We start from the raw sequence: 144,179 nt of genomic DNA, 5'->3' as shown, positions 1-144,179 counted from the left end.
GTGAAATGAAGCTTGGGAAGAACAGAAAAAACAGAAAAACACAGAGAGTGTAGTATTTCAACCACTGAGAGAAGGTAAGCCCATGAGTGAAGCCACATCATTCCCCTTGCCCTCCACAGGGACTCACTTTCCAGAGTACAACATCAGGAGAGGGTAGCCAAACAGGGCACAGTGGTCTTGCTGAGCTGGGGAGACAGATCACCGCTACTGAGCTGGCTAGAATTTGCTTGGCAAGGTAGCAAAGAGAAGGGAGCTGTGCATAAATGCTCCAAAATTTCACATAAAGGTCCCCTTGAGTACATTGCTGAATAGTAGACTGTATATGTACAGGGAGAAACTTCACAGGTTTAGGCAAAGAACAACTACTAGGGAAAAATGTATCAACCCCCTCCCAAAAAAAAAACCCACAAAAAACAACACTCTATGGAACTGTAAGCTGAACAAGCACCTGAGCTCACATAAAGCTTGGATATATTTAATACTGAACTACCAGAGTGGAGAGACCTCACCAAAAACTCAGATCACTAAGTAGTGATCTCAGACAGTCCATGCCTAAGAGTAGGGCTAATCTCTTTTCAAGTAAAAGATATTAAGACCCACAATACTCAAACTTAAAAACAAACATCAAAGGGTTCAAGCTGATTCACAAGTAAAGTAACTGTTTTCCAGAAAAAAACTCAGCATTCTATGAAGGAAGATAATAAAATCCAAATACGTAATGATGTAGCATACATAGCTATAACCAACCATATATAATCAAAGTAGTAGTAGTAAAGAAGTAGTAAAATGTGACATATAACCAAGAGGAAAATCTCAATTAATGATAATAGAACTAAAAATAACAGATATGATGGACTACCTAATGGAAAAATAGTTTCATAGATATAAATAAATGTTTATGGGTAAATATATAAGCTATTATAAATATACTCAAGAACTTGAAGCAAAGCAAGAACATAACAAGCAAACAAATAGGGAAATAACAGAAGAGTAATGGAAACTGTATATTTACAAAAATTAAAATTCCAGAACTAAAATATATCACATCTGAATGAAGCATTCACTGAATGAGCTGAACAACAGATTAGACACTTCAATAGAAGCGATCAGTGATCTTGAAGAAAACAAATAGGAATCATATAAACTAAAGTATAAAGGAAAAACACCTGAAGAAAAAAAAAAAAAGGAAGAGATTGGTAGGAAAACACTAAGAGAATGAGTACATGTATAATTGAAATGCCAGAGATTGGGAAAGAAAACAATTTCAGAGGACTATCAATTGAATGCTTTCTAAATATGATAAAAATATATAACCCAAAGACTAAAGAAGATTAGCAAATTAAAGGAAAAATAAACAAAAATAAAACCACAGCAATGCATATTATAATGAAATTGAGAAAGCCAAAATCCAAAGAGAAAGTAAAAATCTTAAAGCAGCTGGAGAAAAAAAAAAAAAGATGTATTATATCAAAAATAAGCATCCTCTGATTTCTCCAGAGAAATAATACAAGCCAGAAGAAAATGCAATCACATCATTAAAGCATTGGGAAGAAATAATATATATCTTTCAACTTATAAGATAAATAAAGACATTTTTAGACAAATATATTGTCCAAAGACCTACACTATAAGAAATGATAAAGTTTTTGAGAGGAAAGGAGAATGATATCGGATACAAAACTCAGATCTACACAAGCAAATGAAGAGTATCAGAGTAGTAAACTTATGAATAAGTGTAAATACTTTATCTTTTCTCATATCTTAATTTTAAAAATTCTTGTTTTCTTATTTCTTAAATCTTTCAAATGAATTTTTTAAGAAATTGATAATAATGTACTTTAGAGTTATATGTATAATTAAAACCTGTGACATGAAGGACAAGAATGAGAGAAATGTAAACAAACTAAATAGTTAAAGATCATCCAGAGTACAGTCCAAGTTCCAAAATCAGAAAAAGTCATTACAAGAAACCTATGAAAAACACTATAGTCCCTACTAAGACACAAAAATTCCTAAAATATTACAAAACCAATTCCAGCAATTAAAAAAAGGGGGCGGGGGAGGATGTGACATTACCAAATAGGGTTTATCTCAAGAATGAAAGTTTGGTTTAACATTCAAAACTTAATAAATGCAATTCAATACCTTAAAACAATAAAAGATAAATTATATGGTCATCTTAATAATTACAGGTAAGGTGTTTAAAAAATTCACACCCACTCATGTTAAAAACTCCCCAAGCTGGGAATAGAAGGAAACTTCCTCAACACGATAAAGAACAGCTAAAGCAAATCTACAGATAACATCATATTTGAAAGTGAAAGACTAAAAAAATTCCCCAAAAGGTTGAAACAGAAAAATACCGTATTTTTGTTTAGCAATTTACTGGAGGTTTCAGCTAGTGCAAAAATTCAAGAAATATAACAGTACAAAATCCTAAGGAATCTGTCAAAAAACTACAACTAATAATTAAATTTAGAATGTTTACAAGACACAAGGTTAATATACAATATTTTATTTTTATATCCTAACAATGAACAACTGAAAAATGAATTAAAATATATATTATTTTTGATAGCAAGACTTCCATCCCCCCACCCTGGTCCGTAGAAAACTTGTCCTCCACGAAACTGTTCCCTGGTGCCAAAAAGTTTGGGGACTGCTGACTTGAACACAAGCACTGTGATACCTACCTATACTGTCAGTCTGATAAATGAGAAGGCTACTAAGTGACTAACGGGTGGGATAAGCTGGACAAAGGGATGATTCATTTCCCAGGCAGGACAGAGCTAGACAGCATGGGATTTCATCACGTCCCTTAGAATCCTGCACAATTTAAAACTTATGAATTGTTTATTTCTGGAATTTTCCATTTAGTATTTTCAAACCACAGTTGACCATGGGTACCTGAAACTACAAAAAGTGAAACCGTTGATAAGGGGGAGATGGCTGTACTTTCTTACTGCTGTGGTAACAAACTACTACAAACTTAGTGGCTTAAAAAATCTATCATGGACAGTCCAATATATTTCTTCAGCAAAAACAGACTGTTAATTAGTATGGTCATTGGCAGACTATCAAAGAGGTCCACACAGAGTTTTGGTTAAAAGCATCCAGATACAATTCATAATTCTGAAGTCTGTGCTTTATATGAAACAATTTTGGTAAAATATATGTTATTTTTAGTGTATTCTCTCCCTCCGAAATGTTTTTCTGTGATGTTAGCCCCAGTGATGAATTTTACCAGGCCTTTTAATACATCACCTATACTTTATTTTTCTTAAGAAATGAGCTTCATAACCTCCTAATAATAGTTTAAATGGCAAAATGTGATTTTGTATATTTTAAACTTAAAGTTAAAAAGCCAAAATATTTATAATAGTGATAGTCCATCTTTATGGGAACAGAATTGAGAGAATTACATTTTAGAGGAACTAAATAGAAAGCAATCGGCACATGATTCTTTGTATTATTGATATCTTCTTCATAAAAATCTATTAATTTGTTTTTGAATACAGTAAAACTTGAAAAGGAATCACAGCATAGTTATGGATATATTATCTACTTTTTAATTAAAGTTAGTAAGACTTGAAAAGATATTAAGAGTATTTATGGCATGTTATTACTATTAGTGATCAAATTTTTTAAAAGACATTGGACATGGTACAATATATACTAAAAGCATGATAAACTAAACATTTAATGTTTTCAAAAACTTTATGTATTCAGATCATAGAATTTTCAACCTAATGAAAACAAGATTAAACAAGAAGATAATACTTTTGTATCTTGTTTGATTAGGAAAAAATAAGTTGATTTGAATGGTAAATTACCGGATTTCCATTTTTCACCTTTACTTTCACTATGGTAGTAACTTTGTCTATGACATTTGAAAGGAAGACTTTTGAGGTGGGTTATTAATTTAAACACTGAATTCTCTTTTGTCTCTTTCCTCTCCTCCTTTTTCTCCACTTCCCCCCTTTTTCTCCTTCTTTCTTTTCTTCCCCATTTCTTTCCTTCCTTTCTTTCACTAATCTTTTATATATTTCTGTGTCATGTGCTTACTATGAGTAAATCACTATGTTCTGACTTCAGTGTGCTCTATCTGAGAGAAATTACGTGTAAACATAATAATCTATATCTATAACATAATTATCTGCTATAATCTGAGTGTGAACAAAGTATACTTGTGGCCATTCTAGGAAAGAGGTTGAGGGTGGTGATAGAGACTTCACAGAGAAGGAAATCCTGCTTCATATGGTTTAAAAGAAGAAATAACAATTCAACAAGCAAAGAACAAGAGGTAGATACCAGTAAATTTCTAGTAAATACCAATAAATACCACATGTGAGAAGTGCTTAGTTGCATAGGTAAGAATGAACTTTGCTAAGACAACATTTTGTAAGAGGGATTTTCACTTCCTTGTTCGTGACTCAGAGTACTAGAAAAATGCATGGAAAAATATCTGGAGTAGACTTAAAGTGAATTCTTTAGCTAAGAATTTTTAAAGACTAACAATAAAGAAAAACTAATGGAAAAACAATATCCCTAGTCTCAAGAATAAAAAATACAATTATAAGACAGTTTACTAACATAGTATACTATGTTAGTAATATATACATTCAACAACTTATAGTTGTTGTATAGTATAGAATGATCTTCAGATTTTTTCTCTAATAAGGAATAATGAAAATGGATTGCCAAGTCCAACTATAGGAATTTCCCTTTTCTCATCTTCTCGTTTCTCATTCTGCATCATTTCCATATTGCCATCCTATTTCCCTGATATCCACTCCTCTCTCAGTCCATTCTGTTCTCTCTGGAATAGTCAATCTGTCTTATCAGAACCGTTACCGTTATTCCTAATTTTAGAAAACTCTTGTTCTTTTTGTGGAACATTATTAAATATTTGGATTTTAGATACAGAAACATTACCTAATGAATTTAAAATATGCTGTTTTCTTCAAATACATTCCATTAAATGCCCTCAGTCGTTATTCGTTTCCTGGAAATTGTTTCTGTCTTTTTACATGGACCTGTAGCTTTAAGTTTCCTTTGAACAGTGTCTGTTAACTGATTCCCTTTTTTGTGTGCTTTATGCTTTGCTAAAGTTGGGGGAGGGCTGTTATTACTGGCTCTTTGAGATAAAACAGTAATTTCTAGATACTGAGCTGAAAACAGATCTCTGTAAAGAAATATGGATGCCACTGTGTTGCCTATTAATAGTCTCTCTTTCTTGCAGAAGCTTGAAATTTTGTTGTTCAACCTTCTGCATCCACTGAGTGGGCTAACTTCACCACAGATTTGAAAACATAAAACAGCATGATCCATTCAGGAAATAGAGGGGACATTTTTACGGCTAGACCATCTGAGTGGCGAAACAGTAGGAGACAAAGCTAGAAAGGAAAATACAGGCTTTGTGATGGTCTGCTCTGACATATCTGCTAAACATTTCTGCTTTGTCCACAGTAGACAGTGCAGACCTACTGAAAGATTTTCAACAGAAGAGCAGTGTTTTCAGTTTTTACTTTTAGCTGTATTACTCTGGTAGGGGAGTAATTAGTTTAAAAAAGGTGAAATTTGCAGAAATAGAGGTAAGTTAGAAACTACTCTGAGTACCTGCTTGAGAATATATATGTGAGATATTGGTGAGGACTTCTTGACACAGTATATTTAATGCTGGGGCTTTTGGATTCAGCCGATGATTGATTGAATAATGGATTGATTGATCTTTCTAGATATATATAGATATACACGGCTAGATAGATAGAAAGTCTTAACTTACACTCCTTATTTCTTGTTCTATCTCATTGTTCAGGAATGGTTTTTATGACCATATCTGACAACCCTCAAACTCACCGCCTTCATTTAATATCTATGATTCTATATTAAAATATAAGAAAACAAAACCTGTTTTTTACAACCAGATAACTTGCATGTTTTAGGTCTTAATTAAAATAATTATGAGCAACTGAAACACATTTAAGCGCATTTGGCTCAAACAAATGATTGAGATCCTAAGATCACAGCCAAAGCCCTTTATTTCCATCTTATATTTAGGAGATTATGAAAGAACAATTATTTACATTGACAAAAAAATAAATAAACCATGATTTAGTTATTCATTGATAAAAATCAAATTCTGAATTCTGACTATTGGGATACTTGAAAATTTAATGATTGGGCTCTATGAGTTTATTCTGGAAGATAAGGGAAATGTGAGCCTATAAACAAATGGAACAGCCACCTCAGAAGTTTTCAAATATGTGAGAAAAAAATCTTGGTTTAAAAGAGAATGATGGATTTTCACAGATATGGTTAGTGCTGATTTAGTTTTATACAATTTGCTTTTGCTTTAATGAGTGATTAGAGAAAGGCACCAAGGAAGGGGAGAAGGGAGTAGGGAAAGCTTAAGCTTGTAGAAGAGGTAGGGTCAGGGAGATCTTTTGTACAGCCTATTTGGTGATTTTAAAACAACAACAAACCAATACCCTCATATTTTAATATCACTATGTTGACTGCAGCAAATTAGTAGAAAAAATTGTGTTGCTTCAGATGGAGATTTAGAATCAAGGTAGTGAAAGTAAGGATAGAGAGGAACTCAAAGATAGGGAGGCATTGTTCAGCTGAGAAAATAAAAGGTGATATATTTGATATGGAAAGTGAGGAAGGAGAAGTCGAGAAGTCCAAATAACTCTTAAGTTTCTGATTTTGGAATTAAAAGGATTGGTGTCTTTTATTTTACTGAGCATCTACTGTGTGCCAAGACTGTTCCAGATGTTGGTGATAGTGCAGTAGACAAGCCAAGTCTCTATCTTCTTAGAAATTTTATTCTAGTGATGGAGACCAATTATAATCAAATAAGCAAAACACTGGTTTTATAAACAAAGATAAAGTTTGATGAGACAGATGTGAAAGAAAGGGATATAAGAAAGAGTTATTTTCAGAAGAGAAGGAAGATAGCTCACTGAAAACATGACATCTGAGCCAAGATTTGAGAGAAGTGAGGATATGAATGAATCGTATTTCTATTACTTTTGGCCTAATTGTATTCATATCCTGGACTTTGGGACTGATTCCAATTTGCATGACAGTCTTAATGTTCCTTTTTTTTCTTTTTTTTTACAATGCAACTGGGGAGCTACTTTTCATCACTCGTTAAGCCAAGTTTTGAAACCTGTGCAGCTGGCAGGCTGTTTTATGCTTTCTGTTACAGTATTACTGGTAACTTCCTTTTCCAAACTTTGCATGCTGTTCTAGACACATTTTACCTAAATCATGATCTCCAGAGATGGGTAATCATTTTTTGTATTCCAAGAATGTTGAATCTCTAAAATAAGGAATCAGGGTATTAGTCATTTCTCATCTCTCCCAATCACCACCATACAGGTATGAGCTTAACTTAGTCTTACATTAAGACCACAGGCACACTGCTAGTTTCTTCCTCTAGAGGTTTGTTCAGATTTTCAAAAATATCTTGTCCAAGCTCTGAAATTTTCAAATGGATTTGGCTATGAATGAAAAAAAAAAACCTTTGTTGTAATATTTTTGTCCCTGCTATACATTTGGTGATTTAAGGAGAATAAAGAACAATTACAGCTAAATTTAAGTTTGTGTTCATGTTGTTATTGATGGGGTTAGTAAACATGTATAGTAAACATACGTGTGTGTATATAAACATGCATATGTATATATGCTATATTATCTATATATTTATATATATATTTATAGATGGAATCAGATGGATAGATGAATTCAAATTTTTCATATTCACCAAGTAAATTTCATGAAAATTCCTTTATTTCCTGTTTGTTGAAGTTTATCAGTGAGTTACTTAAAGTGTTAGAAGTTATGCTTATTTGGATCTGAATTCCTACTAAAACTAAAGACATAAAATTATCTAATATGACTGGCCTCTGATGGTGACAAAGCAAAATTAAAAATCATATTGATAGTACATGCATAATATTACTTTTCCTCCATTATTCTGTTATTTCTTCTGTTGTTTTCTCTTTTCTATGATCTGGCACTCATCAGGTCTGAGGTTAATATCAATAATACTCTCAAGACAAGTATTTAGCATATACTAGAAAAGAAATATTTGCATTCCAGGGATGAAAGCCAGTTTACAAATAATTTAATTAATATGATGCACTGCTGTGCGAGGAACAAGTCTATTGCTGGGCTCTGTATAGCTCGTTTATCTGTGTTTTATGAATTTTAAATAATAAATGTTTATTTTGCTAAACAACTTTATTTCAGTTAGTGTGCAAAACAGAAGAAAAAATTTACCAAGGAAAGCTTTTAACCATTTTTTTATATTATTACACACCATGAACACCATATCTTCTACAAAGCCTAAAGTTTATAGTATCTGGCCATTTACAGAAAAAGGTTTGCTGACTCCTATCTTAAAATGATGATCATTTATAATTTCTCATGGTTTCTGTTAGTAAGGATTCAAAGCAGCCAATTCAGTGGTTCAGCCTTAGGGTTTCTCATGAGGCTTATAGTCAGATGTTGCGTGAGGATGCAGTTATCGAAAGGTTTGACTGGAGCTAGACTACATCCCCAGACAACCTCTGACCATGAAGCTGACTACCACGGTCCACCCTCTTTCCTTCAAACATTCATGTGCCTTTCTAGAAAAAGATAGACCCACCCCCATCCAAAGGCCTTGAAGTCTCCACCCTACAAATCATCAACTCAGATTCAAGGATCTTATCTTCTAAAAGAGTGACAGATGTCCCCTTGGTCCTTGGATCCATTTCCTCCTGATCTGAAGGCCTGTGAACAAAAATGGCCTAGTTATCTGGTCCCCATATACTCAACATAGAATGGTGGGACTGGCATAGCAAAATAATACAAGACAGTCCTGATCAAAAAGAAGGAGGGAGGCATATCAGGAGTCAGTTGGTCAGTAGCACTTCTGAAATCCAGCTGGCACAGTTGCTACAACCACGCAGGTCTCATTATATAGCCAACTAGGACCTGGGCTGCCAGTTTTTATAGTAAGGGAGGGGGGATACCTGTAGTCTCCAAGAGCATAGAGTGTGCAAGCTAGTTTGAGAAATTCCAGGAAACTGAACTTCTTCAGGAGCCTGGAGGGATTTGAGGAGTCTGAGATTTTGCAAATTTGGCCAATGGAGGCTTAGAGATATTTTGTCTTCTTAGGGATAGTATGCCTTGTTGTGCTACTCAATTTGAAATACAAATTCAGATGTTGCAAAAATCAGACTTTCCACTGAATAGACTGTTGCATTTTTTATCTTACGGAGGAAAAGAGTAGTAGTAAATAATTGTTTTAGGGCTTCCCTGGTGGCACAGTGGTTGAGAGTCTGCCTGCCGATGCTGGGGACACGGGTTCGTGCCCCGGTCTGGGAAGATCCCACATACCGCGGAGCGGCTGAGCCTGCGCGTCCGGAGCCTGTGCTCCGCAATACCCAAAAAAAAAAAAAAAAAAAAAAAAAAAAAATTGTTTTAACACCCCTCATGTGTAGCCTAAACATTTCCAAGAGCTCTCTGACCTTCACAGTCCTCTAGATTTCTCCAATATCTTTAGATTTTCTAGACTTAGGAATGATAAATTAATGGTGAACTTACTGAATAAAGTTGAGAAAGGTTAAATTGAACAAAGGTAAGAAGACATCTAGGTCATTACTCACATTTAAAAAAAAAACTATTTCAGAACCATAAGAGAGAAATGAGATACCATACTTTCATAAACCACCTAGTAAACAGACCCACAAATAACCCAAAGATCTGATATTTTTTCAAATTGGACATAGCTTTTTACCTTCAAGTAATGTATTTTTAAATCAAAACATAAATACATAAAATGTTATTTTAAACCATTTGAAATAGTTATTTTAAAAAATAAACAATATAAAGGTATATAATATAAAAAGTGAAGCTCTTCCCTCATGCTTCCTAATGCAGAAGTAGCCACTTCTCACTCCCTTGTGTGGTTTAGTGTGACTGGATTTTGTGCCACATAAGACCTCATCCTTAAATAGATGGTATTCCTAAATATATATTGTTCTGCAACTTGCATTTCTCATTTTGAAAGCATCGAGATCCTATAGGTTACCTGCATGCATATACTTTAGCCCATATTCCTTAATGACTCAAATCTTTTAAAAGTTCAGTCTGCTTTATCCACACCACATCCACCACACCAAATGATGTGAAGGGACTTTAACATTTCTCTGATATCCTATACATTATGGTCTAGATAATAATTATTTTAGAATTATTTTCATATTTATCCCCCTTGTAACTTTCTTTATGACTTCTCATAATTTGTTGGACATATGGAAAGTACTCCATAAATATTTATTGTTCTATGCTGCATGTCGTTTAAGCTGAGTTAGAGCCAATTCACTGTAAAATTTAGAGTACTGGCTTTGGTCAGAATCATCTAATTTCAGACCCTGGTTCCGCCGTTTTCTAGCTATATGATCTTGGGCAAGTTACTTAACTTTTTATGGATGCCACTGTGTCCTCATCCTCATAAAATGGTACCTATTCTGATTAGAACAGTTTTCCCCATCTCTATTTTGATTTGTCCCTTACTGTTTGAGAATCATCTCATCTCTTAACACTGCTGGCTGTCTGTTCTTCCCCTGGGTAACCACAGGAACTACAGAACAGCCTCCCTTATTCGAGTTGTATTTGAATAGCTTACCCAACACTAAGAGTTATCCATGACAGAACAGTGGAAAAGGTTCCAGCTTCTCCCACCACTTTCAGACTCAGATTAAGAGCTTCAATATAAGCCTCATATTGAAGAGCTGGGGCTTAATACCCTATGGAGAGAAATTTGACCAGTGACAGATAAGACGCAGGAGGAGTCCACAGATCAATTTGTTTCCATTATTCAGAGTTAATGTGAGAACCTAGTACCTAAAAAAATGTCTGTACTTAAAAAAATTATTGCCTTATAAAAGAAGGCAAATTGTATTTTTAATATAAATAAGTGGTAAACATATGGTATGGGATAGTAAATATACTTTATTTAGGTATAAGATTTCATTGGAAATCCATATATAATAATTTACAAATTATTCTTAGTCTATTCATAAAGAGAATATATTCATATTCAGTGTATTTATTTTTAGATCCAGTAATTCAACATCTTTTAGTTGCTGTCATAATTGAATTCTTCCTATTTTAATGAATCTTTACTTTTATCTCTAAGTATTTTTTAATTTCCCCCCAAATTTCTATTATAATATATCAAGATGTAGACATAATATGAAAAGACCAGGATTTTACATTCCCCAATACTTACTGTTATAACCCTCCAGGGAAACGTCATTGTCTAGTTGAAAAAAATAACTAAACTAGAAGCCAAAATTCTGAACTCAACTCACCATCCCAGCACTCATTACCTGTTAGATGTGTGCTGCGGCCAGGAACGTTGCTCTTTGAGTCTCAGAACCATGACATGAACTCTACGAGATGGCTTCAAAAAGGCCTTCCAGCCCTAATACATTATGAGGGTTTTTTTTTTTTAAATGATTGTATTCATACCTCCACCCACACACACATTCCAACACATAGCCCAATATATTTATCTTGACCTCCACTTTAGCTCATTCAACTTGATGTTTATCCTATCACAGATTTTTTTTTTCTTTCACTAGGAAATTCATTTACTATTCATCAAATAAATATCAAGTAACTACAATTGCACCCTTCATTAAAAGTTGTTGGGAATACAATGGCAAGTAAAACATGGTCCCTGCCTTCCCAGCTAGGCCTCCTTACATTGTTCCTTGGGCCAGTAATCTTCAGTTTGCTTATGGCTTCTAGCTGGTAATACTCAGGTGTGTCCCTCACAGCAAATCTCTGGGACTGCTAACCTGTGAGCAACCCCTCTTCTTAGACTGGGATGCATCTAGTGTCTCCTCGTTACAGGTGCTAAAATAGAGACCTGATGTCCTTGGCTGGGATCCAAACAGTTGAGGCAGCTCAGAGAAATGTGGTTTGTAACCACTGTTGTTGTTCCTTGCTGTCCAGAGTGTCCAACTCATCACCTCCAGGTAGCGCTTATTTTCCAAGTCTTGGTGGCTTGTTACAATATGACTGAGGTGATTTTTTAAACATAACTTTCATTAAGCTTTATCATACAGCAGAAACTTTCCTTTATCCCCAAAATTATAGTTTCAGTAATCTACCTTTCAATATTCACAAAACCATTTTTCCCAAGGTGTGTCAGGGACAGACAGGTGGCTGGATCAGGAGAATTGTCTCTAATTAGCACTTGCTGACTCCTGACACAGTTTGTTCTTCTGACAAGTAGAGTGTGATAATTTCTATAATCAGAGATGCCCAGAGAATTGGTATCTAAATCAGACAGAAGGGCAAGAAAAAGCTTAGCACTTTAAGAAACCTGAAAATAATTCAATAGAGCTGAACATCTGGAATCAACTTGAACTGAACTTTACTATTCTAGACTTCAAGCAAATGGCATGTAGGGCATTGTTCAGAAAATTCCTAAATGTAACTAAAATATTACTTTTTCTCATGGGAGTCATTTGTTTAAGTTTCCAATTTCAGTTATTTTACAACACAGAAGCAGTGATATTCTAAGATGATAGTAGTACTAATATATTATTTCACAAGTGTCAGCATATATTTATGTGTATATAGGTATACAAAAGCACATTGTAGTATTTAGTGCTCTGTTGTAAACCTCTATTTCAGTGCTTATCAACATACTTTGAAATTGTTGTTTACTTTTCTGTTTCCTCCGTGGATTCTAGACAAGAATATACAGGGACTGTACTTGTTCAAAATTTTGTTTGGTAAAATTGTTTGACAGAAGCTACTAAAGCTAAATATACATATGCTCTGACTCAGACATTTTATTCCCAGATATATACCCAGCAGAATTACATACATATATGCATCAGTAGATTTGCACATGAATGTTCCAAACTAGAGAATGTTTAATAAATACTTTTTGTGTGACCTAATGAACTGATGTGTTTTATGTTTGACAATGTACTAACAAAAATGTTGAAGTATAGAATTTGAATTCTGTTTCAAAATCTTATATCTCACCAAAATATTCTTGTCTGTTTCTAAAGATCATCATAGCTAAGTTTCTTTTTTCAGTTCATTTAATATAAAAACATAGATGAATTAGAAAGGCTTTTATTTAAAATGCTTAATCTGACAATTTTGCATTTTTTTTTTTTTTTTGCGATACGCGGGGCTCTCATTGCCGTGGTCCCTCCCGCCGTGGAGCACAGGCTCCGGACGCCAGTGGCCATGGCTCACGGGCCCAGCCGCTCCTGCGGCATGTGGGATCTTCCCGCACCGGGACACGAACCCGGGTCCCCTGCATCGGCAGGCGGACTCTCAACCACTGCGCCACCAGGGAAGCCCATGACAATTTTGCATTTTAAAATGCTTAACTGACAAATTGTCAGTTTTAATCTGACAATTACGTATGATTGATTATTTCAGAGAAGATATCCAGTCTGAATTCACTTTTCAAAACAAAAATATGGAAATTATTTGTCATTTATCCTTTACTTACTGAAAACGTGTTTGTTAGATTTTTAAAAGAAGACTAGAAAAGCACTGAATGCTTATGAAAGCACTCTTTGTGTCTTGGTTATCAATATGATATAAAACTTCTGACAACATTCAAAGAATATAAAATGAGACCAAAAAAACCGCCAAACAAAAAACTCTTACCTTCAGTAAGAGCCAACTAATTTCTTTTTTTAATTAATTTTTATTAGAGTATAGTTGATTTACAATGTTATGTTAGTTTCTGCTGTACAGCAAAGTGAGTCAGTTATACATATACATATATCCACTCTTTTTTAGAGTCTTTTCCCATGTAGGTCATTCTGGAGTACTGAGTAGAGTTCCCTGTGCTATACAGTAGGTCACCATTAGTTACCTGTTTTATATGTAGTAGTGTGTATGTGCCAATCCCAATCTCCCAATTTATCCCTCACCCCGCCTCTCCCCCCTGGTAACCATAAGTTTGTTTTCTACATCTGTGACTCTATTTCTGTTTTGTAAGTAAGTTCATTTGTATCATTTTTTAGATTCCACATATAAGCAATATCATATGATATTTGTCTTTCTCTGTGGACTTACTTCACTTGGTATGACAATATCTAGGCCCATCCATGTCACTGCAAATGGCGTTATGTCATTCTTTTTATGGCTGAGTAATATTCCATTGTGTATGTGTACCACATCTTTATCCATTCATCTGTCGATGGACATTTAGGTTGCTTCCATGTCCTGGCTATTGTAAATAGTGCTGCAGTGAAGGTTGGAGTTCATGTGTCTTTTCAAATTATGGTTTTCTCCAGATATATGCCCAGGAGTGGGATTGCTGGATCATATGGTAGCTCTATTTTTAGTTTTTTAAGGAACCTCCATACTGTTCTCCATAGTGGCTGTATCAATTTACATTCCCACCAACAGTGCAAGAGGGTTCCCTTTTCTCCACACTCTCTCAAGCATTTATTGTTTGTAGATTTTTTTGACGATGGATATTCTGACTAGTGTGAGGTGATACCTCATTGTGGTTTTGATTTACATTTCTCTAATAATTAGTGATGTTGAGAAGCTTTTCATGTGCTTTCTGGCTATCTATATGTCTTCTTTGGAGAAATGTCTATTTAGATCTTCAGCACAATTTTTGATTGGGTTGTTTGGGGGTTTTTTTGATATTGAGCTGCATGAGCTTTCTGTATAATTTGGAGATTAATCCTTTGTCAGTTGCTTCATTTACAAATATTTTCTCCCATTCTGTGGGTTGTCTTTTCATTTTGTTTATGGTTTCCTTTGCTGTGCAAAAGCTTTTAAGTTTAATTAGGTCCCATTTGTTTATTTTTGGCTTTGTTTTCATTAGGAGGTGGATCAAAAAGATTTTGCTGTGATTTATGTCAGAGAGTGTTGTGCCTATGTTTTCCTCTAAGAATTTTATAGTATCCAGTCTTACATTTAGGTCTTTAATCCATTTTGAGTTTATTTTTGTGTATGATGTTAGAGAATGTTCTAACTTCATTCTTTTACGTGGAGCTGCCCAGTTTTGCCAGCACCACTTATTGAAGAGACTGTCTTTTCTCCGTTGTATAGTCTTGCCTCCTTTGTCATAGATTAGGTGTCCCTGGGTGTGTGGCTTTATCTCTGGACTGTCTATCCTGTTCCATTATTCTGTGTGTCCATTCTTGTGCCAGTACCATACTGTTTTGATGACTGTAGCTTTGTAGTATAGCTGAAGTCAGGGAGCCCTCCAGCTCCACTTTTCTTTCTCAATATTGCTTTGGTCTTTTAGGGGCTTTTGTGTTTCCATACAAATTGTAAATTTTTTTTGTTCTACTTCTGAAAAATGCTATTGGTAATTTGATAGGGATTTCATTGAATCTGTAGATTACTTTTAGTAGTATAGTCATTTTAACAGTATTGCTTCTTCCCATCCTAGATCATAGTATATCTCTCCATCTGTTTGTGTCATCTTTGATTTCTAAGAGCCAACTAATTTCTTAAAAACAAATTTCTTGATATTTCTAGTTAATTTTCCTAACTTTATTTGTATTCCTACCTGCACACCATAATAGAGTTAACCATTGAGTTTCTTGATCACATTGCATAGTGGGTTTCAAATCAATATTTTCAATGCAAGACAACTTGTGACAGCAAATACTAAGTAAAGCATTTCACTGAGTTATGAACACCAGATCTAAACACTTTCTGTGTATAAGGATATTGTTGACTACCATTTCTTACCCTTCCTATTTTTTCTTAGCTTTCATTTAGTATAGAATCTGGCACATAAGAAACATTTAGAAAAGTTGCTAGTTGCTATTATCATTGCTCTTGTTATTGTTGAATAAGATATTTTGTATTTATTATTTTAAACTAAACTTTTCATTGAATATAGTACACACATAAAAGTTAGCAGATCATAAGTGAAAAGTGATAAACTTTCAAAAGCAAAATAAATTAAAACCCTTGTAACTTTCACCCAAATAGAGAAATAGAACATAACAGTAGCCCAAGAATCTTAGTCATACTCCTATTTAGTAAACAACCCCACAGTTAATGATTATCCTGATTTTTAATCACTATAGACTATATTTCTTGTTTTGAACTTGAGATCAGTGGACTTATGCAGTATACTCTCCTTTGTGTCTGGTTTATAGTGTTCAACATTCTGAGATTCATTCATGTTGCCTTGTGTATCAGTGATTCATGTGTTTTAATTTCTTTATAACATTCAGACACTTCATCAAAGGAGATATATGAATGGCAAATAAGCACATTAAAAGATGTGAAAATCCTTAGTCATTAGGCAAATGGAAGTTAAAAGCATAATAAGATACAACTACACATCTATTAGAAAGTTAAAATTTTAAAGACTTACCATACCAAGTGTTGGCATAGATGTGAAACAATTAGAATTCTCATATATTGCTAGAATTTAAAGTAGTACAAATACCTTGGAAAACATTTTGACATTTTCTTAAAAAATTAAACATTGACTTACCATATGATTCAACCATTCAAATCTTAGAAATTTACCCAAGAACAGTGAAAGCACATACCCTTAAAAAGGCATATCACAAGAGTAGTGATAGATGTATTCTTGAGAGTCCCAAACTGGAAACAACTCAAATGTCCATCAACAAGTGAACAGATTTAAAAATTGTGGTATGCCCCTACTAAGGAATTTTATATTCCATTCAGAATTCAAAAGGAATAAGCTCTTGTTATGTAAACTAACAAAAAGTATTTCAACATAATTCTACTGAATGAAAGAAGTCAGATCAAAGAAGAGTACATACTGTTTTATTTCATTTTTGTTATATTCTGAAAAATGCAAACTAATATATGGTGAGAGAAAATAAAGCAGTGGTTGCCTGGGAAACTGGCAGCAAGTAGTTAAAGGAGGGAGAGATTACATAAAGGCTTGAGGAAACTTGAGGGTGATAGATTTATTCAATATCTTGATGTAGTGATAGTTCTACAAATGCATAATATGTCAAAGCTTATCAAATGAATAGTTTGTGTGCATTTTGTTGTATAGCAATTATACTTCAACAATGTTGTTAAAATATTTTCCTCAATAGTTTAAAAAATAATTTGATGCTTATTAGTAATTATGATCATTGAAAGAATAAATGAACTGAAATATTCGTGTCTAGTGTTCTAAAATTTTGGTTAGCTTCCAATATACTTGGAAATAAGTAACATTTTATAAGCTGAGTGAGGAATCGATATGGGTCTGAGAAGTCCGAATGATGATAAGTAAACATAGGTTTATCCATTTGTTCCACAGATACTTCTTTTTTATTTAATATCTGCTATGAGTTAGGAGTTCCACATGCACAAATGAACAAGTAACTCCTCTCCTCAAGTTGAATTCTACTGAGGAACAGCTAAGCCTGAATTTCTGCTCTGGTTTGTGTAAAGTTATGGTGTAAATACTGTGTTACAAGTGTGCTTTTTGAGGGAGAGGTCCTGCCCAGAGGTGAGCAAACATTCAATTTCTTTAGGTAATTGAGAAGGAGAGAAATTCTTCTGGACCAAGAGAAAGTAGTGGGAGAAGTGGATTTAAGGAAGAACCCCAGTTAAAAATTATTATAGTGCTTGAAGAAGATACAGAGAGACCTTGGAGCTTATGAGATCTCCAGTTTATGCTGGAAGTTGGGATCAGGAACTTTAGAACCTGTAGGTAGTAGAGAGAACCAAGTGTGTGGACAACGTGGTCTAGGAAAAGTGTGTAGAGGAAAAAAGCAAGGTAAGAAAGGTTAAGGCCAGCTCTTCATTATAGGCACAAGAAAGAGAGCAAGCAAAGGGTCTAAGGAAGATCAGTCAAAGAAATGAGTAATCAATAGGCAGAAAGAAAATGGAGCGGAGAAATACACATCACAATAAGAACATAGTGAAATTCACTAAATCCCCACTATTTGAAGTTTGGCTATGCAAAGCATATTCTAATGGTTCTACTAAAGGGAAAATGGCATGCAAAGACCTCTTTTGTGATCGAAACTTGAGCCAATCTATATATTCCAATTTTTAAAAAAAAGTTTTTTCCATGGAGCCCAAAAATTAGCACTTAAAGCTAAATTGAATAGTAATGCAATATAAAAACTTGATTTTTCTATGCATTCATCAGATTTTCTTTCTCATCATCTGACTCAAATATTAGCAACTCTTTGTTTATGAGCAAATATCTAAAACCTGTAGCATTAGAAACATTTTCCTACTAATTTTATTTTTGTGCCTAAACATTTCCAAGTGCTAATGAGTGACTGAGATAAATGTGACTAAAATAGTTTCCAGGATTTTACTAGTTCCTTATCAAGTGGAAAAGCCAGCTGACACTTATAAAAGAATTAGAGGGAGGGGCTTCCCTGGTGGCGCAGTGGTTGAGAGTCCTCCTGCCGATGCAGAGGACACGGGTTCGTGCCCTGGCCCGGGAAGATCCCACATGCCGCGGAGCGGCTGGGCCCGTGAGCCGTGGCCGCAGAGCCTGCATGTCCGGAGCCTGTGCTCTGCAACGGGAGAGGCCACAACAGTGAGAGGCCCGCGTACCGCAAAAAAAAAAAAAAAAAAAGAATTAGAGGGAAATGGAAAAGTCAAATGCCAAAACAGTTTGAGTGAATCTAAAAAGCATTTTCTAAGAAAGTTGCAGAAAGGAAAGTGACAATATTAAAACAAGAGCTAATTGTTTTAGTAGTTTCAAAATCTTGAGCTTAGAAAAGGATAGAGAACTTAGACTTTAAATCAAAATAAATAAAGTTGAGGTAATTTGTATCTTTATTATTGAAGTACAGAATATTTATTATCCCCTTCCCCCAAAAAATAACAAAGGAAACTTTGAAGTTTCAGATTCATTTATATCTGCTGAATGGGATTTCTGAACTTCTTCAAAATACTCAATATATTTTTATTTTATAAATATAGGGAAAAAATGGGAGAAAATTACAAAATTTGTTTTTCACAGCAGAGAAAGAAGTAACTTTGGTATGTTTGCTATTGCTGAATAATATATATATATTTTTCTACATTAATAGTTACTAGGTGATATTTATATGTTCTTGTTTACATATGCCATGACTTTCACAAGATATGTTGAATAGAATGTCTAGGATAAGCATTTTAACTATATGTTTCAGAAATATTTGCTTGGTTTCAGAAAACCAAATGTCAGGAGTTCTTGCAAAAATTTGTTTAAAGAAATCATTTTGCCATTCACAAAAACAAATCAGTATTATGAAAATGAAATGTTTGACATTTTAGACATAAAAATTTTGCTATAAAGTGATATTTGGATTAGACTGGAATAAACAATTCTGTATGGCATGGATAAAACTCTCTTTGCCACAAATATGGCTTTAAAATCAAGGTTCAGTTATTCAAAAAAAATAAGAGAATTTCAGGTTCTGCCAAGCAGATTTGCTGCTTAGCTTTTCCATATCTTAGAGCCTTATAAATACCTGTCTGTGTCTCCAACTGGAAACAAGCCAGGCAAGAGGTGAAATACTGTTGATGACTGTAGTCCCAATTGTTTCAGGAAGCACAAAACACTGGTCTCCTGATGAGGGAGTTTCACATTACTTGCAATAATTTGAAAGCATTTGTATATGAAAATAACCATTCAAACTATTGTCCTTATGAAATCCATCTCTCTCTCTCTCTCATGCCTTCTGAGACTACAAAAGATGCTATCTTTTCCATTTACCTCAGACATTTCAGTATTATGTTTGATGTTCAATGTGTCTGAGTCTTTGGGACTATAAATTCTATCCATACATTCAACATCAGGGGCAGCCTCAAGTTTAAACCTGTTTTCACCTGACTTTTAATATTGCACTTTTTAATGTGAAGCCAACAAAATGAAAAGCAGCCAAAGCAGATCTATGTCTACTTCCAAGGAACAATAACACATATGTAAATATTTCAGAATGAACATTGGGAAGGCTTACTTAATTCACTGTGATACTCACAATGTGGATTTATAGGCCTTTGGAAATGCTGCCTATTGTAATCTTTCAGCACCCTTTGAAATAAGTTCTTTCATGGCAGTTCCAATGCAGCACGAAGAGGGATGAGACATTGTTTTACAATACAATCCTGGCATCACACTTTTCAGTTTTCTTCCATGGGAAATATGGAGGGTGGTGCAAGGCAGAGAGTGAGGCATGGGGAAAGGGACAGGAGCAAGAGCTTCTCTAAAGGGAGTCATCTGTTTTCCTAGATAGTTTGAAACGTCTCATTTTGTTGGTCTAAACAGTCAGTTATGTTTTCAGGGTATGTTGGATCAGTGTGTGTTTGTATTACATGGTTTATATGTGTGTGTGTGTGTGTGTGTGTGTGTGTGTGTGTATATATGCATATACATGACATAGATATATGCATATATGCTATATATACTTCATAGTATATATAATGTACAAAGGAAAAGCTCTATACTACTTCTCCCAGGGGGACACACAAATGTTGAGTTTACGTTTTCTCTATTTGGTCAAGTTTAAACTTATTTTTAGCCTGTTTTATATTGTTATTCACAGTGGTCCATGCAATTACCCTCATATCTTTGTTCCTATAATGTGTATCTGTCTTTTCCATGAAGCTTACTCTGTTTCTAGCATATACAGATATCTCTTTCACTGAACTCACTGAACTCTGATGTCCCATCATGGTTATTATTTTAGACAAAAAATACAAGCAAAGGAACACTTGCACTCTAAAGGCACAGAGTTAGCACAATCTCAACCTGAAATGTAAGAAACTAGAACTTTGATGTCAAAATATTAAGCATATGATGGAGCTTATATTGAGTAATAAGATTTTGGGCCTTTAAAATATACAGTATTTTATATTTTATCATGTGAGAAAAATAAGATTTATTGGCCTTAGTGGAAACTATAACTTACTAGAAATGGAGGTATTTGCTCCTTTTGTTCAATTATTAAATTCCAATAATGTGGTTATTCATTTCCACTCAGGATCCACTCCCTTTTCTTTCTTTTCTTTGCCCATATGTTGAACTGTTTTGTGCTTCATACCTCCCATATCATGAGCATGTTTGGGCAACAGCTGTCTCTTACTATGATCCACTTGTTCTTACTGTGTCCAGGTTCTCTATCTGAGTCTATGGAACATATCAGAAGTGATTTAGTCTATGAACTTAGTCATTTTAGGTTAATTGGAAAGGGCATATAATAAGTCACACTTTATCCTTCCATGTTACGTCATGATTATGTTAATTTGTTTTAGCTCTGTATCCAGTACTATTTGTGACATGGCCCGTTATTAGAAAAATGAGATATTATTAATATTATACCTCATCTAATTTCTCCCTCAGTAGAAACCATGGAGGAGAGAAAAGTTCAAAGTTAGGATTTCCAAAATTCCATTCACTTCATTTAATAATATATACAGAACTACTTTCATTTCCATGATTGTTTTGCACTCTTTTAGTATAGGTCTAGATTTTTGTTCAAATTGTGCTGTCTTCCTACAATTTACTTTTCACTGCAAATATGACAGAGAGTTCAGGTCCCAGCTTAGTCAGCATTTCTTTCAGGATAATGTTCCTGTCCTTTTCCTTCCTCGTTTATTATATTTTAGTTTATTTCCCTAGTATCATGAATTTCTGCTCTCATGGCCTTTTTTGTATTATATTTTAAATGATTGCCCATCTTTTCCACTGGTCTCAGAGTTTAAAGTCTGGTGGGAAAGAGAGACGATATTTTTCTCCTCCATTGTGCCCAGTTTTTGGCTCGATATAGAGGATCAATAACTATTTGTTGAATAGTGAATGTATGCAGTAATATATAAAAACTTACCAAAATGCATATTCTATACTTTGATTTCATAAATGAAGCACATATGTATAACTTAAACTATTGCTTTAATTCCAGACATTTACCAGCAGGGCTTCATTTCAATAGTTGGAATTTTATTTTGTAAAAAAACAGGAAAATATGTGTTCTTGTAAATTATCAGTATGATAACTGAATCATTTTAATGAATATTTTTGGTTTATAAAATGTAAAACTTCAATTTAATTATTTAACAAGGTATTTAAATTTAATACTTTCCATGTTCTAAAAAATAACTTTTAGAAAGGAAGAATTCATTTGGGTAAATTGTGAGAAAATATATCCCAAATAGATTTCAAAATTGTTTTTCCAAGTTTAAATTTTACATAATGCAGTAAACATTTTGTTTTCAATGACTCTTCATTTGGTATAATTCAGCTTTATTGTTACATGGTAATAAATCTTATTTTCAAAAGACGTGAGTATGCATTATTTATGTAGAAAACCTACTTTTGTGAATAATAAAATTTAGTTTTTATTAAAATATTTGGAAATAGATGTTGAAGGTCTAACACACATATTAGTCTACAAAATCCACAGAGAATTATGTTTATTTTTCCTCATCACCAAATGATTAAAAATATTTTTTAGAAAAGTGGCTTTTGAAATTTTTAATAATTTAATAAGGAATTTCTTGATTTTAGTCTTTAAGTAATGTCTAACATTTATTGCTGTATACTCCCACAAATTATTTAATCTCTATAAATTTCAGATTTTACATATTGAAAATAGAGATAATTTGTGATACCAGAATACCTCAGAGAGTTCTAAGTAACAAATAAATTATATAAATAAAGCCCTTAATGCAATGCCTGTATCATGATATGATCAAAATATTATTATTATAAAATTTTACTATAATTATTTTGATATTGAAAGTCAGTTTGCTGTCATTAAAAACAATTTAAATAGTTTTCAGAAAATATCATGGTTTAACAATTATACTAAACATTCATCCCATTATTTTTAAATTTTAGCTAGAAACATTAATGAAGAATCACATTCAATTCATATGAGACCTACAAAAATATATAATCAAATCAGGACATGTTAATAATGATAGACTTCAGGGAACAGCATTAAGCAGTAGGTTATATTAGGCTAGTTGGCATAGTGTATGGCTTGTTATCTAAACGATAAAAAAATTTTCAAATTTCTTATATTTTAGCCTAAAAGACATAATTCTAAAGCTAGCTACTTCAAATCATAAACTCCCAATTACTTATGAATATTTTCCATTTTTAACCAAAATGTAAAGGACAAAAAAGTGTGAATTGATTCATTGCCAAGTTATTTATGTTTTCAAGTTGCATAGCCTATTTATGGTGTGTTAATAAGATAACCTTCAATGTAATGTTACTATGTAACTGTTAATATTTAGGAGATATTTTTTATTCCATTAGGGAGATATATTATCGTTAGGTTAATACAAAGAAGATGAAAATCCTACAAATTTCTTTTTCTAAATGAGGTTTGATTAGATGTATTATTTCTGATGATTAAAATAATGTAAACCTTCATACAGTAGACACAAAATAAATTTTGCATTTCCCCTGTGTTTTCTTTGGGGAGTTTAATAGTTTCAGCTCTTATGTTTAAGTCTTTAATTCATTTTAAGTTGATTTTTGTATATAGTGTTAGGAGATAATTTCCAACAAAATACTGGAAGCATTGGTTACGTCTAGGGGTTAGTATTTTGGTCTTTTAAATTTTCTTCATAGTGTTCTGTATGCCTAAGATTTTCTGCATGTTTTCTGCATAAGATTTCCTACTATAATAAGAAAACTTAATAAAGATAAGTTTTTTGACTTGTAAAAGTCAAAAAAAGATATTCAGGGCTTCCCTGGTGGCGCAGTGGTTGAGAGTCCGCCTGCGATGCAGGGGACACGGGTTCGTGCCCCAGTCCGGGAAGATCCCACGTGCTGCAGAGCGGCTAGGCCCGTGAGTCATGGCCGTTGAGCCTGCGTGTCCGGAGCCTGTGCTCCGCAATGGGAGAGGCCACAACAGTGAGAGGCCCGCATACCGCAAAAAAAAAAAGAAAGATATTCTCCATAATTTATAGGACTGAAGACTTTCACATAGTGTGTGTGTGTGTGCGCACCTGCGTGCATTGTAAAATTTTAATGGAGGAAATCCTGTCAAACAGATAGCCTTATTTCTTTCAAATATGAAAGACAGGAAGGGAACAATCAAGAATATGATGAAGTTTCCTATTATGAAAGGACATGATCATTATTTGCCTGAATATACCCTCTCAAAGACAGTTATAAAAAGTTTCAACAGTGAAAACTATTTGATTGTTTCCTTAATTATAGGTATTTATCTCATAAATATTTTTTTGAATAAAAAATTTTACTTGTCTAATCTTAACTATGAAAATTCTACTTCCAATGACCAAAATATCCAAAAGAAAATCAAAGACCTTCAAAAAATTAAGGACAAAATAGTATTTTAAAAATTAGTTTGTCCAATATTTTAATCTGAATTAGTCATTCAAATAAGATACCATAGTGGATATATATATATTTTTTTTAATTAAGCCATTATAATCTCAGAAGTGTGAGTTTCTGGTAGAAAACTTTAACGCTATTTGTTATTATATTTCCTAGCAAACAAATTTAAGTTGCTGACATTTTACAGTAACTTTTATGTTTAGACAGTTCTCTAAACATAGGATGAAAAGAGAATGCAGCTTCCAAACCAACCTTCAGGCAGATTGATAAATCCATGCTTACCAACCTCAGCTGGGTCTTTAACATGCCCAGCGATCCTATCATGCTTATATAATTAGCTCTCTTGTTCCCATTCTCCTCAACTACTATTTAAGAATTTTTCCATTCTCCTCAAGTCTAACAACCTTCCAATAATTTCATCTTTCTTAGCTATTGATATCACCTCCTCCCTTAGAGAGAAATGAGTGTTCAGTGCACCACAAAATCTAACAATCTACTGGTATCACTAGTGTTACAGTGATAACAAGGTTATAACCTGTTATAACAAGGTTTCTCCTAACAAGGGTCCCTATCTTCCTTTCTTCTCAGAAACCTTTTTCTACAAAGATGATCTTTCTCTCGTAGTTCTTTACTTCTACCTGGTACTGTCTTATTAACAGTATTTAATTCTGTTTTTTTTTTTTCGTATTAAAATTTACTGACCTACTCCCCTCATCTCAGATCTTCTAGCCTACCATCCTGTAACTCCTCTCCACAGTAAGTCAGGCAAACTTCTTGACAGACAGCTCTATTCATTTTCTCCATGTCCTTACCTAATTTTCATTTTTCAACCTAAGACTAACTACCTCCATGTCCACCATTCCACTGAGAACTGTACTTGACAAAATAACCTGTGGCTTCCTTGTACTTAAGTGCCAAGGTCCCTTTCGGTATTTACATAACCTGGCCACTCAGCAGCTTGGGGACTGATTATCCCTGCATTTCTCTTGAATTGTTTTTACCCTTGCTTCTCTGCCACCACAGTTCTTTGCTTTTCTTCCCAATTAGTGGGATCCTCTTTCTTAATCTCCTCTGCACACTCTGTTTCCTTTATATGCTATATTTAATACTGAATTTCCTCGGTCTTCTATTTTAGGCCCTCTTCTTTCCTCACTTTAAATTTTCTCTCATACTTTAAAATGTCATTTATAGACCCAACTCTTTATATATTTCAAAATACCCTGGACAATTTCCTAAACAACCCCTTTGATCTCTAGACTAGGAATACAGATTATTTACAATATTCTTAGAAGGCAGCCTGTCTAGCACGGAACTCATCTTTCCAACCAAAAAAAATGTGCCTGCCAAATAAATAGAACCAACGTTTTAAGTATTTGTCCAGGTTGAATATCTTTGCATAAATCTTCTTTTCTTCATTTCCTTCACCACCAAACCAATTCAATAATTTGTGGGTTGTACAAAACAGTAACAACAATGAAAACAACAACAAAAGCCCTCCAAAAATCTCTCAGATTCAATCATCAATTTCTCTATATTAGTAATGCCTACCCTATTATTTCTTAGACTCTTTCATGAAGCTTCTTAGTAACCTCTTTGCTTCAGTCTTTTTCGTTGCTGTTGTTTGGTGTTTAAACCCCACTAGTCTTGTTTTCCTCCAGTCCATTTCCAAAAGCGCAAACAGGTTTAACTTTATGACATACAAATCTGAAGCGTATATGACCTCATGTAAAACTCTTCAAGGTTTCTCATTAGCCTAAGATGAAGAACAAAGTTCATACTAGGATTTATAAGTTAATAATTTCCTAAATCATACTGTAACTCTCTAAAGTTAGTTCTCAATTCTTCAGCCATGTTTTAATTTCTCAATTACACCAATCTCGTTTTAGTTCAGGTTATCACATGTTCCCATTAATTCCTTCTGCCTAGAATTATCTCAACCATCCCCAAGTTGCTCTTCATTTAATTAATTCTCACTTATTATTTAAGTTTTAGCTTCAAAATCATTTTCTCCAGGAAAACTACCCTAATTATCCATGCAAATTGCATTCATCAACTTGATGCTCATTTTTCATACTGCATTTGGACTTCAAAACAGTCCTCTGAACTCCATTGTCTTTATCTTCTACTTCCTGTTTGATATGTTCCCTTGGACAATGCATAGGCATCTAATAATTAACAACTCCAAACCTAAACTCTTCCCAGAACCTGCTTCTCACAGTTTCCCCCACAAAGTAATTGATAATTTTATGTGCTAAATATCTTAGGATCATTCTTGAATCCTCTTTCCCTTATACTGCGCATCAGTGGTAGTTGTGTCTTTATGTTTCCAGATCTCAGCAGTGTCTCACTGCTTCCACCACTGCTCTCCTAGTCCAAGCCATTGTTGTTCTTACATAGATGATGATAGCTGCTAGACCTGTTGCCCTGCTTCTGCCCTTGCTCCTTTCAGTCTTTTTCCAATACAAGGAGAGGACATGGATAAGGTTTGAGGTTTAGAGGCAGAAACTTGTAGAATTTTCTCTGTGAAGTAAGAGGAGAGGCCAAATGATGGGTCGGTGTAAGATTTAAGGAAAATGGGCAATAGTTGCAACAGTAATTGTGATCAATGTGTGATCAGTGTTAAATGGCCAAGTTGTGAATGATATTGGGAAAATAATAATGAAAATGCTAATACCAGGCCTCCAAGCAGGGTAAGAAGAATTATAAAAACAGGAGTAGTTATATTTGAAATAAGGAGTTTAAGCATTAATAGGTGTCCTGCTAAAGTCAGACAACATGCATTTAGTAATGACTGATAGAATAAGATGCGAAGTCTGAGAAGTGTATGAATTTGTCAGACGCGAAGTCTGAGAGGTGTGTGATTTCACATGTGGAACAATATCTGTTGATGCTGCCTGGCCATTAGGGAAGGCTGTGAAGGGAAAAGACTGATCTTTTTGGAGCCAAGCAGTATTTTAATAAATGGCCACTCAACAATATTTATTTAATCCCTACCATGCTAGGCACTGGGAAATCAATTTTTTAAAAAAAGATACGGTCTTCTCTATAAAATAATTTTGTATTTAATAAGTAATAGGGGTAAATACACATAATAAAAATAGAATAAAACACAACCTATAAAAGAAGTAAAGAAGACATTGCTCAGGATATAACCAGTTCCACAAAAGCTGGGAAAAGGATAGAGAGTCTCAGAAACTTCTGATATAGCAAGTCTTCTCAAAGCATATTAACCAACGGCAAAGAATTTTAATAGAATTAATAGGAAGTTAACTTAAAATTAAAAAAATAGAGAGTATTCAATACCTGATAAAGTTACTTAATTATAAACAATAAGAGATATCTTATTTCTTTACTATTCATAATGCAGCACATAAATTCTGTGAAATAGATAGGAAGACCATATAGGTATTAGTTAAAATCCTCCTCTGAAAGCATTACTCCAAGGTATCTGGATTTTCAACTTAACAAATAGATTTTTGCATGTATATCTGAATAACTAAAATTAGCTAAATTTAATTTAAATATGAATATATTTGAAAATTGAAATCTGTCAGCATTAAGATGTATGTTGCATGGCTGATAGTAATTTTTTTTAATTGATTTATTTTTTCCAGAAGTTTCAACAGCATGCCTAAAATTGTTTGGTAGTACTTCCTATAAGTATATGTGGTTAGATGGCAGACTGGGTCAAATGGAAGGACCATTTATTCAAATGAGGATATATAAATATTTATAGAAACTTTGCTTTTTTATTTCAAAAATATAGACATTCAAAATACTGTAATAAAGACAGTTGCTAACAAGACGGCTCTAGTAACAATTTTTTCAAGACAAAAAAGCTTACAATGGCAACTAGCAAAGTCTTTTTTTATTCTCTGCGATGTACTCTGCCAGCTTTCTTCTGTACCAGCTGCTGTACAACATTGTCAGCCACATGCTCTTAGAGTCTCAATATGACTTCAGGCCACAGAGTAGTAGAGCTGATACAATATCTGCAAAACTTTAAATTTAGTATATCTGATTTCTTGGCTTGACAGGAAAATAATAAACTTTAAACCCATCAGTGAAAACAAAATTACTGATCAAATTTTTTTATTATATAATGTCTTACTGTGGTAAGACATTAAAAGGGAGGCATGAGGTGAGTCTTCTTTCATTTTGTTTTGTCATGAGTTGTTACACACGTGAAGTAAATGTACAATCTCCTCTCATCCGTGGTGGTGAAAAGGACAATACAGATAGTGCTCAGGTAAGTCAATTGGTTCAACATCATATAAGCTTTAAAAAACAAAACAAACAAACAAACAAAAAAAAACCTGCTGTTCAGAAGCATCAAGACTAAAGGAATTAAGCTTCAGATATATGGAACATTGTCTTTTATGAATCTAGGCCTTTTAAAAAAATTCTTTTTCACACATTTTTTTTTTTTTTTTTTTTGCGGTACGCGGGCCTCTCACTGTTGTGGCTTCTCCCGTTGCGGAGCACACGCTCCGGATGCGCAGGCTCAGTGGCCATGGCTCACGGGCCCAGCCGCTCCGCGGCACGTGGGATCTTCCCGGACCGGGGCACGAACCCGCGTCCCCTGCATCGGCAGGCGGACTCTCAACCACTGCGCCACCAGGGAAGCCCTACCAGCATTTTTAATTCTCCATTCTGTGTTGGTCAAGCAACTATGAGAGTATTCTGTATGATGAGATAAACTTTAAAGAGATTTAGAAAGACAAAAATGTTGAATTATATTCAAGTTAAATCTTTAAAGAACTCAGTATCTAATGTTTATGTAGTTTGGTGTCAACTGAAATTTAAATGCAAAACCTAGCATGGATCTCAATGAGTTTTCTTTGACATTATAAACTAGGAAACTACTCTAATGGAGAGTCCAGGTCACATTTATGGTTATTATTTTCATGTAAATAATGATAATCTTGGGCTAACGTTTGACCCTGGAAAAAGGTCAAATACTTTTACAATGAAACCTGTCATGGAGGAGAAGGAAAGAAAGAGTAATGGCAGTGGGGCTGTTTTAAACGTCTATGCTTTTAATCTCTTTTTCCTATACAAGGGAAAGAAATATTTTGTTTATGTGCCATATCAACAAGGCTCAAACCAACTGAATGAGGCAACAAAGTAAACTCATTCAGATCTGATCCAGTAAAAATAAGACTGAGTAAAGTATTTCGTGTTAAGTTTGGAAAATATTACCACCAAACTGGATAGGTTCCTGAAACCCCGGGCCATTTTCTCATCTGGCACTATGCTCAGAAATCTGTTCCAAGTGTAGCACTCAATCCCACCAGCCCACCAACTTTTCAAAAACCACACTTTCTAAATGGTTCTCGTGAATGAGGGAAGAACTAGACATTATGTCAATACGTTTGCCATCAGGACAGCTTCATGTTCTTATTTGTATCTTCAACAACAATCTTCCGTGTTGTGTTAAACTTACTTCTGTCTGCCTGCATGTTCTCTCTTTTGCTTTTTCTCTGCAAAATTATTTAAATACTTCATACACAGGAAGCTCAGTTCTAATCTGAATACAAATTAACAATGCGTTTTTAAAAATGTGGCCAGACATTGCAATTTAGCTGACTTAGTGTATATACACTTCTTTTTAAGAATCTCTTGGCTATTGCATTGGCATTTATTTATAACTATTGTGTTGCTATATATACAACTCTCCCTTTTATTTATTCTTTCAATAAAAGAACACTTAGAATAGATTAATTGAATAAAATGTTAAAAAAAAATGTCAGCCACTAAATTTTCACTAGTAGTAGGAAGTCAGTTAGCTATGGAATGGACCTTTATAGTGAAGTGTATTAACTTTGATTTACACAGTGTTTGAAATCAGAAACTTGTGAGCTGGACTGCTGAACTCCATTTTCCTTTGTTCTAAACACTTCAACAGTCCAACATTTGGGGAAGAGATGAGGGCCAATGGTGAAAACATTTTAGAGCTGACAGTTGTGTGCCAATGCCAGGATTCTTTTACAAATGGAACAGTATTTAAATTCAAAATCGGTTTAAACACAATGTTGTTTTTTAAACATAGCCATTTAAATATTAACCTGTGAGTATTGCGGGGGGAAAGAAACTAACAGAATATGTTTGTCTTCTGCAGAATTCAACCAAAACTACTTTTTCTACCACATTTTCTTATTGGAATAAGAATGTCTTATTGGAATATTCTTAGCAATTAAAGACAAAATACCAAAAATCACTTAGACTCCTCCTATTATACCTTACCCCAGTATCCAATAGTTCTCCATTTTATTTCTATTTCATCTCCTGACATCTCACAATGCATCCTTAGTATCAGTTTAGGGCCTCAGTGTCTGTCCTCATAAATATTGCCTGCAGGATACAGCAGTGCCACTGAAGTCTAATGGTGCCCCTAGAGCTGTATAGTGCATGACCTAGGTGGGTATATGGGATGATCATAATTACAACAGTAATTACTGGCACCTCTACCCTATGCACCTGTCCTCTAATCCTCCATTAGAGTTTATTTTTTAAGTGAAAATTGGATTTATAGCCTCCCTAGTATCTGTCTCTTAGTGACTTCTTATACAGGATAATTCTTGTCACCACTTATGGATTAACCAGTTTCATCCATGAATGCATTTTTTGCTGTGGTGTTACCAAACTACTCTGAGTCTTCTTAACATGTTTCTTGCCTCTATTAGGCCATGTAGACATGTAACTTTGTCTGAAATGCCAATTGCACTCTTGTTCAGCCAAAAAATACAATTTATTCTTCAAAACTTTACTCAGTTTCCATCCTCATTAAGGCTTTGCTTTCCTGATTCCACAATAAATATAATCAATCACTTTTTCCTCTGTGCTTAATCTGCTGCTTGAGCATACTTTTACTAATAATTCCACTACACTGTATTGAAATCTCTTAAAACTTACCAGGGAGTGAGTTTCTTGAAGGCAAGGTAAATGCATTTCATCTTTGGATGAGTTCTTTGAAACTAAAATGACTTCACCTATAGAACATACTCACCAATTTTGATAGAAACAAATCATACATATAATAAAATCTTAATATAGAAAGTGGAAATATAGAATCGTCTTCCTTGTTATCTCCAAAGAAGTACAGTACTTTCATATAATTTGACAGCCGACTCAAATTCTTTTGAAAAAAGATGAAACATATACATTTCAATACATTCAAAACACATATCAAAAAAATAAATTCTTGGCCTTCCCTGGTGGCACAGTGGTTGAGGGTCCGCCTGCCGATGCAGGGAACATGGGTTCGTGCCCCGGTCCGGGAAGATCCCACATGCCGTGGAGCGGCTGGGCCTGTGCGTCCGGAGCCTGTGCTCCGCAATGGGAGAGGCCACAACAGTGAGAGACCCGTGTACCGCAAAAAAAAAATTAAAAAATAAAAATAAATTCTTGGCCCTCAAAGTACATCTCTTTTGTTCTGTATTTATTTTGGTATGCTACTTGATGAAAAGAGAGCTTGAGGATTAATGCGGAAAGCCATGTATGTTATCAGCATTCATTTAATCCACCCAGTTTATTAATAAGGATTAATCAAGCAGTCGTTACATGTATAACACTATGAGGCAACATGGGAAATAAGAGAAGTAGAGGACATGATTCCTGACTTGAAGATCTTAGTGTACACTTGGAGAGGCACAACTACTATGTTTAGAATATAAGTGAGGTAGACTCTAATCTACATTGGCAAAATGTGTTCAGTGCCACAATAGAACAATATTAGAATGTTACATTGAAGCTACACTCTTTTATCTTAAATTCTGCATTTTTTCTAAGTTTCGAAGTATAACATAAAAAGCCAAGCCGTACTAGAGACTGAGGAAAAGGGGAAAAATCTGTAATACCCTGTTTTTATTTAATTTTTTAGATTTTATTATGGAATTTTGGCATTGTTATTTTTTAAATATCACACTAGATATTATTTATCTTGATTACTGAAGGTTTTGGCATTCTCTTAAATTTTGCACCCAAGGTGAATACCTTACTACCTTCACCCTAGTCCCAGCCCTGCGTACTTATGTTAAATGCTCTTTTCCCTTGTATTCCTTGCATATCATCAAGGATTTCCTAATTAAAAAAAAAAAAATTACATACGTAAACATGGAGTTTGTATTTTTTAAAAATGTTCCTTGCCTTTTATGAACTGCTAAACTCCACCAACCCACAGAGCAAATTAGACTTTTACTGACAAAGTGGACAGTTTAGATTAATGCTAACATCTCAGCTTTCGCTTGATTTTTGTGTTTACTTATTCATGTGAAAGCCTTGAGCAAAGCAAGTAAGGCATTTTAATATCTTTGTCAGTTTTGATTGTGAAATGTTTATAAAATGTGTTTTGAAAGCATGACTGGGGTATCTTGGGGGAAAAAGGTGGCTTATGAGAAGAAAGTGCATTTGCTTATTGTTAAGTTTTTAGACTGTAAACCTACAACATACAGCCTTTCAATCAGGAAACTTTTTTATTTGATACATGTATGAGAATACATGCGGTAGAAAAATATTAACTTAGATTTCATATATTTCGGGTATGAGTCTGAATTGTTGACTTACCAGCATTCAGTAATATTCAGAGGAGAGTTTTTGCTTTGGCTGGAAGTCATCTCGGGGGGGAAAAAAGCTCAAGTGATCATACGCCCCTGTCTGAGAGGATATTCATCCTTACCAAATTGCTGTGTGCTGTTTTCTCTCCTTGACATTCCTGCCAAAGACTGCCCTGGCATTAAAAGCCAATTATTTCTCATTCTTAGAATCCTATAAGATTTCCAGAGCCACCTCACAAAGAGGCATACAAACCCCCTACCATCACTGTGCTATGGGATTATTTCACGGTATAGATTGGACTAATATTATAACCTGCAGGACTCCTAGCTTCTTGGCGTGAGGAGAGTTTCTAGTATTTTGCAGAGCAATTAGTGCAAGTAAAAAAAAAACTTTACTCTTTAAGATCCTTTAAAAAAAATCTCTGAAAATATTGTTGTCTTAAAATGTTTTTTAAAAATACTTGTTGCTGAATTTGTTTTTGTGGAGCTTTAAAGTGAAGTAACTGCATTGATAAAATATTTTACTGGCCATTGCATGGTACAGGCTACATTTTTGAATCATATAATCAGAACCTTATAAATGAATTTCTTAGAAGTCATCTAGCTAAATATCCTTATTTTTAGAAGAGGAAACTTAAGCATCAAAAAACTAAATGACTTATTCAGTGGCTCATATGTACTTAGTGACAGAACCTGTATTGGAACTGAGATCTTCTGTCTATAACTGCAAAGTGCAGTGATTGCATTTCCTGGAAAATTGAGTGGTAATTTCAATATAACTTCATCAATGATATAAATGCTTAAGAAAAAGATGTCCTAGGTAAAAAAGTTGCTTTTTTTTTTCCTGACTATCGTGGAGCCATTAAAAATGGTAGATGCTATGGACTGAATGTTTGTGTCATCCCAAATTTCATATGCTAAACCCCAATGTGTTGGTATTTGGAGGTAGGGCCTTTGAGAGATGATTAGGATTAGTTTAGGTCATGAGGGTAGAGCCCCCATGAAAGGATTAGTGTCCTTACAAGAAGATGAAGAGACCAGAACTTTTTCTCTCTGCCATTTAGGATACAGGGAGAAGGTAGTTGCCTGTGAATCAGAAGGTGGGCCCTCACCAAGAACATGACCATGCTGACACCCTGATATCAAACTTTCAGGCTTCAAAACTGTGAGAAATAAATGTTTCTTATCTAAACCACTCAGTCTATCTAAACCAAGAGGAAATATTTACTGGTAAAATCACAAGGATGTGGGACCTCTTAAGCAAAGAACTTTAGCTCTAGTCCACGTAGAATAAAGAGACATGAGGAGTTTCAGTCTAGAAGAGGGATATGGCTCTTTCGTTCAAGGTCATACCAGCTACATGGGGTGAAGATGTTTCTCCACCTCTTTTCTGCTGTCTTTACATCTCTGCTTCCTGTCTTCTCTAGGTAACTCTTAACTACAATACACACTCTCACAGGCACTTACATGTGCATTCACCCCAACCGCACATGCATACAAACACACATACACAGCCACCCACCCCTCACTTCTTCCATAAATAATACTCTTCAGATATAATACCATCAACATATATATTTAGAATAATATTTAGAATATTATTTATTTATTTCCATAAATAAAGGTTTATGGAAGATCCCATAAACCCAAAACAATAAATATTTCTTTCACTCTGCAAGGAAGCAGTTCTGCTAAACAAGCACCCCAGTGTTTGACTGTAACCACTATTTCAGTAAGTTTTAAGTCATAGTCACTACTTAAGTATGAGATCAATCAAAAATTCGTTTTTTTCCAAGAACAGTGGATGAGAAATTGATTTATATTTATAAATATAAGAATAATTCTAGGGATTTTTCCAAAACAAATTGATTTCTTCCAAAGTTTAATTGCTGTATCCAAAAAATTCTAGAAATTTTTAAATTACACTTTGAAGCTTCAAAAAAATTTATTTAGATTCCAAGTTACCTGGATATATAATATTCTTAAAGCAAGACTTGATGGTTAATTGGTGTAGTGTGGTAGGGGTTAAATGTTTTTGGCTTGGACAACTAAATGGAATGTGGTACCTATAAGACAACCCAGAACTTGTTTCCATGAAATCACTGGGTATATGTGACTTGGAACTTAGATGAAGGAAATGGGATAGAGAAAATACTAATGGATTCCTCAACATACAGATGGTAACTAAAGCCAAAGGAGTGGACAAGATAATGAGGGGAGAGTGGACAGAGTTAGAAGAGATGGGTGCAAAGGACTATGCCCTGAACATCATAAACCTTTAAGGCACAGACGTAAAAAGAGACAAAGGGGCCAATAACATAGGATAGAATGCAGGGAATTGTGATTTCACAAGAGTGAAAAGAAAGCCCTTCACAAAAGAAAATCAGGTCAATAGTATCAAATCTTACTAAGATATCAGATAAGATATCTAAAAATCTTCTACAGAATTGGGAGAAAGGCAATAATGTGACACTTTGTGGAGAGCAGTTTCATTGGAGTTATTAGAGGGTAACATAGATGGCACAGGGCTGTTGGTGAGTGAAATGTGTCCACCTTGGACAGTTAGTGTTTAGACTTTATTTATTTATTTTTTTGCGGTACACGGGCCTCTCACTGTTGTGGCCTCTCCCGTTGCGGAGCACAGGCTCCGGACGCACAGGCACAGCGGCCATGGCTCACGGGCCTAGCTGCTCCGCAGCATGTGGGATCCTCCCGGACCGGGGCACGAACCCGTGCCCCCTGCATCAGCAGGCAGACTCTCAACCACTGTGCCACCAGGGAAACCCTAGACTTTAAATGAAAGAATCCAACAGACCTGTAGCTGAAAGGGGAGGAGTTTCATGAGGGGGTGGTAGATCAAGATTAGGTATTTGGATTTGTTTTATGCTTCTCATCCTAACATGGAAAAAGTTTGTTTCAGTTGAAATACAAATGGGAGGTAGCCCAAGGAAAGGGAGAGATTGAAAATCCCAGAAAGAAAAGAAAATCTATGGAGTAAAGTCTCTGGGGAAATAGACCCCAGCACCTAGGCCTTAGATAAGGTGGGAAGGCTTCTCCAGACAAGGAGAAAAGGAGAGTTACACTTGCATATCAGTTTGTAAGATTGGTTCCAAGCTGTTAAGAAGCTTCCTTTTGTTGATTTTTTTAAGTCTGTAAATAAAGAGGTATGGTTATTTTCTAAGAATGAGGTGAGGGATTATTAAGATGAGAAGTTTGAGCTATATATATCTCCTCAGATGTCTTTCCATCATGTAAAATTAAGTTTTTCAGAATTATTCTTTGCTTCAAATAGTCTCTCTTTTTTTTCTTTACTCTTTCTGTAATGTTCAATTCTCCAGATTTTCTAGCTTTTTTAGACTCCTTTCTCTCACTTTGAGTCTACTCCCTGTGTACTTTCAACTCATCTAGGAAGTCAGCAGTCTCATTGTTTCTTTCTTCCCAATGTCTTGCATTGCATTTTTCATTTCTCTTTAACCATATTGGTATTACATCTATAATCAATAAATTCCTGTGTCATTGTTATAGCTTTCCTGGTCTTAGCAGCTCCCCTTCTTTCCACATCATCTCCCGCATTGTTGGCAGATTACATAACACTGCATCAACTTGTCATTCCCTTGCTAAAACTTTCACTCTTTCCCCTGTGCTGACAGGATAAAATCCATTCTCTTTTCATGAAATACAAAGCTCTTTATTATGGGCCTAAACTACCTGTAACAATTTATGTTCAAGTAATGCCAACCAGATTGGCAACTTCGACAACAAGAATATGTTCTTTTGATCCATATCTCATTTCAGAATTCATAACACTGCTTTTGTCATCCTTTTCCTCAGTTTGGAATGCAGTCTAAATATGACCAGTTCTATAAAAAGCTGACCTTTCAAGTACTTTGTATTCTGAGAAATCTACCTAGACTCTCTTCCACCAATCTCCTTCCTCTAACTTAAATAACATTATATATGAAGACGTACAGATGACCAAGAGGCACATAAAAAGATGCTCAACGTCGCTAATTATTAGAGAAATGTAAATCAAAACTACAATAAGATATCACCTAACACCAATCAGAATATCCATCATCAAAAAGTCTACAAACAGTAAATGCTGAAGAGGGTGTGGAGAAAAGGGAACCCTCCTACACTGTTGGTGGGAATGTGAATTGGTGCAGCCCACTCACAATGCCTCTTCCCTGTGGCACTGCACATACTTCTAGCAGCAAGCACACTCCACATCCTACTCCCACCCCATGTAACATCATGTTCACAGCAGGAAGAAATAAAAGTGACTTTGGGGAGTTTTCAGAGCATGGTCCAGACAGAGAACAGCTGAGATCACTTGACTGTGCCAATGAGTCTATGTGTCCATGCTTTCCTGAGTGTGTGCCTGGCCACATGTACAGCATACGGTTATATAGTTCAGGGTTCTCCCTCACTGAGTCAGTTGTGAGGACTAGTACTGTTCCTGCTTACTCTCAAGCTCTCACACAGGTAGAACATGTTTAGGCTGTGAACATGTCTGATAAAATGACATCCATGGAGTTATGAGGCCCTTATGCAGGGCACAACCCGGACAGACACAGGAAGAGCTTTTATATTATCCTTCCATTTCTCCCTATCCTACTTCAGGATAAAATCTAAACAATTTGTGGCATTTAAATTACTTGACGGTTTCGTCCCTGCATCCCCTGCTCCTATACACAAAGAAAATTTGAATCCTAAAGAACTGTTTTCAGATCACCAAGGAATGTTATAATATAGTATAGTGAGATGCTAGTATAATGATAAAATCCCCGTTTCATCACATATTTGTTGTGTGATCTTAAACATGTAACATGTTTCATCTTAGTTTAATTTCATAGAATTTCATTTTTATCTTATGTTTAAGTTTATAAGATTTCTTCTGGTTAAAATACACATTGCTTCCTTTTGCTTGTTGAAAATTCCTACATATAATTAAAGTAGGCATTTTGATTGAACATTGATAATACAATCTGAAAAATAATAAGGAGCCATAAAACAATTTTACTTAAAATAGGGTGGTAGGTCAAAGGCATGAGGGTAATCAGAGAGGGCTTCAAGAAGGAGGTGTCACATAGGATGGGCCTGAAAAGAAGATAAACACTAAAGAGAAAGATCACAAGAAAGGAGCATTCTATTTAGACAAAAATATGCTGAAATACAAAATATTGAGATTTGTAAAAGGAAAGAGATAACTGCTTTTCACAAAATCCTGAGATATGAGAAAAAGAGTAGAGGAAATAAAATAGAAAGATTGTTTAATCCAAAACTGTGGGTTCTAGTTTAATAAGGTTGACCTTTGTCCTATGGGTGATAAAGGGCCGTACATTTTTCTTGAGGAGAAGGTAGACATAACCAGAGTTGTACTTGAGGAAAATTTTTTTTTTTTTTTTACTTTCAACATATTGCTACTCCAAAATTTCCTTCATGGTATGCTGTTAATCAGTCAACACCACCACCTCCATCTTCTACTACATACATCCATAAACACAGACCAAATTTGTTACCAATTCTTGGCACTGCTTCTTACGAACAAACTGCCTTAGGTAGTACCTTGCTTATATTAAGTATGTTAGGGTTAACCACAACCACTGTGATCTGAGCCATAACCATCTTTCTCCAGGATTACTGTAACATGCTCCTAACTGGTTTCCCTGTTTCCATTACTGACCCTCCTGAGTCGGTCCCCATTAAGAGACCTTCTGCCCTGTGTCTTTCAAGCCAATAGAACAAAACCCAGTTCAGTTCAGAAGCAAAGGAAAGCTTTATTCTTTGATCAAAGAATGGAGAGTTGCGAACCCGTGCTCTAGAGTACATGCAGTCCAGAGAGGCTGGGGGCAGGGCTGCTTTAAAGGGATCTCATCAGCGGGGCGGGGCCGGAGTTCTCTCAAGGCTGGGGCGGGCACAGCTCTGCTATCTGTTCAGGCTCCAGATGGCAGTGCTGGGCACAGTGTCTCTGCACACAACCTGCTGTCACCATCTTGAATTGAGTGTCGTGCGCAGCACTTCTTCACCCGGCCTGAAGAGCTGAAGTGTCGTTGGCACAGACATTTCGTACCAGGAACTCTGGTCTGAAGTGCCAGGTTCAAGGTCTCTACATGGGGCACTCTGTGAGCAAGTGAAACTAGACTAAGCACAAAGGAAGAAAGCTTAGACTTTATTACCCAGATTCTATTTTTTTTTCACATCTTCATTGGAGTATAATTGCTTTACAATGGTGTGTTTCTGCTTTACAAAAAATGAATCAGTTATATATATACATATGTTCCCATATCTCTTCCCTCTTGTGTCTCCCTCCCTCCCACCCTCCCTATCCCACCTCTCCAGGAGATCACAAAGCACCGAGCTGATCTCCCTGTGCTATGCGGCTGCTTCCCACTAGCTATCTACCTTACATTTGGTATTGTATATATGTCCATGCCTCTCTCTTGCTTTGTCACAGCTTACCCTTGCCCCTCTCCATATCCTCAAGTCCATTCCCTAGTAGGTCTGTGTCTTTATTCCTGTCTTACCCCTAGGTTCTTCATGACATTTTTTTTTCCTTAAATTCCATATATATGTGTTAGCATACGGTATTTGTCTCTCTCTTTCTGACTTACTTCCCTCTGTATGACAGACTCTATGTCTATCCACCTCATTATAAATAGCTCAATTTCGTATCTTTTTATGGCTGAGTAATATTCCATTGTATATATGTGCCACATCTTCTTTATCCATTCATCCGATGATGGACACTTAGGTTGTTTCCATCTCCAGGCTATTGTAAATACAGCTGCAATGAACATTTTGGTACATGACTCTTTTTGAATTATGGTTTTCTCAGGGTTTATGCCTAGTAGTGGGATTGCTGCATCATCTGGTAGTTCTATTTGTAGTTTTTTAAGGAACCTCCATACTGTTCTCCACAGTGGCTGTATCAATTTACATTCCCACCAACAGTTTTACAAATAGATGGAGAGATATACCATGTTCTTGGATGGGAAGAATCAACATTGTGAAAATGACTCTACTACCCAAAGCAATCTACAGATTCAATGCAATCCCTATCAAACTACCACTGGCATTTTTCACAGAACTAGAACAAAAAATTTCGCAATTTGTATGGAAACACAAAAGACCCCGAATAGCCAAAGCAATCTTGAGAACGAAAAAGGAGCTGGAGGAATCAGGCTCCCTGACTTCAGACTATACTACAAAGCTACAGTAATCAAGACAGTATGGTACGGGCACAAAAAGAGAAAGATAGATCAATGGAACAGGATAGAAAGCCCAGAGATAAACCCACGCACATATGGTCACCAGATTCTATTTTTGTTTCCCAGGAATTGTTAATGGGCTTTGCCGGTGACAAATCCCTCCTGTACCTTTTGTCCTGCTTTTCATTCTTGAGGGGTGCAGAGGGACACAGTTTTGTCTTCTGTAACTACTTCTTGCCGAGTGTGGATGTCATCATAACCCCAGGTAGAGGAGCAGAATTTTTTCCAGCCGCCTTTAGATGTGTTTGATGGTTACCAGGCGTCAGCCCTACCTGTTTGTATCTCTGAGCGACCATCATTTGTCTAACCTTTTGGAGACAAAATGTCCAAGTATTAGCAAGAATATTAGAATAATGGTCACATGTCAAATTTTTTTGTGAAAATGAAGGTATCTAGGTTTTTTGCCTGTGCCCTGATGTTGAGGTCACTGCCATGGCCTGAATATCCCTGGTTACACTTTGGTTGTTTTTTGCACGAGAAGCTTCAAGTCAGAGAGAGGTTCACATGAGTAGTCAAGGGGGTTCATTGGCCCAAGTTGTCTCTCCGGAGGTTGGGGCCCAGGGCCCTCTTCATTCCAGTGTGAACTCCCCTACAACTTCAGAGGAGAATGGGTGGTTAGGATCACTAAGTAGGATCTGTTCCACTTAGGAGTGAGCTGACTTTGTGGGCTGCCTGTTTTCCAGGTTTTTAGGTGCACCCCATCTCCTGAAAGGGGTGGAGGGCCAGATTGACGGGCATGGGCAGCATCCGGTCACCATATTCTGTGGGAACTTTCATGGTCACTCCTACCTGAAGGGCACACTTGAATTGTTCCATTTCAAGGGGGTTAAGGTGTCCCTTCTCTCAGACTTGGGGAATGGTTCTATTGTAACAGGAGTTTAAATGCACTTAACTTTAACTTATCCTTTGGGACTAACTGCATGCGGAGCAGGGCAATCAGAAACAACTTAATCCAGTTTTCTTGAGTTTCCTAACATAGCTTGACTAATGCCCGTTTCAAGTCTGATTGGATTGCTCTACTTTCCCCAGTGATTGGCATCTCCAGCCTGAACGCAAGGTCCATTTTCTGCCCAGGGCACTCGTTATCCCCTTCTTCACTTGAGAAACAAATGCTGGACCATTATCACTTTGTAGAGATCCTGGGAGTCCAAACCTGGGGATTATTTCTTTTAGTATTGCCTTAGCCACTTCAGCTACAGTTTCAGTTCTAGCAGGGAATGCTTCTGTCCACCCAGAAAATGTGTCTACTAGCACCAAGAGATACCTGAAATTGCCCAGTACCCTTTTCATGACAGTGAAATCCATCTGCCAGTCTTCTCCAAAATATGTCCCTCTGGTCTGATAGATCTTATCTGGGGGTTCATGCTGGGGTTGTTCATTGTGCAGATGGGGCATGTGTCAACTATCTGATTGATTATACTTTTCATGACAGGAGTTATCATGACCTCAATTAACCAATTATATAGCGCTTCCCTCCTGCAGTGAGTTCCTTGATGAGCTCCCTGATGGCTTGTGCAGTTTGAGGAAAGAAATATTGCCCATGTTCATTAACTAGCCACCCATGGCCTCCTAGAACTCTATTGAAGCCCCATTTTGGGGCTTTATCTAATTCTCCCTTTGTGCAGATTGGAGAATAATTGGATGGATCTGCCCTTTGCGGTGTGAGGAGGGGTAGTTGCCAAGTTACTGGCTCTAGGGCCACCCTTTAGCAGTTGTGTCTGCCTTGTTGTTTCCCCTTGTCACCTCTGCATCTCCTTTTTGGTGAGCCCTACAATGAATCACTGCCACCTTTTTTGGAAGTGGTACTGCTTCTAAGAGCTTCAATGTGCTTTAAGCCATGTTTCACACGTTAATTTTCCACAGTAAGCATACCTCTTTCCTTCCAAATAAACCCATGTGCGTGTAGGATGTCATATGCATACCGGGAATCTGTGTAAGCATTTAAGATCTTCCCTGTCCCAAGCTCTAAGTCTCAGGTGATGGCTATCCACTCCACCTTTTGTGCAGAAGTCCCTGAGAATCGGGTTCTTGCTTCTATGACTTATGTCTTCTATGACTGTGTATCCCGCCAGGGTTTTTACTTCTCTCATAAAACTGCTCCCGTCTGTGAACCATTCCTCTTCAGCGTTTGGGAAAGGCTTACTTCCTAGGTCAGGTCAGGACATCTAGAATAGATCGTGTCTATGGTTTCTATACAATCATGCTTCAGGGCCCCTTTTTCTCTGGGTAGTAGGGTGGCAGGATTTAGTGTGTGACAGGTTTTTATGGTAGCCACTGGGGTGTCTAAAAGCATAGCCTGAACTTGAATAGGCCTTCTGGGGGATAGCCATTCATTTAGAACTTACTAAACCTGAACCTGTTGTGGAGTCCATATAGTGACTGGCTGACCAAACATTAACTTTTCATCTTCCTTTAGCGGGGTTGTTGTAGGTGCTACTGCCTATAGGCAAGGAGGCCATCTCTTAGCAGTTTGATCTAATTGTTTAGAGAAAGAAGGAACCACCGAGTAAGGGGTCCCTGTTTTTGAGCTAATAGTGCTGATTTCCTTTCTCTCATGAATGTAAAGGTCAAAGGGTTTAGCTAAATCTGGGAGGACCAGGGCAGGGACCTGAAGAAATTGCTTTTCTAGTGCTTGAAAGGCCCCTTTGCATTCTGAATTTCATTCAAAAGGGTCATCATCCTTTCCTTTCAACTTTTTTATAGAGGCCTAGCTATTAGATCATACTTAAGATATGCAGATGTGGCAAAAGCCAGCCATCCCCAGGAAACCCCTAAGCTGTCTTCTAGTTTTAGGAAGGCAAGGCTGCAAGTGGCTTCTTTCCTTTCCTGGGGTAGGCTTCTCTGACTTGTGTGAGTGTGAGAATGAAGCCTAGACCGGTCACCCTAGCCTTTTTCTTGGACACCTTATATCCTTTATCAGCTAGGTGGTTAAGGGTGGTTACAGTATTTTACAGAGGCCTCCTTAGTAGGGCTGGTTATCAGAATGTTGTCTACATACTGGAGGAGGGTTAGGTCTTTAGCTAAAGTTTCTCCAAATATGGGGGGGGAGTGGAATTTTTAAACCCTTGGGACAGGACTGTCCAGCAGTATTGTTTTTGTTGCATGTTTCGGTATTCCCCATTGGGTTTCTTTACAGGGAAAATGAGGTTATTATAGGCTGATTGACATGGTCTAATAAGGCCCTGGTCAGTTAGGCCTAATGGTTCTATGAATGCCTGTTCTTGGGCCTTCCCTGATACCCCCATAGTTTTACAACTCTTGTGAACAAATTTGCCTGATCTGATGTTCAGAACTGAGTAAGTGGCTTTGGTCTCTACCAGAGATTCAGCAGGCTTTCCCCCTATATCCAGTGTCATCCGGGACTTCTCAAGGGTCAATTGGAGTGCCAGCTGAGGGTCAAATGGAGCTGACTAGTCCCATTGGTTTTTTATCTGTTTGGACCATCTGCCTTTGAGCTTAGTGGCCAGGATCTACCATTTCCATCCCCCTTCGGGTGTGGCTAGGGCATTCTCTCTTCCAGTGTCCCTCTTGTTTACGTATGGTACACTGATTGGATCTAGTTTCCTTGGCTTGCTGTCCCTTGGTGGTGGCCGGGGGTCACTCACCACAGTCCAGAGCCTCTGTGGGTGGCCAGTCCAGATTCCCATGCTGACTGGTTGACATTGGAGGGCAATAGCCACATACCAACCTTGGGATGCTTTTGCACTCATGCATCCCCGGTGCCTTTCCCTGAACTTGGATCAAGTGCCCTCATTCCATTTTGTCAGGCAATCCTTATTACCTGGGCCTTTTCCCAGTCTCGCCACTTGTCTTACGTGGCTGGCCACTTTCCTTTACCAAACCAAAAGTGACTATGGAAAATGCTATGTTGACCTCTGGATGTTGTTGAGGAGGGCAAAAAGCCCTGATGCAGCCACTATTGCGTTGTACAGGGGTCAAGAGGACAGCACTACTGGTGAGACAGCGGGCAAGACTGCTGTGGCTCCCTCTTGTCCACAGATCCCCATGTCCCTGGGGCATCCAGTATCATGGGAAGGCCAGCCAGAGGCAGTGAGCAGACATGTGATGCCACAGGATGATCCCCTCAAGGGGGCTTAGTTCAGATTACTCTGGGGGCTACACTGTATGCATACCACACCTGGGTTCAAGTTGCTCTAGAGTTTACACTCTCCCTGAGAGGTTGTGAGTGGGGCTGCTTTATAGGGTTCTGGTCAGCAGGGAGGGGAACAGAGTTCTCACAGGTCGGTTGCAGCTGTGCTGCTCGTGGTGCTCCAGGTCACAGTACCAGGTGCAGCATTTCTGCACACGGTACACTGTCGCCACCTTGAATTGTGGTGGCATGTGCACCTCTGCGTGGTCCATCAAGCTGAAGTATCAGGTGCAGTTGTTTCTCAATAGGAACTCTGGTCTGCAGTGCCAGCCCGATGCAAGGCCTCTGCACTTGGGACCCTATGAGCAAGTGAAACTATGCTTAGCACAAAGGGAAAAAAAAGGTTGGACTTTATTACCCAGATTCTATTTTTATTTCCTGGGAATTGTTAGTGAGATTTGCCAATGACATTTCAACGTTGATCGCCACAGCATATTCTTAACACAACAGCCAGATCTTTTAAAATCATAAATAACATTGCTACTTTGCATAGTGCAAAGGCATCACATTTTACTCACAGTAAAACCTATAATTCTTACAATAGCCAACATCTTTTATTACCTAATCTCTCTCTCTCTCTCTCCCACCCACCCATACACACACCCCTCTTGCCTCCTACTCTTCACCTCACTGATACAGCTCTAGTCATACTAACCTTCTTGTTGTTCCTCCACAGGTCCAGGCCTTTTCCCTAGTTTAAGACCTTTATGATGGCGATTCTGTCTGCCTGGAATAACTCCCACATCTCTCTACATATCTTTCTCACCTTTATAAGGCCTGCTTTGAATATCCTCTTTAAAATTTCAACCTGCCCTGACCCTGTAACTATTTATCACAGTCAGCTGGTTCTACATATCACCTTTCTCTTTTCTTTTTTTTTTCTTTCTTGTTTTTCTTTCTCTGACATTTATAAATTTATTATTTTTAATTTATTTATCTCTTCCTTCTAAAATGTCAGGTCCATGAGAAGAAGAAAATTTTATTGCTGTTATCCTGTTCAATGATATATCCCAATCCCTAGAGCTTCCTAGGCATGTAATAGGTGTTAGATAAATATTTGTTGAATTAATAAATTAATTTAGTTTTACTCTGTCAAATAACTTTACAATAATATTGAGAAGATATTCATTAGAAGGCATTGGGTTCCCATAGTAGGAAATTCAACCTAAGCAGTTTGTTCAAATTAGATACTTACTTACTGGTGGTGCTAACACTGAAAAGATAAATGCACTCCAGGAAAATAAGTCTTTCCGTTTGTAAAATGCCCAATCCTCTCTGCCCAGTCAAGGAGAGTTGATGTTGTTAAGATGCCATAAGCATTAATGGAATTAAATAATTATTAAAATATTTCAGTAACTTATGTGACATTCGGTCTTCTGGAATTGCGCTACAGAAAGGGAACAAGACAAAAAGATCCCACTGACATAAAGGTTAAATCTAGGGAAAATACAGGCAAAAGACAATTAAGTGAGCATGAAAATTTTAGGGAGATGTGTTGCTATTAAAACGGTAAAACAGAGTAAGATGATAGAGAGCAAATCAATGTTAATGAAGCTAATTAGAGAATGTAGTCAGGAAATGAAATTTGAGCTAAATCCTGAATGGTGAGTAGATGTCACCAGTGCAGATACCTGAGGAAAGAAAGTCACAGGAGAAAGGGACAGAAGTGCCCAAAGGTCCTGAGAGTAGCTGGCTTATTTGAAGTGCAGAGAGAATGTCTGTGGTTGAGAGTGGAGCACAGTGTGGGGTCAAGGGGTGAGCACAGCCAGGGTTCTGGAGATCACTGTAGACATCTTATTACTTTTGGGTAATCTTTTTTTTGCATTTCTGATAAAGAAAGGCTTAAAGCACTTTATTTGGACTACTATATATGTTTAATAATACACTTGGAGTCATTATGAAACAGGCATAATTAATGTTTTCTTGTTAGACTTTTATTTTTGATATGTTTTTCTTCTGAAATTAAATAGACTCTCCACTTTATTTTTTCTTAAGCTAAATTTACTTTTCTGTGGCTAAAATGTTCCCTTTGTTTGATATTTTCTTCCCAAATGTAGTAAGAAAGCCAGTCCATTACTGTATATAACTATCTTTCTGAGGTTTCAAAAGAAGACATTATGCTCTAATACCATGAAGATTTATTTGTAAAACTTCTACAAGGAAAGAAGGGAAACCGCAGAAAATTTTGAAGCAGGAGATGAAAAGTAAACACAGTAGCTTGTTGAAATATGGTTAGCAAATGATGAGGTGAACTGTAGAATAAGAACTAAGAATTCTCTTCAGGCCTAGAAAGTTGTTAGAGTTAAGAACCCATGAACTGATAAGTCAGGGAGGGAATGTTTCAGTTAAAGTAAAATAAATAGATTCCAAGAGAAAAGGAAAATTGTGAATCTCTTCAGTCTTTGACTATCAAAAACATACAGTTCTTTTCACCTCTTATTCTTTTAAAACATTACTCAAAGTAAATGTTTTTAAACCTAACTTTAAAAATCAGCTTTAGTCCTCAATATTACTAAATTATAGAAGGTGGTTACAGTATTTAAATATATATATATATTTTGCCGATGGTCCTTGGTTTCCTAAAAACATTATCTTGGGTTATAAAACGTTGTTATTTTAAGAGGTAGGAGGAATGAGACTATTTTTTAAAAATAATATGTTAGTGTCTAACTATTTCAAACATGTAAATTAGTTATTTAAAAAATAAAGTTGACCCCAGTTAGTTTTTGTTAAGAAAAATCTATTTATGAAAGTTTTCTGATCTTATTTTCTCATTAATTCTTTTAGAACATACCTAGAAAAAATAGAATAGGCAAACTGCATATGTCCAGACAATATATCTAGAAAACGCACAGATTTTCTAAGATATATCTGTGTAAACTAGAATACAACTAGACAAAGTAGATATATCTACACAATATACCTGGATGTCTTATATATTGTTCTTTAATTGAGATAATTAAATGTGGAAAATGTGGAAAATTTATTTTCCGCATTGAAAGAAATTCTTAAGATCTCAGTATCTTTTTCTCATTTGTTCTTGAACTGCCCTGCCACTCTAAGAATATCTTTTCTTATGTTTGGCTCATATATAATGCAAATGATAAGAGTAGTTAACTTTAGTGCTGTGGAACTAAGGACAAGGGAAAGATGGAGGGTGGAAAGAATCTCATATTTTACCCTTTATACTTAAAGATTGGGGCTTTCCTTGGTGGCGCAGTGGTTGAGAGTCCGCCTGCCGATGCAGGGGACACGGGTTCATGCCCCGGTCCAGGAAGATCCCACATGCCGCGGAGCGGCTAGGCCCGTGAGCCATGGCCGCTGAGCCTGCGCATCCGGAGCCTGTGCTCCACAACGGGAGAGGCCGCCACAACAGTGAGAGGCAAAAAAAAAAAACAGCGTATGGCAAAAAAAAAAAAAAAAAGATTGATTGAATTTATTATTAACATTTATTAATTTGCTGTCTTCTTAAGGATGAGTACAAATATTTCTGTTAAAAAAAGAAAACAGAATCTGCACACAGATGTTTATAGCAACTTTATTAATTAATTGGCAAAACTTGGAAGTAACCTACATATCCTAAATTAGGTGAATGGATAAATAAACTGTGAATGGACTGTTATTCAGTGCTAAATAAAAATGAGCTATCAAACCATGGAAAGACATGGAGGAAATTTAAATGCATATTAATAGGTGAAAGAAGCCAATCTGGAAAGGCTACATGCTGTAGGATTCCAACTATATGACATTCTGGAAAAGGCAAAACTATGGAGACAGTAAAAAGATCAGTAGTTGCCAGGCGTGGGGGTTGATAGGGGAAAGGGATGAACAGGCAGAGCACAGAGGATTTTTAGGTCAGTGAAACTATTCTGTATGATACTATAATGGTGGATACATGTTACTATACATTTGTTCAAACTCATAGAATGTTCATCATCAAAAGTTAAGGTAAGCTACGGACTTTGAGTGATTATGATGTATTCATGGAGGTTCATCAGTTGTAATGTGTACCACTCTTGTGGGGCATATTGGTAATGGGGGACTTATGCATGCATGAAGGAAAGGAGTGTGTGGGAAATCACTATATTTTTTTCTTGATTTTACTGTGAATCTAAAACCACTCTTAAAAGATAAACAAAAGTAACTTTAAAAAGAGATTTATGAGATATAAAGAACATATTTAATCTTTGCCTGAGTATAAAATAACTTTTTTAAGATGTTAATTTAAAGACTGAGAAAAGCAATCTAACTTGGGAGGGGGGTAATCATAATTTAGAGTCTCATAGAATGACATGTACAAGGACATGCATTTTTCTCAACTACACAATGATTAAATCCCCAAAGAAAAGAAAGCTCTTTACTGGGGCTAATTCTTGTTGGAATGTGTGGAAGTACATTATGAGGACTTCATGGTGATTTTGTGACAATAATGATGGGAGAATCAAATGAAACTAAAGATTGTTCCAATAAAACAATAAGTCTGGCCTCTGCATGGAAAATAAGTGTCTCTAACATCTACAACTAGAAAGCTTTTTTTTTAAAACATAGAATTGGGCGCACAACCATAATTGATAAGATAAACCGTACACACAATGGTTTTGCAAATATGGAAAATAATTTTGTATCTCTGAAATCAATATCTTAATTGGAATGCCTCATATATGTTTACATGTTGAATTAAAGGAGGTTCTATATTTTTAAATATTCTGTGCTTATATTCTGCTATAATTCTAACCCTGAAAGACCTTATAAATGTCTTAGCAATTGAAAACTTTCTACTTTATATTATATTTTACTTTTCTCCAGTACAGAATGAAAGACTGAAAATTATTTAAATTGTAATTACTGTTACGTTCGCACATAATATTTTACATTCTTTAAGTAAATGTGGCTTAGTACTTATGTTCCAAGCCTTGCCCTGTTCCATACCTGCAATCATTAGCTTTACTATGTGCTGGTAACGTACTCTAATCCTATTTACTCATGCTTCACCATCCCATAAAACTCCAAAGACAAGAGTTGTCTGAGTATGAATATTGGCCATTCCTCAGAGACCCCCCAATGTGGGATTTTCAATCCTTTCTATTTCTGCTCAGTTTCTGCTCTTTTCATCACTCTCTCTTTAGCCAGTATTAGATCTCCTCAACCTTCTCTGAATCACTGGAGGTATCTTAAGGGACTTCACATTGATTAGAAAGCCTTAGGTCGATATGTATGCAAATGTTCAAACTCATGGTTTCTGTTTCCCTGAAAGCAGAGTAGGCCTAATGTTAAAAATTTCCCAGGATAAGGGACATATTTCTTCTAAATTTGTGTGTGCCTCTTTGTGTGTGTGTTTGTGTGTATGTGTACATGGGGGTGGGGGAGGGTGTGTTAAACATTGTTCTAATGAGAATAAAGGAAAAATAAAATAGTTGAATTATGTTGAAAAAGCATATTCTCTGTAAGTGCTACCTAGGACATGAACAACTAAAAATTTATAAATATTCTTAAAAGAGTAGTTTTCTTGGACCAAGTGGGGAGGGGGATAATTTACCAAGCTATTATGATGATATGAAGATATGAAAATATGGAAGCATGTAAGTGTGATAGGAATAATAAGAGCATGTGATCACTAGTTTTTAACCAGTTAAAGTTAACAGACAGATGTGGTTACTCACCTTGGACAGGGTCTATGTATTTTACATTTGTGAAGATTTAGTCATTCATTTAACAAAATTTGTCGAATATCCCTAGCACTGAGAATAAGTAAACAAGACAGTAGTGGTCTTTATGCATAAAGAGTTCAGAATTTAGGACTGCCATAAAGCTACTGTACAGCTAATTTAATAATATCATTTTGAGCAAGTAACTGCTTACATTTAGGTGTTTCATTTCCATGACCCTGTAGTAACCTCTGTTCATTAGTAAAGGAACATTTCTTAGGGGGAAAAAAAAATCTTATTTTTAAAATAGGAGAAGCTGTTGTAAAATCCTGAGTGGAAGTCTTCTATCACCTTCCCTTGGGTTCACTTCCATGGGGGTACTCTGATACTGTCAAAAGGGCAGGAAACCTGACTTACTGAGCACCTTTCATAAGACACTTTCTTCAGTTATAGATTGAAAGAGGTAGAAGGAATCTGAGACACTGGCAAGTCTCTCACTCTGTGATTCACTAATAATATGGTGGACTATTTTTATTTAAATTATATATTATCAGATAAGTTAGGGTAGAACTTTTTATATTCTTTAGTGTTCCAAATTATATTAAATTTCTATTCAGAAATTCACTCCTGAATCACTGTCTGGTGAGTCACAGTATTTGCTCCAAATTCTTGGCTTGGTGGAGGAGATTCAAGAAATGAGCAACTTGTTGCTGATTTCCTGGAAATGTCTTTGGTTCTATTATTTCATGATTTTCTTTTCAAATTGCTAGTGAACAGAAATTTGGGACCTGTGAATGGTCTCTTCATATAGACTTTCCATTAGTCTCTCTGATTTGCATGTTCTGCTTTCCACTCATAATCTTTTTCCTTGGACTGTATCTTTATAATATCAACTAAATAAGATTGGAAACAAGTAATCAAACTCAACAAGAACTCTAAAATAGACGGGAGTCAACTTTCTCTTACCAATGATGTTTGCCCAACTCAAAGTTGAAGCAGATAAGCAGGGTAAATGTCCAACAACTAACTTTTCAATAGTTATTTGTATTTCAGACCTTTAATCTGATCCTTTCATAAGCAGCTTTCATATTAGCATAGCTGACATTCTTATCTAAAATCCAGAAAGCCCCTGGGAGAGTGAAGGTTAAGGGAAGTAATTTTAAGGAAACCACATCTTTCTCTTGAAAGTAATCAAATCTCTAAAGGCTTTTATACAAGTAACTTAGTCAAAAGATCACTTATTTGAGGATTGTGTTTGTTTGTTTGTTTGTTTTAATCCCCAAACCCAAAGGTGAGATTAACTTAATTTGTTTACTTGTTTTTATTTACTAGTTTACCTTAGTATGCTAAGTGTCCCAAATACCTTCAGCTTTCAAGGCTTTCAGCTTTCTGGACATAATGGATGTTCAGAGACATAGAATATTAAATACATTTGCACCTAAAAGTAATTGGTTCTTGATTAGCACTTTGCAAATATGCAGCAGGCAGCCACCCCCTACCCCTGCCAAAAGGGAAAGATAAATGTAAACTGTGTCGTGCTCTGTATTTCAGTGTGTCTTCTAATTAGATGTAATTAGTCAAAAGGCAAAAAAAAAAAAAAAAAATTCAGACTTGTCTCTTAACTGAATGAATTTTTAGTACATTTATTAATGAATGTGTTGAAACAAAAGCAGATAGCTGGAACTTATTTTAAAGCTTCCAGTTAGTTCTTTTTTTTTTTTTTTGGCTGCGTTGGGTCTTCATTGCTGTGCGCAGGCTTTCTCTAGTTGCAGGGAGCAGGGGCTACTCTTCGTTGCGGTGTGCGGGCTTCTCATTGTGGTGGCTTCTCTTGTTGCAGAGCACAGGCTCCAGGCACGCAGGCTCAGCAGTTGTGGCACACAGGCCTAGTTGCTCCGTGGCATGTAGGATCTTCCCAGACCAGGGCTCAAACCCGTGTCCCCTGCATTGGCAGGCAGATTCTTAACCACTGCGCTACCAGAGAAGCCCTGTTTGAAGTTCTTTAAGCAGATCAACAGGGCTCATACTTTAGGAGGGTTATGTTTACACTTGTGGTCCTTTACCTTTCTTGAGATACAGAGCTTCCTGAGATTTACAAGGACTATTGTTCCCCCTACTTAAGAAAATAAGACATATGTATATACACATAAAATGCTGACAGACCTCATGAAACTCAGATTATCTGATTTTGAAAAAAAGATGAAATCAAAATCAGATGCACATAATGCTTTCTGATGCACATGCATAGTTTTTACATCTAAAGAGGATGTGAATTCCAGTGGCTCTCTAAGCCATGTTATTTTCTGAATGAGTTATTTACTGTTTTAGTATTGATAAAGAAACTTAACATTTAAAAATAACTTTAAAGGTTATAAACTGGACTATTTTGGAAAGCAATTTGGAAGTAAAGATCACTGACTTTTGAATGAGCAAATTTACTTCCAGAAATAATCTGAAATGCAGATTCGTGTACAAAAATTATAACAATATTACATTATAATACAAGCTAGCATGTATCTAATACTTTCTAAAAAAAAAAAAAAAAAAAAAGCTCAGGCTTTTCTATGGGTTTTAAGTCACTTAGTCCTAACAGCAATTGCCATTAGATACTATTTATTATCCGTCATTTTAAGAATGAAAAAGAAAAATACCTGAGGGTTCAAAGTATTAATAACTAACCCCACATTTCAAGTAGTAAATGGCATAGTTGAGACATGATCCAAGTCTGCCTGCACTTATGCTTTTACTAGTGCACTTTTCAGGTTATGCATTATATTAATGGAAAATCAGAGGCAGTCTAAATGTCCAATAATAAAGGAAAGTTTAAGCACCACATAACTATAAGATGGAATATAAGAAAGATAAAAATTGAATTTAATCAAATATGGAAATGCTTAGAAAAGGAGATTAAGTGTATGAAAGGGACATAAAAAATACTCATATTGGAAAAATATATGTGCAATAATTTTGTATGCCACTTAACAGAATTTGCCAAGTATTAACAAAAATTGCTTTTGGATTTTGTCTCTTTATCATCTCTACTACATTGTTGTCTATAAAAAGCATGTATTCCTCTTTTGGTAATACAAATGAAACTTTTAGCTATTTTTGTACTTGCTACTGATTTCAAAATTCATCACCTGTTACCAGGGCTGCTTAAACTTGAAAATGAGAGAATTTAGTACAATCTTTCTGATAAGAAAGCAAAACATGCCCCCTAATGGTCACCATGTTTCATAAATTCTTTGTTGTCTTTTTCCTGTGAGGGATTCTAGTTTAGTTTCACTTGCTATTTAATGGTGGTGGGAAAGAAGTGGGCATCAGAATACCAGGATGAATGTCAATGGTGAATTAGGATTTGAGTTGTTTGGAACACTTTACTTGTACCCCACTTTGGAGAAATTTTTAAATCAGATCAATCAATTTAAAAATGGATATTTAGCAATTTAAAAAACTTGTACTCGTTTCTGTCTTTGCTACCATTTTAAACATATCTTTATTTTTAGGATTTTCTAGAGTGAAACATAGCTTTATTTTTACACAGGCTAACTTCACTGCCATTTAAGTACTTTATTTCTGAAACCAATTTATTCAATGTTTAGGTATGTTTTTATATGTCAAAAAACAGACACACACACACACACACAAACACACACAATGGAATATTACTCAGCCATAAAAAGTAATGAAATCTTGTCATTTGCAACAACATGGATGGACCTAGAGTGTATTATGCTAAGTGAAATAAGCCAGACAGAGAAAGATAAACACTGTATGATTTCACTTAAAAGTGGAATTCAAAAAACAAAACAAATGAACAAATAAAACAGAAACAGAGTTATAGATACAAAGAGTAAACAGGTGGTTGCCAGAAAGAAGAGGGGATCAGGGGGAAGAAAGAAAGAGATGAGGAGATTAAGAGGTATAAACTTCCAGTTGAAATATAAATGAGTCTGGGATATGAAATGTACAGTGTGGGGAATATAGTCAATAACTATATAATATCTTAGTATCGTAACATAACTAGACTTAATTTTGAAATGTATAGAAATATTGAACTACTACTGTGTTATGTAACAGGAGCTAACATAATATTGTATGTAAATTATACCTCAAAATGGGAAGAAAAAAACAATTTACATCAAGAAAAGGATTAAACGATCCATAAAACAGTGTAATATATATTTATATATTTAAGGAGTTACTTATTTACAGAAGAGAATTTGGAAGAATATAAATCTAGTTGTTAATTGTTTTTTGTTTCTGTGGAATAAAATCAGGTAGGAGGAGGGATTTTCTTGACATATCTTTGGATGTTCAAGGAACATATGTTAATTTTGTAATTAACTAGCATATGCATGTGAAATAAATGGAATAAAGAGAGAAACTGACAATTTCAAAGAGAAAACTTTGCATTCTTTTTTAACATATGGCTTAAAACAAATTTGGGAGTAGGTCAAGACGGAACAAGAAGATAGAAAAAATTGCCATGGCTCAGGCAAACAACTGCATTCAAATATTGTATTATTGTATCTATAAATGTATATTTCTATGTGTGTATGTGTATCACAGTTATTAATTCCTATCCAGTGTGCTTCCCAGTTGTTCCTGGAATCCATCACTGTCTTTCCATCATTGCTACTATTGCCCTAGCTGAGTCAAGGAAAGACAAACTGTCTTTGGGACAGATCAAGTACACAGGCAAAATTTGTTCAAACCAGATATTATACTTAAAATTTGAAATAAGTTAACAAATCATAAAATTACGGGATTTATTTTTTTGCCTTCCCCTATAGGATTAAAAGATCTCAAATATTTAATCCACATTTCCACATAGCAATTCACTTCTGGAACTGAGTAGATGATATCTCCCTTAGATACAGTTTGTGCTTTCAGTTTTCCATAGTCATGACCAGCCCTGTTTCATTAATTTAAGTTACCTGCTTGACCTTTGATATTGACTGTCATAAACAGGTCTCTTCAAAGTATTACTGTAGCCTTAAAACAGGTCTGGAGTTGCTCCAAGCTGCCAATCCTATTCTGTTTACCAAAGATAATCATGTCACTCTTGGATTAAGATGAGGCACTTGCAAATCTGCCACCATTCCTTCTCCATCACTTATTTTCCTTGTACATCCCTTGCTTTGTCCAGAATTCCTGTTTTTCTCACTGTTTTCCTCTGTGCTCCAAATGCACATCTCGTATCATTCAGTGACGTAAATATTTGAGTACAAACCACATGCCAGGCTCTGTGCTAGATGTTGTTGATATAACAAGTTCATAGCCTAGCAGGGGGACATGAAGTATGTTATTAATTACAATTAAATTGCTGTAGTTGATGATAATAATAGAGCTTTTAGGAAAATGAGCTAATTTCGCATAAGTCAAAGAAGGCTTAATGAGGATGAGATGAAATTATTCAAGAATTAATTGTTGGAGATAGGTTGGAATATAAACTGAGAATATGATAGTCATAATATATGGATTGACTTTGTCTTGAGTGATACCTACAAGGTAACTATTAGGTTGTAGCTTAAAAAGGAACATTTAAAGGTAAAACAATCATTACCTGTATTTTCAATGCATATCATTTAAAAATATACAGCATAGGGCTTCCCTGGTGGCACAGTGGTTGGGAATCCGCCTGCCAATGCAGGGGACACGGGTTCGAGCCCTGGTCCGGGAAGATCCCACATGCTGTGGAGCAGCTAAGCCTGTGCGCCACAACTGCCGAGCCTGCGCTCTGGAGCCCACGAGCCACAACTACTGAAGCCCACACGCTTAGCGTCCATGCTCCGCAACAGGAGAAGCCACCGCAATGAGAGACCCGCACACCACAACGAAGAGTGGCCCCCGCTTGCTGCAACTAGAGAAAGCCCGCACGCAGCAACAAAGACCCAAACTCAGCCAAAAATAAATAAATAAATTTATAAAAAAAAATATATATATATATACAGCATAGTACATTAACATCATAAAAGCATAAATGTTGAAATATAATTACTAACGATCTCTATTACTATATCATTATTTTTAAAAATATTGGATAAATATAGCCTATCCATTAATTTTGGAAATTCCAGAATCCAGTAATGAATGCATAATATATTTATAAACATAGACGTCTCAGGGAATAAGAAAAATAAGTGTGTCTACAATCCTCAATTACTTTAGGTTCAGCAATAAAAATGATGAGAGAAGGAAGAGTAGTAAGTACTAGTACATTCTAGAGCTCCATCTGCTGCTTCATCTTATTACTGCACGTTGCTTTTTATAAATTCTATAAATTTAATAAGATTTCAGTCTTTGAAGGAAAATGTCAGAATGTTAGTAAATGCACCCTCATAAGTTTAATAGCATTGTAGTGTTGTGTAATTAAATGAATATTCTCAGTAACATATATAAGCTTAAATCTAGATATTTTTAGAAGATTTTTTTAATCCAAAAAATTAAAGGTAAATCAAGAAAGTTGGCACTCTGTTTATCAGAGAATCCTCAAATATAAAATATATTTTAAAAGATATATCAAGATTACATATTTATTATATAAGTTTTACAGATACATGCACACTTTTCTTTCCTAAGTCATTATATATTTTGCTTGTTTTTCATTACATTTTAAGTCATGCTTTCCAAATAAAAGAATAGCTCAAAGAAAGAATGCAGAGGGATTCTAGTATTAAATGCTCTAAACCTTTTTAGAGAACCAACAATAGCCTCAGAGGCAAAAATAGGAGAAAATATGCCATGAAAAAAAAAGAATTGCTTAAGCAAGATATGGACAGATGTTTATACATAATATGATTTCAGCGAGAAATTCAGAACAGCTGAAGCATGGTGTTGGTGTTAGAAAGTAGGGAGAAAAAAAGTAGAAAAGAAGTGACAATGTATATCTGAAGATTCCTATGTATCTAACCAAGGAGTTAGTTCACTTTTATATGAAAAAAAGTACCATCAAAATTTTCAAGGGGGAAAATTGATTATATGTATGTATAATATTCTTGGGAATAGTATTTTTGGAGGCAGAAGAATTAATAGACTTTCACTCTCAGTGTGGTTGTGGGGAAAAATGAAATAATGCATCTTATATACAGTTTATTACATACATGCGAAGCATTACGTCTTCCATGATGGCAGGTGACATGCTGTGGCTGAAGAAGCAAGTTCATTGGAGCTAAGCAGACCTGAATTTGAATCCTAGGTATAACTTGGGTATGTTCCCTGACTTTTCTGAGTCTTAGGTAACTGTTTCTCAGATTTCCTCACATACCTAAACTCCCCATTGATCTTGTCCACAGAAGATTTAACTCTCCACCATCTCCCTACACCTCCTCCTCTGGTTTAGGGCTTCTAGACCTCCCTGTTGTCACCAACCCCCGTGTCAGGATGGGCTCTGAATTTCCAGTTGAAGGCTAACTCATTCCTCAGAAATGCCCTGCTATACATTCTCTCCCTTCACCTGTGCCACTCATTCCTTCTCTCTTTTGTACTCTTCTTTCTTATACTATCTCTTACATGTTTTGTTTTTTACCTAAATATTTCCAAGCTTATGGCAAGGTCAGCACACCATGTTTCCAAAAATATGTATATCTGATTTTTATCATAGCTGACCCAATCATTATCTGATAAGAATTTCAACGGCCATATAAAAATTTGAACTATCAATATTTATTTTTCTCTTTTCCAGTGAGCCTGTTGACCTGAAAGCAGGACTCCCTGCAAACACTTTACTTTGAAAGTAAACTTTTCTTACTGTACAGTTTTGATCCAGAGCTTTCCTTTAAATTCTGCGTATTGATGAGTCTTTTCCAAAGTGGTGTACAGACATGTTTAAGTCCCTATCTTAGTTTTTAGAAATAAATAAATAATCCAAAATCAAACCTAGAATAACTCTTATATGAACCCATTCATGCCTCAAATGCCAGTCATATGTTTTTTTCTCCCATTTTGAACCCATCTCTTTAAAGCAGCTATCTGCTCTCAATTTTTTCACTTCTTTACTTTTTACATCCACTTCCACTTCTGCTTCTGTCATCAGACTCTACATGATCTTCTTTGGTATATCACCAACCATTTCCTTATCCTAATCCAGTACATGGTGTTTGGTCTTTACCACTCTGGATCTCTGTTCCTTTTGGAGTGGCTGATCCTTCACTCCTTCGAACTCTCAGATTTTTCGATTAGCCTTTCTCATTTCTGTTAATCATCTTACATTTCAAATCTAGATTTATATCTTGCTTCTTTACTCACTTTGCAGTTTTAGGCAAGTAATCTACTTGATCTTTCTAAAATTCAGAGTTTTTCCGTGTGAAAAATGAAGATAATGATACCTATTTCTCATAACTATTGAGAAAATTAAGTGGCAATGTACATGAAGTATCCAGTGGCATCTAAAAAAGACTCTTCTCATTATTTGTTTTTCTTCTGCTCACATCTGATTTAGAGAATAATTCAGTAAAGTATTCCAAACCAAATGTGAATTAGAAAAATGGACTAAGCTTAATTTGAATTTCTTACAAATTCCAACCTAGGATAAGAAATGCAACAGATTTTTTTATCTTAGAATATTTATTTGGTTATTATTATTGCCCGAATAGCTTTGAACTCTTTTGAGAACATCTTTATTTAATCAATTATGACATTTTAAGAATTTTGGAATTGGAATAATGTACAAAAGAAACTAAATATGACTAAGATCTCAAGCATTCGTTTTTTAAAAAATGATCTTACTACAAATGCTTTGTAAGAGAAATCTGCATGTTTCACTTCTATTGGAATCTTTCTGTTGGAGTCCTTTCTTTTGTCAAAATGAGGATGCCCAACTGTGTACACTAGTGAAGTTATAAAATGTAAGCCATTTTTCATTAGCTTCATAGCTTTGAACAAACTTTCTCACATGATCTTATCTTAAACAATCTTCTGCTCTAAAACAGAAAGAAGGCTGTTAATACTGATGATATGACTTTTTAACACAGCACAGCCACATCTGGCCATCATATGTTCTTTCCTCTTTCTACCCTTACCTGTCGAGACCACATGCCTGTCTTGTCTCTATCTTTGTATTTTTCTAGAAAAGACAATCTCTTTCTACGGCTGTAGCTGTCCTATTAAACACCTTCAATAAAACATTACATAAAGAAAAGGAAGAAAATTAAAATTTAAGTCTGATTAAAATGCTCTGGAATTTTCAAACTATCATTTTATTACATTCTAATAAAATTATGCAGTAGTTTAATGAGATTGAAGGACTGTTCAACTGAACATATTATTTTGTATTGAATTAATCTCAGAAAGGGGTGTTCAACTCTGCGTTTTTCTTGCTGTCCTCTCCTTTCTGATTCTCTTTCCTCTGAATTCTAGCCACGTTGACCTTCCCGAATTCTCAACTCTGTCTCATCCCTTTAACTCAGGCAGATCACCAGGCTTTGTTTGGGTTCCACCTCTTGGCACTGTGGACTGAAATTCCAGACAATGAACTGTGACAATCGATTGAAGAGCTGACCTTGTTTGTTTCCCTTCCCTCAGGCATCACTGTTCTGTGCTGCCTGTTGCCCAGACAACAATTGCATCATATATTTTGTCTCATTCTTTTAGTGTTTTTTTTTTAAGTCAGGTGGGTAAAACCAGGCCTGCCTACTACATCTTGAACAGAAGTGAGTTGAGAAATGACATATTTTAACTATAGTAATTAGCCTAACACAACTGAGGGTTCCAAAACAGAACAAACTGTAAATATTATAAGCCCTGATTATGTCGAAATGACATAAATAAGAAAAGAAGGAAGGGGAAATAGAAGTATTATAAGAAAGCTGTTTCCCTTATGTTTTATTGCCAGGAGTAAATGCCAATTATATAATATGTCAAATAATAGAGGTTATAAAGGTAACCACCAAACAATCAACACAATTAACTAAAACGGGAAGGTACAGATATGGGGAAAGAGAAGGGAAAGTAGAATGTTTTAATTTCATCATTGCTTATAGTGGGGAGTTAATCAATAATGTATAAATAAATAGAAATTTAAGTACATTATACCTTATAGCTGTAAATATAACTACTAAAATAAATATACAAACCAGTTGTCAAAATATACGCATAAGGATTATACGAAAAACGAGGGGGAGTAAAAGGAAAAAGCATTATGTAAAATATGACCAACGCTAAATATGTTTACCATATCAGTAAATGTTGATTGGCTAAAATCATAAATTGAAGAAAAAAATAGTCTCTCACTGAATTATAAAGTAAAAAGCTATGCAGTTGAAGGAAAGTTCAGAAAGGTCTTGGGGTAGCCATGAGCCAAGTTGCTGGTCCCTTTTCTATGAGGAGTGGGTCTGTCAGGATCCCTGCTGCCTTCAGTCCTTGGCTGGGAGCATTCCTTGGGAAGTGTGCCCTGGGCACACACATACTCATTGACAGATTCCAGAGTTACAGACACTTAGCCCTCGGTCAATTATGCTCCCACAGATGGAGGTCTGTGAGGCCCATTCTCGTGGGCACTATAAAGAAGCATTTTTTTAGAGATTGAAATACAAACAAAAGCAAAAACAAAATACCAAAATACTATTCAAGGTTATGCAACTGACTCAGATTAACTTCCTGAAACCATAGATCATTTCATGAGGATGTGATGGATCCTCCTCAGAAGCTCAGTAGTGATTTGTAGTTCCCTTTTGGCATGTTTCACACTTATTTTAATGCTTATAATATGTGTATAAATTAATAAACTTACTTGATATTTGTCATTGGTTTATTAAATTATCACAGATAAATAGGCAAAGTAGTCAGACGTACAAAATGGCAGGCTTTGATTTTATTCGGGGGGTGGGGGGGTCAAAATTAATTATTATTCCCGCTTTTTTTGTCATATTACTTGATCCTTCACCAACGTTACATGAAGAAAAATAGAAGTTAAATGAATTTAAAAAAAAGAAAAGTTAAAAAAATGGAAAAGTATTAGAAATTGAATACAACAAAAATAATGCTTGTAAAAAATTTTTAGAAAATTGTATGCATTATTGTCTTTCAAACCAGCAAAATATACTACCACATACAATGGAACACTGAACCATTTTTTTTCCTGTAAGGGAGACAAATGCAAATTACATTCCAAATATGTGTATAGATAAATGTTTCTGTAACAGCGTTTCTACTAAGGTATTATAGAATGGGCTAGCAATACACTACAGATTCTGGGAATGAAATGCACTATGATTTTTTTTTTATTTCTATAGCAGATACTTTAACCAAAATAAGTTTTTTAAAAAAACACAGAAATTCAAAACAAAGGATAAAGTCAAATGAGACTTTTCATATATCCCAGCAACATTAGAAATCAAATTTCAACACCATCCACCTGGCTTCTAAAACAGCTTAAGTTTAGCTCCCAAACTCTCGATTGCTTGACACAGTCTCCCATGAATGAATACTCAAGAGAGTTCTTCATGGGGCTGATAAATCATCACTGTCTTTGGGAGAAGTAAACCTCTTCTTACACATGCTCCCTGTATGTGTAATGGCACCTCTGTCCTCACATTCAGTCTTTCATAGTGTTTGCTACCTTATCCCCTGTGGTACTAACATTAGCAAGTTCCCTATACTTGAACTCTGTAGTCATCAAATGATGCTTCAGATGATGGCTACAGTATCTAGTCTAAGAAGATCACATCACTTTTGTCTCTGCTTTGAATTCAATGTAATTAACTATCCTTTTCATTTGTTTTTTTCATCTTACTATACTGACCAATATCATCCTTAAATAATGAACGTTCACAGGCAGGTATCTAAGTACTAAATAAATGGATATGGCTGTTCAGAACCTTCAAGTCTTTAGCACTACCAAACTTAGAGATCTGCTGCAGGATTGCTTGCCAAGTTATGCCTTTAGTGTACTTAATACATCACTGTTGCATTATAGCATCCTGGATTAGCAACCTCCTGATGAATTTCTGTTTTCTCATCTTAGGGCTTAGTAGTAGGAGTGGTTTATGGTGCCACATCTGCAACTTAGATAAACCCGGTCACACCCAGACTTTGATTTTTAATTAAGTTGCTTCTCACTGTTCAGAAAGCTCTTGGGTGGGTAGAAACAATGATTTATGTACTATTTTTTAGAGATGGTTAATGATTCTCCAGAGGCTTTGTGTAAATCAGCTAGGTATACATAAATCAATAGAAAATTGGTCTTGCATTTACATAGGTGACAGAGTAATTTGTAAATAAAATGATCTCATTTGTACCATTGTAATTATATACCACGTGCATGCATAATTTTTTCAAAATTAAATAATCCATTTCAAAATTTTATAAATGTTGAAACATACCTCAGAAGCATTTTTTTAAAAGAACTTTTATTTTATATGGTTTTATATTTATAAAAAAGTTATAAAGATAGATCAGGAATCCAGATACACTCTACTCAATTTTCCCTGTTTTTGACATCTTATATTGTATAGTGTATTTGTCACAACTAATAAACTGACACTGATATATTATTATCAGTGGGGAGGATTATCATATGGGGAGGATTAGCAATGGAATGACAATTCCTTTTAGTCCCATCTATTGCCTGCTGTAATTATTAACAATAACAGTAAAGAATAATAAAGTCCTTCTGGTGAGCCTTCTCAGAGTTTTTAATCAACCATATGTTGTTAAGGGGAGAAAAGAGTAGGGAGCTGTGGGCTACAGGGACAGGATAACACTAAAAGCCTAAGTCCCCAGAATTCTTAGGATGCTGAGCTTTGAGCCAGCAGTGGAAATGTGAACTTAGTATACAATCTGTGCAGCATAAAAAAATTAAATTCAGTACAAAAAATGACTTTGAGAAAACTGGTTTACAATATGATGAAAAATAAAATTGTTTCCTTACCTTGTACCTTAAAATTAATTCCTGGATTGTTTAAAATCTAAATAAATCAGCAAATGCTGGCAAGGATGTGGAGCACTGGGAACTCTCATGCATTGCTGGTGTGAATGCAAGACAGTTCGGCGAAGTTGTACAAAACTAAGCATGTGAATGTTAGCATGTCAATCAGCAATCATGCTCTTTGGTTTTCATCCAAAGAACTTGAAAACTTATATTCACACAAAAGCCTGCGCACAGATGTTTTCAGTACCTTCATTCATGATTGCAAAAACTTGGAAGCAACCAATATGTCATGATTTTTAATGAAGATAAACTTTGAAAAAATAATCTCGTGTTTACTGAAATCTTAGGACATTTATTTTTTAGCTATGATTTTTAAATATCCAAATCATAAAACAGGGTATTTTCTTCCATTTCTTATGTTCTACGTTTTCAAATTATATTAGCTTTAATATAATACTAATTCATATCATACAAATCAAGGTGTGTTTTTGTTGTTGTTTTGTTATTGTTGTTGTTGACTCTTTTGCACAAGCTCGTTTGAGTTTAGGGTAAAATTCTGTTCTGGTTTTCCCAAAATGCTTTGTTCTCTGACAATGTCATTTACATCTGATTATAGTTAGCAATCATTGTTTGAATATCTGCTACTTCCAAATCACTTCTTCTTATTGTAGTTCCATGTGATATATGCAGGGTAGGAAAAACAACAGAATTCCATTTCCAATTCCAATGTAAAGTGACTATCACAAAATAAGCATACCTATCTTTATCAAATAAAATGTAATTCCCCATTTCTTTAGTACCAGTCTTTAGAAATGTCTGTGGAGATCTTAAAATTTATTTAGAAATGACTTGCCCTCCAGTTTTATTTTGGAAATATAACGTTGTCTTCTACCTTTATTATTTCTCTGCAGAGGTGATTTTCTTGTTACAGAGCTAGTCATTTTCTTAGGTCACCTGGTCACAAGGCAAGAACTAGAATCATCATGTTCTCTGGTGTTAGGTCCTTGTTTCAGAGCACAGGACCAAGTTTACCAAGGCTTTTCTATTCTGTCACAAAATTTTCCTATGTCAAATGTGATGCATGAAGAGTGGGGATGATCAATGCTTTAATTCAAAAGTTGATATATGTTAGACAAGACAGCTGGACAGGTTGTAAAGAAAGGCATGGCAAGAAATTCCATGAAAATTAAACTTGAAAGCTTTTAAATTTTGTATTTTTTTTAAAAAAAGATCTATAAATAGTGTGGAAACTGAACTAGTCTAGATTTTTTTCTAATCTTACATTTTCACAATTTATTATTGTATCACCCTAAAAGCATATTCTTATTAGTGTGTCATAGGAGGAAAAGGCTTCTGGTTTGATAATCTTGTAGTTCAATTTCTTGGGTGAAAATTCAGGCTTAAATACATTACATATGATTTGATGACATGATAATCAACTTTCTTATAACGTTTTATCCATCAAACAATGCTTTGTAAGAGCTTTAGGGGAAAAATTCTGTTTTGTTTTTCTTACAGAGTGACATATATAAAGATTCACAAAGATAAACTGAGAAGTGTAGAACACTGAGAAATGGAGACTGTGTGATCAATAATTTATAAGTGAAACTTATTTTAGTGCCACTAGATGGCATATGTTAGCTGTGAATCTGACTTGAATTGATCAAAGATTAGGAGATTCTTGTTTCCCCAGGATGTCCAATACACTTTCCCAACTGTCTTCTCTTTCATCCTTACTAATTTTGTGACGTTGTTTTAAATTAACAAACTTTTACGTAATTTTTCAAAAATGCTAGAATCTGGTGCAATTATTTAATAATTAATATCACATGATTATTTCTATATCAAGTTAAAATAGAGGTTTTATATAGATTTTTTAATGTATGAATTATGTAGGGAAAAAAGCGTGTTTCCTCTTGATCCTTCCTTGGAAAAAATCCTCAAACATTTTCAATATGAAGCTTTAGACAAGTAGGCTAATTTGGATGAAGTCTTGAAAAATAAATCATAAATCTGAAACGAAGGGAAGGCTTTTCGTTTTTGAAATAATCATATTAAAAGATTGTCATTTGGGTAATAATTAGCAGGAAGTCTTTCTGATGATTTTTTACTTTGAATGAAGTCATTGTCTGTATTTAGGAAATAGGCCATAAAAACACAAAATCCTTAGAGGGGCTTTCCTTAATAATCAGTATTAACATAAGCAAGCATCAATTGAGATAATTCTCACCTATCGTGAGAGAAGAAAAAAGAAAACAAAAAGAAGGAAATATTACACCCAGAGCTTGGTACTATGTTGAAGGATAGATGGGCACCATTTGAGGCTTTCATTTGTCATCTTCAGCAACCAGAGGTCAGATAAAGTCAGGCTCACTCCCATGGTATATATATCAAGGTAGTGGAGCTCCAGTGAAATTTTAATTCTCAACCCATGCACGTCTGGTCCATCAAGGTCAGGACCTTGATTGGGAAAAAAAGTAAAACTTGGACTCAAGACATCTGGGATGATACACTTGATGAACTTGAAACAAGGTCTCCTTTGAACCTCTGGGCCTATAGAAGTGGCCCATTTCTCCCTGTCGAAGATGAGCATTCCCCATTGACTTGAAGACAAGACAACATCTTGCGGTTTAACTTGTGGGTCGTTTAGGATTAGTCTCCACCGCCTCACCTGGCTACCAGACCAATTATTAGGGTCAAGTCAAAATATACTCAACTGGGGAAATGCTGATTCTGTCAGGGAAGGAAAATGGTTATCTACTAGAGAAGCTGCAGAACTTAGTATCTTAGTGCATTCTGAATTCTATAACAAAATGCCATGTGAATTTTGAGGAGACACAAACATTCAGACTATAGCGCCTAGCTAGCATGTGCTAGCAGAAGCTGCAAGAGTGTATCTGACACTAAATCCTGAGAGTGCAGAGGCTGATGGATCTAGAGCTCTAGAACATAAAATTATTAAGGGATAATTTATTGATACGACAGTGGTGATTAATACCCTGGCAAGGACCACAGGAAACAGTGTTAACATGCTCCTGGAAGCTTAGAAAAATAAAGAGCCATACTAAATGAAGTAAAAATTACAGAATTTTCTTGCTTCAGGAAGGGACCAAGTGGCATTCTAGAGGAGATGTACTGTATAAGGGCAGAAAATCCACCTCCCAGCTATAATCCACAGGAGACCCCAGAGAGATCTGCATTTATTAAATCAATAAGGTGTCTGTTGGTGAGATGGCATCCCACTGAGAACCTCAATGGTGCCTGTTTTTTGTAGGCTGGGCTGATAGTAGGAGTTTTTGTTACAGAATTGAGCACTTCTATTGCAATGGGGGTAGGGTAATAGGATACCAACGTGAGAAAACCTGTGCACTTAAGAGTCAGAAATAAGAAACATTGTAATGAGCACCATGGTCACAGTAGCAGCTGGAAATACCTGGCCCACAGAGGGTTACAGAGATGGTTACTAGGACACGTTACTCCATGTGCAAGATAGATGGACAGCCAATTTGGGTATTTTGCAATTTGTACAACTGAAAGAATTCAAGGACCCATGATCTGGAGATTTAGGACAGCCATCTCAATAAAAAGTTATGAGTCCATGCCCAGTACTCAGAGCTGAGGTAGTTTGAAGATCCAGAACCCATTAACTGAAGAAGCGGCTGCATCCTCATGAGGAAGAAAAAAACCCATTAATACTACAGCATGTATATGTGGCAATAATCCCCCTAGTAGCTCTTTCTCCAAAGAAAACATAGGTCATTTCCTTCTCTACGTGATCAGTGTCAAAAGGGGAACCAGACATTTTGACAACTGCTGAATACAGAATTCAAGTTAAAATTAATTCTTAGGGTCTGAAACATCACCATGGCCCCAGATTTAGGGCTTACAGTTACCAGGTAAGATAAAGGAAGTCACCAGCCCAAGTTCCCCTCACTTTTGGTCTACTCAGCTCACTCCCACTTTGTGAGCATTTCCATGGTGCCCAGATCTACTTTCACAATGGATATACTCGGTGGCTGGAAAAACTATAACATTAGTTCCTTGGCCTGCAAAGGCCAAATGTTAGTCTCTGAAACTGCCCTTTCCCTGGCAAAGATAGTAATTAAAAGACAATAGCATGATCTAGGAGAGATAGGACATGACAGGGATTAGCGCTGCCCTTAAAATATATGAAGGTTGGTGATGGTCCCCATACAAGCCCCACTTAATTCGCAAGTCTTTCCTTTATAAAAATTACATGGCTTCTTGTGGATTAGAGGAAACTCTCTAACTCAGACAAGAAGTAGCCTCAGTTTTAGCTGCTGGGCTGGATCTGCTTTTCTGGCGCAGATCAATATAGTCTCAGTTAAATGATATAAGGACATTTATTTGGTGAATACATTATTTTTATCCATATGAGAAATGAGTTTGCATTCATGGAATAGACAATAATATATATTTATTGTCCTGTTCAGGTTTAGGTTATTCTCTCACTTTCTGTCATAATATCCTCCAAAGGGTCCAAGATTGTCTGGACATAAGATCACACCATTCTCTTATATCTATGCCATCATATTAATTATACAGATGAGCAAAAAGTGGGAAGAAAGTTGGAGGCCTTGGTAAGATACATGCACATCAGAAGATGGGAAATGAATCTTACAAAGGATCAGGGGCAGGCTACCGTAGTAATTTTTTTTAGACTTCTCATGGTTTGGGGTAGCTGAGACATTCCGCTAAAGTAAAGGGAAATTGTTTCAGTTTGTACTTCCACACCAGTGTATTTACTAGGTGACAGTAAGAGCTAACAAATATGAGTGGGGCTCAGAGCAAGAAAGGGCTGTGCAGCAGGTCTTGGCTGTAGGGTAAACAGTCCTGCCTCCTGGGTTATGTGACCTAGCAGGAATCTGTAATACCAAAGGAGTCTGTGGTGAGAAAAGCATCATGTAGAATTTGTGGAAAACCCCAATAAAAGAAGGACAATGTAAACCTATAGCATTTAATGGCAAGTCCATGCCATCTGTGGGAGAAAACCCCACACCATTCAGAAAAACTGCTCCTGGTGTGCTAGAAATAATCTCAGCTATCTGGTCATGGAATGCTAAGTGACCATGGGGCTACAGCTGCCCATCATGAGCTAAGTTCTATCAGACCAATCAAGTCAAAAGCTGAGTGGAACCAACAACAATTCAGGGTAAAACTTAAGAACATCTATGATCAGGCATGCACAGAGCCAGAGGGCACAAGTTAGCTGCGTGATCGATTTATTGAGTTAGCGGCCCAGACCTCCATGTCTCACTACAGTTGCACTGACACTGCTCTCTCAACTTACATCTAAAGCAGCATGGGTTGGAGGAGCAAAAAGACTTGAGTTTGCTTCACTGGTGAGCTAGCTCAGTATATGGATGTAAGCAGAAAAGGGACTTATGCTGCTGCAGTTAGTCTGAAAGCCGCAACTGTTATTTCGTAACTCCCTTCCTTACTACCTATTTTAGATTCCTTTCACTCTAGGCTGGAACCCCTGAGGAGTCCTCTGTTGAAGTGTATCACAGTTCTACTTCTTCTCTCACTGCCTTAGGTGTTGTTCCCCAAAGCACTCCTGCAGTAAACCTCCTGCAAACAAATTTCTACTTGAGAATTGTTTTTCAGGGAACCTGACCTAAGAACTCTCTGACTTAGGAAAAACCTAAGCAAGTGTAAACTGGTTCTTTTTTTTTTTTCTTTCAGTATTGCTACTCTCATAAAATAACCCTAGTTTTGTGGTAGAACTCTAAAGCTTTTGAAGTATGTTAGGATACTGGGACTAAGTAAGCACATGGGTTAGTCTCAAAACTTATCAGACAAGTTCATCATCAGAAATGTATGAAATCGCTTGCCACTTAGATATTTGATCTTGTCCTTTGAAAAAGAGAATCAAATCCACTTTGAGTAGTCTAATAAATAATTCAGTCTAATTTCATGATATATTCTTTAATTTATAAATTATTTCATATGAATGATTTCTATTTTTAAATGCCTTAATTTAATGTTCATTATTGAAATACAATCACAATCTGAACACAATTGGAATCCTCAGTTTATTTTCTATTGGTGATTAGTCTATTATTATAAAGTTTTTAGCTAAAATAATCACATATCTATAGCATATAAACTTTAGAAAAATTGCAGCAGTAAATATCAGATCTATGAAAATACGACAGTTATGTTGAAAAATAGGTAATGTTTTACTGTTAAAGCTGTATTTTCAGAAGACCTTTTCAGGTATAGCAGGTGACATGACGATATGGTGATCTTTATGCTGGTGAAAGTCAGATGTCTTCCACTGGAATCACTTTCTTTTTTAATTGTTCAACATCTTGACTTCACCTGTCTGTCTGTTGAATAGATATTGCATTCCTGCCACTGAAAAGAAGGAAAAAGTACTTTGTTAAAATATTTATAAAAAGTTGAGTGACTGCTAAAAATTGGAAATGTAAATTTGACCAGTAAAAGGTAATAGGTATATAGATATTTTATAAAGCTAATATTTTGAGGATATAACTTTTGTAATTAATCATTGTTCCAGCAGCTGTGTATACTTGACACCTGGTTCACCAATAATTAACAATATCACAAGCTCTTTATAACTTATGAATAAGGAGAAGAGGTAGGGATTTGGATTAATATATATAGTGAAAACTGCTTATCACTCCACTCGACTAATGAATTTCCCTGACTCTCTTCTAATAAACCTGGCAAAGTCACTCTATATTCTTGAATGCTTAGCTTATCTTTTTGAGGAATTCTTCTCTCAACTGCCAGTAACATCTTTTGACTCCATCTCCCAAGACTCTGAAGAAATTTCTCATCGAAAGAAGTGAAATCTTTAAGATGGTGCAAACACATAGTAGGTGTGCACACATGCACACCCAAACAATATTGTGAATCATCTAAAGTAATCTAACCCCCATTCACTCATTCATTGAATATCATCTTGGAGAGATTGGGATTGTAGGCTCTGGAACTGACCACTGGGATTTTAATCCTGTTTCCACCATTTACCATGCATATAACATTATACAAGTTACTTGACCTTATTCTGCCTCATTTCTTTATATGCAGAATGGGACTAGTAAATAAAGCACCTCCCTCCTAGGTTGGAAGTGAACATTAAATGAGTTTAGGAATATCCTGGTACATAAATCAGTAATCTAGAATTTTTTTCAATTGATGGTAGAAGGGAAATTTTCTACTCTTGTGTACGTATTGTCATATGTAGCTACTCACCTGCAAGACTTGAAAGGTCTAGCTCACATATACCCTTAATGAAGAAATGAATTAAGCAGCAGAATGGGCAGGGAGGGAAATAAAGAAATAATGAGACTAAGATTGAGAAAGCAGTGAATTTAACATTTAATATTGGAGATGCTGTCCAAGAATTGTGGCATTCATTGAATGAACATTTTATGGGGTTGGGGTGGCTCAGTTTCTTTGTAGAATGTACCCTGGCATTTAACATTGGGAATCACTCTTTTCCCTTCCTCTTGAAATGGTCATAAAATGATACATTTTAATAGCAAACGTGGTATACTTAACATACCCTTTCACGTTCATTAATCTTTTTCCTACATAAAAGTCACAACTGTTCACAAAGACATGGAACAATGAAAGAGAGGCCATGGTGAACAAATCCAAAGATGAATGAACTGTTGTCTGAGTAAAGAAAGCACTGTGTGGTGAATTGGGCCCCACTGGATGAGGCAATCACTCTACCATACTGGCTAGGAAAAAACTATGCAGAAACTGTACTAAAACATTCACAGTACTAAACCATACACACACACACACACACACACACACACACAAACATATGTGAAATAACCATTGGTCTTTATTAAGACAGCATTATTCCAGGTCTAATTACAGTGAAGGAAAGTATCATGATGGAAACAAGAATATTGTAACAATTGTTCCAGATTACACAGGGGGATATTTGGAGAGCTCTGAAAAGGAAATCTGGGAGGAAAAAAGTTGTGTTGGGGTTGGATTATATATAACAGGCACAGCTAGAAATAAAATTAATTTGAGCAATTAGTAAAGTATGTTATATTTTTGGTCAGTAAGAAAATAAAAGTCAAGTAGAATCCCTGGAACCCCCAAAAGCTATTTCGTTAAGTCATGTTTCAAATATGAAGCACGCTAAAGCACGCCTTAATTACAGAAATGGATAGAAAGTAGGAAAAAGAATGATTTGACTTTGATGATAACAATGGCCTCCTTCATGTAACACAAGGCCTGTAGAGCAATGGCCTCCAAGACTGGGGACACACATGACAGGGGGTGCACAAGACAATCCAATGACTGCAGAAAGTATATTGGGAGTTTCTTTTCTTATTTTAAAAATTATATTTTTCTATGCTTTTGCACATAATAGTACAGTACTTAACACACAGACATCCATGTATAACATATAAAAAACAAAAACATTTATTGAGGTTGTTGCTCAAGATTTATTTTCTTATAGGATTGCATAATGAAAACGGTTTGGAGAATAATAATGTAACAAATAAAATGACACCATTGTATATTATTTGGCTTTTCACTGAGGGTACTGATATAGTCACAATATAGCATGGCTTATAATTTATTAAGTTTTAGAATTGTTATTAGAATCAAATTATGGTTACCACTGGAGACTGATTGGTGGAGGGGGTGCCATGGGATTAGGTAGAAGACAGTTTCTTTTCATTATAAGTTCTTAGGTACTATATTAGTTTTATCATGGTCATATATTACTTAGGAACTTCGAAGAAAACCGTGTTGTTTACTTTCTTAAACTGAGTTTAAAGTTAGCTTTTGTGCTCTTATGGGGACATCATGTGTTACATTAGTTATTATGTAATTAATGTGGTACATTCATCAAGAAATTAGGCAATAATTCTGATTGGTATTTCCCAACTATTCCATTCATTACAATAATTCAAGATAATTGTTAGAAATATACACTTCTGGGCTTCCCTGGTGGCGCAGTGATTGAGAGTCTGCCTGCCGATGCAGGGGACACGGGTTCGTGCCCCGGTCCGGGAAGATCCCACATGCTGCGGAGTGGCTGGGCCTGTGAGCTATGGCCGCTGAGCCTGCGCTTCTGGAGCCTGTGCTCTGCAACGGGAGAGGCCACAACAGTGAGAGGCCTGTGTACCGCAAAAAAAAAAAAAAAAAAAAAAAAAGAAATATACACTTCCAAGTCTCCTCTCCTGAAGATGTTTATTTAGGGTGGGGCCCACAATTCTACTTTTTGATAAGTATTGTAGATAATTCTTACGATTAGGAAAACTTGGAAAAATTGCTCCTGAATACACTTAATGAATTTTTTTTTTTTTTTTTTTTCGGGACGCGGGCCTCTCACTGCTGTGGCCTCTCCCGTTGCGGAGCACAGGCTCTGGACGTGCAGGCTCAGTGGCCATGGCTCACGGGCCCAGCCGCTCCATGGCATGTGGGATCCTCCCGGATCGGGGCACGAACCTGTGTCCCCTGCATCAGCAGGCGGACTCTCAACCAGTGCACCACCAGGGAAGCCCCACTTAATGAATTTTTAATGTAGACATGAAATTGTTATTTTGACAAATTTTCTGTGGCATACATGATGCCTATCTAGATTTGTTTGATAGCATATAAAATTTTAAATTAACATAATAATTTTAATTACGCATGTCATATTCAAAGTATGCAATGACTAATATATAAGTAGTAGATATGCTTCATTTTTTGTTTTATTTATATTTTATTCCAAACTCAGCCAATGTAATACTTCTCTTCACCTACACATAAACTTTTTGATGTCTCTCTTCAAATAGTTAGCATTCAGGGAACAAACAACTTATTCTTACTACTGGTTCTCTAGCTGTCATCCTTAGTATTAGATTCTGCTCACTTCTTTTACTTTCTTTCATCTTTTAGAGTTCTGCTCACTTGTACCCTCTGATGGGGTCCACCTTCTCCAATCATAAGCCAATAATCAGCACTTGAGCAAGAAAGATATTAAGTGTCAACCCCTCTGCATAGAGCAGTGCTTCTTAATCCTGGCTGCACATTATATTCCCCTGAGGGGCATTTGGCTTTTAACACACTTCAGTCCTAGTCAAGGAGAACTTCTGTGAGTTGGACACGGACATCAGCATTTTTAAAATAAGAATATTCTTCTTATTTACAAGTGAGGAAGCTCAGGTTCAGATAGACCAAGTGGTTTCCCCAAGATTATATGGAAATTAAATGATGCTGTGACTCTAACTTACCTTTTATTCCCTAACCTATATCCTTCCTTCTGTGTCTTTAATACCTGAACCAAACATTATCTGTTGTTTACTTCATCTGTGATTCTAGGAAAATTTTCCCTTTAACTTATCATTATAAACACACACAACACACACATATGAGAGAGTTAAAGATATGCACAACTCTACCCTATTCTAGAGTAAAAATATTTTGTAACTATCGCTTGAAGTTATTTATGTTGCTCTACTCTTCCATATCTTTCTTTACTTCTGTTAGAAAATCTCTGGAAGGAACAGTTTACACCTGGTTACTCATTTCCATTAAGTCATTACATGATATTTACCTTCTGAAAGGTTACCAGCACTAAATCTCCTGTTTAGCAAACATGATTTGAGTGCCTAGTATTTGATTGGCACTGGAGATAAACACTGAATTAATATTTCCAGCTGTCCTCCAAGAAGTTTACAGTAAGGAAGACATAGAGAGAGATCAATTGTCTTATATATGGTGATAGGCGTTTTAGGAGTAAATGGAGGCATACCCATTCAAGGAAGGTTATCCAGGGAATGTCATGTCTGATTTATCTTGCTTTGCAACTAGGAGTTAGTTGTTGAAGAAGGGTGAAGGGGGTCAGAAAAGGCATAAAACAGAAAGGTAGTATAAACAGAACATAAGCAATCAAGTCCTATGCAAAAGAATAAGGGATGACAGACTTAGTGAGCTACAAGTGGTGTTATAGTCCCAGAATTAATGGTATATATCTGGGATTGTACATCTTTAGGGATAGTGAAGAACATGATTGTTTTCATTAGCTAAGAATTTGGAATTCTGGCAACGTGAAATTGGCCCCAAATCTCTGTTCCCTTATAGGTTAACCTTACAGGTTTCCTTATAGGATAATATTGCACACCTGGCCTGGCACTTAGTACATGCTCACACAGTGTTGTCCATAAATATTTTATGTCATTATATAGTAGCAATGGAGTCAGTATTTGAAGATGTGAAGGAAATGTAGGAGAGAAACAGTGAAGCCAGTTAGGAGACTACTGCCGTGGCAAGCAAAACATGATTAATTAAAGCTATTCAGGTAGTAATGAAGATTAATGGGGGATAACAGAAGGCATTTAAATCTACTTTGTATGGGGTTTGTGAATTTTTAGAATGCAAGTTTCAAGAAAAAGTATCTCAAGAATTCATGAATCATTGTAATTAAGAAAAATTAATGAACATTTGAATAGTAGAACAATTTATTACTATAATGTACTTGGACTTTTAAGCAAAAATAAGCATTTATAATTCCCTTAATTTAAGCATAGTTTGCATAATTAAAACTTGACAGTACGATAGTTAATCACTCCATAATCCTTCTCCTCAGTATTGTGAAATCTTTTCCATGCGTTAGAACACTTTTTAAACATAGGAACATTGATACTGTATTCTGCTTCCTACCAGGATCAATTGCACATCCATCATAAACTATTGATGGCTGGAAGAAAATAATTTACAATTATTATTCGGTGCTAAATTTGTATTCCTATATATAGATGTTGACATTACCAGTGACCTTATAATTCCTAATAAAATTACTACTTTGTAATTCACAAACCCACTATACTGGGGTCATTTATTCAACAAGAAATCTGATAACTGATTAAAATGATTGTCTTGTTTACTCTTGTTATTCATGTATTAAGTAAATACTTATGCTGAATACTTCCTCATAGTTGCATAGCAATTTGCTTGTTGATATTAAAGCTTTACTCAGGTGTATCCAAGACACTGGCCAGTATTACACTGTCTCCAGGGCAGCTAGAAAGAGCCTAGCCTGTCGCCTTCTATTGACTCCTTAACATTAGACTTAGAGATATCACAGGAGACATTGTAGGAGGTGTTTCAATTGAATGTTAGAGAACAACTCCCCTTTAGGGTGAGTTGTATTATTTTTAACATGAACATACTGCTGCTTACGTACAGTTACAGAGCAGATAAAAATTGGATTTAATCAGGGTTGAAGTTTTTTTCCCTAAGTGAGTTTGAAGGAGGCCAGCAAACATTAAGTGTTTACAAATAAAACAATAATACTGGACAATGGATCCAAGCCAGATAAGAAGCAAAGTAACACCTGAGAGTAGTAACAGATAAAGAGAAAGTAGTAGGGCCATCAGCATGAAGGATTTTGGATAAATAGAGAAATACCTAAATATTTTGGATTAAGTTGGGTAAGGATCAGAGTGGGATATTTGTCAGCTAGATTTTCTAAAGTGTTACAGTTATTGATGATGACAAAGTCCTAAAGGTAACCATGAGAGTGGGTATCTGGAATGGAAGGACAAAGAGTAGGGGCATAGAAGTTAAAAGAACTGAATCAGCCATGACACTGGTAGATCATTTTCGTGGAGGTTCAATATGCCATGAAATATGCCAGGAAAAGTGCTGGAAATAAACCCAATAAAGTCATTGATGAATTTGAGGATAACAGTAACAACAGTTAATGCCTGTTAAAATATGGTGATATACACCTCAAAGAGCAGAAATTTATGAAGGAGAAAAGAGACATATGCTGGAAAAAAAACAAATGAGGGGGCAAGTCACTTCATCTCTGGGTTCTGAAATATTAGGGTGTGTTTGCAAAAATAACATCCACAGCAGTGTTCTTCAAGGTAAAAAAAAAAATCAATTCGTTCAAGAAGGTGAAAGGAATACCATGGTGGAAGAGACTAGCACGCATATATTTTAATACAGTGTCATAAATGCTATGATGAAGTATAAGTAAGTTTCTACAGATGCGTCTTTTACTACATAGTGTGATGAAGAGGGTAGCAGTGAGGATATCTGACTCTAGTTCCAAAGTATCAGAAAGGCAAAGAAGGGAAAGCTGGTTCAGTTCGAAAGAAAGCTTGTGAAAAGACCTGGAGTTTGTAACACCATACTTAATGTCAAGACTGTGCAACCTCCTCCCCACTGTTCTCCATCTATGAAATGATACCGGTATTAACCCATGTGAATCCCAGGGTTAATTCTTCTACAAAGTTTCCTCTGACTGGTCTAGCTCACAAAGACCTCACTATTCTCTGAATACCTATGAAGCTTATTGTATGCACTGTGCATGTTGGCAGGAATTAATAAACTGCCATACATTATTCCCTACAATATTTTACTTATATTTTTTCCCAGATGGAATAGGTTCTTGGTGAGTGAAGACCATGTTTTATACTTCTTTAAATTCTTCCAAGTAATCTGCAGGTGAACTCCACACTTAAGCGTTGCATAAAGGCCTGTTGAATAAATCTCATTTATTAAATTAATTTAAGTGGAAATTGCTTTGGTATTAACTGGAAAATATCTTAATTATCCAAAGTCATTGAGCCAAATATAGTGTTACATAAAAATTAGTTCTGTAATTCGGGAAAACCTTTGTTCTTTACTTTCAGTGTTTTACCTCCAATTTGGAATAAAATATATGATAAATGAATATTGTAATGGAAGAACCACTATAAAGTAGTTTTTCCTATGGTATATATTTGTTCGAATATCTGAGTGTTATAAGGTATCATTTGCCATACCTCCCCTAGATTATCTGTGTAACCTAATTTAACCTTTTGGCGGGGAAAGACATCAAAAAAGAAACAAAAAAGGGCAATAGAAATTTGAATGCCACCTTACCAATACACACAATCAATTTATACTTCCACAGATATATCAACCTTAGAATATTATTTTCCTTATCACTGATATCAAGAATGTCAATTACTTTAAATTGAATGTTAGCTCTTTCCTCCTTCAATTTCCATTTCCATAAATTCTTTCATTTCTCTTTATGATTTACCATTCACTGTAATTTATTTGCAAGTACTTTTTGTTGTCTGGACGTTATGAAAAACTGAAAGGGTAACTATTGTAATACCTATGACATGGTGTTTCTCTTTGGCCTTACCTGATGATTTCCAGGCAGCAAGTTTGGCTTTGGGTCATTATTCTATAAGTTTCCATGCCTATAAAAAACGTTAAAGATATAATGGAAATATTTGTTTTTATCTTTAATACAGAAATACATATTTTAGCGCTTATATGTATAAGTATAAATGATCCATAGTTTACTTTTATAAATAAGTAGGTAATCAAACACTAAATAATGTTGTATTTAAATGACTTCAGTTGGCCCTTCATAGCCTCCCGTGTGTAATAAATCATAATCGTTTATGTTCTTAAGTGCAAATTAATAAAAGTTTTATTTTTTTTTTATTTTTTTTTATTTTTTTGTTTTTTGTTTTGTTTTGTTTTTTGTGGTATGCGGGCCTCTCGCTGTTGTGGCCTCTCCCAGTGCGGAGCACAGGCTCCGGATGCGCAGGCTCAGCGGCCATGGCTCACGGGCCCAGCCGCTCCGCGGCATGTGGGATCTTCCCGGACCGGGGCACGAACCTGCATCCCCTGCATCGGCAGGCGGACTCTCAGCCACTGCGCCACCAGGGAAGCCCAAAAGTTTTATTTTTAATAATAGTTTCAGGTAGCATCTCTTATTCTAGAGAGAGATAATGGATCTTGATGCTGTTCTAAGACAAAAATTTATATATTTCATCTTACATTCTTGAAAAAGGTGTATTTGTTCTTATTCCTGTGGCATTTATGCCTCCCCATCATTAAATAAACAAGTTCACTTGAAAATTGTTATAGTGTTATACAATTGGCAATAGAATACCGGTAGTAGATCTTAGCATTCATCTGTAAATCTGATTTTCCTTTCTGCTGTGTCCTCATGCCTGCAATAGTATTAGGTAGTCAACAAATACCATTGAATGAATGTACAGCTACTTTAAAAAAATACTTGATAAAGAATGTATAGGTGAAATGAAATCTTTTTAAATGCCAATCAACAATTTATGGCCTAAACTTGAAATTTAATGGAGCATAAAGGACACAAATCTTAAAGCCTAAAATTTCTTTCTTTAAAGCATCAAGTTGGCTTTTACCTTGGTACCTGCCTGGGCTCGTTGGTGTGAGCCTTGGTTGGACCTGCTGATGTTTGTGACAGTGAGGAAAGAATCTTGAGCAGGCAGAAATACTATAGATAAACGAACAAAAAACAAAGAGCGATATTTTGAAAAGAAACTGAGTGCCTATTTTTTTTTTTTTTTGCGGTATGCGGGCCTCTCACTGCCGTGGCCTCTCCCGTCGCGGAGCACAGGCTCCGGACACGCAGGCCCAGCAGCCACGGCTCACGGGCCCAGCCGCTCCGCGGCATGCGGGATCCTCCCGGACCGGGGCACGAACCCGTGTCCCCTGCATCGGCAGGCGGACTCTCAACCACTGCGCCACCAGGGAAGCCCAGAGTGCCTATTTTTTATTCAAAATTATCAGGTTACCAAAATCAGTTATCTGCTTTGATATTAATCAAACAGCATTGAGCTTCTCAGTTAACACTGCATGCATGCACACACACACGATGTAATCTAAACAAAATTACAGTAAGTATTTCTCTTGGATATGAAAGTGAAAATGATATCCTTAAACCATTTTAATAAACTTTCCATAAGAAAATATAAGCTCCTTAGATGCTAAAGCTATTTCAGATTGCTCTGCCATTTCTGCAGTGAGGAAAAAAAACTATGACTATAGTAGATGGCATTGGAATACTTGGGACGATGTTTCTATTTTAGAAAGATGCTATGTTGTAGCAATATAATTTGGTCATGCTCCTCTTGGTGGTAGCACATCTACACATCCCTTTATATGATACAGGAATTCAGATCAGAAATCTGTTATATAGAGGAAAATGGAAGCAGAACACTTTTAAACACACTTATTACCTTTCTTAGTTACGGTTTTTAGCTTGAATCATTTGATTGATGGCTTAAGAAAAAGAGCATTATTTTTGGAACCAGAAGATCTTGGTTAATATGTTGTATCCAAATCTAAAACAGTGATGCTATTATATATCTCTCAGCTTTGTTGTGATTATCAGCAAGGATAACATATGTAATGCATAAAAGTAATAGGTGCTCAATATATTTTTCCCAGTCTCTTCCCTCCATGACTTTCACCATGACCTCTTTAAGGCATTCTTGATAGACTTTATGAGCAATGAACAGATTCAAATAGAAGCAGTGATCCAAATCTTACTCTTTGAAGAGGCACCATGCAATAGTGTAGAGACACGTCACAAAGAGAACTACCGTTAGAGTTGACATTGCAGGTATCCAGTTATCAGGGCTCCAGTAATATGAAATATTTATTGACAGGAGTAGTAATCTGAGAAATATAATAAATATCAAGTATTACTAGCAGTGTAGTACACAAAAATGAAGAGCAATATACACTGAATAGAGCATTTTGCACATTTTACTGTTTTTGTATTATTAAAATATGCTGATACTTACTTGAAAAATGAAAAACACAAACACAGCAAATTGCAGGGTGTAATAAACTAACATCTATTTCTACCACCAAAAAACCAAATGTCTTTCTTTAAAACACGTCTTTGTTCATAATATTGCCACTGGCTAGAATCCTCTTTCCTGTCCTGGAGAACTCCTAGTGAATCCTCCATCATTGCTTTTACAAGCCTGACTTCTGGGTAGTGATTACTCCGCCTTGTTCATTTATCTACTGTAATATCTAGAATAATTTACTACATTTATTTCCTTTAATCATGACTCTTCTACTGGGAAATAAATTCCTGTTACACGAGGACCATTACTTGCTATATCTATATCAATATGGATTCTACAGAATTCCTGGCACAGAGACGATATTAATGAATTTTGGCTAAATGACAGATTGAGTGAATCAGCAAGTTATTTACAGGGTAAAGTATTATGTACCTAACAACCTTAAAAAGTAGGTTGTTGCCTTTTCTTGTTCCCTATCATAAAAGCACAAAAAATATTTTTTGTCAGATAGATTCCCATGAAATGTTTCCATTTAACAAGCTAGTAATATAAAGTTTGATATCAATTTAAATTTAATTTCCCTGACTAAGCTCATGATATTCCCAGCAGATGGCAGCATAGGATAGGATAAATTTTATGAACATAGGCATTAGGCGTGCCATTTTGTAAGGCAACACAAGTCAGGGGGCTGATTTCACAGAAATGAAAAAGGGAGAAAACGAGGATCCATCAACAGAGATGGTAACAGAGATAGCACTACTTATATATGTCAGGGAGAGGAATCCTGTTTACTTTGTTGAATGTTGGTAGTTGTTGAGATTAGGTATTATATGACTAAACATTCTATTTTATACTACAACAATCTGGGCATGTCTGGACAAAGAAGTATCAAGAAACTACTTGGTTTTAGTAGTCAGTTGAAATACTGTGGCCAGTTTTCCCAATAAATAATATACTGTATTTCCAAGTGATAAACAGACCAAAAAGATAAGTTGGCTATGTCTTAATTACCTACCTCTATTTTCAGCTCATTAAGATAATATATTCCTACCAAACACATTTGGGAAGAATACCACTAATATAAAAAAGAGATCCGAAGCGTAAACCTATTAAGTTAGCTAGCTTGCTTTCTTATTCTTTCTTTCTCCATCCTTCCTACCCTCCCTCTCTCTCTCTCTTTCCCTTTCTTTCTTTCTTGCTTGCTTGCTTTCTTTCTCTTTCTCTTTCTTTCTCCCTTTCTCCCTTCCTTCCTTCCTTCCCTCCCTCCTTCCTTCCTTCCATCCTTCCTTCTTTCTTTCCTTCCTTCCTTCCTTCCTTTCTCTCTCTCTCTCTCTCTCTCTCAAAAATATTTATTGAGCACTTACTGTAGCCCAATTAGTGTGCATCAGAATTGCCATACAAAGGAAATAGAAAACCTTAAACCTGAAAAGGGTAGGACTAGCATTTATTTAATAGCCACTCTATGCCATGATTGATGACCTTTTAGCTATATTATTTCAGTTTCCCCTAATGCCAATCCTGAAAGAAAGGTGTTTGCTGTTTCCAATTTACAAAGGAAAATTGAGGGCCTTGAAGGTTTTGTATGGTACCTAAAGTTCCACAGTAACTAAGTGGCAGAACTGGTATTCTTGTCTAGATCTGCATGTCTCTAAAGACCATGTTCTTTCTAGTAGACAGTGCTACCTCCCGAGAAAATGAGAACATTGTGAGAGTTTTGAGAAAAAATTCAATTCCTGTATCATATAAAAGTAATTACAGTTTTTTTCTCCCCCAGGAAAATTCAGCAGGATAGATCCAATTAAAGATATTTGAAAATTCTTAGAGGTTAGATGGAAGAATCATCTTTACTTCTTGTACTTAGTTTGCCTAACAAGGGTGGATTTCCCAATTTCTTTATTCTGTTTTTTTTTCCCCTCCCTCTCTCATGCATACACATCAAAGATGAAGCTTTTATAAAAAAATAAAGTGGCATTTAAAAAAATTTAAAGTATAAGATAAGCTGGGTTATTACTCCTTTTCAGGGATTATGTAAAAATGACAAAATCTTTTTATAGGGATTAAATATAATATTAATTGATTGTATTTATATAACATGTTTACTATAAGATCTTTCATGTCTCTTGTTTCTTTTGATCCTTGCCACATCCTTTGTACAATACATATAGCTATTCTAATCCCTTTAGTAATCCTTTTACACACAGTAAATATTTAAATATGTATTATGTGAAGACTTGGCTCTCTCAATTATATATTCTGTTAATTGCTGATTATATTATATATATTCTGTTATTGGTGATTCAAAACAAACAAACAAAAAAAAAGGAGTTTGGGGCTTAGCTAGGCTTCCATAGCTTACTACGTTATCACGTTCTGTTTTAATTTTTTTTTAACTTTTTGGAGTCTCCAGCACTAATAATCATGAGGACAAGGACATTCACTCCCGCTTTACTTTTTATGTTTTTTTGTTTTTTTTGTGGTACGTGGACCTCTCACTGCTGTGGCTTCTCCCATTGCGGAGCACAGGCTCTGGACGCGCAGACTCAGTGGCCATGGCTCACGGGCCCAGCCGCTCCGCGACACGTGGGGTCTTCCCTAACTGGGGCACGAACCCGTGTCCCCTGCATCGGCAGGCGGACTCTCAACCACTGCACCACCGGCGAAGCCCCAGCTTTACTTTTGCGATAGCAGCTTAACTGGTCTTGCTGTCCCTATCTCCTCCTCTTTCCCATTCTGTCCTTTACTCTACTGGTATAGTTTTAAACCTGAAACTATTCATTTGCACTTCTTAGAAATCTAAATTGGCTTTGTGTTGTCTATAAAACAAAGTCCAAAATCCATAGCATTGACTCTAGGCCTATATCAATCTACTTAACATCCACCTTTCTGAGCTTACTTCTGGCCAACCCTCCTCACATATTCTAGACATACTTGGTACTTCTCCTTTCAGGAGCAGGCTCTATACTCTCACAACCTGTATTCCTCAATTTCTACCAATTCTAAATATCTTTGCTTTTCGTTTTGCCCATAAAGGCCTATATAAATTTCAGATATTTCTCCTTGGAACTCTGCATATTCTCCAAGCCAGAATTTGTGGCATTGTCTGTACTACCATACACTTGTTTACTGTTCCTTTTAAGCACTTGTCATAATGACTTGTTATTTGATTAACTGGAAATAAATCTAAATGCTTACTGTGACTTATAAGTCTTTCCATGATATGACCTCTGCCAGTCTCTTCACTGCATTTCATGCTTTTCTCTAACTCATCACACTGGTCAGAAGATTGCTCAAATCTCAACCATTTCTCTGTTTTTCTGCCAGTCTTCCACTTACTAGGTCTTGGATTTTGGGGAAAGTTATTTAAACTCCAGAAATCTCAGTTTTCTCCTTTGTAATATGGACAGAAGTAGCTGAAACTTTGAATTTGATTAAATCATATAACGTTTTTTATTTAACCATGTGAAAATATTACATGTAGATAGACATACATTTCTATAAATTTATAAAAATAAATTTAATGACTAGGTAGGAAGTTTTCTTAATATATTAATGGTACTATTTTCTCATAAGCAAAATTATTAAAATTTGATTTAATTGTGGTATCCTAAAATTTCTGGAAATCATTTTAGATCATGTATAGAGTATTGTACAAAGTATTCTCTTTTTATATTTACATTTTAAATATAGGTTGAAACTTTTTTTATTGCTTATGGGCTTCCTTAAGCAGAAACTATGAAGATAGTCTTATAGTTGAACAGTTACTCCTCTCTGTCACAAACATGAGGAGTGAAGAAAAACATAATTAAGGATTGACAGGACACTGGACTATGTATGTCATCAGACATTTATCTCACCATTAGGTATATCACCAGTGAAAACAAAAGAATTTCCCATCTGTTATTTGGTCATATACTAAGCTTCTTACAGCTGTGTGCAGTTAATTTGGTTTGATTCATAACCTTAATAACTTAACTTGTTATATATTACAGAAAAGACAATAACAATATTCTTCCCTATCATGAAGTCTTTCATCAGTGGGTATTAGAGTCACAGCAGATGTGCAAGGCTGTAACCTAGTAAAGTACAATTTATATATTTCTGCTGACTTTAAAATTATTTCACTTAACTCTCATGGAAGAAGAGTTTTTAAAATTTTGCCATTAAGAAATTCTGATTCAAGTTTATACAATAGTCTCTTCTCATGCTGTGCCTCAATAAATACTTCAAGTCAAATATAGACCAGAATTCAAAAGAAAGTAAGTAATTTTTAGTGGTAAAACACTGATAATTTAAGGAGAAATGCTGTTTTTTCCCATTTACCAAAAAATTACAATAAAAATTAATAAATACTATCAAATATTTTTTTGAATTATTAGTATTATAAAGAAAAACATGAAAAATTTTCTTTTTCCTTAGTGAGAACTGCAAATGAGAAGTATAGAGGAGGAAAACTGATTTTCTCTCTACCCTTCTAGGTTCTTAGCTGAGACACCCCTGTAATAAAAGATAGGTTAACAGAAAAACAAACAGAAGTTTAATAACATGTATATCTCCTGTATACATGGGAGATACCCAGGAAAACTGAGTAACTCTCTGAAATGGCCCAAGCCACCACCTTAAATATTATCTTCAGCTAAAGACAAAAGAAGATGTTGGGGGTGGGAAAGCCAGTTATGGGAAGCTCTCCAGAAAGGCACAGTAAACAAGGGTAAGGTTGTTATGCAGAGTTAGGTCCTTGCCTTCTCCATTGACAAGTTTCTAGATATATGGTCATCCTCCTCTTCTCGGTACAGAGAGGGAGACAAGTGGAGATTTCTCTTATAGATGTGAAAGTCTCTTACAAAAGCATTCTGTTCTGTTTTCAGAGCTTTCCCTGTGTCTGCTATTTCTTAAAAATAATCAGGCTAAAATAATTCTTATGCTAAAGAGGCTTATTTTGGTGTGGCATATTCTAATCCCCTTCAAGAGATTTGATAACCATATCTCCCATCACTTAGGACTAATGTTTTCAAACATCTTTTAATGTATTTTCAGCCAATTAATAAATATTTATAAAATAACTAATACAATGCTACTACTTATTAATCAATCAGTGACAATTATCAACCACTACTACTGTGTCATTATTCCTTCATATTAGAAAAAGACAAAGAACAACAAGAGAAATTTAGTTCAGGGATGGGAGACATTGGGGGATTATAAAAATACCACAGTGAGCTCCACTTCCTAGACATATAAGGCAGAGTGGCTGTTAAAACACAGCTCACAGCAAGTACCATATTTCCCTAATTTCTGCTGTAATTTTGATGTATATGAAAGGTAAATACTAGACTAAGGTCAGCAGAAAGTACCAGTGGCTTCCATGGATACTCTGACCTATTAAAAAATATAGCTATAATGCTATATTATTCTTTAAAATGAGAGGTGAGAAAATACATGCTTTTTCATTTTTTGGTGGCTAAATTTTTGCTTATGATACATATGTATTTCCTAATCCTTCTAAAATCTTTTCCTACCCACTTTAAATTTCTTCTACCTTCCTAAATCTGCTAAGGAATAAGATGAACAGATCCAGTGTTATACTGGTAAACTAACTCTTATAAAGAAAATAGGAAAGAAGGAAGGGGAGGAAGGAAAGGAAGGAAGGGAGGGAGGGAGAGATAGAAAGAGAGGAAGGAAGGAAGGAAGGAAGGAAGATAGAAGGAAAGAAAGAAACAAAGAAAGAAAGAGAAAGAAAGAAGGAGGGAAAGAAAGAGAGAAAGAAAGATAGGAAGAGAGAAACAGAAAGAGAGAAAGGAAGAAAAGATAGATCCTGGAATATAACATTTACCACTTTTTCAATGTTAATATTCCCACTCTGACTGATTTCAAGCTGGCTTAAAACCAGAATACAGAATTTCTAAATATTTAACAGTAGGCTGTCATTAGCTTAAATGAGCCAGCTCCAGCACATCACTGTTTCAAATTATCTCTGAAAACAAAGTTTCAGACATATTTGCTAGTCAATTATCTTATGAGGTATATGCTAGTAAAGGATTGGTCTTTGATGAGTCAAAATCAGCCTTGGGAATGTAATATGCCTTTGCAGTGAGCACAACCATGTAGAAACATGTAAGGTTATAAACATGTAACCTCACCTCTAAGCATATGTCTCTAAGCAGCCATAATATCCTTAGGTTTAATGTTTAAAATTCAGATTAAGTGAAAGAAACTGAATAATTCTAACTTTCTCACTCCATGCATCTAATGCCTTTTTTCAATTCTTCTTTGGTGGGTTAAAAATCTTTTAATTATACTGATACACATCATGAAACATGGATGGGTTACCAGGATGAACTGATTGATGGAAAGACTGAAGAAGCAAGAAAAACTACAATCCTGCAGCCTGTGGAACGAAAAACAGATTCTCAGAAAGACAGACAAAATGAAAAGGCAGAGGACTATATACCAGATAAAGGAACAAGATAAAACCCCAGAAAAACAATGAAAAGAAGTGGAGATAGGCAATCCTCCAGAAAAAGAATTCAGAATGATAGTGAAGATGATCCAGGACCTCAGAAAAAGAATGGAGGCAAAGATCGAGAAGATGCAAGAAATGCTTAACAAAGACCTAGAAGAATTAAAGAACAAACACCTAGAAGAATTAAAGAACAAACAAACAAAGATGAATAATACAATAACTGAAATGAAAACTACTCTAGAAGGAACCAATAGCAGAATAACTAAGGCAGGAGAAAAGATAAGTGACCTGGAAGACAGAATGGTGGAATTCACTGCTGTGGAACAGAGTAAAGTAAAAAGAATGAAAAGAAATGAAGACAGCCTAAGGGACCCGTGAGACAACATTAAATGCACCAACATTCAGATTATAGGGGTCCCAGAAGGAGAAGAGAGACAGAAAGGACCCAAGAAAATATTTGAAAAGATTATAGTTGAAAACTTCCCTAACATGAGAAACGAAATAGCTGCTTAAGTCCAGGAAGAACAGAGAGTCCTAAGCAGGATAAACCCAAAGAGAAAAACACCGAGACACATAGTAATCAAACTGACAAAAATTAAAGACAAAGAAAAATTATTAAAACCAACAAGGGAAAAACAACACATAACATACAAGGAAACTCCCATAAGATTAACAGCTGATTTCTGAGCAGAAACTCTACAAGCCAGAAGGGAGTGGCATGATATATTTAAAGTGATGAAAGGGAAGAACGTACAACCAAGATTAGTCTACCTGGCAAGGATCTCATTAAGATTCGACAGAGAAATCAAAAGCTTTACAGGCAAGCAAAAGCTAAGAGAATTCAGCACCACCAAACCAGCTCTACAACAAATGCTAAAGAAACTTCTGTAAGTGGGAAACACAAGAGAAGAAAAAGACCTACAAAAACAAACCCAAAACAATTAAGAAAACGGTAATAGAGACATACATATCGATAATTACCTTAAATATGAATGGATTAAATGCACCAACCAAAGGGCACAGGCTCGCTGAATGGATACAAAATCAAGACCCATATATATACTGTCTACAAGAGACCCACTTCGACCTAAGGACACACACAGATGCAAGTGAAAAAGATATTCCATGCAAATGGAAATCAAAAGAAAGCTGGAGTAGCAATATTCATATCAGACAAAGTAGACTTTAAACTAAAGAATGTTACAAGAGACAAGGAACGACACTACGTAATGATCAAGGAATCAAGAAAAAGATATAACAATTATAAATGTATATGGACCCAATATAGGAGAACCTCAATACATAAGGAAAATGCTAACATCTATAAAGAGGAAAATGACAGTAACACAATAATAGTGGGGACTTTAACCCCTCACTTACACGAATGGACAGATAAACCAGAGAGAAAATTAATAAGGAAACACAGCTTTAAATGACACAATAGACCAGATAGATTTAATTGATATTTATAGGACATTCCATCTGAAAACAGCAGATTACACTTTCTTCTCAAGTGCACTCGGAACATTCTCCAGGATAGATCACATCTTGGGTCACAAAAAAGCCTCGGTAAATTTAAGAAAATTGTAATCATATCAAGCATCTCTTCTGATCACAACACTATGAGATTAGAAATCAAATACATGGAAAAAAACGTAAAAAACACAAACACATGGAAGCTAAACAATATGTTACTAAATAACCAAGAAATCACTGAAGAAATCAAAGAGGAAGTCAAAAAATACCTAGAGATAAATGACAATGAAAACATGACAATCCAAAACCTATGGGATGCAGCAAAAGCAGTTGTAAGAGGGAAGTTTATAGCTATACAAACCTAACTCAAGAAACAAGAAAAATCTCAAATAAACAATTTAATGTTACACCTAAAGGAACTAGAGAAAGAAGAACAAGCAAAACCCAAAGTTAGCAGAAGGAAAGAAATCATAAAGATCAGAGCAGAAATAAATGAAATAGAAACAAAGAAAACAATAGCAAAGATCAATAAAACTAAAAGCTGGTTCTTTGAGAAGATAAACAAAATTGATAAACCATTAGCCAGACTCATCAAGAAAAAAAGGGAGAGGACTCAAATCAATAAAATTAGAAATGAAAAAGCAGAAGTTACAACAGACACTGCAGAAATACAAAGCATCTTAAGAGACTACTACAAGCAACTCTATGCCAATAAAATGGACAACCTGGAAGAAATGGACAAATTCTTAGAAAGGTATAACCTTCCAAGACTGAACCAGGAAGAAATAGAAAATATGAACAGACCAATCACAAGGAATGAAATTGAAACTGTGCTTAAAAATCTTCCAACAAACAAACGCTTCCCTGGTGGTGCAGTGGTTGAGAGTCCGCCTGCCAATGCAGGGGACACGGGTTCGTGCCCCAGTCCAGGAAGATCCCATATGCCGCAGAGTAGCTGGGCCCGTGAGCCATGGCCACTGAACCTGCACGTCCAGAGCCTGTGCTCTGCAACAGGAGAGGCCACAACAGTGAGAGGCCCGCGTACCGCAAAAAACAAACAAACAAAAAAATCTTCCAACAAACAGAAGTCCAGGACCAGATGGCTTGACAGGTGAATTCTATCAAACATTTAGAGGAGAGCTAACACCCATCCTTCTCAGACTCTTCCAAAAAATTGCACAGGAAGGAAAACTCCCAAACTCGTTCTGTGAGGCCACCATCACCCGGATACCAAAACCGGACAAAGATACTACAAAAAAAGAAAATTACAGACCAATATGAATGAATATTGATGAATATACTGATGAATATAAATGCACAAGTCATCAAAAAAATACTAGCAAACAGAATCAACAGCATATTAAAAGGATCATACACCATGATCAAGTGGGATTTATCCCAGGGATGCAAGGATTCTTCAATATATGCAAATCAATCAATGTGATACACCATATTTACAAATTGAAAAATAAAAACCATATGATCATCTCAGTAGATGCAGACAAAGCTTTTGACAAAATTCAACACCTATTTATGATAAAAACTCTCCAAAAAGGGAATACAGAGGGAACCTGCCTAAACATAATAAAGACCATATATGGCAAACTCACAGCAAACATCATTCTCAATGGTGAAAAACTGAAATCATTTCCCCTAAGAGCAGGAAAAAGACAAGGATGTCCAGACTTGCCACTATTATTCAACATAATTTTGGAAGTCCTAGCCATGGCAAGCAGAGAGGAAAAAGAAATAAAAGGAATACAAATTGGAAAAGAAGTAGTAAAACTGTCACTGTTTGCAGATGACATGATACTATACATAGAGGATCCTAAAGATGCCACCAGAAAACTACTAGAGCTAATCAATGAATTTGGTAAACTTGCAGGTTACAAAATTAATGCACAGAAATCTCTTGCATTCCTATACACTAACAACAAAAGATCAGAAAGAGAAATTAAGGAAACAGTCCCATCCACCATTGCAACAAAAAGAATAAAATACTTAGGAATAAACCTACCTAAGGAGGTAAAAGACCTGTACTCAGAAAGTCTTCCAACAAACAGAAGTCCAGGACCAGATGGCTTGACAGGTGAATTCTATCAAACATTTAGAGGAGAGCTAACACCCATCCTTCTCAGACTCTTCCAAAAAATTGCACAGGAAGGAAAACTCCCAAACTCGTTCTGTGAGGCCACCATCACCCGGATACCAAAACCGGACAAAGATACTACAAAAAAAGAAAATTACAGACCAATATGAATGAATATTGATGAATATACTGATGAATATAAATGCACAAGTCATCAAAAAAATACTAGCAAACAGAATCAACAGCATATTAAAAGGATCATACACCATGATCAAGTGGGATTTATCCCAGGGATGCAAGGATTCTTCAATATATGCAAATCAATCAATGTGATACACCATATTTACAAATTGAAAAATAAAAACCATATGATCATCTCAGTAGATGCAGACAAAGCTTTTGACAAAATTCAACACCTATTTATGATAAAAACTCTCCAAAAAGGGAATACAGAGGGAACCTGCCTAAACATAATAAAGACCATATATGGCAAACTCACAGCAAACATCATTCTCAATGGTGAAAAACTGAAAGCATTTCCCCTAAGATCAGGAAAAAGACAAGGATGTCCAGACTTGCCACTATTATTCAACATAATTTTGGAAGTCCTAGCCATGGCAAGCAGAGAGGAAAAAGAAATAAAAGGAATACAAATTGGAAAAGAAGTAGTAAAACTGTCACTGTTTGCAGATGACATGATACTATACATAGAGGATCCTAAAGATGCCACCAGAAAACTACTAGAGCTAATCAATGAATTTGGTAAACTTGCAGGTTACAAAATTAATGCACAGAAATCTCTTGCATTCCTATACACTAACAACAAAAGATCAGAAAGAGAAATTAAGGAAACAGTCCCATTCACCATTGCAACAAAAAGAATAAAATACTTAGGAATAAACCTACCTAAGGAGGTAAAAGACCTGTACTCAGAAAGCTATAAGACACTGATGAAAGAATTCAAAGATGACACAAACAGATGGAGAGATATACCATGTTCTTGGATTGGAAAGAATCAATATTGTGAAAATGACTATACTACCCAAAGCAATCTACAGATTCAGTGCAATCCCTATCAAATTACCAATGGCATTTTTTGTAGAACTAGAACAAAAAAATCTTAAAATTTGTATGGAGACACAAAACACCCCAAATCACCAAAGCAATCTTGAGGGAAAAAACAAAAAACAAAAAACAGAGCTGGGGGAATCAGACTCCTGGATTTTAGAATATACTACAAAGCTACAGTAATCAAGACAATATGGTACTGGCACAAAAACAGAGATACAGATCAGTGGAACAGGATAGAAAGCCCAGAGATAAACCCACATAGCTATGGTCACCTTATCTTTGATAAAGGAGGCAGGAATATACAATGGAGAAAAGACAGCCTCTTCAGTAAGTGGTGCTGGGAAGCTGGACAGCTACATGTAAAAGAATGAAATTAGAACACTCCCTAACACCATACACAAAAATAAACTCAAAATGGATTAGAGACCTAAATGTAAGACGAGACACTATAAAACTCTTAGAGGAAAACATAAGCAGAACACTCTATGACATCAATCACAGCAAGATCCTTTTAGACCCACCTCCTAGAGAAATGGAAATAAAAACAAAAATAAAGAAATGGGACCTAATGAAACTTAAAAGCAAGACCAAAAGACAACCCTCAGAATGGGAGAAAATATTCACAAACGAATCAATGGACAAAGGATTAATCTCCAAAATATATAAGCAGCTCATGCAGCTCAATATTAAAAAAACAAGCAGCCCAATCCAAAAATGGGCAAAAGACCTAAATAGACATTTCTTCAAAGAAGACATACAGATGGCCAAGAGGTACATGAAAAGCTGCCCAACATCACTAATTATTGAAGAAATGCAAATCAAAACTACAATGAGGTATCATCTCACACCAGTTAGAATGGGGATCATCAGAAAATCTACAAACAACAAAGGCTGGAGAGGGTGTGCAGAAAAGGGAACCTTCTTGCATTGTTGGTGGGAATGTAAATTGGTACAGCCACTGTGGAGAACAGTATGGAGGTTCCTTAAAAAACTAAAAATAGAATTACCATATGACCCAGCAATCCTGCTGCTGGGCATATACCCAGAGACAACCATAATTCAAAAGGACACATGCACCCCAAAGTTCATTGCAGCACCATTTACAATAGTCAGGTCATGGAAGCAACCTAAATGCCCATTGACAGATGAATGAATAAGGAGGATGTGGTACATATATATAATGGAATATTATTCAGCCATAAAAAGGAACAAAATTGGGTCATTTGTGTAGATGTGGATGGACCTAGAGCCTGTCATACAGAGTCTGACATAGTAATGCCTGTATGTGGAATCTAGAAAAATGGTAGAGATGAACCAGTTTGCATGGCAGAAATAGAGATCCACATGTAGAGAATAAATGTATGGACACCAAAGGGGGACAGTGGGAGGGGGGGTGGTTTTGGTGGGTGTGAATTGGAAAATAAAAAACAAAAAAAATTTTTAAAAAGACTGGATAGTTACTTATCGAGACTTCCTCCTTTCTACTCTTTTACTGTGTTCTGTTTATGTTGAAATCAGAGTTAAAAAGCATAGTTATAAATTAGCATGATTTAAGGTTTTTACTATCTTCTGTATTTTAAAAATTGATATTAATTCTGTGCTTTTTATTATGGAGTCAGTTTGCTGCATGCAGATAGTTTCAGGAATTTTGATTCATAATTCTTTGGGGATTATATTTGCAGGAAATGGTGTCTAGCCAGTTACATCATTGTCTCTTTAGCCAATCTAGACTTAAATTGGACAAATTTAATTCATTTCATGAAGCATGACTTAGTTTCTTTCTTCTCCTCTACCTGCCCTAATAGGGACCTCTGAACAGGCAGGTATGGGTTCAAAGACAAAGATTAATCAGGGGACATTTTATAGCAGTTCTGTTTATTTTACTTCATTTAAGGTTAAGCTTTATTTATTATTAGCTTCTTTGACTTCTTTCTACATTTAAGATAAAAAGGTTTCTTCCTATTTTTCCTTCTAAGCTTCAAGATATTATTTTACTTATTTTAATGTCTAAAGGGGTATGCCAAGTATTAATATACTTAAAGAATTTCTTACGTAAAATTTTCTCTATAGTTATTTTAGTGACTTGTGTTTTCTTTATTTATAATAATGGAAATATATTTTGCTCATGAAACTTTTTTTTTTTTTTGTACAAATTGAGAAGCAGTAATAAGCCCTTGTTTTCAGTCAGAATTTCTTAACTGGGTTCCATGGACGAGTTTTACAAGCCTCTAAACTTGAATATAAAAGTATATGTATGTATAAATGTGTACATTGTTCTAGAGAGAGACACCATAACTTTCATCAGACTTGCAACAGGTCGTGAGTCACCTCTCCCCCAATTAAGAACTTTCACGTACTTTTTGTATAATGTGTGGCATTGGTTCTTTTACTTACCAAGTACCATACTTGGCATCATAAAAGATGCAAAGATCTTTATTGAATGCCTTCACTAGATTACAATGTGTGAGATGCCCTATATTTTTTTCAACAGCCTCGAAGAGTTGTTATTGTTGTTGTTAAAAAATAGTCTGCGTTTACAGTGAATTTCATGCTGAAGATATTTCCTGCAATATTTATTGTATGGTTGAATTCATTTTTAATTACTTTGAGCTTTTTATTTTTAGACCTTAATTTTGTTATAACTCAGGCGCACATTGTTAGCAGTTTGGCTTTAAGAATGTTCTATTTTTGTAATGAGATTTTGTTGTTTTATCTCAGAAGCAGATAAAATTCTGGCAGTATATTCTATTTAGAAATGTTTTTTAAGTTTTCATATCTCATTCAACATTCTAAATTGAAAGATCTGCCTTATGATTAAAAACAAACTACAATCTAATAATAGTGGCTAAATCCTAAGAGAAATTCTATTTCCCATGATATATTGTAACACAAAAATTTCAACTACAGTAATGGTGAATTCTATTGTTTGTGTATATTTCAGATGTAGCACTTTATCTTCACACATAGTACCACTGCCTTATTTTAGGGCTAAATTCTCTTATCTGGATGAAAGTAGGATCCTAATTGGCTTCATGGTCACTGCTTTCTCCATTCACCAATCTCACCTTTGTGTTTTCTCCACACATATTCTAAAATCACTCACACTTATCAGATATATCGGATCCTATCACCCTTCTCTTGTAATTCCTCTTTAGATCCTCCTTGATTGGAAGATGAAGTTCTTATTCCTTAGGATGGTACACATAGATCTTCATACTTTTTCCCTAATAGCCCACTGTTTTTCTGACCCTGAGTCTATATTATTTAAGCCATTTCAAGTTGGATATTCTATTATTTATAGCTAGAAAGTTTTTATCTGGCTTATTCAACTTTGTTTTCCAACAACTAGCACAAGGCTTGGCCATGAAGTTGATAAATAGATATCTGGAGACATAGGTGATCTTTTCTGGGTAATTTTTTAACACACTCAAATATAAGTAATAGCTAGTCAGTAATACATTAAATAAACTTTTAGGAATATTATAAGACCTATCTTAAAATATGCAGGTGTTTTTGTGTGTCTGTTTGCTCACTTTCAAGAAAATGGACGTTATAACCTGTGCAGGTATCATTCCTGCACAGTGAATAAATTGAACTATAGAATTTCTGAGGTTACTTCTGGTTTGGAAATACCTTTTTGCAAAGAGAGGAACGTATATCTCCCTGTAGAGATGTGTGTATTATGTAAATACACATATAAACATAAAAGCTGATATGGCTTATGGATAATAGCAAAGACTATTTGCCACAGTCTTTGGGAGTAGATTCATAAGTCACAAGCTGGTAATCATTTCCAGTCAGCATTAATTGGTTTGCCTCTTTTAGCAAGCCTAATATAGTTTACCAAGAGAATTATAAAGGTTACAATACTACTCAACTACAAATCTAAAAAGTCACATCTTGCTGGAGAATGTGTTTATTCTGTCTATTATATTTTATTATAAGCATTGTCCTTTGCTGGATTTTGCATTTTTTTTCTCTCAGTTTTATTGAGGTATAATTGATATACAGCACTGTATAAGGTGTACGACATAATGATTTGACTTACATACATCATGAAGTGATTATCATGGTAAGTTTAGTGAATATTTATCATCTCATGTAGATACAAAATTAAACAAATAGAAAAAATATTTTTCTTGTGACGAGAACTGAGAATTTTCTCTTAGCTTCCATATATAACATACAGCAGTGTTAACTGTATTTATCATGTTGTGCATTACATCCCTAGTACTTATTTTTCTTATAAATGGAAGTTTGTACCTTTTGACTACCTTCATTCAACTACCTCCCTCCCCCCACCTCTGTTAACCACAAATCTGATCTTTTTCTGAGTCTGTTTCTTTGTTTTTAAAGTATAATTGACCTATTATAACACTGTTTTAGTTCCTGGTACACAATGTAATGATTCAATATTTCCATACATTTCAAAATGATCACCATGTTAAGTCTAGTTATGATCTGTCACCATACAGAGATATTACATAAGTATTGACTATATTCCCCACACTGTACATTTCATACCTGTGACAATTTATTTTGCAACTGGAAGTTTGTACCCCTTAGTCTGCCTCATATATTTCTTTCCTTACCCTATCTCCCTCCCCTCTAGCTATGACTTGTTTGTTCTCCATATCTATAACTCTGTTTCTATTTTGTTTGTTCATTTGTTTTGTTTTGTAGGTTTCACATGCAAGTGAAATCATACAGTATTTGTCTTTCTCTGACATTTCACTTAGCATAATACCCTCTAGGCCCATGCATATTGCTGCAAATGGTAAGATGTCATTCTTTTTTTATGGCTGAGTAATATTCCATTGTATGTATATATCACATCATCTTTATCCATTCATCTATTGATGGGTCACTTAGATTGCTTTCATATCTTGGCCATTGCAAATAATGTTGCAGTGAACATAGGGTTGCATATATGTTTTCAAATTAGTGTTTTCATTTTCTTCGTATGAGTATATTTTCTTTATTAATCAAGAATTTGGATGGCAGAAATCCATGTGTTAATATGTTAGATTTTTTTTTTCACCATGGTACAAACTAAAATGATCTCTCTCAAAGGTGCAAGATTTAGCAGAGAAGACTGACTCAGAATAGGTAGGTGAGGTTCATGTTGAGCCAAAAATGAAGAACAATACATTTTAACACTTTAAAATGCTGATATAACACCTTAAAATTACTGATGTTACAGCTTAGTCTTATGCAATATTTTTCTGATTTATAAAAGTATTTGAACATATATTTGTGGAATGTGAAAGAAAGTTCTATGGTCACATATCCTGGGGTGGGGGGAGAGGCTAAGAACTAATTTACTGAGTGACCAGGAACATATTTGTGCTTAAAATAATAAACTATAGGGTTTGACTATAAAATACTTGATTAAAAGCTCCAAAGCAGACAGTTTTAATGAAGCTCCAATATAAGTGAGAATATTTTATTTGTGAGGGGTATTTGTGGAAAAATTTATAGTATTAAATACTAATCACTTGACAAAGTGACATAGGCTTCTCAGATTACTTCCCTTTAAATTTTACAACTACTTTTTGTGATACCTAACATATATACAAATGTATAAAATAATAGTCCCATAACCCCCAGATACCTGTAACACAATCTCAATAATTATCAACTAATGCCCACTTTTGTTTCAACTTACTTACACTTAATCTTCTCCATTAAATTATTCTGAAGCAAAAATCACATAGTCAAATATCCTATCTTTCACCCATAATATGAAGTTCTTAAGTTAATGTATCCGATTCTCCAAAATTTTTTCTCATGGCTATTTTTTGTCTTATTTGAGGAATATTGCCCTACCCCCAAGATTGTCTCATATTTTTTTTCTAAAATTTAGTTATTTTATTTATTTTGCCATTTAATTGGCATACCAGTTGCCCTATATAATTTATTGAAATATTATCCTTTTACCGTGCTCTGTATTGCTACTTTGACATAAGTAATAGATCCATATGTTGTGGATATTAACTGGACTCTTTATTTTATTCTCTTGTCTATTTGTTTTTCATGCCCCTATACTACACTGTTTTAATTATTGTATTTTATATTAAGTCTTTATTTGGGGAAAAGCAAGTCCTCACACCTTGATTTGCCTTCATCAAATCTATTGACAAGGTTGTTCCTAATACTCCCTTAGGATTCTTTATTTTTGAAGGGTTGCAGGACCTAGTGATGTTCCTTTTGCATTCGTGACATTGGTAAAATGTGCCTTAACTCTTTATCAGCTTACTCAGAGTAATATAGGTTTTATTATTATTTTCAAATAACCAACTTTGGGCCTTACTTTCATATGTTTTCTTTCCATTTCATTAATTTCATTTTTTATCTTATTTCATTTTTAAAAATGTCTTTGAGTTTGTTTTGCTGTTTGTTTTCTGTCTTCAGATGAAATGCAGTTTTAAATAACATGCAGGGAAAAGAAGTTTTGAGGAAATAGGTAATATTTTTAAATGAATGGTGACAAAAATACTACATATTAAATTTTGCGAGGTGCAATTAAAATAGTACTTAGGGGAGAATATATAGGCTTCAATTTCATTTTAACTGCATCTCACAGTTGCATTGTTTAAAACTATCCTCTATTCTCTTAACTTCTAAAGATATAGGGAATGCTCCAGATAACTGATTGTTTTGATCTCTAGCATAATTATTGATATTTAAGATCACCGATAATACTCAGCATGATTTCAACCCACTGAAATCTGTTGAGGCTTGTTTTATAGCTCCTAATATACGATCAGATTTTATGAATCTTCATGTGTGCTGGAAAAAAAGGTATATTCATTAATCACTGAGTGTAGTGTTTACGTATTTTGTACATCAATCTGGTCAAGTTTTAGTTTCAGTTATTTTATTTTTAATTTCTAGATATATTTCATATATTTGCAAATATTCTCTGTTAGTTTTATAGTATCCAGTACTCTAACCAAATTTCAAACTTGGTTTATATCTCCTGAACTTAATAGGCATGATTATTTTACAATTTATAATTCAACATTTCTGTAGTTACTTTGTTTTTGTTTCCGCTTTTTGTGGTTTTGCTACTTCTTGGTTGTGATATATTTTCTCATGTGCTTGGTTATATTTAATCACGGAGTGTTTACTGGATTGAAAAATTGCTAGAAATAATTGGAGGTCTAGGATACTATTACCTTCCCAGAGAGAGAATTTTAATTTCCTTCTACTAGGCACTTGGGAGCATTACCAGTACTACACCACTTTAATCCAATTTGGGTTATTTTTTTTGGATTAAGAATATTCAAATTGTCTTATGATGGTTTTATATAGGTAATGTAAAACTTCTTGACTGCGAAGTTAAGCAATGGGTGGAACTTTCTATAACTTTTTAACAAATGGCTATTTTAATTCAAATATCTTTCATTGTGTTAGCTCAGTTATACAAAGAGCTATCTATAAAGCATCACAATGTTACTGAGGGCGTGGATATCAATACCTACTTGGCTGTTTAAACTCCACTTGTTTGAAATCAAACAGCATAGTCCATACAAATCAATTCTATCACATCATTGATTTTCTCTTTCTTTTTATATTAGCAAAGTTTATGAGATATTGTAAGTCTGTCTTTCCTGCTTGGAAAATGTTATAACTTCTGTCTTCAGTAATCATACACATTTTTCATCTTCACATTCAAGATATGTTCTATGCTCAAATATGTTACATGTCTGCCATGAGCTTCATTTTTCCCGACACTAAATCTAGCCTTCAGCTTCACTGCCTTCTCAACATTCCCCAGAATATATTATATTCTTTCCAGGGTAATTTTATACCTTTTCCCTGAAAAGCTTTTCTTCTTCTGTGTACATTTTTTTTAAAATCTGTTCTTGGGCTTCCCTAGTGGCACAGTGGTTGAGAGTCCGCCTGCCGATGCAGGGGACACGGGTTCCTGCCCCGGTCTGGGAAGATCCCACATGCCACAGAGCAGCTGGGCCCGTGAGCCATGGCTGCTGAGCCTGTGCATCCCGAGCCTGTGCTCCGCAGCGGGAGAGGCCACAAAAGGGAGAGGCCCGCGTACTGCAAAAAAAAAAAAAAAAAATCTGTTCTTAAAGAACTACATTATTATTTTCCTCCTCTATTTATAGAGAATTTACTGCCTATCTCAGCCCAAATAAATTTACCTTATTTTCAACCTCAAAGTTAAATAACAATTACACTATTGTTTGACACTGTGTAGTATTTATTTAAATTGTTCTAAGTGTATATCTTCTCTTCCAGTGAGACTGTATACTTTTAAGGAAACAAGTTTGTCAGATATTTTTTAAAACCTTATATGGTGCTGTGTACATAAGAAAACCTTCATGAATATTCAGTTAAATAGAGAAAGGTATACTATGATGAGAATCAACAGAGTTACTAAGAATCCAAACTAAAAAATAGCAAAAAGGCCTTAAAAATTATTAACATTGATATATTTACCTTGCTTCAAAATTAATGACTAACAGCTATAATAATTTCTCCTTATTTTGATGATGGAAATTCCAGTGTATTAAATAACTGTTTTATTGATGCCTTTCATTGGCAAAATATAAGGATAACTCCTGTGAGAGTTCCCAAATACTTCTATGTTTATGACTAGTTCAGACTACCTTAGAATTATATTTCATCACTTAAGCACTTACTGTAGTTGTAGTTGTTTTTGTGGAAGAAGTTGGCTGCGTTGTGGTCCAAGGAAACACATGAATTATGACTGTTGTAGTGGCTGACAGCTGACTAGTTTTATTCCCACCTAATTCATCAGTAAGTTCAGTAAGTAGCTGGAAAGTTATAGGGTCCTGAATCCCTTGAAAAACATCACACTGGAAATTTTGAGTGATGGCCAGATAAGGAGGATCAACGCCTAGTCTCCAAAGTGTGAATTGATTATTTATGTTTCCTGAAAATGATGAGGTAATAAAACAGAAATAAGACTATATCACATGTTATTTCTATTGTCTTGTTGAAATTCTTATTTCAAAATACGTTCCATGATAATATATTTTCAACAGTTATAAAATATCTCATATAGGGTATCTTCTAAAATAGCATAAAAGTGAATTATTTGAAATTATGTCTTACCTCCTACAATTGAATAGCTCAGCTAGCTGTTCCTGTGAAGAATCTTTGTCTGAACAGTTGAGCAGAATAAAAGGAATCTTAATAGTAGAATAAATCTGAGTTTCCAAATGTGGTGGATTACATACAGGAGGCTCATTATGCATATTCTATTACACAAGAATATTATCTGTTTTAGATTATGTCTTAAAAATCTTGCCATATCTAATCAATTGATTGTTGAATTTTTATTATTCTTTATCTTCACAATATTGCTCAAGTATACTTTTACAATTTTTCTTAATTATTTTATATTTGAAGACAATATTTAAGTGTTTCATCACGGAAACTTTGTTGTTTGGAGTTACCTATCTATCTATCTATCTGTATATATATAGTCCATGTTCTCTTTTTAATTTATGAACAAGGAATCACTTTTTAATAAATGTCTATAACCTACACAGTATTGCTAGGACAAATACTCATGACAGTCATGAGATTATTGAGTTTTACAATCATATTGAAAACTAACCATTATCTACTCTAGTCCCTTCCCTTTAATCCAGAAGATATATGTCATCAAGTCTCCTATTGAGCAATACCTCAAAAGGGGTACTCACTATATAAAAGGAAGCATACTTCACCATTGAAAAGCTTTACTTGTTAGAAATATTCATTTTTATTGATCTCAGGGGTTTGTTTTTTTTGTCTGCAAATTCAACCTGTTATTTCTAGTTTTTGTTCTGAGGAAACTCAAAATCTAGTAGAGCATATGGCTTAAATCTCAAATATGTGGGAGATTCCAGCAATTAGACTGAAAGAGGAACTACATTATCTCTGGGAATGTTTGAATTCTAAGGTTCTTTGACTCAGTAATCTAAGATAGAAAGTATCTGATAAACTTCTTGCCATTATCACCCCCTCCTTCTTGCTGCTAACAGACATTGCCATTTTATCCAGTCTCCTAGAGAATATAAACATAGTCTCAAAAGATATTATCAAAGTATCCCTCAATGAAGACGCTACCGATTTATCAGAATAGAATGTGAAACGAAACGAATTTATGTCCTTGATTTAGGAAAATGAAGTGCCTAATTTCACTTAGGCTCTCCTTCCTTTCCTTAGTAATATTTCTTGAATATCCTTGGCTCCTTAACTTTGAACAGTCCCTTAGAAGCCACCTGAGAGTGCAGAGCAAATCCACTGTCTTTTTTTTTTTTCTTTTTTTCCTCTCCAGTGCAATGCAGTTTGGTTTGTTGGATTGCCCACTGGAGGCCATAAAGGGGTACTTGCTAATATTTAAGCCCTATTTCACTAATTAAATACTGATTTCTTTAAGATTAAAGCTGCTATAACCATATTTCCCTGAAAATGAATTATCCTTAGTCTCCCTCTCTCCCTCCAAATATAGTCCAAGAAAGGGAAAGATATTATCTGTTCTTTCACAATTTCTCTGTAGCTGCTTCTGTAATAATAATAACCACAACTAATATATATTGAATGCATAATACATGCTAGATTCTAATTTACCTACATTAGTATATATTCAACAACCCCATGAAAAATGCAGTAGTATTATTCTAAAACAGAAACTGAAAAGAGATAAAATACCTCAGACAGCTATAAAGTGTGTAGGTACCAGAATTCAAAAACAAGATTTTAACCTGTGTGCTATACTGTCTATTTAAGACTGCTTTCTACTTAATCATAATCAGTTTACTCTATTATGACACTAGCCTACTCTTTTATGTGTTCTTATAAAACATCTCTTCTACTATTTAAAAGATATTGGAATGATTTTAATGCATTTAAATGGGACATTTCTTTATCTTTTAAATGATGGGTCAGTTTATATGCACTCTTAAAGCATTTCTAGTTCTAAGAAACAGTGGATTGTGTGTTTTATAACTTCTTCATATATGAGCTGAAATTTTCATAAAATCCCAAATAGGTTTTCTTTGCTATTCAAATATTATTTTTAATTAGGCAAACATTTAAACTGAAACATTATTTATAAAACACATTTGAAATACAAATATGTGTCTACATATCTTTATGAAAAGAAAAATCATTGCCTAGTAGTCTACCTAACTTTTCATTTTTTTGTGTTAGTTTATTTTTTCCATTTTTGTGGAAAGGAAAAATAATACATATACAGATATATTTGGAAAAAAATGCCTGTAAAAGACCAGATATAGAAAAGATATTGAAGGCACAAACAGAAAACGCTGCAGAAATGGATAATCAATACATATAGTAAGATGTAGGTGGAAATTGTTACATCACAATAAAATTTTTCCTTATTATTTTCTGTTTCATTGTATGTTCTTATATTCTGATTTTTCCCTGGAGTATAATAAATGATTTCAGAAAAACTGCTTTCCTTTTGGTAATAGAGATATCATATTACTACTCAGGTACGCTGAACTCCACTCAGTAGTATATTAGACTGTCTGTGTGCCTGTTATTCCAATTTCATATTATCCTTAAAATCCATACTAGGAAGGTGATATTCCTTCCATGTAATTAGTGCTTACTAACCTAACTTCGGGTAAGTGAAGAGAGTCCTTCAGGAAACGATATTATCTGGACCAAGTGGTCTATGCAGCTCTTTTCCTTTTGAGAGTGAGACTGCTCAGTTATTCTATAGATACTTTGATGCAAATTACAGAGTTGCATACATATATATATACACACACACATATATAGCAATATATAGTGTATATATGTAGCAATATATAGCTAAACATACACACTCATCCATATCTATATTTAGTGGCTCAGATCCTATGACTGAAGAATAGCTAAGATGGTTTAACTGCTCAAAACGGGCCAAGTTCCTCACCTCTACAACTTTGTGCAATATGCTGTCTTCACAGATAATTCCTGTTAGTTTCCTATTAGACTCATTCATTCATTTACCTTTTTCTTCTGTTCTCACATTACTCATTTGTGTAAACTGTTTTATATTTGTGAAAACAGATATACTTGACTACGAATAATATTGACTTGAATATGCAGTAGCTCTTTCATAAATATTATATAGGAAAATGTATTACTTAACTTTAAAGTGTCTTGCTCTAAAGCATAACACCTAGAACCCCCAATGGCTTTATTCTGAATGTTCTAGCATAGTACCATCACTGCAGGGATAGTGTGAAATTATGTAGAGACAACCAGAACTTAAAAAGAAAAAGCAATCTATGGTTACGAGGACAAAATCAAATGAAAAGGGCACGAGTTAATTAAATGAGTTAAAATTATTCATTAATTTTACTGTAAAGTTTGTTACCCTTAAAAGTCAATCCATCTCATAACTTTAGTGAGAAATTAACAAACCTGAATAGAGTAAAAGCATTATTGAGAAGGATAGAGCATAAGGACCCACAAACAGTCCTCAGATAGAAGGTGTTTAAAAGCTTTCAGAAAAATCTGTCGTTTGTGGCTTTGATTTATTGGTGGCTTCCAGGTTCATCACTTGACCTTATTTTCTAGACCTGTAATTTTCAGCAGTCTTGTTGATATCTCCATTGACGAACATGTTGGAAAGAAGAATTCCTTTTTCTCCATCATTATTATGACAAGCCTTTAAGCTAGTTCTTAACATTGAGCACAGGAGATTCTGCCAAGCTTGAATCATCAGCTCCTATTTCTGGGGCGCTGTTTCTGTGGCCTGACGTTTAATCTATAATGCCAGTGTTACTTATCAGAATAATTCTGACCAAAGACCATTATTATCCTGACTAACTGAACCTCCAATTACTGGATAATGTAACACATTTACTGCTCTAAATGTTCTCAATTAAAATATTAGAAATATCACTATCACATTGTGGAAATTTACTCAATATGTAGTCTACAAGAGAGAGGGAAACTAAGTTTTAGCTGTTTGTACATTTCAAAAATTTAGAATTATTAAACTTCTGGAATGGTGATGGATGAACAAGAAATTCTTTTCACTAAGAAGAAAAAGGATAGGTAATGCTTTACCTTTCTTGTCACTTGCAATACAAAACTGTAAATAAAAAGGAAAGCTAACGTAATTCATAACACTATTACTCATACTATAGAATTTTATTATATAAATTTATTAACCAAATTTCAGTAACTAAAAACAAACATAGTTTATCTGGGAAGTTCCTTCAAACCTGTTCCCCGTTAAAGACAAATAAATTAAGATTATCTTTAAGTAATGAGTAAAAGTCATTTTCAATTTCTCTCTTGTTAATGAAGAAACCAAAGCTATCTATATTTCTTTATTTGTTAAGAAACTATTATTGTCAATATAGAAATTATAATTCTTGAAAATACTATTATTTTTATTTTACCTTCTAGAGATATAATATTTTTTTAAGTATAGAAAATGTATCAGTTGTTAAAATACAAATAAACTCATGGATCATTTGGACAGTTATGAACCCTTTTCTTTCTTTATTTATTTATTTTTTGGTACGCGGGCCTCTCACTGTTGTGGCCTCTCCCATTGCGGAGCACAGGCTCCAGATGCACAGGCTCAGCTGCCATGGTTCACAGGCCTAGCCGCTCCGCAGCATGTGGGATCTTCCCAGGCCGGTGCACGAACCCGTGCCCCCTGCATCGGCAGGCGGACTCTCAACCACTGCGCCACCAGAGAAGCCCATGAACCCTTTTCTTAATATAAATTAAAGTTAAATTTAAAAATGTCAAATGGAAACTTAAGCTAAGCAAATTTTCTAATAGTAACATGCTATGCTAATATGGGTACTATACACTGATTCTTATTATACAAAACAGGGTACTACATATAAAATAATAAAACTAGTAACTCTGCAAGAGGTAATTATAATCTCCAGTATCTTTAGACAGGGCAGTCTCTCACAGAAATGTTTAGAAAAGGTGTGAGGCTTTAATATCTAATTTAAAATTATAGGCAACTATTTGTATGAATGTTCATGGGATCCATGGAGACAAATGAGGTTATATATTATACAAAGTGTTTTTAAAATCTTGCTTCTCACAGATTGAGAAGATAAATAATGATAATATTCAACGACTAAGTCCTTTTGGTATTCCACAAATTATAATTCTACAAATATAACACATGCAAGTGTGCAACAAGTTCTTCAAGTTTTCATTTTGGTCGCTAAACATTTATACCCTCCCCGCCAAAAAAAAAAAGTGGAATTCTGAATTTATCAAATGGGGCAAAACTATTTGCAAGTTTTCCAGTTCACAAAATGATCAATTCTAGTGATGAATCACACTGTTTCATGTTATTTTAATTACATTTTACATAAAACCTGTCAAGAACAAATCCATCTTCAAAAGTGAAGGATAATTATACCTTATAAATATTACAAACACAATCATTCTTACATTTATACATTACTTATTTGGGAAGAATGATTCTTTAAATTTTTGGTTGACATAAACTAGTCTGTTTTCATTCTCGTTAAAGTTATTCCTTAAACTAGTCAGCTTCTGTTATCTACAGTGTTTTAATGTTTTAGTTTTAAATACAACTTTAATAATCAAAACTAGTGCATGAAATAACACCTAAACTCAAGGAACTTGTTTCTATTTGATAAGATAAACCTGGGACACATGAAGAGAAAAACTGTGCTAAACTATGTGTTATTGTTAAAGTTTAGAAGACATAGTGGTAATAGTTGGAAACACCTTATAGAAGAGGTAGGGAGACAATACAGTTCAGAAATGTAAGCCACAAACTCATAGAAATATTTGTGGCTTGTTGGCATTTTGAATAATCAGGAATGAAAACCTCTGCAAAATTTGGATTTGATTATACATTATATTAAAATAAATGCAGTTATTAGTTAATGCAAACCCAAATTATCTCATTGACTTTGAAAGTTAGAAGAAACTTAGAGATTATCTATGTCAGAAGTCATTAACTGGTCTACAAAGAAAAGTCTGAGTTGGACTTCTAGAACGTAGCTACTCAAATCATTTCTAACCACTCATGTCTTCTCCCTGACTAAATTTGTACTTATAGTACAAAAGCGTTATTATTTCAAAAAATAATTCAAATTAATATGTTAAAAACCCAAAGGGATATATATATGGCTAATAAATTCTAATTTTAAAAATACTTCCAAAACTCTAATTTTATATTTTAAAGACATGGGATAGCTGAGTAGAGGAGATGTTTCTGTGTAAAGGCAGGATAGGGATCTTCTCTTGTTTCTCAAAACAGTAAGAAGACAATGTTACATTTACTATACCTGTAGCGGGGGAAGCTATAATCTCTGGAAAAGAACATAAACCAAGATTTGGAAAGGAAGGAGACCCCAGAAGTCATCTGGGGTATAGTTGTGTGCAGTAGCTCAAACTACCTGATTCCCCAGCCCCTAAACTGGACAATAACAGTGTGATTTTTTTGTTTAATGTACCATGCTCTCCATTAAATTAAAATTTTAAATTAACATATAATTGTTATATTGTTTGCTTGTAATTATATATATAAAATCAATAATAACATTATCAACTAAAAAATTCACATTTGTATACTTTTAAAATATAGTTCTAGTAATTGTGTGAAAACATAATAATATATGGCATTAGTGCCTAATCCCAGGAATCTAGCTATGAGATAAAGTGTTTTTATATTAAACCTACAGGAAACAGGCATGCTAAATTCTGAGGGACTGTTACAGACTTTCAGAAGACAGGGAGATGGTAGTTAGAAAAGAATCCTTACAGGAGGTAGGGGAGGAATATAGTTCAGAAATTTATAATAGGCCATGAAGAAATACAGGCATATTGTGCTTCACTTTATTGCACTTCACAGATACCGTGTTTTTTACAAATTGAAGGGTGTGGCAACCTTGCATCTAGCAAGTCTATTGGCACCATTTTTTTGAAAAAACACTTGTTCACTTCTAGTCTCTGTGTCAGTTTTGGTAATCCCACAATATGTCCAACTGTTTTATTATTATTATATTTGTTACAGAGATTTGTGATCAGTGATTTAGATGTTACTATTGCAAAAAGATTATGACTTGCTGAAAGCTCAGGGTTTGGTTAGCATTTTTTAGCATTAAGTATTTTTTTAATTAAGGATGTACATTGTTTTTAAACAGTGCTATTGCATGCTTAATAGACTACAGTATAGTGTAAATATAACTTATATACACCGTGCATGAGACCACCGATTCAATGAATTGTTAAATAAATTCTAGAAAATATGGTTGAGGATTTGATGAAAACTTCTGAGTAAATAGAGTTCTAGATTCAAAATATAGTTACAGATTACTAAGATTTTTCACTTTCTCAATTAGATTTTAGGTTTAAGACTTTCTGTTTATTGTTTACGTGCACTTTGTATTTTGTAAAGTGACAAAATTTTCAGTATAAACTATATTTTGTGAATGCTTTATGGCTTTATTTTTTCTAGTGCTCTTATAATGGATGACACCTGTTGTACGGATGCAGGTCAAGGCTGAATGTGACACATTAAACTAAATCAAGAAGAGCTATATTAGCAGCACTATTATTAATATGAGACCTTTCATTTAGGGTAAATAAAGTTAAAGTTTCAGCAGACTGAATGATTTGTTGTTCCCACAACTTTATGCACTTGAATTTGGCTTCTAATTCTTACTAAATTTAATTCAGAATAAAATATTTCTTTAATCTACCTGGTAAAATATTTAGGTAGCTATTTAAAATAATCATCTGGAACATGCATTGAAATATCTCTTCAAGCTGAATATCAATATTAAATGAACTTTAAAAATCTCAATTGGAGGGACTTCCCTGGCAGTCCAGTGGTTAAGACTCCAAGCTCCCAGTGCAGGGGGCATGGGTTCAATCCCTAGTCGGGGAACTAAGATCCCGCATGCCGCATGGCATGGCCAGAAATAAATAAATAAATAATTTTATTTTTAAAAATTCTCAAATGGAAACCCAGGGGGAAAAAAATGATGATCCTCATCCAGCTAAAATTAAGGACAGCTGTGGATAACTCTTAAAAATTTTTAATCAAAATGCAAAAATTTTACCCTGAAATATTCTTCAGTGCCTTGATTGTGTACACCAATAATTCTCAGCCTGCAAGTGGTTACAGAATCACTAGCATATATTTATTGAGTTTAAGGAAACAAAAAGTTTAGTTGAGAATTTGCTCTGTGTGATAATCAGACCAGTTGCTCTGAAGGTCTGTGCTGCTACAAATAAATAGATACTAGGTAAAATGTGATGATTAATGCATTCATGGTCTCTAAAGAATTAATATTTTATGATAAAGTGAGAGAGAGAAAGAGAAACTGGAATTCAACTTTGTAAGTAAATGCTAAATCTGACAGTGACCATTTTGGTACTGAGATCCTGAGACTTGAATTTGAAGCCAAGAGAGCTGAAACGAAGATATTTGTGTTAAGAAAAGCTGCACGAAGGAGATAATAGTAATTTTTAGTAGGTAATGAGCCCTTTCTCAAAGCAGGAGCAAAAAGTATATTAACTTTGGAAGAAAGCATCCTCAGTTTCATTTCAGGGTTCCTTCGTGGTGAGATCATTCACATATGAGTCAAAACCAAACATCACATAGAGGAGAAAGGCCTAATGAATGAACATTTGCTGATACAACCAATAAGAGGACATTTCCAAAGGTCACTTACTGTTGGCGGAGATCCTGATCCATTCTCAGTACTATTGGACTTCCCTGATATTGTCAGAGAGTCGTATTCTACCCTGGGGCAGAGTAAGCCTACCTGAGCTGCCTTCTGTTGTTAGGTTGAAGGTCAGGAAATGAGGGATCTTCTGTTGGGTAGGCACTGTGTAGTTCCTAAAATCCTGGGGCTCCAAACAAGTTCATCTTCTTCTTACAACCTTTGAGAACTCTCCTTTGATTGTGCCTCATGTTATTTCCAGGGTTTATAGTTGTGCTTAGCAGGGAGGAGTAGGGAGAAAGGGGACTATACCACCTTGACTGGAAGTTAACCTGCTATTTCTGAAAAAGTACCTAATAATTAGTCTATTCTTCAAAACTCCCAGGCCAGGGAGAAGTCAGGGAGAATATTATGAAAGTTAGAGTAGCTTAATTTGCAGTCAGTTCCAGGGCACTCTTTGTCCGCTTAACAACCATAAATTTCCTGGACATTCACCTAACATTTGATTATTTTTTCCTCTCTTCAGAAAAAAAAAGTGGGAATAACAATTTTTTCTGTTATTTGTCTTTTCTCTGTAAAATCGTATTTTCTTCACCTTTCTCAAAAAGTTTAATTTCACATTATTGCCACAGATGCTGTGCTTACCAAATTTCTATTAGACATCTTTGTTCAAAAATGTCAGTTTACTTTTCTTTAGAACCCTGAAATGTTTGCCCAACCCAGTGAATCTGCTTCAAATGAAGTAATGGAGCTATGAATTGATATCATCATTGCCAGTTATTTCTGTCATAATGAGGCTCTAAAAAGGACCTGAATACCTCCCTACTTTGAAGTAGGCACTTTTGTTTGCAATCCCACAAATGGTAAACATTCTTGAACTGCTTGAGAATACAAATAAATACTGTCACAGTCAGAGGGTGGAACACAGTGTGGTAATATCTGAATTTTATATAATATTATTTTGAGTTGAAAAAAAATCTACTTCTAACCATGCAGTGTTCCCTACTCCCACTATCCTATTCTTACTCCTGCTTCAAGATACCATCACCGAAGGCAATCTTCATCCTGTAGTTAGTACTTGATAATATCTTGCTTTGTTTTGTTTTCATAACTTTTGAAAGTGAGCATAATGGTGTTGTAAACTTTTGGAACTTATTAACACTTAATAGCTTATTGTTTAGATACATGCCTATGGCTGAGTGTTACTGTGAATCATTCATTTTTAATCGCTCTGCTGTTGTTTGCCCACTGTTCCAACTTATCATCAAGATCCGGAGTATTATTTAGTGATAGTCTTGAAGGCACTAATTATATTATTTTAAATGACAAGTAAAAGCAGGCCGTGGAAGAACAATGATAAGAGTTATGAACCAAGGATTACAAAAAAAGTGTCCAAGTTTGTGTGCCTGATGTCAACTTTATAAAATAAATGAAATGGTCCTTTCAGACTTCCAGGAAAATGACAGGAACATCTTCTACTACAAATTGCCTAAAATGCTGAATTTGAGCTTACTGAATTGAATTTAGAAATAAAGGGAAGTCCATAAATACCACTAATGGAAAGGAAACTGAAAGGCAGGGCAAATAAGGGTGCAAACTCATTTTGCCCAGACCCTGGAGGATCATCAGATTTACACAAGACATAAACAGTAAGAAGTTTGAAGTTAATTCCCTGGAATAAATAAAAACCACAACCCTGTGTTTGTTCTGGTATGGAGTTCAAATTTACCCTATTGCATACTGTGGGAAATCTTTGGTAAGATTAATATAAAATTTGATCCAGAACACATGGTATTCAGAGAGTGCAGAGCAGAAATAAAGGCAAATCTGTTCTAGAGAGATAATTTTACAAGGCAGTCAGTGGACTTTCATTAAAAAAAAAATCCCTGAAAAAGATAAGTGCATGATGAAAAATAGCAAAACACAAATAGAACCAATCCTCCAGGAAATGATAATTAATTATCTGAAAGGGACCATAAAAGTATTCCTAAATTAACTGAAGTAAAATTTTAAACATTATAAACCACAAGCAAAGCATAAGGCCTTATGAAAAATATAAGATTTGATAAAATACCACTATTCTTGCATCATTTCCTGTTTCATTTGGAATTCATAGTAAAAATCATGTCAAAAATATTATTTTATATAAGGATGGAGTTTATGCTAGTTATAGTTTATAATCTCACCACTGAACTCTACTCTGACTTACTAATTATAAGCAAATAAAGTAAATAAATAAATGCCCAAATACAGAGACTATGACTTCTATTCTCCCCATGTACTGGGAAACTGCTTACAACTTAAGATAAATTTCTACCATTCTACAGCTTTCCTTGAAAGGAAACATAAACACTAACCCCAAATACCTCATAATGCAGGAAACCAATGAAAGTAATCATATCTCTCCCTCTCAAAAACTGGTTTATTTTTGCAAATAACAAGACCATATATCAGTCTATACCAGGTTTACTAAGAGAAAAAGAAATGGTAACTGAATTACTAGTCAAATATTCCCCTTTAACTCAATCATATATATATATTTTTTAATTAGGATAAGAGGCAAGACTATATCCCTTAACTGGCAGAGTGGGATTTAAAAGTCATTCCTTTATTTTGTTTTTCTTCTTAGTCTATGGGACCAATTTTCCATATGGTATTTGCAGTTCTTACAGGCAAGTTTGTATTTTGGCTTTCTCTCTTGTAAAACACATGTTCTTGAGTTCTTGGAATCTGATTGAACATCCTCTGTCTCGGAGGATGCCCGGAAGGCGATTTTTATGTTATCTCTGAGGTTTATACACACACAGCCTCCAGCCAGAGACTGGACTTTAATTACTTTAAAAACTTGGGAGGGTTTCCAGTTGTGGCTGGGCATAGACATAATTTTCCCTTTGCCTTTTTTTTTTTTCACACAGATTCTTTGAGCCAAAATAACAAAAAACGTAATAGTAATGTTTCCCACTCATACTTTCGTTATGCTGTTAAGATTTGCTGCATTGTAAAAAGAAAAGTAGTTTGAACTAAACAACAATAGCATTGAAAATAGAAGCAAACTCATATTCAGGTTCAAACAAATAACAAAAATAAACCCCAAACCCCTCAGGCTTTATTTCTGCACTTTCTTATTTCAGCCAAAGAAACAAAAGCAAACTCAGAAAGAAAAACTCTGTGTGGGTATATGTATCCAACATTGTTGTCATCCTCATGTGCAAAATCTCATGAGAAATCTCGGTTTCCATAGTGAGTGCAATTGTATGTCTGACACACTAATAGAAGATGGTATGAATGTTGACAGACTAAATAGAAAGCAAAATGGCACTGAAGCCAACATAAGAGTATCTGCTAAATCATAATCTGGAATTTCCTTTGTTATGGTCTGGCAAATTTCCCATTATCAAACTAGAGTAAAATAGTAGAACTACTGGGGATTATCCAGTATTAACTTGTCCAAATCTTTTTTATGCCCCTTAAGCCTCCAATACTATGTCTCTCCCTTTTTAGTATATGACCCTGTCTACATTAATGAAGTAATCAAGGGCATTCAAGATTAGGCCGCTTAAGTTTTATCCTCTAAACATTCTCATGTCCTTTTTTTATAAAAGATATGCTACATATCTGTCATAATTTGCCTTTCATAAAGTACAATTTCTCAAGTAAACTTCAAAATAGCCCTAGAATTTAGATGGGAAAGAAAACATTGCGCCTGTTTGCTGAATAAGGAAACAGAGGACAGAGTAGTAAAAGACTTGGGTAAGTTACCAAACAGGTCTCTAGTTATAGGTTTCTGCCTACCAGCCTACACAATCTGGACTCAGAATTTTGGGTTAAATCCTGTATTCATGGCAGGTTCCTGGGTAAGGAACCTTTCAGTTCCTTGTAAAACAGAATAAAAACTGCCTACCTTTTAGATTTTTGTGAGAATTAAAAGATATATTGCATACAAAGCATTTAGAAAAGCACCTGTATTATCCTTAACAAATGTTAACTATTATTATTTCCTGAAAATGAAATATTGAATATTTCATAAATGAAATATTATTTCCTGATAATGATTTTTTAAAAATTCTTTTGCAGTACTAATACCCCTACTTGTATTCCTTTTCCCATTCCAGTCTATAAATAGCTTCCCCATTTAAGTAAGCAGTCTATCCACCGTCTTCCTTGGATCTTTTCCTTTCTGTCTACCAGCATGGTTAGACCGCTTTCTTATACGTAAGGAAACAATCATTGTTACTCTCTCAAGTATCATCTCTTTTCTCTCTCTCCTTTAATTTTTTCAAAGAGCCGCAAATCATTTAACTTACCAGGTGGAAATGACCTTCTAGTTCATCACTCTTGTTTCACAGATTAGGCACGTATAGCTCAGAGAAGCTGGCACTTTGTGCAAGGAGCAAGGCACCTACCTGTAGAAGCAGAACAAAGTCTGAAGGGAACAGGTTCCCCGAAGCGAAGAGTGCTCTTTCCTGCCTCTATTTCTGCACCCCAATTTACTAATCCATTTCCTACCTTTTGGATTTTTGCCCCAGAACTCTTCTAAAAATCAAGACTTTGGTTCACTCTCTTCAACATGTAAAACTTTTGATTTCCTTTTATATCTCTGCCTTCCAATACAATGAATATATTGTTTCCTATTTTGATTCTCATTTTAAAATGCATTCTTTTTTGTCTTACTATCTGAGAGGGAGATGCCTTACCAAATTCATTTCAACCTCATTTCTCACTAAACTTCCACCTTTGGTGACTAAATTCTCTCAGTTGGCTTCAATCATAACATCATTGCAAATCATTTTCAAAATAGCTTCATCGATTCAACCTGTATTTTTTGAACCCCAATAATGAGGCAGGGCCTGTGCCACACACTGGGAATGGAATGACAAGAAAGAAGGTCTGGTCAATCTGAGACCTCAGAGAACTTATTGGTGTCCTGCAATTTAACAACCAACTCTACTTTCCTCCCCAAAGGACAAAAACTGATTCATAGAATTTGCAAAATTCCATGGTGTGAATACTTTGAAAATACTCCCACCGTAACTGGTATTACTGCAAGACGTTACCGAAGGCAAAGTAGGGAAGAGCCACTAACGATCGGCTCTTGTGAGTAAGTATGATCTGTCTCTCTAACATATCAGTGAGCTTATGAATGTTACACAAAAAAAAACACAAATAAGTTCTTACAAACTACATAAATGCTGTGTCCAACTTTGACTTCTTTCATAAGGATTTACAAAGAGCCTAGGTAAATTTTTCCATTGTAGACCATGAATCCTCACAACAGTCATCATGTTTGTTTTTTCCCCTTATTTCAGGAAGAAAACCAATAATTTTAAAAGATAAAACAATTGTTACTACAACTATTATTTGGAAGTTAGTCACTCTTTGATCTGTGAGCACCTTTTTTGTTTTAAATTAATAAACTTTATGGTTTAGAGAAATTTAGGTTTATGGCAAAATAGAGCACAAATCACAGAGGGTTCCCATATAATCCCTTTACCCACACATGCAAAACTCCCTCACTGTCGACATTGTGCATCACAGTTGTACATTTGTCACAGTCCAGGCACGTATAAGGACACATCATTATCCCCTAAGTCCATAGTTTACATTAGGGCTCACTCTTAGTGCTGTACATCTTATGGGTATGGACAAAAGTATAATAAGTATTCCTCATTGTAATATCATACAGAATACTTTTCCTGCCCTAAAAATCCTCTGTACTCTGTCTGTTCATCTCTCCTTCCCCCATAAACCTTAGCAACCACTGATAATTTTCCTGTATCTATAGTTTTGCCTTTTCCAGAATGTTATGTAGTTGGAATTATATGGTATGTAGCCTTTTCAGATTGGTTTCTGTCACTCAGTAATATGCATTTAAGTTTTTTCCATGTCTTTTGGCTTGATCGCTCATTTCTTTTTAGTGCTGAATAATATTCCATCATTTGGATATACCACAGCTTTTTTATCCATTCACCTGTTGAGGCATATCTTGGTTGCTTCAGGTTTAGACAATTATGAATAAAACTGCTATAAACATCCATTTGCAGATTTTTGTGTGGAGATATGTTTTCAGTTCCTTTATGTAAACACCAAGGAGTATGATTGTTAAATTGTATTGTAGCAGTATGTTTAAGCTTTGTAAGAATCCACCAAACTGTGTTCCAAAGTGGTTGTACCTTTTCCATTCCTACCAGCAAAGAATGAGAGTTCTCGTTTGCTCCACATGCTTGCCAGTATTTGCTGTGGTCAGAGTTTTGGATTTTGGCCATTCTAGTAGGTGTGTAGCAGTATCTTGTCGTTTTAACTTGCAATTCCCTAATGACATATGATGTTGAACATGTTTTCATATGCTTACTTGCAATCTGTATATCTTCTTTGGTGAGGTGTTTGCTCCAGTCTTTGGTCCATTTTTTAATCAGGTTATTTTCTTATTGTTGAGTTTTAAGAGTTCTTTGGACATATTGATAACAGTTCTTTATCAGATATGTCTTTTGCAAAGATTCTCTCCTGGTCTGTAACTTGTCTTTTCATTCTCTTACCTTCATCTTTTGCAGAGCAGAAATTTCTTTTTTTTTAATTAATTAAGTAATTTATTTATTAATTTATTTTTGGCTGTGTTGGGTCTTCGTTTCTGTGCGTGGGCTTTCTCTAGTTGCGGCGAGTGGGGGCCACTCTTCATCGCGGTGCGTGGGCCTCTCACTGTTGCGGCCTCTCTTGTTGCGGAGTACAAGCTCCAGACATGCAGGCTCAGTAGTGTGGCACACAGGCCTCGTTGCTCCGCGGGATGTGGGATCTTCCCAGACCAGGGCTCGAACCCATGTCCCCTGCATTGGCAGGCAGATTCTCAACCACTGCGCCACCAGGGAAGCTCAGAAATTTCTAATTTTAATTAAGTCCAGCTTATCTATATATCATGTCTCTTGTGATATATCTAAAAAGTCATTACCATACCCAAGGTCACCTAGCTTTTCTTCTTTATTATCTACTGGGAGTTTTAGAGTTTAAGGTTTTATATGTAGATCCATTTTAAGTTACTTTTCATGAAAGGTGTAAGGTCTGTATCTAGATTCATTTCTTTGTGTGTAGATGTCCAGTTGCTTCAGTACCGTTTGTTGAAAGACTATCTTTGCTCCATTGTATTGCCTTCCATCCTTTATCAAAGATCAATTCATCTGTTTATGTAGGTCTATTCCTGAGCTCTCTGTTTTCTTCTATGATCTATTTGTCTGTTCGTTCACCACTATCACCACTGTCTTGTTTACTATAACTTTATTAGAAGGCTTGAAGTCCAGTGGTGTCAGTCCTCAAACATTGTTCTTCTCCTTCAGTATTGTGTTGGCTATTCTAAGTCTTTTACCTTTGCATATAAACTTTAGGATCACTTTGTTGATATTCATAAAATAACTTGCTGGGATTTTTATTGGGATTGCATTGAATCTATAGATAAAGTTGGGAAGAACTGACATCTTGACAATATTGACTCTTCCAACTAAAGCATTTTGTTCGTAGGTTTTAGTGCAAATCATTTCAGCAGCAGAATTCCTAAGACTAATCTCTAATGCCATACTGAATACTGTAATAGATAAATTTTTTAAATGTATCAGCATTAAAAGTTAATGTCTAAGAGATTAGATTGTTCACTAATATCTGTATTACTTAAGCCACAATTATTGTACTTAAATTTCTTGCTTTTATTTTAATCTCAATTATCTATTATCTGTGTACATTATTTCCCAATGCATGCTCTAAGGAACATAGATATGCCATAAAAATTTGGTCTATGGAAAATGAGTTTGGGAACTACTATATAATACTACTTCCAACCCCCTCAGAGATTCAAAATGCATATTAACCTATTATTAACTACCCCAAGAATTTGAGCAAAGGATAAAAAAATTTTTGATGTTATTGGTTCTGTATTTTCTTATATGTACCTTGATCTATCTATCCATCTATCTATTTTACATTTTGCTTAGTTGTAAATTGATCAGTGTTATTGCATTTTGTCCAAATTTTCCAAATAGCCTTCACCAAAACATATGTTTATTATAGTAACTTGGTAAATGAACATTAAATTACATAAGCTAGAAATTCAGTCCCTATATGGAACCATTCCATGGAAGTTGTTTAAAACTCAAGTAGTGTAGTAATAGCAAAACAGAGATAGACACTGAAATTTACTTTGCATTTACTATGTCCCAGGTGCTCTTCTGGATATAATCTTTCCCAAAACCTTTTAAGTGAGTACTATTGTTAGCACATGTTCCTTGTGAAGAAAGTGAGACCCACAGAGTCTCTTAAGGTATACAGTCTATAAAGGCAAAATGGTGATTACTACCAGGTGTATCTAATGCCATGTTCTATCTACTATTTTAAACTTCCTTTCCAAAATAGAATTGACCTAGATGATATATGCGATTGTTATGGATTGAATTGTGCAGCCCCCAAAAGATAAGATCAAATCCTTTCCCCTGATATCTGTGAATCTGATGTATTTATGGAAATAGACTTTTTCAAATATAATCAAGTTAAGATGAAGTCATATTGGAGTAGAGTGGGCACATAATACAGTGTGGTATCATTATAAGAAGGGGGGAAGAAACACAGAGAAGAGACACATAGTATACTAGGATGAAGGTAGAGATTGTAGAAATGTACTTACAAGCTAAGAAAGGGCAAGGATTGTTAATGACAGCAGAAGCTAAGAGAAAGGCATGGAACAGTTTTTCCCCTAGAGCATTCTGGAGAACATGGCTCTGGGGATACCATGATTTCAAATTTGTAGCCTCCAAACTGTGAGAGAATATATTTCTGTTGCTTTAGACCACCTAGTCTGTGGTACCTGGTTGTGGCAGTCCTAGAAAACTAATAGCAGTGAACAATTAAATTCAGTATTTAAATCTAATAGGATACACTTATTGAATATTTCTTATATTTTCAGAAATGTTTACAGATTATTAGGAAATGGTTGATATAGAATATAAATCTCATCCCTAAGATTGCAATGTAATTTAAAATAATTAAAGCTATTTTCAAGTTAATGTATCTAAAATAATATAAAAATTCTTAAGGCAATAAATATACATGTTTTCATTTAAACATGTGTCATATATGCTTACTTGTTATCAATTTTGCTAAAATTTAAATTAAATAAAAAACTGCATTTCTCATAAACAATATATTGTAAGAAATAAGTCCTGTGATTTATTTCTCCCCCACTTGCCCATGTAATACTTAGAGAAGAATTTTAAATTGGCAAGACGGGAAATGTCATTTTATGTTCATCTTTATGTCTTTTGTTTAAAGTAATGGTCAAATTCTCTCTCTCTCAAAAAATTGTGTTTTCCCAGATACCATAGTTTCTTGTTATATGTAAAATCTTGCATAACACTGAGTCATTACCCCCAGGACAATTGTATTCCAGTAAAAATATATAAAGGATGAGGAAAAATTAGAGACAATGTTTATCTCAAGAAGTTGATCACATAAATCACTTAATATTGGAATAAAAATACCAACATAGATAATAATTGCACAAATATTTCACCTCAATTTTTATTTTCAAAGCATATTTTTTTATTATTGTTGAAGCTGAAATAATTATTGCTGAAATAAATAATTATTAAATTTTATCCAGAAACTTCTGAGTTTCTATTTTATCATTCACTAACACTGGAAAAATTAGGAAACAATTAGTTAAGCATATAGTTTTACAGAAAATTAGCTGGTAAAATTTTATATTGATAATTTTTTCAAGAAAAAGTTCCTTATGTAAATGTTTATGTACTCTTTTAACCTAAATAAAACCATAAGCACATGCAAGAAAGCTTGTCTTGATGTTATAAAAAGGTTGTTGGTTACTCTCAAAGTCATAGGGACATAGAGATGGAAAGAAATTTGTGAGAATTCCAACTATTTGGGAAAATCCAGCTGTCATCCAGGAAAATTCTGCATAAGGCACAATAGGCTAGACTATGTTGCAGTAACAGTTAAACCATGAAATCTGATTGACTTAACAATGAACAAGGTTAATTATTGCCTATGTTACAATCGAACATGTTAGGTGGGTCTTCTTGGAGGCTCTTTTTCAAGCAGTGACTTCCATCTTGTAATGTTTTCATCTTAAAAGATGGCCTTTGAAAATCACCTAGCAAAGGGAAAGTGGACAACTGTGCTGGAGTTTCCACGGCCAGACTTGGGAAAGGGCTTCAGTCCACATTCTAGTTACATGGCTGTAGTCTCACTGAAAAGTAGCCAGAAAATGTAGTCTTCCTCTGTCCCCAGAAAATAAAACAGGATCTGGTGAACACAAAGCAACATGTCTGCCATTACCAACTTCAAATCTACACATTTAGGGAACCACTGATAATCACATTGCTTTTCAACTTCAGTAAGGCAAGTCTCTTTTGTATAAAATGAGAGAAGAAGAGATATCAGGGTTTTCTTAGGTTTTCTCCAGCCCCCAAATTCTCAAACTCAATGACAGTAAATACTAAGGCTCTAATTTTTTTTCCTATTCAGAATTCCAATTGAATTTATAGTCATATATATATTCAGCAAGTAATTAAGGAAATCCTATGCTTAATGCATAGAAATAAAAGCTGCATAAGAAAGAATTCAGAATCCAAGGACTTAACAACTTAATAGAATTAAAAAAATGATTTTTATAATATAAGCCAGAAAGATTTTATTGACCAAATATAGATATAAAAGACTTTGGAACACTGAGAAAAGAGCAATTAATTTTCAATTCAGAGATGTACTAGAACTGTGTGTGTGAGATGGTTAATTTAAGTGTCAACTTGACTAGGTCATGGGGTGCCCAGATATTTGGTTAAACATTATTTCTGGGTGTGTCTGAGAACGTGTTCCTGGATGAGATTATCATTTAAACTGGGGGACTGAGTAAAGCAGATTGCCTTGCCCCACGTGGGTGGGCATCATCCACTGCATACAGCTCCTGAGTAGAACAGGAAGGTAGAGGAAGGAGAAACTGCTGTCTTTGCCTGACTGATGAGCTGGGACATTTTTCTTCTCCTTCCCTCACACTGGGACTTACACCATTGGTGCCCCAGGTTCTCAGACCTTCAGACTCAGGCTGGAGCTACACCACCAGCTTTTCTCAGTCTCCAGCTTGCAGGCAACAGCCATGGGACTTGCAGCCTCCATAAGCATGTGAGCCAATTCCTTATAATAAATCTCTTTATTTAGGAAATGGGTGGATAGCTAGCTAGCTGGCTAGATAGGTAGATATAGAGATATATATTTCTCTGGAGAACTCTAATACAGTGCTTTTTTTCTTTTGTTTCCTTCAGCTTGCATTATTTAAAATTTTTTTCTCAAACTGTGATCTCATCCATGTTATAAATAAAATCTGTATTAAGTTAGTTCTTTATGCTATATTTTAAAGTTCTTTAAACGGTGCCATATTTAGTACATGAAAGAAATTGATTTACAGTTTCAGTTTCATAATAACATAAACAATGCAAGAAGCATTATGCTTTTTAAAAATATGCAAGCTTAGTGAATTTCATGCTATAGCATTATTCTATAATCTGCAAAAAATAAAAACATTTGAAGTGCCTATCCATCATATTTAAATAGTTTCTGGCCTTTGTTTTAATGATTAAATGATGAAAATCCAATCTTAATCAAGTATGTAGACTCAATAGAACAATTTCCATCCATTTTTTCCCCCTGTTGTGGAAATGCTTCTAGTTTATTCATTTACCAAACACTCATATGGTACTTACTATGAGCCAGTCAGTGCTTTACAAATACTCACTTTTTAAAATCTCATCTCTGCCTTCTGGGGTAGGAAATATTTATTGTCATTTTGATGAGGAAACGAAGTTTTAGTAACCTGCCCAAGAGATTCAATAACATGCCCAAGGTCACAAACACAGCTTAAACAGCATGCAACGGCATGAAAGATATTTGGCAATGCTGTCATCTCTAAATCCGTATGGATATAGTTGCTGGCTCTTGTGGTTAATAGGCATTTAGGTTAAAAAAATATATAGATCCAATATCTATTTCTTTGGCATCGAAAGCTCTCCAAGAGAAAAATAGCCATGGAGAGGCAATCAACTCTTGGTAATGCCTTGTCATTTCAAATGGTTATTTCTGTGCTTTCTAACACCTTTCTGTTAGAAAGCAAAGTTAGTAAAATTTGCCTACCCAATAGGCAGTTTATTATAAAACTAGATAAATTAAGTGTGGCCATTACCATGCTCTTGCATTATAGTTCCTTTATTTTATTTATTTTTTGGCTGTGCCGCACGGCTTGTGGGATCTTAATTCCCTGACCAGGGATGGAACCCGGACCCTGGCAGTGAAAGCAACCAGAGTCCTAACCTCTGGACCTCCAGGGATTTCCCTCTAGTTCCTTTAGAACCGGAATGAGTGCTAAGAGTTTGGCTACTCTTACAACCATTTTCAGGAAGAACAAAGATTAATCTATAAATGATTGACTATTAATATTTTAGACATAAAGAAAATGGCTTATATGTTTACATGTTCTAGAAATGAAGTAAGCGTCTGGCCATGGGAGAGCCACCGTACTCTGGTTTGGAAATAAAGGGAATGTGTTTGGTAATAATTTCTTCAAAAGAATCACAAAGAAGAGACAGTGATGATTTACAATCTATCCTCTGAGGAAATTTATCATGCTCTTTGCAGGAGACAAAACAGCCTTCAGTATTTGTATGCAAATTCTTGTCAGTGAGTACATGATGGTGTAATAGACAATGTATGATCATGCTAGGAAATTGTTTTCACTACTTTTTTTACATCAGTAAAGAAATTCCTGGTTTGTTGCTCTTCAGGTCCAAGCAGGAGTGTTATTTGTGAATACTGATTTACTTACCTTGAGTGTTACTGGTGCAAAAATTTTGATTCTGACTAGATAAAAGCACATTTCCTTTTAGTTATATTCCTTGTTACTGGACAGCCTTCCTTCTATGCTCACTTTCTAATTGACATAAAGCACAGCACTAACAGCAGACTGAAGCCACTCAGGAAGGTCATATCCACCTTCAAGGACAAGTTTTTCTATCTTTTCAAAAACTTGTTTCAGACACGACGTTCTGGCTCATAAATTGCCATTTGATAAGAAAACCTGTTGAAACTTCTTTGGTGCATCTAGTCTCAGCACCATTCTTCAGTGTTCAAATATTAGTCTACTAATATGTTTTTCTAGCTTTTTAGGTACTACATGAGGCCCCTTGTCACATAAAACCGCAACTTGGTTGGATGCTTGTAATAACTTCTCAGTCAGCACATTACTAAATGACCTCCAGCTTCTTTCATTGTAATAAAATAGTGCCCTTCTAAACATCAGGACCACACCTAATTTTCACTACTGTCTACTTTGTTAAAATGTTCACAATGCCTTGGTGATTTGAGACCAGGTGCCATGTAAACATTATAGTTACTAAATTCTATTTTCATTGTATAAATGATCTATTAATAATATAGTAAAAACAAAACAAAAAACCAATATAGTTATTTTCCACATATGTTCCTTCCACAAAAGACATCCCCAAATATGCCAATATTACCTAGATTTGTTATGCAGATTTAGTATGAAGTAAACATTGTACAGTATGTTAATAATTAGTAGCTGACATAACAATTAGCAGCTAACTAATATAAAACAAAACCATAGCATTGTCATATCATCATCTGTACCTGAGTCAGAAATAGACTCCACAACACAAGGAAGCAAACCATTCCTGGTCCAGGAGTCACCTCACAAGGTGCACTAGCTGTACCTCTCACCCAGGCCCCAGTCATTCCAGTTTACAGCTAGTGAATGGGGCATGAAATACTGTGCACTAGTGAAATTAGTACTCTGCGTGTTGTGATCTTTTTTCTAAGAGTTTTAGATTTTAGATTCTGAGCTCATATTCAGCCAGGTTTTAGCTATAAGAATTTGTTGCAGTTTGGGTGGAGGTTAGGCCTCTCCTGAGAAGTTTTGATTCCATTTCTGCCAGGAACTCCTTGAAACAAAACATCCAGGACCACTTTTTTTCTAACGTTCTAGTCTTGAGTTTTTCAATATCTTGCAGTGTGTATAATTCAAATCCAGTAAATTTGCTTTGAATTTCAGGAGACATGTTTTTCCCCTTAGTTCAGAGCCCAGGCCTAGAGGGGCAAGCCTTCTTGTTCACTTCATGGGGCAGTATGTTAAAGTGTCCTTTCATTTTTTTATCATTATAAAGGCCCCATTGTTATAAGGGATTCCAACTCCCTGACTTTCTTGTCCCCAAATTTTATTTCCTGTCCAAGTAGCTATGAAAATGCAAGCCTTTTCTTTATAGAGAATAAAAGATGTTCCCAAGACAATTGGCAGCTTTGATTAGCCTCTTTATCTTTTTGCCCCCAGAAATTTCCCTTAATTACTTTGGAGGTCAGTCTTCTACTTTAAAGACTTATTTGTTAAATTTTATCACACATTTCAAGGCGTTTTGTGCCAGGAGATTCTCTGGCGTATTCACTTTAAATTATAGGTGAAAATGGAAATAAATTGTAAATTGTGTAAATTGGAATCCTGCTGATTTGGGAACTCCTGGACTGAGCAGCAGCGGGAAGCAGCATCAATTTGTTATTTTATGGATTAATTTGTATTTTCTATAATTTACATTCTGAACAAATCTGTAGATCTCACAATCCTGGAAGGAACATCTTTCATGCTGGTACCTTAGTGAGCCGTATTCACCCTGTATAAGAATAACTGCTCCAGGCTGCAAGCTTTTACAGAGCAGAGAAATTAGTTCAAGTATGAGTATAGGTCCTGTCATATCATTTCGTACAATACTTACATTTTATTTAAAAAGTAAGTCTTCATAGAGAAACAATATATTGGAATTTGAAGGGCATGTAGAATAGTAATAGATGCAGAAGAAAGTAAGGGACACATTAAGAACAAAATACAGAAGCCTGGGAGCACATTATAGTGCATGGACATCAGTAGATGAATAGATGCCATTAGGTAATGACTGTAGCCATTAGGTAATGACTGTAGCCGAGAGAGACTTTCTAATTTCCTTGGGAGGCATGGTGCTTAGGACTTATCTTTTTGTAAAACAGATAATAATTCTCCAAAGGGTGAAAATGAAATGCGTTCTTCACTTCTTTTTAAAGTGGTTTGAAAGTTTGGTGCCCGATTTTGTCAAAGTGAAAGCATGTCTCTTCAACTTTTGCTGCTATGGAATATGACATTTTCCAACAAGCCAGTTTATCATCATAATGTGGTTTATTATCATAACTTAAGAGTTCTCTTAGAAACATATAACCCAAGAAGATGATTATTCCAGGAAAAAGAGCTGCAGATCAACTAGTCAATTGACAATAACAAATTTGAATTTGGCAATAGCTGATAACATCTATAAAATTCATCTCACTAAAACATTTTGACATATATTTTGAAACTAGTTTATCTTGGAGGATATAGCAGGAGATTGTATACAAGATTTTTGAGTGTTGCACTGGGAGTATTTTTGATTGTCCTTTTGTCACTGCTTTAAAAACAAAGATAGGCTCTCTGTACTATAATTATTTCTATTGAAATTTACAAATGACGTAGATATGATGGCAAGAAGAATATTTAATGACATGGAAATATATCCATGGCATATTTTCAAATAAAAATACAGTTTAGAAAATGACATATTTGCTATGATTTGAGACAATTTTCCATCACAGGAATTGGGAATATAAATAGTCTTTGTATTGATGCTTTTGAAAAAAATACTGGAAGAGTTTCGTGATTAAAGAATTAAGGACTGACTGCTTTTGATAACCATGCTAGGCTGGTTAATTAATCTCTGTGAATATCAACCTCTTCACACATAAAATGTGAATTTATATGCATTGCCAAAAAACCCTTCAGAAAACTTGTGCCAGTTTAACTTAAATTCCCAGAGAAATGAGTTGTCAATTCCTTATATCATTTCCAACACAAACTATCATCTACTTTTTCTTTTTCTGAGCTAATTTAATACACAAAAATAAATTAGGTTTTTTTTTTTCATTTTCATTCCTCTGTTTACTAGTAAAGTTGCTTATTTTTTCTTATGTAAACTTGTAATTCCTATTGAGATAGTATTTTTCTTATAATGATCTTATTGACTACAGATATTAATATTTGAAATTCTGTTATAAATGCTGTGAATATATTTTTGTCAACTTTTTGTTTGCCTTCCAGTTTGCTTTATGCTATTTTTGAAATGCAGACAGTTTAACTGTCTTTGTAGCTAGATCTCGCAATCTTGTCCTATATGATGCCTCCTGGTTATGATGCTTAGTAGAAGTCCTTCTTCAAGTTCAAGATTTTGTAAATATTTACTTATGTTTCTTCATATATATACTTAAAGTTTATAATTTTACATTTATTTCTTGAATCTTCCTAAAGTAGGAAACAACATTCATTTTTTTCTAAAATTGTTTATTATTCTAACACCATTCATTTAAGAATTTATCATTAACCTACTATCTGATATCTTGGATCCTAGATTTCCTAGAATGTTCCATTGATCTAGCTATTATTTCTAGGAATAGCAAATATTATTTACTAGGAATATATCTTTTTATATTATAGTTTATAACATCTTTATGTTTGTTGAAACAAATTATGTTTGTCTTCGTCTGCTTGGGCTGTCATAACAAAATACTATAGACTGGGTTGCTTATAAAGAGTAGAAATTTATTTTCTCAAAGTTCTAGAGGCTAGAAAGTCTAAGACAAGCAGGTTTGAGTTTCTGGTGAGAACTCTTCCTGGCTTGCAGATGGCCACCTCCTTACCATGTCCTTACATGGCAGAGGGAGAAAATAAGCTTTCTGGTATTTCTTCTAATAAGGAAACTAATCTCATCAGGCCAGGGCCTCATCCTCATGACCTCATCTAATTTTATTTACCTCCAAAAGGCCTCATTTCCAAATACCATCACACTGGGGATTAGGGCTATAACATATGAATTTTGGTAGAACACAAACATTCAGTACTTAATAATATTCATCCTTCATTTTATAAAGGATGCAAATTTTTCTTGTTTGCTTTTACAGATGAAATTTAGATTTATTCATCTAATTTTAACTTCAGTATTGTTATACTGTATTTATTTTTTATATGAGCTTCAATCTTTCTTGGAACAAACTGTAGTATAAAAATAATTATACCGTACAGGGAATTTTGGCCTCAGTTTAGTTTTCTGAATAAAACATTTTTTATACCTTCCACCCAAAGTTTGGTTGGAAGTATCTTTAGAGGAAGGGTATTTGAATTCAGTGTCAACGTCTTAGGCAAAAGTTTACCACACTGTCTGATGGTGGGAAATGTATAGCCTTTTTCCTAGTCCCAAGAAATCAGGTGTTCATTCCTAAATAAATCCTTGTAGCTCCATAAGAGAAAGAAATGTGAATGATTTTAAAGCTGAAGAACAAAGATCTTTTGTTCTATACCTATCTGAATATAGGAGCTCACAAACAAAATGAAAATGGAAACAATCAGTTATAGAAGTGCAAATGCAAAAGACATCTACTGAAACTTACAATGTAACTTAAAGTGCAGTTGTATTATTGAAAGCTTGCAGAAAGACAGCAGGTTCATTAGCTTATGACATCTCTGAGTCGTGACTGAAACCACTCAGTCACTTCATTAAATTTTTCTCCACAAAGATTTTTGGCCTGGTTTATTGTGCTTTCCAGACATAATGATCCTATAATAGGGATTGTAACACTGAGTCATGGGCTCCACTAAGGATTTTAGCTCACCAAGAACACTTATGAAAATGTCCAGTATGTAGGGGTATGCATAGGCTCTGAACAGTGTTTGTGGTTTTAAATCATTTTATTAGAAGTCTTTGCCTGCTTCATAGAGTCCCCTGCTGGAATTTTTACTGCTCTCAAGCATCAAGAAAGGGCACAAATAAATTCATAAGATAAAGAAAATTTGGCAGTATTTATAAAGGAGAATTTCTCCTTTTGTATAGTTCTGCCAATAAAAGTAGTGTACAGAATTGTATTGATGTAAGTCTTAAGCAAACCAAGTCAAATATGTTTTTGCTTTGAATATTTAGAAAGTATTTATAAGTTAGAAGTTCTTGCCTCTGTGCTTCATGTTTGTGAACCTCTATGCCTGATCTCTCAGAATCTTCACTAGGGAAAATATTAAAATATTTCTTAAGTGAAAACCAGAGAGGGATTAGAACAACTAGATGAGCAGAGAAGCAGTTTTTTTTTTGTGTGTGTGTGTGTGTGTGTGTGTGTGTGTTTTTGCGGTACGCGAGCCTCTCACTGTTGTGGCCTCTCCCATTGCGGAGCACAGGCTCCGGACGCGCAGGCTCAGCGACCATGGCTCATGGGCCTAGCCGCTCCGCGGCATGTGGGATCTTCCCTGACTGGGGCACGAACCCGTGTCCCCTGCATCGGCAGGTGGACTCTCAACCACTGTGCCACCAGGGAAGCCCGAGAAGCAGTTTTTTTTGAAGTATTAAACAGAGTGACCTCCTAAAACTCTAGAACAGATGTTTGTTTATGGAAGTATGTGTAACAACAGAATGATTCTTGCAAAACTTCTTACATACAACTTTAGGTATCAGGCACTCTACATTGAAGTACAGATGTGTGAGACAATCAAATTCAGAATTCACACAGATTAGTTTGTATACAATGACAATTTTCTCATCATGTGTTACAGTTTTTGAACCCACGTGTTACTCTCTGAATTAGGTCCACGTTGAGGGGACTGAATATGTCTCCTAAGGGGATAACAGTTTTACAAGCAATGATTTATTCTTACCAGAATATTGACAGTCACCTGAGCGGTACTACTTCTCTGTCTGAGGACTGTCAGGGACAGTCTGTTATTCTCACAGCTATCTTGTACCGTGATTCAGATTCCTTGTCCAGTGAACCCAATAGCTTTATCATTCCTGACACAAAAATGAAAAGAGAACTCTTATCCCAGGATCACTAAATATCTTTAATTTCTGCTAAATTATAAATGATATGAATGAACTAATCACTATAATAACAAATGGGAATGGACGAATACAAATCAATTTTGTTTATATGTTCATACTCCCAACATGTATTCCATCAGCAAAATCATCGTAGACATTAATTCACACACCATTTATATGGAAGAAATACATGTGCGTAGGCTTTCTGAAGATCTATACAGCAAAGATTAAAACTTCAGTGCTTTTCCTGCAGTAACTAAAAATTTATGGATACAGCTAACAAACCAAGGTGAACATTGCATAGTTTAAGAGAAAGCTGTTTTTTAACATTTTCCAATATGCACTGTTTCTCAATAAAATAAATTCTAAATGAGTATATATGAGCTCTTTATTTTTGTTACTAATTGATATCAGCATTTTTACAGTATGTGTCTGGCTCAATGTAAAATTTGGGGTGCCTATATTGCCTCCAACAATATTGTATTTTATATTATTAAATGGCCAGTCTCCATCTGTAAATGTACTTTTTCCAACTAGGATATCAGCTGGACTGTTTTCAAGTAAGCTGAAGGTAAATGCCAATGTAATTCCACTTGGATTTAATTCATTTATGCGACTCACCCTTATCATGACTGTAATAGGTGCTACAGAGAAAAAAGTACATAAAAATGTAATTAAGGTGATCATGTGTCTTCTATAATTCTCATTTTTTTCTTTACTTTTTAATTAACATCTAATATATTTATATTTTAAGTGAGTAAATTTTACAAATACATCTATATTGTTAAGTTTTGTTATTAAATTATTACCTTTTCAATTATAGAGCATTTGAAAATAAGTTTAGGATTAAAACACCCTATCAACTGATTTTGAATACTTGTCAAAACAATCATATTTTATAATGTGTTTATGTATAATGGCCTATTCTGAATTAAAAATCATAGTTTCCAAAAGCAGACATTGTTTTCTAGTTGAAATACTTCATCATGACAATATAATAAAGAAATATGAAGGAAATGCAATTTACTATGAATGTGAACATTAGTATTTTCTCTAATGCAAAATTAATTCCCTGAGAAATTTTTTAAACAACAACTATTTCAGAAAAGTTCAACTTTGACATTGCCTTTAAATAGCTGCAGCATGCTGTAATAGCATTTGGACATCATTCTCTCCAAATGTTCCAATTTTCATTTGGACTTTCTTTTTTTAAATAGCAGTACATATGCACTAAATAAGTTAAAATAAGTAATAATTTTATACTTTATTATAGAATATTTACAAATGTAATATTTACAAATGTAATAAACTTCTAATAACTGATTTCTTAAATTACTTGTTATTTTATATAACTCAGAACATTTTAATATTTCAAATTAGTAAATTCTTACTTGAGAGTACAGGACTTCCTTCATCAGACACTCACAAGTAATGTATATTTGAAGTGCATTCCTGCAAAAATATCATTATCATAATCTAGATGTGTAGGTCCAATTTTCAGATAAAAAAATCACATTGATGGTTACTTTTAATAATTAAGCATTCACTTTATCAGTTACATGACTCTAAAACTAAGACTTGTGAAATCTTTGGTAAAAAAAATAAGTGAAAATAATATCCTATAGCAATGCTATTGCTATTCAATAGGGATATATTCGGTAGGAATGTGAACCACATATGTAATTTTAAGTTTTCTAGAAGCCATATTACCATCACATCAACAGGCTAAAAAGGAAAAACCACCTGATCAGACAAAATGCAACACCCATTCAAGATAAAAGCTCTCAGTATACCAGGATTAGAGGAGAACTTCCTCAACTTGATAAAGAATATATACAAAGAACTACACCTAACATCATACCTAGTGGCCAGAAACTCAAAGCTTTCCCACTAAGATCAGGAACAAAGCAAGGATGTCCCGTCCCATCATTCCTTTTTGACATTGTTCTGAAAGTTCTAGTAGGCACATTTTTAAAAAATTAGAAGAAACAGGCAAAATTATTTTTAACAAAGTATTTTATTTAATCAAATATGTCCAAAATACTATCATTTCAACTTGTAATCAACACCAAAAAAATATTGATGGGATGTTTACATTCATTTGTTTGTGCTACTTCTCTGAAATCCATTGCTTATTTCATTCTTGGAGCATATCTCAGTTCTGACAAGGCACATTTCAAGTGCTCAAAAGCACAAGTAGCTGATGGCTTCCATACTGGAGAGCAAAGTTTTATAATATAAAAACTATACATTTATTACAAAAGCTAAGATAATATTACTGTATATTCTGGCACTTTGTAATTATTACCTCATACTGTAAAATTATACTAATAGCAAAACTAGGGTTCCATGTTTGATATGCATTTGTTCACACTGATTCATTTGCCATAGATAGTATTCTTCCTATTTCATAATTCTCTTCATAAATAACTGCTCTGATGTATAATTGAGATTTGTAAAAAGTAGTCATACATTTATTTTCACTTTTAAAAAGTGAGTTAGGGGGACTTCCCTGGTGGCGCAGTGGTTAAGAATCCGCCTGCCAATGCAGGGGACACGGGTTCGAGCCCTGGTCCGGGAAGATCCCACATGCCTCGGGGCACCTGGGCCCGTGCGCCACAACTACTGAGTCTGTGCTCTAGAGCCCGCGAGCCGCAACTACTGAAGACCATGTGCCTAGAGCCCGTGCTCTGCAACAAGAGAAGCCACCGCAATAAGAAGCCTGCACACTTCAACGAAGAGTAGCCCCTGCTCGCCGCAACTAGGGGAAGCCCGTGCACAGCAACGAAGACCCAATGCAGCCATAAATAAAATAAATAATAAATTTATTTTTAAAAAAAAAAAGTGAGTTAGGTATGAGTTAGTATTAGCAAGAATAATCTCTCAGAAGCAAGTTTTAAATTGCAAGCTTTGAAATCATGCAAAAACAGAATTTGAGATCCACTCTGTGTGCGAGAGGTCAAAGCGTCTCATGTTTTTGTTCTTTCACTTTACTCTCCTGAGAGGGATGTGCATGGCAGGCATGATGCATTCAGGATCTTTCCTGTTAAATAAAAGGGGTGATGGTAGGAGTCTCCCCTTTCTCAGATCATGCATAATCACACAGTCCTCAGGGTGGCCATTGCTAGGGTAGGTCTGAGGCCAACCAAGAGGGGTGGAAGGAATGGGATTGTGATTGTGTGCTGTGTCTTCAGTTCTTCTAAGGTTCTTTTTGTGCCTTAGCCACACTCACATTAACTATTTTCATCAACAAACAACCAGCACCTATTAGGGAGAAAAGTTATGTGGAGCAACTAGGTGATAATTTGGTGCAGAAAAGCATAGGTGACTAGCATTGTTTTCTTAGGATTCTACAATGTTTTAAGAATTATAGAAATCAAGGGCTGTAAATGAATTGTCAAATGGGAAAAAATGTTTCTGCATGAATAAACTATAATATTAGGTGGTCTCTAAACTACTTTTCAATGATAAAATTCTGTAGTCTGTATTCTAAGTAGATAAAAGGAGGTGACGTGAAGAACACTGATGGCACTGAACCAGATTATCAGTCAAGAAGTTAACAATCCACAGTGGTAGTGCTCCTGTTAATTTACTGTATGCTTTTTCTCATCCTAATTGCATTAAAATAATATGGAAAAATAGAAATAAATTGAGCATTGAAAAGAAATACAACAAAAATAAGAAAATAACCAGATATACAAACATATACAAAAATTCTGTCTGTGTCAGTGATGGCAGTGTAGTTCGCTGTAGAAACATCACTGCGAGTTGGTATTACAAGTGGTGAAAAAAATCAGTGGAATCCCTACTTCACTCCAAACCACAAATTAGTTCCCCTGTGTCTAGGAAACTTAAATATGAAAGACCACTTGTTAAAATATTTATGGGAAAATGAGATATTTTCCAGAATATATCATATGAATCAATAAGGAAAACAAAACAAGAATGGATAAATATATATTTTATGCTTCACACAAAGGAAACCCCAATATTTCATGTTTTTTTCACACAATTGATGAATATATGAAGAGAAGTGCAACCTCATTACTAATCAGGCTAAAGCATGTTAAACTATGTGAGTGTACCAGTTATTATGAGAAGGATATCGATCAAGAAAAATCCTTATACATTGCTGGTGAGAGTATAATGTGATGCAACCACTTTGGAAAACAACTTGGCACCACCTTATGTAACTGACTATTTACATACACTATGGCAATGCAGTTCTGTGCTTAAGTAGATACCCTTCCGAATGTGATGCATGTAGGCACCATGCAAAACTTACAGGAATGTTTATTACAACCTTAAGTGAAATCCAGAAGGAAATCCAAATCCCAGTGAGAGAATGGTTACAGTCACACAATGGAATGTTAAAGCATGTAATGGAACATTACAGCAACTAGGTAGGTAGGTAGGTAAAAGATAGCCAGCTAGATAGATGCCATACATAGATGACTCTTAGAGACATAACATAAATGAAAAAATTAAGTCACAGGAGGCTGAATAGAATATGACACCACTTTTTTAAAGCTCAAGAGCTAAGCAAACCAACAATATTGTCCAGGAATATGTACATAGATGATAAAACTATAAAATCCCCCAAACAATAACAAATACAAAACTATGTTATTGGTTGCCTCTGAAGGCCAAGTAGAGGGATGAGAAAGGGTAGTAGCACATCTGTTAGTAATGTTCTAGTTCTGAAGAAGGGTGATGGGTTCAGGGGTTCATCTTAATGCTATGTGTCATACCTTGCAGATATGTTATCTTGTAAATATCAAATATTACATCATAAAATAGTAATCAAAAATGAATTGACTAATAAAATGTATTGGGGTGATTTTTCATGTCAATACTCATTAACGAAAACTGACCTAATCAAATATGTGATTAGCAATACTAATATAAACATTCATTTTTTATTTTATTAATAAATTAAATATATTACATATGAAATAGTTCGGATTCATTATATAGTAATTCATTGTTCAACATTAAAATCACATAGCTATCACCAGTACCCCAGTGAATGTCACTCTTCAATGAATTAAGATAAATTTAGAGTTAATGGTATCTACTAGTCTATTAGAGCTTTATTCATTATTTTAACATAAAACTCTTGACGCTTGTTATAAATCCCAGTTTTGAGTGAATGCTAAGACTCTTTTTTTTCCTCCCATTAGTATAATACACTGCAAATGTATGGCCATCTTAGAACAAATCAATTTTATCTTTTAAAAGTATCTTAATTACGCCCCTTTGTGAGTTTAAAATTCAGACATTGTTGGAAAGCCAAATTCGAGTTCTATGTTCTCTTAATAAAGGTTTTACTCACTAAGCATTAAAATTATGTCAGTTTCTTTTCTTCTGCAAACTGGCTTCTCTTGGCTTTGCTGCTCTAGCGAGATAAGAGTGTTGCCATTTTAATAACCCTTTCTGAGCTTAATTACCTTTTGAGAAAAATCCTATTGTTCTCATCCCAATAATCTAATAATGTTTTAAAAAAGAAAAAGGAGGTAAACTATATACGAGTGGGTATAACATTCAATAATTTACAGGAAAATGTTGGAAAAGCCATCATGGGTACTCTGATTCAATGATTTTGCTTCTAGGAAATTTATGTGGCAGGTTTTATGGGTTTTGTCAACATTAGAGCAGGTCCAATGCAACAATCTGTTGTTTATTCATATATTTGGTGAGCTTATTTTATTTATTATTTATTCAAGGAAATGTTATACCATGCTATTATCTTAATATTCCTAATTAAGAATATTTTTGCTATTGCATTATTTTTCATCATTATCAGGTACATATTAGTATATATAGTTTCTAAGAATCTGTTTTGACATTCTGGTTATATTAACAATAAGCTCTAGTTGCAAAGAATTGTGAAAATGTGGTACTGATGTATTTGGGAGTAATTTATTACTAAATCCTATCAATGCCTTACAAACCTATTTCACAGTTTAATTTTATTCATTAATTCAGTCATTAATTAACATATATCTACAAAGTACTGAATATATGCCAGGCACTAGTTTCATAACAGATTTTTTTCTTTCTCTGTTTATTTGGGGAGACAGAGTTGTGATAAGGGCTTTTGTGGGAGAGATACAAAATGCTGAGAACCCAAAGAGAATCACGTGATCCAGACAAGAGGGAGAAGAAATATTAGGGTTGGCTTCTTAAAAGAAATGTCTAGGGCTTCCCTGGTGGCGCAGTGGTTGAGAGTCCCCCTGCCGATGCAGGGGACACGGGTTCGTGCCCCGGTCCGGGAAGATCCCCCATGCCGCGGAGCGGCTGGGCCCCTGAGCCATCGCCGCTGAGCCTGCGCGGCCGGAGCCTGTGCTCCGCAACGGGAGAGGCCACAACAGTGAGAGGCCCGCATACTGGAAAAAAAAAAGAAATGTCTAAGCAAAGTTATGAAGGCTGTGCAAAAGTTTGTGGGTAATTGGGTAACAAAATGCTGGGGAACATTTTCTAGTGGTATGAACAGTGTGAACAGAAGGACTAAAAGACAGAGCTGACAGACAGTGCAGAGTTTTAAGGTCATGAAAGTGTTTCTGTGTACCTCTATTATACAGTGTGAGGCAGCAAATGGTAAGGGCATTAGAGTTAGTATGAAATGCAGCTTGGGGCTTGGGTAGGAGTCCAACTGCAAGGGCTTGTGTCAAATCCAAGGCCAAAAAACTGCTTATTACTTATGTATGTCTTACTTACTCAGACTGTGTCCGATGTCTTAGCCAATTGGTCAGATGAGCAGTTGCTTATCATAATGATATCCACACATTACCCACAAATCCTGGTTGAACACAATGCCTAACCAAGCCTGTCAATTCTATTTAAAAATATGTGAATATAGCAACTTATAGACTAACTTTGGTTTCAAAAATTGTTAAAAATAAAGTTTAGATTTACTGAATTGGTAAAATATTTAAGCTATTGTATATTCCAAGATGCAGTAATAAAGTATGCATATTCTATTTTATAGAATAGTTATTTAATATACTTACTTAATGGCAATTATGGTTACTTTAAAACAGTCCAAAGGAATAGCCAGTACTTTATCACAGAACCATTTGTTCTAGGAAATTTATAACCTTCTTAGTTCAGTTCCCAAGATCAAAATTGCATTCCAGCATTCATTCTAAGCTAAATATTTTGTTGTCAGTTTAAGGTTCAGTTGAAAATACAGGAACAAATTCTGCCAATAATAAAGTTATAATGTTGGTGAAAATTTGTGAAAGATAAGAAAATATTTGGCATTCTTGCTATAAGGCCTAGGAAAAATGAGCTGCTATTATGTTGGATTAATAAGCAGCAAATTTAGTAACACACGCATATATTATCACTGGAAATATGGCAGTAGTACCTCAACTTCACACATTGTCTCCATTTTAAAAACGAGAAAACTGAGGACTAGAGAAGTTCGATGACAATTAAAAAGACACAGACTGGAAAAAAGAATAAACCTTTGACTTCTTGCCTTATGCACAGTATAATTTTCTTTGTATTCTTGGTATTTCAAACTGTTGTTTTTTAGGAGGTTCCTTAAATGATTGAATAGTACTAGACTGGAACTAATGCTTTGATCTGCTGTATGCACAGCTCAAGCTGCAGTAGTCCTGTTACTGTCTATTAAATTTGCTCAAAAGTTAACAGGGACTGTTAATTTTTACCAGTATTCTTATGTTGCTCTCTGTATCCCAGTTTTTCTACAACTTCTACAGTTGGCTGTGGGGCTCGGGAGGAGGGGAGGATGTGCTGGCAAATGAAATGTAAGTGAAAAGGCTGTGTATCAGTCTAGGCAAGGTAATTAAATATGTGGTTGGAAGTAAAAGGCAACAATATGACCAGGACAGAAGATCTAATAAGCCAGGACCCCTGAGTCTCAGCATAGAGAGGGGAGTGCCACTCACTGGAGCCAACCAAGCTTCATTACTCTTTGCATAAGGGGCAAAGAAATGCTTATTGAGTTTAGTCATTGATTAAAAAAAAAATTTTGTTGGTGTTACAGCAGCTAGTGTTAAATATCCTGACCAATAAAAACAGTTATATTTGTATTTTTTGTTTGTTTTAAAAGAATATTCCTAATTTTAATTACTTAAAATACATTAGGTTTTAAAAAAAAATACATTAGGTTTGAGAAAAATAGTGGAATAAAAGGTGAGTTGTCAAATTTGTTAACAGAAAGAATGTTCTAGAAACCAAAAATTCTAATACTGTTCCAGTAAGAATCTGTAAACTACTAGCTAGAATAGGAAGTGAAAGCAAACTACAGTTGGAGTGTCTACAGAATTATTGTTTATTCTTTCCATCTCTTGTTTTTTAGTAAAATATATTTCTGGCAAAAAGTTTACAAACTAAAAGTTGATTTTTGAAGTTCAGTAGTGCAATGGCACTATTTCCATATGTGAATTTTGGACTGTTTTGTTTCTACAAAGTTATCAAATATATGCCAGCAATAGTATTTCTAAAATATTGTTTTAAGTGGTTTCAATACATTATTTAAGAGTGACCACTAAAGCACTTTTATAACATTGTATAAAACATTGTTTCTACTATGTAAGTGAAAATTCTGATTAAGCAGGAGATTCTGTTGTTCATCTTGCAGGACTGTCAAAGTTCTACTCCATGCAGTTGATTTTAGTTCTGTCTAGATAGTCTTCTGTTACTTGATGATATAAAGCCCACATATCTATGGTTTTCCTCAAGGGTGGATTATTGCATACACTGCTGGAATGAGATATGTAATGAGAATACCAAAAAAGAGTATGTTACCAGAATACTGCCAGACTAGGTTAAGAATTTTCTGAGCAATCAGGTATTCTGAAGGGAAAAATGTACTAGGGATCAGGAAATCTGTGTTTCAGTGAATGAAATCTTATAGATTTTGTACTCCTTTTATATAATGCAAATAACTTATCATGCCTTCATTTTAAAATCTCTATGTAATTAAAAAGCTGAAAGTTTGCATGTGGTTTTAGCACTATCTTTAAATTAATTCCAGTAACATTTAAAAAATGAATTATAATTTACTATCCATACATATATATAATTTTTAGTGTGATAGTTGTTTTACCTCCCTGGAAGCACGGGGCTAGACAAATGTCATCTTTTGGGGTCCTTTCTAGCTTTAATTTTTATAATTTTCTGAGACAAAATAAAGCAGGTCCAATTGTTCCAGAGAAGCTGCAAATTGGTTAAAAATACAGTAAAGATGGAAGGAAGGGCTTCGTCTTCATTTCCAGGAATAGTATGTTGTTTACCCATTTATTTTTCTCTCTTTTCTCTCTATGCCAAAATCTGAAGACCAAATTTGCTATAATAACTTACATGTAAATATCCTGAGTGCATTGAGGTGGATTGTTCTTGACATCTTGTAGAATCACTGTGAACGTTCCAGTTGTGGAATGCAGTCGTTCATTGTCGTAAACGCTAAAATATAATACCCAAGAATGTGGGGTGGGTGCGTCCTCATAATCCAAAGGACAGGCGATTGTGACCTCTCCTGAATCTAAAAGGCAGATAATGAAAATTTGTTCATCATTCACAAGGTGAAAACACTATAAATTAAAATAGTGATATGGAGAAAATTGTTCTGGGGATAAATTAAAGGACAAATCACAGTTGCTGACCTGATGAAGCTTATACACCACTCACCGTTGAGGATCTGTGGGGAACGGTTAGTGACCTGGAAGGGAAACCCTCCTGAACTGCATAGGTCAGAAAATATTTCATAGGAGGGTCATGGTGGGTGTGGTGAGGGGTACACAGTGAAGCTTATGCTGAGTGTTGAGAAACGAGCACAGGAAATCCAGGTAAAGAAGACTGGGGTGGAGTGGAGGTTGCGAGGAGGGAGTTATGGCAAAGGGAAGCCAAAGGAGAAGAAGTAGTAGGACAGACACTCCAGATAAATGGAATAGCACATGGAAGGGCAGAAATATGTGCAAGAACAGAGTATTTTGAGAAAAGTAAATTGTACTGCTGAGGATTGGGTGAGAGATGTTGAATTACAATAGTGATGGAAAGGAAGGATTTTAATTCATATTTAGCAGATAGAATTGATAAATATATATTCTAGCTGATTAGGCATTTTTGTCTTAGAAGGAGCAACAGAAGTGGAGTGAAGACAGTAAGAGAAATACTTAATATCTTTACTATATCCCATCCACTTTTCAAATTGTGTTGTTTTAAAAATATAGTTTATTGCAATTGAAAATATAAGGTATTTACTTTTATTATGATGAGGGCATATATTTTCCTGAATAAAAAGTTTTTATTTAAAAATTCATATATGTTAAATCCAAGAGAATTATACAATAAACTCTTACGTACACATCAGTAGCATCAACAATTACAATATATAGCCAATTTTGTTTCATCTATAGCATTGCCTATTTTATCTTCTACTTGGATTATTTTGAAGAAAATCCCAAACAACATGTTATTTCATTTGTAAATATTTTATTATCTATTCTTAAAGGCAAAGGACTCTTCTTTTAAAATATAACTGTGATATAATTAGCATACCTTAAAAATCACATTAATTCCTTAGCATCATCATATATTCAGTAATGATAAAAATGTTTGGATTGTCTTATGAAGTTTTGTTGCTTTTCAAATCATCGTCTAAGTAAAGTCCACGCTTTTTAATTGGTTGGTATGCCTCTTAACTCTCTTTAATCTATAAAATTCTCCAGGATTTAAAAAATTTGTTATATAATTTTGTGTTCTTTCCATGATAAATTTAACAGTAACACATTATGCACACCATTTTTCACCTTCCCCCCCCCCAATATAGTATCTCAGAGATCATTACGTAAATAATATAGAGGTTCCTTATTTCTTTTTCTATGGACATATTATTCTATTGTCTAGATGTATCACAGTTTATATAATCACTACCCTATTGATATTTTCAATCTTGCTGTTAAATAATGATGCAACGAATGGTGTGTGCATACATCTTTTTATATTTTTGTCAGTGTATTTGAGGTATTTTCTAGAGGTGAGATTGCAGCCTCAAAATGTAAATGCATATGCAGTTTTCCTAGATTCTACCATATTCTCTCAGTAAAGGTTGTAGTATTTTTCATCCTCACCAAGAGTTATATGAAGTCTGTTTCACGCAGCCTCACCAACGGAAGATATTTTTAAATATAACTTTTTGGTAATCCTATAGGTTACAAATAGTAATGTATTATTTTAATTTTCAATTTTATTATGAATAAAACAGAGCATATTTTCATACACTTGAGAGTCATTTGCAACTCCTCTAAACTGTTGATTCTTGTCTTAGTCCATTTTCTTATCTGATTGTTACTTTTATTCTTCTAATATGCAAATATTTTCCCAATTTCTCATTTGTATTTTTACTTTTCTTATGGTGATTTTGTTTGCCATAAAAATGTTGTTGTTGGAGTTGTTGTGATGATGGTGATGATGTTGATGGTGATCATATGATGATTTATGTCACATTCATCAATTTATTCCCATGTGGTTTCTGGATTTTGAGTTATGGTTGTAAGTTTTTCCTACTCACAGGTTATAAAGAAATTCATTCATATTTTCTTCTATTATGTGTATGATTGCATTTTTGAGAAAATCTAATCAATTTGATAAAATCTGATATACAATACAAAAATGTTTTATTTTCCTCATGCTACGAGTTATTACTTCACTTTTAAAAACGTCAACCTTTTCTGCACTTTTACATTTTCATGATCATTTGGGACTCATCAAAATTTTATATTCCGTTCCATACATCTATCTATATAATCATTTGTCACTATCACACTGTTTGCAATTCAGAGGCATTATAACATGTTTTAATATCTACTAGAGTAGTTTCCCCTCATTGTGCCTCTGTTCCAATTTTTTTCCCTACTATAAATGCTTTTAGTTCTTCTGGCCCAGGCAGAGTAGAGTTAGGGTAGGGAGCTGTGTGCAGCGAGAAAAACAAAAAAAACAAAAATCAACAAAAATGAAAACATAATGTTTTAATTAACAGTTGCTTTTTAATTAATTTATCTATATTTGCAGCTAATGTAGCCTTTATGTGTAGTACACTCTCTAAACACATTATTTATTTTTAATTTTATAAATAAATATGTATTTATCTCTCACCATCATTTCTTATGCTGATAATTCTTCAGTTATTTTGGTTGTCCGGAGTTCATTCCCTAGCAAATTCCTCAGGAAGAACTCATAGGAACAATATTTCCTGATTGCTTCCATGGTCCTGAAATTCTATCTGCTTTCTTTATCTGTGAGGTCATTTTCCTTTGTATAAATTTTTAAAGTCACAATTTGTGTCCTCAGGTTTCCTAAATACGTTACTCTATTAACTGTGGAAATTCTTGTAAAAAAAAAGTCTATTTACAATTTGATTATCACTCTCTTATACCTGACTTAACCTTTTTGCCTAGGGGCTCAAATATTTTTTCTTTTACGTTAACATCTAATGGTTTACTAGAAAATGTCTCATATTCAGCCACTCCGTATTGGTCTTCCAAAAACCTACTTTGCCTTTTGTAACATGTAGCCTCAAATCATCTTTTATTTTAGAAACATTTTCTTGAGTGATAGATACTTTTCAGTATTCTGCTCTACTGCTTTTATGTGCTTCTTCAGGAATTTTTAGAATATGATTAAAAGTATTGCCTCTTTTCTGCCTATCTTCAATATCATCTTTTTTCTTTCTTGATTTCTATTTTTTAGTCTTTATAATTATTAAATGTTTTAAATAATCATGAACATGTGGGAAGAATTTTTTTTCCTGAACCATTTGAGAATAAGTTGCTGATCTTGATGTCTTATCATCTCCATATACTTTAAGGTATATTTCCTAAGAGCATCCTCCAACATTACCACAATAAAAACAACAAAATCCAGATGTTGACATCAATACATATAATACTGAGTCCTCCTTTCAAGTTTTACCAATTGTCTCAATATTTTTATAGCAAAATATCCGGTTGTCATGTCCTTTTAGTCTCCGTCGATCTGGAAAGTTCTTCAATCTTCTCTTAATTTTTAACATCATTTTGAAGATTAAAGGCTGGTAATTTTTGAGAATTTTCCTCAAATTGGATTTGCCTGATGTCTGCCCATGATAAGATCTGGGTTATGTAGTTTGGGATTAAATATCACAGAAGTTACAGTATCTTCTTATGGCATGCTATCAGTTTGACTCATTACTGATGATGTTCACTTTAATTTCTTGACAAAGTTGGTGTCTACCAGTTTTCTCCATTCCAAAGTTGCTATTTTATCCTTTGGAATTAATGAATATTTTATGGTGAGGTATTTTGAAAATATGTAAACATTCTCTTCCCCATGAAATTGTCAATTTATTTATATATTTATATCTCTATGGACTCATGGAGTCCCATTTTTTATAATGGGTTGTAATTTGCAACTGTTATTTTCATTTATGAACTATTATGTTCAAAGCGCCCTTAAATTGGCTAGAGGGAGCCAATTCAAGCTAATTTCTGTGTTTTTTTGTTTTTTTTTAACATACCCTCACCATTCCTTGATCATGTTCTTGCTTATTGTCACAACGCATTATTTCAAGCTCATCTTGCATTTTAACTCCTGTCACTTTCAAAATGAGTCATTGCTCTAGGGAGCTCTTATAGGATAAAATGGTATGTAGAAGTCAGTATCTGGGTACTAGATGTGCTCATTGCTATTGTTGTATCATCCTCCTAAGTGCTTTCACTCTTTTAGTAGGCGTAGCTACAGATATGCATCTGTGTGTGTGTGTGTGTGTGTGTGTGTGTGTGTATGTGTATGCGCACCCACATACAGTTACATCAATATCTATTTATGTAACTATACACACACACGTACACACATACACATCTTCCTGTACCTACCCATGTAATGAAAAACATGTTTACTCTAACACTGTTAATTTTAATTTATCCTCATATTGTTCATTATAGTTTTCTCATTTTCTACTTTTGTAACTCACATGTCTGACAGGAGAAACCAGACTTCATTTATGTTTAACACAGTTATTGTATCAATCCTCCTTTATGTAATGAATCTCGTATTTCTGCTGCCATTCCCTTCTTACCACTTCTGACCTGAACATCCTCGCTTTGCTTAAGTTCTGGCATGCCACAGGTCTTCTCTTCCACAGGTCTCCTTACTCACCTCTCAGATTCTACTCCCTGTGTGGGACTCTTCACCGATATGACAGGCGGTGTGTGATTAATCCTGCTCTTTTATGCATGCCAAATGTACAATACCTCTTAAGAAATGGAAAAACGTTTCTTTCTCCCCTCCACTTGCTTTATGCCTAAGTTGTTAGAGGCATGCATGAACTCCTAACTTGTAGTCATATAGAATGTACTTAGAGCTCTAGGTCTCTTTTTCAAGCAGTCTGAATTCAAGTGCAGGTCATGACATGCAAATTAGCTGCATGAGCTTGAGTAAATGAAGATTTCTCTCCAGGCACCGTATGTTAGATGGGGATTAGGATAGTAAACAAAGAAGTTATTGTATATTCAAAGTGCTTATGAGAATGTATGATATAAAATAAATATTCAATTTATGTGACTAATATTATGGTTTTCATGGGAAAAGCTACTTCTCACAGAAAAATCATACAATAAAATCCCAGGGAACCATGCTGTGGGTCTGAATTGTTTGGGAGTCCCCTGGAGCATACAGATTGTGCAGACTCTTTCCATACTTCTGAGAAGGAAAGAATGATCACTTTTTACCTCATATAAAATATGCTAAATATGCTGCTGAATATTTTAAATATTCTTTTACCCTTATAGAATGGTAATCAAGCTTATTTTTAACTAGTGAAAAGTACATTTTATAATATACTTTATAAAATGATTAGCAACAAAAAATTATTATACTTTGATTTATTGAAAATTCTTTTTGTGTATCTATAAATTCATAATGTACCGAGTCCCCTATGTCTCTATCAGTTGCTGTCAGCTTCACTAGCTTTGTTCCAACAGCCAGATTTTCATAAATATTTATAGGTGCATCTGGTATATATCTGTGGGACAAAAGGGATTTTTTTTATCACTTAGTGTAAACAAATGTCTCTTTTCATCTGTCACACAACAAATATTTTAAATTTTATGTGATACATATCTTGTAAGAATTTCAAGCCCCTGGCCTCAAAAAATCTTTTTCTTTATAAATTACTATGTCTATTAGAGAATCTTTAAGTATTATAAAGTGAAGTTATAAGTTTTCTCCTACCTATACCCTTGCTCTAGTCCTTCTACTGAATGGTTATATACTTTATTATATAAAGTATATATTTTATAAAATCTGGTTATTATATAATCTGGTTATTATACTTTATTCCAGATAACAAAATACTACAAACACTTTTGAAATCACTGTTTCATTTCATATTCAGGCATACCTCATTTTATTGCACTTCACTTTAATGCACTTTGCAGATATTGCATTTTTTACAAATTGAAGATTTCTGGCAGCCCTGCATTGAGCAAGTCTGCTGATGCCATTTTTCCAACAACATATGCTCACTTGGTGTTTCTTTTTTTTTAACTTGTGCCAAACAGTTATCCAAGTTCTGAATGCAAAGGAAAAGTTTTTGAAGGAAATTAAAAGTGCTACTCCAGTGAATCACAAATGATAAGAAAGTGAAACAGCCTTATTGCTGATATGGAGAAACTTGTAGTGGTCTGGATGGAAGATCAAACCACCCACAACATTCCTGTAAGCCAAAGCCTAATCCAGAGCAAAACCCTAATTCTCTTCAATACGAATGTATCAATGTGCATTTTCTACAATATTTTACTTATTAAGGAGTATTTACAATATATAACTTAATAGGAAAATAGAAAGCTTGGAATTCTTATTCCATAAAAAAATTGACTTCTGTGGTTTCAAACATAAAATATGATTGAGGTTGACTTTCACTGTGTGTAAGAAGAGCAATAGTATGGAGCTAATAGAGGTTTGCTTCTAGGTCACTTTGAATGTTTGTAAAAAAACTGACAATGGACATAACAGCAAAACTCTGATATTTACCCTATTATAAAAGAAGTTTCAGTGGTTAAATCTTAGCATTTAAATATTTAGATTACTCTTTGCTTTCGTAAGAACAGGACTCTCATCATTAACATTCCTGCTGTTTAAAGTCATGGTGCCAATGCATGGCTCCAGAGACAGGTTCTATTTCTCACAGCAACCACTATCTGGAAATGATAAAATAAATAAGAGATGACAGAATATGTTTTTTGAGTGCTTAAAATATGCAATTTCCCTTTACAAAAATTTTTTTAAAAATAAAATTGAAAAGCACTTTAAAAATTGCAGCCTAAGAATGTAGATCTATTCCTAAAAAAATCTTAAGGTCATTTGTCAAAAGGAGTATCTTTTGTACCCTCATGTAGATTTCTGTGTTTAATGCTACCTACCAATTGTTATGGAACTTTGACAATGTTTTTAAATATTGGTATTGGTATGCTACATTTAAGGCAATAAAATCAATTTGAATTTGTTGAAATAGCAAACTAAAAGGATAACTTAAGTTTCACTGTTTAGGAAAAAATATGTGAAGGTAAACAGCTATCTTATTTTTGGAAAAAAATTGAAAAATCATGAATATTTTAGCAACGTCACAAGAAGTTGTAAAATTTTCATATAAAAAGTCGATATTCCAATGTCATAATAATCAAAAATGTTGTCTAATAGAGTAATAACTAAAAGCTTGATGAAGTCAAAGAATTATTTTAATTTTTGTTTTATTAAATTTAACTATATAATTAATAAGTAGATTATGTACAAAAACAAAAAGCAAATCAAAATGCTTTTAATTATATATTATATTGATACTTTACTGAGCCTTCTATTTCAGAAATATTTCAAATAAATGATAAAAAACTGAAGATTACAAGGAATATTTAACAAAAATGTAGCTTGACCAAAAATATATTACCACTGAAGTAAATTATTATTCAAAAAACTGTATAAACTGCTTAAAAG

Source organism: Neophocaena asiaeorientalis, unplaced genomic scaffold, assembly GCF_003031525.2.
Source record: "Neophocaena asiaeorientalis asiaeorientalis breed wild unplaced genomic scaffold, Neophocaena_asiaeorientalis_V1.1 scaffold277, whole genome shotgun sequence".
Taxonomy (NCBI): Eukaryota; Metazoa; Chordata; class Mammalia; order Artiodactyla; family Phocoenidae; genus Neophocaena; species Neophocaena asiaeorientalis.
The sequence above is the reverse complement of the archived record's forward strand: the minus strand, read 5'-3'. Positions refer to the sequence as shown.